Raw genomic sequence first — 120,388 nt, 5'->3', positions numbered from 1 at the left:
TTAACCAGAGTGCTGTTATAGCTTAGGAAAATTTACTAGAACAATAATCTGTGCTACAGCAAAATGACTACTTACTCTATAGGCCAGCAAGAATTGGGTGTTGTTAGATGAAAGCTGTCACTGGTATGAATCAGGGTTGGAAGAAAGCTCAGACTTTTCTAGTCTTGTCCCGTGCTTAGTACAAGGTCCTCATCTCCAGCATCCCTGACTGGTGGCCCAAACTCTACTCAAATATTTCCGACACAGGAGAGCCCACTCTCTTCATGAGACAGTCTGTTCCATTGGAACATCTCAGGCTATTAGCAGGCATAGCATAGGCAAACTCTGGCTGTCCAGATATTTGGGACTACAATTCCCATCATCCCTGACCACTGGTCCTGTTAGCTAGGGATGATGGGAATTGTAGTCCCAAATATCTGGACAGCCAGAGTTTGCCTATGCCTGCTATTAGGAAGCTTCTCTGAATTTCTGTTGAAATCTCTCCCATTTCCACCATTGGTTAAGGCCACCTGCAGTAATAACGAACTGATTAACTCTGCTCCATCCTCTGCAGAAGTCCTGAAGATGGTTGTCACGCCATCTTAATTATTCTCCGGGCAAATCATATTCAGCTCTTTTCACTTCCTTGTTTTCAGGCCCTTCGACATCTTGAAACACTCAATGTTGTTTTTTATTTATTTATTTATTTATTTATTTATTTATTTATTTAATGCATCTTAATTTATTAAGCCACTGCAAAACTCAGCCCTCCTAAATTGCCTTGAAATAAGAAGTCATACACATACTTTTGTTCCCCTTGAATCTGATGAAATTGGAAACCTCTTTGCCATGTGTTCTATTGAACCATTAGAGGGCATTGTAGAACAATATAGTTAAGAGAATTTCTGTATACCGGTAGTGCTGCAGGTTTGGGGTACATCTTCTGCAGAAGGACCATACCTCACTGGAAGAACAGATGCCTCAATGCATGAAAGGCCTCCAGTTTGATCCCTGGTATCTCCAGGTAGGCCTGAGAAAGACTATTTAAGTGAGTAATTATTGCGTGCAGTACAACTATTTTCTGCAACATGTCAAGTAATTAAAGGAGTAGAATCGTAGAACTGCAGAGTTGGAAGGTAACCCAAGAGCCATCTAGTCCAACCCCCAACCCCCTGCAATGTAGGATTCTCAATCATACCTGACAGGCGACCATCCAACCTCTGCTTAAAAACCTCCCAAGGAAGGAGAGTCCACCACCTCTCGTGGGAGTCTGTTCCACTGTCAAAGAGCTCTTACCATCCAAAGGTTCTTCATGTTTAGTAGGAATATCTCTTTTTGTAACTTGGTTCAGGTTCAGGTCCTAGCTTCCGAAGCAGGAGAAAGCATTATCTTTTATTTTACAATTTTATAAACTTCTGTTACGTTGCCTTTCACCTTCTATTTATGTAACTAGCTGGCCCTGCCACACGTTGCTGTGGCTCATCCCTGTGACCCCCCCCCCCCGTCCTGACCCATGACGTATCACACCCCCTCTTCCCTCCACCCCCCAGATCATCCCTGTGACTGGTCCCACCATGTCCTGACCTATCCCGTCCCCTCCTCCCCCCAACCCCCACCCAGGCGAGTCAGTACCTCCATTTGGCCTAGTCTATAAAGGCTTCGGCCTAGTATGTAAATGGCAGCCGAGGTGCAGTTGAGAGGGAAGGTTCTATATGTGGAGTACCAGTGTAGCTGCCGCTAGAGGGCTCTGGTTTGCAACCTGGTTCTTTTCCCAGAATTTTCATCTTGAGTGGTGTGTTTTGAAACATAGGGTTTTGGGGGTTTTACCTGGCGGAGGTGTGACATCTGTCTTAGCAAACTTTCCTATAGCCTTCGGACATTCGCATGTGATGATGTGTCAAAATTTGACCTCAATCGGTCAAGCGATTTTGGTGAAAAGTGGAAACACATCCACATGCCCAGTTTACATTTATAGATGATGATGATAGATAGATAGATAGATAGATAGATAGATAGATAGATGATAGATAGATAGATATAGATATAGATGATATAGATATAGATATAGATAGATAACTTGCGCGCTTCTGTTCCTTCTGCTTCCTTAATGGGAAAACTCATCTCCACGTAATCACTTGCAAAACGATATTGGATTCCTGAAACTGGTCACCTTGTGCAGATACAGTGTTGGCCTCTCTCATTTCTGCCTCAGAATGTGATTATAGTAGAGTCAAGGAAAGAGCTTCCAAGGGGCACAGGCAAGCCTTAATGATTTATGGCTGCAAATACTTCTTAGGCAACTCAAGGATTCCACAGGAATGAGGAAAAACATCAGCTGCAGCAACCTTCACTCAGACCTTCTGGCCCCAGTTCAATGCCCTTCAAGCTCCTCTCTGGGTGTCATCTTCTATCTTCCTAGAAGTGCAACCCTGGCATGTTGGCCTCAGCACTTCTGGAGCTGAAGAGCAGGGATAGTGGTGGAGAGCTGTAGTTTTCCATACAGCCGGAGCGTAAGACGGAGGGGCTCTCAGCACTAACATTCAACAGATCTTGAGGCTTTGGATCCAGCACGTTCTCTGTTCTCCAGCTTCCATCTGGCTTCCAGGTCAGCTCACTCCCACCATCCTGGCACTTGTTCTCCAACCTAACAGCTAGGTGAGCCGGGGAGGCCCACCCATTTGTTCCATGACACAGAGCAACTTGTTGGGCTATGAGCTAATCAAGGTACCAAAACCATTGCCTGGCCAAGGGGTCTGGTTTGGAAGCACATCTACATTCTACCTCCGCAGACAAAGGACACCAAGTATTGGAAGGTACTCATGGCATCATCCAGATAGATACCCCCTAAATCAATAACAATATCTTGTAAATAGCATTTGATATAATCTATAATGTACAATACTTTGATCCAATAAAATCTATAATTTAAATTACTACATCCATCATCCTGCACCCTAAAGTTATTTTTTTAATAACCCCCCCTCAAACCAGCTATCAACTCTCATTTGATCTTGATTTCTCCAGTTCTGAGAAAATCTAATTGTTACAGTCCATGTTTCACACCTATGCCTTCTCTGATGTGCATAAGCTTAGTGGGTTTCAAATATTTTAGCAGAGACCACCCCTTAACCTCCCATGATATTATAGTTAGTGCTTCTGCCTTTTCCCAATGGAACCCAAATCTTAGCTGCAATAAATACATCAATCCATGATTTTCAACACAGGGTCCTTTTAGGGAAGGGCTGAATAACTTTGTGGGACAGCCCCTGCTTTGCATGCAGAAGGTCCCTGGAGCAATCCCAGGTATCTCCTCTGCTAGACATTGTTAGACTATGCATCAATATCATTCTTGCCATTTGCCCCTGCCCATGGGAGTCACAGAGTCCAACAACATCAGAGGAGCAACTGGTTCTCCACACCTCATATAGCCAACACTAAACTAAGAAGAGCCTGTTGCATCAAAGCCAATGGCCCAACTAGTCCAGCACCCTGTTTCCACAGGGGGGCAACCAGATGCCCCAACACGAAACCCTCAAGCAGGAACGGAGCACACTAGCACTTTCCCCTGCTGTGTGGTTTCAGAAGCATTACTGCCTCTGACCATGGAAGCAGAACATAGCCATCTTGGCTAGTAGCCAAGGCTGATAGATTCTCCAAGTATTGGTCTAGACCAGGGGTGGCCAACTCCCAAGAGACTCTGATCTACTCACAGAGTTAAAAACTGGGAGTGATCTACCCCCTTTTGGGGGGTTCAGGTCAAAGCTGTTGAGTTTTTTTAAGGAAGGGAAGTCCTGTTTTGGGGGGTTTAGGTCAAACTTGTTGAGTTTCTTTTAGGAGGGAGGGAGGCCCATTTTTGTTTAGGGCTTCAGGTCATAGTTCAGCTTTTTTTAGGGAGGAGGAAAATTTTGGGTGAGCTTTTTTTAGGGGTGCCAGTGATCTAGCAGTGATCTACCACAGACGTCCAGTGATCTACTGGTAGATCACAATCTACCTGTTGGATGTGCCTGGTCTAGACTGGTAGCCATCACTGCCTCAAGGCTGTGGGAGTGAGTTCCACAGTATAACACTCTGCTGCATAAACTAGGACTTCCCTTTATCTGTCCTGAATCTCCCAACATTATTCATTATATATTCCAATATACCTTATTTTTCCATCTATAAGATGCCCCCATGTACAAGACGCCCCCTATTTTTGGAGGGACTCTGATTTAAGAAAATGGGGAGAGATGGCCCCCATGTATAAGATGCCCCCCAATTTTGGACATCATTTTTAGGGGGGGAACCTAGCCTTATACACGGAAAAATGCGTATATCCCAACAATCTTCATTAGTAGCCATTAGTGTTATGAGAGAGGGAGAAGAACTTTCCTCTGCCCACTTCCGCCATGCATGATGGATGAATGGTCTGAGTTGGCACTTTCCTGTTTTGCAGAGTATTATGGACATAAGAGCACAAGAGCTCACTGGCTCAGAACAAAGGAGGCCCATCTTGCCCAGTATCCTGGTGACAGACCAGATGTCCCTTATGGGAAACCCACAAGCAGGACCTGAGCACAAGAGCCCTCTCCCCTCCTGCGGTTTCCAGAAACTGGTATTCAGAAGCATTGCTGCCTCTGACCATGGAGAAAGCGGACAGCTGCCATGGCCAGTTGCCATTGACAGCCCTCTCCCCCCTCTCCGGATTTGTCCAATCCTCTTTTAAGTCCCACTAGCTTGGTACATGTACACCAAATGTAATAAATAAAAACGGACTCCCCCATTCCCCTTCCAAGGGCCCCTGTCTAGTCCTGCCTTCTGCCTTCTGAGCAAATATCTCTCAGCTGACAGAAGGGAGGTCGCTGAGAGTCCTATGGGTGTCCTTGACTAAAGGGACAACTGATGGACATTCATCTCCCACATCCTTCAGTTCAAGGTTTTCCCTTTGAGATAAGCCACTTTGGGTGGTTGAGGCATAGGATGCAGGATGCTGCTTCTTATTGGGGAGCTGAAGGAGGCCAGGGACGCATTTTAAAACTTGGCCAGTGAAAGACGTGCAGGCCTTGTGTCTTTCACCATCTGGAGTCCAGGAGAAGGGCTGGCTCCCCCCCCCCATTTCTAAGGCAGCAGCAAGGGAGAGATCAATACCCAGCATACACCTGCGTACAAATGTCATTCATAGCTACAATCAGTGATCCAAAATGGAATCAGGGATTTCCCTGGCCTCAAAGCAGACATTCCTCACCGTAACCCCATGTCCCTGAGATTGTAGCAAATAAACAGGTCACCATTTGTCTTGGGGACGCAGCAGTTAGGTGAAGGTTTGCAGTGGTGCCCCAAGGAGACAAGGACAGCAGGCAGCTCCTGCCCCTCCATACATCTCCCTGCTTACCCCAAAATGTTGTGACCAATGCATGCGATGGATCAGACCTACTATGTAAGAGGGGGAGGGGAACCCCTGGCTCAAAATTAAGCAAAGTGACCTTCCCCTGACAGGCAGCATTCGTGCTGATGCAGTTTCCAGTAAGTCAGAACAAAGAGGGATGCAAGTCCCATCACGACTCACACAAGCCTACGCATGTGACCCCATTTGCAACCCACATCTTGTGCAACCACAGCAAGCGCAGTTCCCCACTCCCCCCGCGGGATGGGCTGCAACAACAGTGCCCCCCCTCTCCCTTCCCCCTCCTTCCCTCCCTCCCTCCCAGGGAGGCTGTCCCAACCCATTCCCATCTGCACTTATATCAGCACTGCAGTCCTTGAAAGACTAGGAGACATCAAGATTTGTCAGCATGATGTCTCGGAGCATCTCTGGGCTCCTTCGCCTTGGGCTGTCTCAAGCACACAGGCGCAGAGCCCAGGTTATCTTTGTGACAGCTGTTTGCAGTCCGGCACTGGCCGGCCTTCACCTGGGGAGATGCTTCAGTACCAGCCACAGGCTTCAGTATGTCCCTGCGGGGGGCACAGGGTAAGTTAGAATCTTAATTAAATTCTTTGCTTCCGTCAGTCCCAATGGAAGAAGGGGTGTGGATGCTAATCTCACTGAATTCAACGGGACTGGCTTCTGAGCAGATACATATAGGATTGCACCGTTAAGACACCTTTCTACGTCTTTATGACGGAGTGCCTTTGCTCCAGCTGTGAGGAGGATGTAGCAAGATGCATGAATGACAATTTCATTGAATTTGGCTTATGAATGGAGCCTGGGAAAGAACAGATTCTTCCATTGAAACAACCTCACCTTTCTGCTGCTCATCTTTTCTTTTCTTTTCTTTTCTTAAAAACAAATCAACAAAACTCTCCTGCCTTTGTTCCATATTGGATTCATGGTACCCACTGAAAAAAATTATTAGATAGATCAGGCTTCCTCAAACTTGGCCCTCCAGATGTTTTTGGCCTACAACTCCCGTGATCCCTAGCCAGCAGGACCAGTGGTCAGGGATGATGGGAATTGTAGCCTCAAAACATCTGGAGGGCCGAGTTTGAGGACGCCTGAGATAGATGATAGATAGATTCCATACATTCCACTAAAGAATGATTGGCTGTTCTATCACTAAAAATAATACCTCTGGAATGGGAATAAGGGTCTCCTCTCAGCATCCTTAACAAACTACAACCCCTAGAAGCCTTTGGGGGAGCCATGACTGCTTAAAATGGTATGGTGCGAATGGCATGTTGAATGGCTCTAATCTTTCTGCACAGATTGCCAGTCCTTAACCCTTCACACTTCTCTACCACTATCTCAGGCCTGCACACTTGTGACGCAACAGGCCATGTGCAGCCTGTGCGGCAGCCCACCCGTGGTTTAATAAATCTCCCTGCTTGGGACATGCTGAACTGAGAGGGGGAGATGGTCAAGGACCCAGCAGGACAAAACAACCGACAGCTGCATTTGGCCTGGCAGGTTAAAACTTGCCTGGGCCTGCACCCTCTCTTGTCGCCCCTTAGGCCACAGTCATACCACACATATAAAGCACGGTGATACCACTTTAAACACACGTGGCTTCCCTCAAAGACTCCTAGTTTGTTAAGGGTACTGAGAGTTGTGAGGAGATGCCCTATTCCTCGCCCAAAGCTACAATTCTCAGAGCTCCCTTGGAAGAGGTCTCCAACAAGTCATTTATAGGTGGGTATTGGATGTGAAATTGTTTTCATATAGGTAATTGCTTTGCATATGCTTTTATTGTACTGTGAAATCCCTTTGAGATGCTTCATAGGAAGCGAGTGATAAGAAGACTTAATCACCGCCACTACCATCACCTTTGGAAGCATTTACTGTAACAACAATAATATTGATCTTCTCATGTCTGGAAGGACCCTAACTTTATTGAATGTGTGCTTCCCTCTCCCACAGTTCTACTGAGAAAGTGAAGTTAAATTTTATTAACCGGGATGGAGATAAATTCTCAGTCACTGCTAAAGAAGGAGAAAGCTTGCTGGAGGTGGTGATGAATCAAAACATTGACATCGATGGCTTTGGTAAGTGATGTGGCCCATTCTCTTTCTTTAGCCTTAAGTCGTTTTCCGCGCCTCATGCACACTCCCACCACTGATTTGCTAAGTGGTACACACATGAGAGTCCCATGGACTGCAAGAAGATCAAACCTATCCATTCTGAAGGAAATCAGCCCTGAGTGCTCACTGGAAGGACAGATCCTGAAGCTGAGGCTCCAATACTTTGGCCACCTCATGAGAAGAGAAGACTCCCTGGAAAAGACCCTGATGTTGGGAAAGATTGAGGGCACTAGGAGAAGGGGACGACAGAGGACGAGATGGTTGGACAGTGTTCTCGAAGCTACGAACATGAGTTTGACCAAACTGCAAGAGGCAGTGCAAGACAGGAGTGCCTGGCGTGCTATGGTCCATGGGGTCACGAAGAGTCAGACACGACTAAACGACTGAACAACAACAACACACACATGGCACTAGTAATGAGCTAGATCTATCCTGTCATTTCCTATGAAATGCTATATTGTGATGCATTTCTCCCAAAACTAACTTAGATCCAAGTTGAGAAAAAGAACAGCCTAGCTGTGTTTTAAGGCAGTAACATGTATACAGCTCCAGTTACTGTTTATTTCATAAAATGTGTATAGCGCTTGGTTGTAAAAAAAACCACAACACACCACCTCCAAGTCGTTTAGAAAAAGGAGAAAGCTATAAAACATTAGTAAAACAGGTAAAAGCAACAATGTAAAACATTAAAAAAGCAATAAACAAAAATCAGATTGGAATACACATCGACGCTCCAGATATCTAAGTAGTCTTGTCCAAACAAAAATGTCACACCAAAAACGTGCCTGCCTGATATCAAGATGCAAGGAGTTCCAGAGTGTATTTGGAAGGAGCTAGATACTAGTCAGGAGAAGCAATCTAGTTGTTGTTATTATCATCAATTTTATTTATTTATACCCTGCCTTTCCCCCTGAACCAGGATTCAAATCAGCTCACAAAGATTAAAGCAAAGTAATTAACCTATAATACAATTACAAATGATGTAAAAACAAATATATTACAGTGTAGATAGGTAACAACAGCACAGCACTATTTAAAGGCCATTTCCTTAAAAGCAGTCAGTTGCTAACAGGCTGCTGGAATAAAATACTCTTTACGCTTCACAGAAGCGTCTTCTATAAATAAACTCAGTGCCCACTTTTCAGACAAGCAGTCCATGTGTCAGGCTTTCAAAATGAGCCCCACAAATGGAGGCCTCTCTTCTTACACCAGCTTTTCTCTCCTACCTTCCTGCTCTAGCCCCACGTGGTTTGGGTGGGTGGGTGACTCTTGTATTGTATGATTCTAGCCAGATGAAACTCAGTTCTGGCCCCTCTCAGGTGTGTACCATTGTAAGAGAACAAGGGGGGCGTTCGTGGTGAGCGCAGGTAGCTCTTTTTCTAGGAAAAAAACAGCACTGGTTTTAGCTTTTAGAGGGTCCAAGTGCCATACAACGACCGACTTTCTTTTACTTCCTTTTGACTCAAACCTGCAGCCCCTAATTGGACACCTCTGTAGCCGTCACACACACGATACCCACACACCATACCAGTGTGTCCAACTTATTTATTCAGATAAATGAATGAAAATAATGGCACAAGCAAAATCCACAAAGCTACCCCACGAGGTGAAAGCTTCCCACTTTCTCTTAACACTATATGTGCCAATGCAACTCTGTGTTATGTGGCCTTCCTTAGAGGCAGCAGGAGCCAGTGGTGGCTCAGGGCTCAAGGTGTTGGACCAGGGCCTAGGAAAAGCCAGAGTTCAAGTCCCCACTCAGCCACAAAGCTAACTTGGACAAAGCTAAGGTTGCAGATTTGATCCACGCATGGGAGAAGTGCTTATTCCTGCATTCCTGCATTGCAGGGGGTTGGACTGGATGATTCCAACTCTACAATTCTATGATTCTATGACTTTGGGCCAGTCGCTGCCTCTCTGCCTGATCTACCACACAGGCTTGTTGTGTGGATTAAGTGAGGAAGGGGAAGAACCATGTATGCCACTTTGAGCTCCTGGAGAGAAAGGTGATACGGTATATCCATGCAATAACAAATACCGGTAAATGAAATACTGTAAATCTGTTGCTTTCTCTGCCGGGGTGTAAGAAGAAAATGATGTGTTGTAATAAGGCAGATCCAGCAGGTGGCAGCAAAAGCAGGTGCAAGTGATGCAGCGCCAACCATTTAAAAAAGTGCAGCCTACAAACCCTTCTTTTTCAGCAATCTCAGGGAGGTAGGGAGAGGGGCTATCCATTCATGATTTCAGCCAACAACCTTATGGGATGTAGTAGCAACCCTCAGCAATTGCACTTCAACTACAGTAATTTAGGGTTGGGGGACATATTTTTATGCATACTGTAATCTCTGACTGGTGACAGATTTCAGGGATTCCAGCATTTACTCAGGGTTCTGTTTCCTTGGAATGAGGGTCAGCAGAGACTGTGGTGTCTTTAGAATATCAGACTCGCCAAGTGTCCCTATTTTCCAGGGAACTTCCTGATTTAGAGAAGGTATCACGGTTTATGATTTGATCCCAGAATGCCCTGCTTTTCCTTAGGACGTCCCTATTTTCACTGGAGAAATGTTGGAGGGTATGTGATATATGTGTGCAACACTGTAGGTTCTTGCAGCAGATGACTAAGACAAGTGTGTAGCATTGATGCTGATTCCTTTCTCCCCCCCCCCAAGGGGCATGTGAGGGGGCCTTGGCTTGCTCCACTTGCCACCTCATCTTTGAGGGCAGCACATTCCAACAACTGGACCCCATCAGTGACGAGGAGATAGATATGCTGGATCTGGCCTTTGGACTTACCGAGACGTAAGTATCCATGCCCTGTTTCTAGACACTGCATATCTGCATGCTGAATCGGAGTGCGCAGGATCAAAAGTTGAGATGGGGACAGAATTCTGCATCCTCAGGATCTTAGTTCTAGCCTTTTAAAAAGCAACATGGAAATCCTTGTTGCCCCTTTGATTTCCTTTTAGTGCCAAGTGAAATTTTAGAAGTGGTTCATTTCCAGGGAATAGGGCAGTAAGAATACCTTCATAGCTTGTGGAACCACCGGAAGCAAAATTACTTCTGAAAAATGAGGAAGGAGAGGCAGAGAACCAGGGGGATGACCTTGGTGTTTCTTCCAACTCTACAATTCTGTGATTCTATGAAGGTGGCAGTGAGGTTTCCTGCCATGTAGGTGCACCAGTGGCATCATTCTGGCATTCCTGCCAGTGTGTTTGCACAGTGCTGCCCCCTCCCCCGTCTCAATCCTCCTACTTAGCAACAGTGACCCAGCTCCCAGGATGCTATTCTGGCAGCTCTGCTCCATCTGGTGACCAGGGCAGTCTCGAGCAGGTCGGCCGCCCTGGCGCTGAGGGGCGGGGATCGCTCCGGCGCCCCCGCTCTCGCAGGGCGCAGCATGGCTTCCGTGCGGCTTCGCTGCGCAGCACCCAGCCTACCGGCCCGGCGCCCTACCACCCCGCACTAGAGCCAGCCCTGCTGGTGACCTGGTTCTGGCACAAGCAACAATAATAGAATTGCTGGAAGGACCCAGGTGGCGCTGTGGGTTAAACCACTGAGTCTAGTGCTTGCTGATCAGAAGGTCAGTGGTTTGAATCCCTGTGACGGGGTGAGTTCCCGTTGCTTGGTCCCAGCTCCTGCCAACCTAGCAGTTTGAAAGCACGTCAAAATGCAAGTAGATACTTAGGAACCGCTACAGCGGGAAGGTAAACGGCGTTTCCATGTGCTGCTCTGGTTTGCCAGAAGTGGCTTTGTCATGCTGGCCACATGACCTGGAAGCTATACGCCGGCTCCCTTGGCCAATAATGCGAGATGAGCACACAACCCCAGAGTCAGTCACGACTGGACCTAATGGTCAGGGGTCCCTTTACCTTTACCTATCCTGAGGATAATCTAATATAGGGTTGCCATACGTCTAGAATTTCCAGACATACCTGAGATTTGGCCCTTGCAGTCAGTGTCTGGAATTTCTAATCATTGAAATGTCCGGAAAAATCCAGACATATGGCAACCCATGTCAGAAGTGTAGATTTCTGGCATATTTCCTTAAAAATAGCTCAAAAGGTATTCTTTGGCAAAAAGAAAGAAAGAAAGAAAGAAAGAAAGAAAGAAAGAAAGAAAGAAAGAAAGAAAGAAAGAAAGAAAGAAAGAAGCAGCTCAACAACTTTGCCCCGCCAAAAAAAGCTCAACAATTTTTGAGTCCAGATTTTCACTTTTTGAAATATGGCAACCCTAATCTAATCCAGCCCCTTGCAACGCAGGAATATGCAACTGTCCCAAACAGGGATTGAACCTACAGCATTGGCATTATCAGTTTCCATGCTCTAACCAAGTGAGCTAGAGATTAAGTGGTGAGATTAATGATCAGTAGAAGCTTGAGTAAATAAGCAGGTTTTCACCTGGCCCTGAAATGAAACCAAGGTTGGCACCAGGCGCATCTCAGAAGAAAGGGCATTCTACCTGCAGGGTGCCACTGTGAAGAAGGCTGTGTCTCTGGTCACCAGCCTCCTTATCTCGGCATGGCAGGGAACCTATAGCAAAGCTTCCAAACATGACCCTGGTGCACAGTAGCAGCTTACACATGCACATCTAGCACATGTGACCCTACCCAGTGCCTTTGACTGGAACAGCTAAAGTGGCTTTTCCTTACCGGTACTGTACTTGTTTCCAACTAGAGGAAAAAGCATAGGACTATCAATAACTGCAACTGTAATTTTGTTACATTGTTTAAAAACAATGGAGACAATTTCCACAGCTACACATACACAAAAGCTTGCTTTCATCTGCCAAATGTATTTTTTGTCATTTTCATACTGCAAACTACCCTGTGATCCTCAGATGAAGGGCAGCATATAAACGCAATAAATAAATAAAAGCACAGTTGTTAAAAGCCCTTTCCTTTAAAATAAGTCAGTTCCCGAAGGTCTTTTGGGATACAACAGCCTTCAGCTGTTGGGCAGAAGCACAGCAGGGAGGGAGCTGCATCCTTAGGAAGTGAGTTCCGAAGCCAAGGGAGCCAAGAAAGCACACACAACAAAACCAAGAGATGTCTGGGTCTGTTTTTGTCCTTTGTAAGGTCTCGTCTAGGCTGTCAGGTGCGTGTGAAGAATTGGATGGATGGCCTCACAGTCCAGGTCCCCACAGATGTGTCAGACATCAGGAGAGAACTGGAAGTGGAGAAGCAAACCAAGCAATAATAGCTGACATGGTGTTCTGCTGAGTGATCTTCCCACAATGCAATCATTTCAGGCTTTATGTTTCTTGACCATTTTGCTGCCGCTTGCTTTTCCTTGTGACTTCTTGAGGTGCCTTTTGTATTTAAAACCTGCCATGTGTACTCAAGTTTGATATTTGCCATGAGATATGTGGGAACTCCATAGCATGCCCCTGATACTTAAATGATAAGTATTAAATGTATTAAAGTATTGAATGATACTGTGGGCCTTTATGTCTCCGAACCTCGTTTCGCTGGTCTGTAATACATAAGACGGTGAAATGGTTGCAACTTTTTGTTAACAATGCTAGTGATTCGTACTGTGAGCAATGCAGGGAACTGCCAAACTTTATCAGCTAAGGTGATATGCATCTCAGTGTTATGGTGTACTATGATACACTTTTGAGCCAGTTCACAGCAGCCTTGGCTCTTTGACTAATCACAAAAACCCTGCGTCTGTTGCAGGAGGGACCAATAGATTGTTTCACTCAAAACCAACGTATATAAATATAATTTTAAAAGCTGGTGAGCTTTAGAAACCCTTCTGCTGCTTGTATCTATGACTAGTCCTCCTCTTTAATAACTGTTTATTTCTTTGTTGTGTGATTTGCATAGTATAGTTAATATGTTTTAGTTTGTTGTTCGATGCATTTTCCGTTTATGGTTAGCCACCTGGAAAAATGTTCTTTTGGGAAGGTGGGATATAAATATTCTTAATAAATAAACATTAAAATGTGGGTTTGACTGTGAAAATTATTATTTCACTACAAAGACCACCAGCTTTTTATTATTTGCTTGTTTGCTTAATTAGATATTCATATTTTATTGATTTATTGATTCCGTATCAACAATATAAACAAAAATGATACAATAAAGAAAAATCTCTGAAATAAAAAAACTTTAAAAAAAAGATTTTAGATTTCAAAGAATAAACCAAAAAACAACAATAGAAAACAATTCTATCCTCTCCTTCTGAGGTTCCTTTTATCCTCTCTTTTCCCTGCATTTTCTAAGTTCACCTTGTCTATCACAACAACTTTTATATACTTTATTTATGTCTTATTTATGTCTTATGTCTGCTGGAAGTCTTGCCATCCTGCTCAGTAAATTGTTTGCTTATAATACATTTCCATATATTCCATATCCAGTCCTCTTTATATATTTAGTCATTTTGGTTTCTTATTCTAGTATTCATCCCTGCTAGCTCTGCAAATTCTAACAGTTTAATGTGTCATTTTTGTGTCATTGGTACTTTATCTGTTTTCCATTTTTGCACTAATAGTACATGGGCAACCGTTGTTCCATATAGAAACAGGTTTCCCTCTTTTTTGGAGACTTCTGTTGTTATTAACCCTAAGAGCAATGCTTTTGGATTTTTGGGAAATGATTTTTAAAATGTTTTTTTTTAGTTCAGTATGAATCATTTTCCAATAATTTTTAATTATGCTACACAACCACTACTCAGCAGTGACAATTGCATTCTACTCTAAATTTGCAGAGTTTTTATTTCTTTCCAAACCTGTACATACAGTAGTTATCACTAAAGATATTATGATTATTTGCCGTTAACCATATTTCCCAGGTATTTTACTTTCTTTTCACTCTTTATATAGTTTTGTTGGCCCACTCTTATACCCCCCTTTTTTATACCTTATATTTTGTGTCAATACGTACCAAAATCAAAATAAACAATAACTGGGACAATGGGCACCCTTGTCTAGTTCCTTTCATGACTCGACCCCTCAGAAATAATGTTATTTACAATAATATTTGCTTGTTGTCCAGTACATATTGCTTCTATAGCCTTTAAAAATGTTCCCCCCAAATCAGAACTCTCTTCAAAAATAGCCAAGACACGTTGTCAAATGCTTTCTCCACATCCAGAAATATCAATGCTGCTTGTTTTTCATTATGCACTTCTAGGTATTCTATTATGCTTATTATATTTCTAACATTAACTTTTAGCTGTTTGCTAGGGAAAAAGCCTGCTTGGTCCTTATGTATTATATCACTCATAGTTCTTTTAAGTCTATTTGCTGACACTGCTGTGAATAATTTATAATCACAGTTTATTAGTGAGATCGATTTTTTGGGGGATTTGTCATGTCGTTATCTTGTTTTGGTATCAAGGTGATATAAGCCTCATTCCAAGTCTCTGGAGCTTGTCCTGTTTCTAGCACTTTGGACAGCTATGGACAGCTAACTTGTTCTGGAATTTTTTGTAGTAGTCCACCAAGAGCCCACCTGGCCCTGGGGCTTTACCCAATTTCCCCTGATTTATCACCTGATGTAATTCCAATTTCAAATCATTGAAATTGGCCTATTTAGTTGCTCTGTATTTTCTCAGCTTACTTTCCTCTATATACCGTAGTTCTCTATTTGTTTGAGATCTTATTTTTCTTTCTTATACAAATCTGTGTAAAACCTTTACAAATTCCTGTCTTATTTCTTTTGGGTCATTGATTACTCTTGGTCTACTCTCTTTGTTAAATTGCCAAGCCTGCAACTTTCCCCGTTTATTTGCAAATTCAATGTTATTTTGTTTTATAATCTTAAGACCAGCAACCTTTTATTATTTGTTTGCTTGCTTAATTACCGGTATATATTTTACTACATTTAATCTGTCCTAAATCTTCCCACATTCAGCTTTATTGGATGTCCCCAAGTTCTGGTGTTATGAGAGAGGGAGAAGAACAACTCTCTCTCTCCACTTTCTCCAAGCCATCTGTCATGGATGCTTTAATTGAGATGCCTGCATTGCAGGGGGTTGGACTAGATGATCCTTGGGGGTTCCTTCCAACTCTTTGATTCTGTCATGTAACCTCTTACTCACCTTTTCTCTAAACTAAAAACCTTTATTCACCTTTTCTCTAAACTAAACTAAAAAGTCCCAAAATTGTGTAATGGAGTTATGATATTGGTAGTCCCCCCCCAAAAAAAAATTCCTTTCCAAATGGAATTTGCCTTTTTCACGACCACCACACACTGCATCGACATCTTCATCAAGCTCTCTGCAATGACCCCAAAGTCTTACTCCATCACCTTCAGTTTAGTCCCCATGAACATGTATATGAAATTAAGATTTTTCTTCTTTGCATTGAATTCTACTTGCTATTTTACTGCATATTCATTCAGTTCCTTTTTTAACCAGGGCATTGGATTTTAACTGTGGCCTTTTGGCATGGGTGGGATATTTTAATGCAGTTTATGGGGGTTTGCATATGTATGTGTTTGTTTTATGTTTATTGGGACTCGCTTCGAGTCGCTGTGGCAAAAGAAACTAAAACATTTAATAAGTAATAATGTTATCAATTTGGGAGGACCTCCCCAAACCTTAGAAATTATTGAATGGTAGGATTTTAATTGGGATATGGATAAAAGTACAAGCTGCAGAGCTGTGCCAGACAGGGAATACCGGGCTCGTTTATGCAAACCAGCCTGGCTGGACTAGTGAAGAACAAATCTGTTAACATGACAAAAGGTGTTGATGGGCCATCTGAGAGGAATCCTTTGGCCTGGGGAGACAGATGTTGCCAATGTGTGTGTTTGAAGGGACAGAAAAAGAGAGTTTTTGAGGAAGAAAACACTTTGGGAAGAAGAAGGAAAAGACCGGGATCCATCTTGGGCAGGCTGGCTGAAGGCTTGCTGAGAGAGATGCCTTGGACTCCAGGGCCGCAATGCTGTGGGAAACAAGCTCTGCTTGAGATGACCATGCAGTAAGATCTGGACTTCGTCCATGCAGTCTGAAGGTGTAAATAGGTGACTAAACCATATTTTTTTAAAGCTATGGCAGTCTCTACCATGTCTCAAATCTCCAAAGGACCACAGACCCTGGCTGAGTACCTCTTCGATAATGTGAATTGCTTCTGAAACACTTTAATGGCCCAAGAGCCTGTTAAATATTAAGAGCAACACAGGAAAAATATGTCGCTCAGCAGAGAGAGCGGGTGGCACCCAACTTTTGTAATCTTGATTTTTAACCCCCCCTTTTTTTGGTGGGGGAGGGCACCGGGCACCACTGACCTCAGCATCTAAACAATGGGGAATGGAACAATGCGATAAGCACAATATTCTTGTAAAGCCCCATGAGGACTTTGAAAACCCTGAATATGAGTGGTGTATTAAGCATTTGGAGCAAATCTAGTTTCCGCCTCCTGGACATGATTCCTCCACCACTTTTAGTAAACATGTGAGAATACAGCTCCCTAAATTATTTGTTGTTCTTTAATAATATGACAACAGTTTGATGGTTCATATGCAGCTGGGAGGGACAGGGGACATTCAGACCCTGCCAAAACTCCTTGTTTGGGCTGAAGTCAGGATGACTTTTGAGCCAGTTTGATATCTTTCTAGATTCTTGGAATACATATTTAAAATTTTCTTTCCAAAGAAAACTTAACTTTTCATTCTGTTTACTCCTATCTTGAAAACGGGGATTTGGAACATTTAGATAAGGAGATTCTTTCCCACTGTCAAGAATCTTCACTGCCCTCTTTGATAATGTGAATTGCTTCTGAAACACTTTAATGGCCCAAGATGTTAAATATTAAGAACAACCCAGGAAAAATATATATGATACCCCACATGTAATCAGGAAAGCAAAGGTGGTGGGATGCACTTGTTTGAACAGTGCAAAACACCTTGGGACAGCTATATGTGGAATCATATAATTGTAGAGGTGGAAGGGACCCCAAAAGGCCAACATTGTAGGCATATGTTAGCAAGTAAGCATACAAAAGAGGTTTTGCATGGAGAGGTATTGCAGTGGTGACTGGTGAACAATAAAAGGGAGTCAGGTAGGAAAAGAGTGTTCCAGCCAAGGAGAGCCACTCAATTTCAATGGGAAAGAGTTACATGTGTTCTGATCTGTCCATGAAACCAGCAAGTGTTAATATGGTCTGGATTGCTGGGTTGCCTGCACCCAGAACACCCTGCCCACACACTTGAGATCTGCATCGAAGCCCCTCTTGGTGTGCCCACCCCCTAGGACAGTGCGGTGAGTGGCCTTTCCCCCATAGCTTTGGAATGCCATCCCTGTAGACCAGTGGTTCCAAAGTGGGGGGTTCCACCCAGTGCGGGGCGGTGGGATTCACTACGGGGGACACTAAGAGGCAAGGGGGTAGCACCTCTTTAGACTTCCAGTCCTCTTAACTGCAAAAACATGAAGTGAGTAGGATTCTTTTTACCACTACAATTCCTCTTTGATCTCTAACAAATAAAATGTGTGTTAAAAGCCAGAATCCTTTTACTAAGCCATGGACAAAAACGAGAAGGCAGTTTTGACAAATAAAGCTGTGCTTCTTTTATTAAATATTTTACAACCATGGCTTAGAAACCTAGAAGGAAACAATCTCTTTATGAGCTTTTATGCGCAAGAGAAATTGACAACAAAGAGTAAACAAACTCGAGCAAAACGGGACACGAACAACAGCAACATTTTTTAAAAAAATGATCGTGTATCAGCAGGAAAAAACTATTTCTTCCAGTTTAAACACAAGGACAGTGATTTCCACTGACTTTAAGGGAAGATTGATATTCTACTTACTTTTAGGCTCAATGAAAAATGCTGAAGAGCAGACCACAGGCACAATTAAAGCTTTTAAAACCGGCAGTTAAAGCGAATAAACACTGTTTAAGAAAGTGGCCCAGCTTTCTTTTCTACATGTCCCATTCAGAAAACCTTCGATAATTATACCTTGAATGAATGAAACCTTGCTTCAAAACCTCTCTATCAAACACTCTTCTGTCCCCCTAGCAAGGATGGCTCTCCTCTTTCACAGAAAGATGTGGTTCAGCCAGCAGGGCCACCCCAAGGCATTTTGGCATCTGACTGCAATGACAGCAGCAGCAGGCAATGCATTCCTTGGAGGCAAGATCTGCTGTCTCTGTGGATGAGCCAGCACCGGCAGCCAGCATCCTTAAGCCTGCAGCATTTACCAGTGCACACAGGATCACATGATTTCATTTGGGGGTAGCCATCCATGCACTTCCCTTGGCAATGCTTGGGCTCAGACTATTCTTTTGTTTTTCCCTCCTGGAATCAGTGCAGGCTGTTCTTTGCACCAGGGTCAAAATCCTTTTGAGTGGCTCTGCTCCTGCCTGCTCACCTCTCTGTGCAAACTGGCATCTTCAGCAGAAAGCAGCAGGATGAAGCTTTGTATGTGTGGAGTACGGCTTCATGTTAGCAGACATCTGTTCCTGTCCTTTCTTCTGGGCAGGGAAAACAAAGAAAGAGGTCAAGGGAAAAGCTACAAATGACCACACTGACAGCCACTTGACACCAGCCCATGAAAAACAATTATCTTCACATCTCAGCTAAGCATTTTAGAGGGCACTTTCACAGGACTATCCTCCCTATGTGGAAAGAAAGCACAAAAATGCAAAAGGTGCGGGTGCTCTGCTCCTAGACAATGGTTTCTTCTGGAAACATTCGACCGCTGTGCTTCTTGGGCGGGGTGCTGGGGCGGGGCTGGCTTCTAAGCCACTCTGCCCTGCTCCGCAGAAGCTCACTCTCCACCGTTTCTGCTCTCATTGTGCAGTATTCCTTAGAGCTTTCCTGGCTGAAGTACTCCCGGACGGTGTTGCGGATGGAGGCCGGGAGGAAGATGCGGAGGTTGTGGCTGAACGTGCTCCGCTGGACCTTGGTGTGCCACCCTTCCTGCTCAGCTGGTTGCCCTGGGACTTCCACGAGGGGAGCACTTTCGGGGATCTCCACCTGGGGTGACTGGCTCACTGATTCATGGTGGTACCTCCTTGAGACAGACTGGAGGACCAAAGGGGTGTTTTGCCCATAGAACACTGTCTGCGGAATATGAATTTTCACGCTCTGCAAATTCTTGGCTGTCTCCTCCTTGTTTTGCCCTACAGGAGATGCTGTGGGATTGCTCGTTTTAGGTGCCATGAAGACAGTTATCTTGGTGCGCTTCAGGTTTTCTTGGTTGCGATGCAAAGCTTTGGGGCGACTGATCTCAATGTGTTTCACAGATTTCTCCCTTTGCACCTGCGGTGCTGGCAGAGAAGGGCTCTCGGTGTTAGGAAAATGACCCCTGGAGTCTGGCTTCACAGGTGTGCGGCCGAACATTTCAGCAGCTCCTGCCTCTTTCCTCTCTTCGTCCCAGTTGTCCTCGTGAAACGGGCTCCCTATGGGCAGGAAGACCCTTGTTGACACTCTGCTGCTGCAGCTGGGCTCCTGGTCCTCCACCTGTTTCCCGCAGCAAGCACCCACATTGCAAGGGCCCAGTGGCAATGGGGAAGTCAAGGGCTTGTGCCACTCCTTCAAGGATCTCTTTGCCATCTTAGGGGACAAGGCGTTGTGCTTGGTAGGTGTCCCGAACATGAACGGCGGGGTGGAGGCTTCAGTGGGGCTGAAGGCAGACGACTCGGAGCAGTACGAGAAAGCGCTGTCCAAGGAGCTCAGCGAGGAGGCAGATGTGGTGGTCGATGAAAGGCTGGAGAAGCTAGACGTGTTAGACAGGCACGACTTCAGAGGGTCGAGCTTCTTGGGCACGCTGGTGCTTGGGCAGCCCCCCCAGAAACTCTGCTTTCCTTTGCTCAGACCAGGGCTCAGCCCTTCATCCATGAGCTTCTGGCTCTCCAGCTGCAGTTGCTGGAGCCTGCGGATGTAATCACCGTGGCTGTGCATGATGGTGGCATCACAACTGGACTGCCGGGCCACTGGCTCGTGGTCCTCAGCAGAAAGCTGAGAGCTCAGGCAAACGCTGGGCTCTGAAGAACACCGATTCCTAGGGGGCCCCAGTGAGCAGACCGAGCAGTGGGAGCAAAAGGATCCCTGCTCTCTCAGGAGGTCACAGCTGTTGGAACTGGCGTGCCCAGCTTTGCTCTGATAGCAGGCAGTGATCTCGCTAAACAAATCCCAGTCCTCTTGCTCCTCGTTGAGCATCAGTCCATCAAATGGGCTGAAGAGGCCCTCGCGGTCTGCTTCCCGCACATAATGCTGATTTGCCCTTCCTTGGTAGGAGGGAGCGCATTCCATCTCATCTGAAGAATCATTGCGCTGGCCTGTGGGGAGAAGAAGAAGAAGAAGCCACATCAAGATAAATGTGCATCTGCTGTGCTCCTCAGGAATGCAAAGTGTGTGTGTGTGTGTGTGTGTGTGTGTGTGTGTGGTTTTTATTTCCAGCGTCCACACACAAGTGTCAAAAGGCCACCCCTATTTTAACCCCATTTAATTTGGATTTTCTCCATTCTGAGGAAAATTCAGTAAAGAAAACACGTTGCCAAGAACCCATTCATAATATCTCAGCTGTTCATGGTATTAAGAGTCCATCTAGGACAGTGATGGCGAACCTATGACACGCGTGTCAGACGTGACACACAGAACCCTCACTGCTGGCATGCGCCCCATCAGCCCATTCACGCTGTTGTTGTTGTCCCCCCCCCCATTTGTTCAACCGCTCCTCCTACAGCTTGCCTCAGCTAGAGTTTGTATCCGCTACATTTTGTCTCCGCTGTTACAACCCGGATCCATTTTTGTTGTTGCTGCTGGTAGCCAGAGATTGGTTTCTTAACCTTTTCTGTGCTGTTTTTCTCTGGTGCTTTGGCAGACTATGACTGGGTGTAACAGCGTTTTTTAACCTGTTCTGTGTTGGGTTTTTTGGCGCTTTAGCAGACTATGTCGGTGCTGCGTGTTAGTTCCAGCGAAGGTATTATTCGTCATTTATTTCTGTTCCCTCCCCCCCAAAAAAGCGCAGCAGCTTTGGGGCATCCCCCCCAAAAAGAAAAGCAACTTTTGCACCTCCCCCAAAAACCTCCAAAACTTTGGTCAGCAGCTCTCCCCAAAAAGCTCAACAACTCTGGGCACTTTGTTTATAAATAAGGGTTTTTTGGTTAGGTTAGGTTAAATAATTAGTTTTTGGTTTATTAAATACAGTTATATATTACAATTATACATTTTTGTTATTTAAACTATAAATATTGCGAAATTATGGTTTTTTTCTTGAAGTGACACACCACCCGAGTTATGCTTGGTTTTTTGGTGAATTTTGACACACCAAGCTCAAAAGGTTGTCCATCACTGGCCTAGGAGCACCTAATAACACAAAAAACAGCCCTGTTGGATCAGGCCAAATGACCCATCCAGCCCAGCATCCTGTTCTCACAGCGGCCAGCAGATGGGAAAACCACAAGCAGAATCCAAGCCCAAGAGCCCTCTCCCCACACCTTGTGGTTTCCAGCAACTGGTATTCAGAAGCATTTACTGCCTCTGGCTGTGGTGGCAGAGCATAGCCATCATGGCTGGTTGCCATCAATAACATTGTCCTCTATGAATCCCCCTTCCTTAGGTCCACTGAAATCAATGGGGCAAGTTAGGATTTTGGGGGAGGGATTAATGGGAAAATCAGCTCTGCCACAGCTTGGTGCCCTTCTTCTTCTCTCTCTTTTCTCCATCAACCTGCTTTTAAAAAGGATTTGACTAAGTTGTGGACGAGAGAGCCATTAATGGTTACTAGCCACAATGGCTATATTCTGCCTCCACAGTGCCTCAGGTCCTGCTTGCTCTGATAGCAGGCAGTTTCCCACAGGCACCTGGCTGGCCACTGTGAGAAAAGGTTGCCGGAGTGACTGAAGGAATCCTGTGGGCATAGCCAGTCATGTGATTCTTTCTACTTTGCATTCCCCCGCCCCTTTCTGGGCTCTATTCCATCCTGGGACGTAATCCATCATTAGCATCCTGAGAAGGCGAGGATATTAAATGAACAGATATGTATCTCAGCCATGGCCTTACCTAGGAAGTCATCCACACTCTTGGACTTCTCTTTCTCTGACTGTTGGAACAGTGTAGCAATGTCCCCTCCAAAAATTTCAGCTGAATTTTCAATCAGGAACTGCACCAGCCTGGCCACCTGTATGAAAGGGAGCAGTTGCCAAGGCAAATATCTATTACTCTACGATTCTAGTAAGTGGAGGATACCAGCTCTGGGTGCTGTTCATGTGGCTAATTCCAACAACATGATGTTTGTCTGTTAATTATTACATAGAATTATTCCAGTCTCTATTCTACTGTGCGATTAAGAGCTGAAGCACACAATAAATTATTATTATTCAAAGAGAACAACAATTACCAGACTTTTAGAAGGCATCTCAATGTTTGATGGATTTCTGTATTTTAATGTTTGATGGATTTCTGTATTTTAGAATTTCTGTTTTGTTGGAAGCCGCCCAGAGTGGCTGGGGGAACCCGGCCAGACGGGCGGGGTATAAATAATAAATTATTATTATTATTATTATTATTATTATTATTATTATTATCAGCAAACAAACCCAACTTTCTCTCTGCGCAGGGAAATTTGCATTAGATGTGAACAGAGGAGCAGCAGGGCTGGCCTGAGACATTTTGGTGTCTAAGGGCTTGTCCACACTTTCGCTTGTCCTGTGCCTAGAAAACACAGGCCCAAGTGGTTTTTTGTTTGTCCTGCCACTTCCCCTTGGAAAACCCACTGCTTACTGCCGAATCAGAACAATCGTCAATCTGCAGAACTGCTTTTTGACATTTGTTCTGATTCAGAGGTAAGGAGCAGGTTTTCCTGGGGGAAAGTGGCAGTACAAGTGGAAGTGTGGATGAGCCAGGAGACAAAGGACAAGACTGCTTTGCTCGGCGGAACTGGCACTGTTACAGGTGCCACATAATACCCATTCTGCATTGGGTCTTTTAGTGTGGCAGCACCTGCACTTTGGAACTCCCTGCCTGTTGACATCAGCCAGGTGCCTTCACGGTGCCCTTTTCTGCACCTGCTAAAAACATTGCTTAGGCAAGCCTGCCCAGGTGTTAGAGATGGGTTGAATCTGCTTTTAGTCTCTTGTAATTTGAACTTCCTGAAAGTTTTAAATGGTTGATGCCACTTTTCCTTATTGATAATTTTATTGGTTTATCTTTTTTCGTGACCCGTTCTGAGGTTTTTCATTTTTTAAAAAAATCAAGTGCTGTATAAATTATCTGAATAAGATGTATGAATGAGACTGGCCTCAGTGTGATACATCAACACTGGGACCCGGACATTGTGCCCAAGGACATGAGGCTTGCTTAGGGCATGCAGCAGGACAGGATCTGTGCTATATCCAGCTCCGCCCTTTGACACTCACCCAAACCCACTTAGTTTTATTTATTTCATAAAATTTATATACTGCTTAATCACCGAAAACCTCAAAGCGGTTTACTGAAAGAATAAACAGTAAGATTATTAGTAAAACAATGAAAAGATTCAGAAAATCCAAACTAGCAATCAACCAAAAACACATCAGCATTCTAAATATCTGGGTAAAGGTAAAGGTACCCCTGACCGTTCAGTCCACTTGCAGACGACTCTGGGTTTGTGTACTCATCTCACTCTATAGGCCGAGGAAGCCGGCGTTTGTCTGCAGACAGCTTCCGGGTCATGTGGCCAGCATGACTAAGCCGCTTCTGGCAAACCAGAGCAGCGCACAGAAACACCGTTTACCTTCCCACCGGAGCACTACCTATTTATCTACTTGCACTTTGACGTGCTAGGTGGGCAGGAGCTGGGACCAAACAACGGGAGCTCACCCCGTCGCGGGGATTCGAACAGCCGACCCTAGGCTCTGTGGTTTAGACCACAGCGCCACCCGCGTCCCAAATATCTGGGTAGCCTTGCCTAAATGAAAATGTTTTTAGCAGGCACCAAAAAGAGTGCAGTGAAGGACCCTGACTGATGTCAATAGGCAGGGAGTTCCAAAGTACAGGTGCTACCAAATTAAAAGATTGAGTTCTTACAAATGTGGAACAAGTATTATGTAGCACCTGTAACAGAGATGGTTCTGCAGATTGAAATGGTCAAAGTGGGCATGTATGGGGTGATCTCACAGGTAAACAGATGCTTTATATACAGTAACACCTTGAACCTGGCCCTGTAGCAAATCGACAATCAGTGCAGATCTCTGAGCAGAGATGTTATATGCTGACAAGATATCACTCCTGTCAGCAATTGTGAAACAGCATTCTGCAAAGGGAAACCCCACATAATAATAATAATAATAATAATAATAATAATAATAATAATAATAATTTATTTGTACCCCGCCCATCTGGCTGCCCCCCCCCCAGCCACTCTGGGCGGCTTCCAACAAAGATTAACATACATTAAAAACTTCCCTAAAGAGAGCTGCCTTCAGATGTTTTCTAAATGTCAGGTAGTTGCTTATCTCTTTGACATCTCATGGGAGGGCATTCCACAGGGCGGGTGCCAATAATAATAATAATAATAATAATAATAATAATAATAATAATAATAATAATAATTTATTATTGGCCAAGTACATTTTCCAACATACTTGGAATTTGTTTTGGCTACATTGCAATGTAAACATTCACACACTGTTCCACTCACAATACAAATAAGCAAAGAAACCCACCCATAATTGACCTCCCCTTCAGCTACACATCTACAAATTTAACAATTTAATGGTACAATGCCTGGCCGAGAAGGCCCTCTGTCTGGTACCCTGCAACTTGGCTTCTCACAACGAGGGAACCGCCAGAAGGCCCTCGCCGCTGGAACTCAGTGTCCGGGCAGAACGATGGGGGTGGAGACGCTCCTTCAGGTATATTAGACAGAGGCCGTTTAGGGCTTTAAAGGTCAGTATGAGCTACTGTGGTCATTACTGTCATACCATATCACAAATATCCTCTGGACATGATGGCCAAAGCAATTTGGGCCAGGGTTAGCATCATGCAACTGCCAGCTGTGTGTTCCAGCTCTGAGAAAAGGGACTACCAAGTTAACAAGGATTTTGGATGTCTAATCAGAGCTCACAGTGTTTGAGCCAAAGGGAAAAGCCAATGAAAGGGATGAGGGTAAAAACCCAGAAGCAGAGAAGGCTGTTACCTTCTTTGTGGATTTGCTTTCCTCCTCAGGACCTGTTGGGCTGGGAAGCCACAGCATGTTGGGAGCGATGCAGAGGGCCAAGTTGTAGGCGTTCATTTGATTCTCTGTCGAATTTTGCTCAATGTGATGTAAAACTCCAAATAGGTGTCTGAGCAAAATGAGGTTGGCTTCTGGAAGCTGATTCACTAAGCTGCAAAAAAAGAAGAGAAACGAGAATGAAGCACACCAGCTCAGACGACCACAGGTAAAGAGGGCGAATCGGCTTCCTGGAGGAGGGTCCACATCTGATGGGATTTTCGTGGCATAGTAACTACAACTCTGCACAGCCAAAACATACCCTAAATGTAATTGTGCCTCAAATTTGCACATCAACTGAGAAAGGAAAAGCAAGCATTCAACATTTGCAGGAATTTTTGCTACTTTAATTTTGAATGCAACACTAGAATTTTTAACAAGGATTTTTTATTTAATCCTTTGGACATGCTGCTTGGGTTTGATTTTGGCAACTGCAGGTCGGACTAAAGCTTTATCATTTCCCCTGAGAAAGTGTAAGTATCCAGTCCAGGGCAGCTGGCAGCACAAGTGAGAAGCAGGGTTCCTGCAAATGATACCTTATCTCAGCTGAATCCATAGGAGGACTTAAGCCTTGAGCGCTTCTGCATTTCTAATTCTACCCCAAATTATGAGCCTGTTAATATGCTCATGTATAAAGCCCATGGAAAGCCATCAACTGCTGAATGAAGAGCAGCTGGCATAAACCGGAAGAGTGGCTTCCAACCTGTGTTCCAGGAAATCTTGGAAGCCTGCATGTTGATAGATCGCATTTCCAAATCTGCCTTTCCTCGACTGCACTCAAGAGTGGTAGGCAAGGCTCTTCCCTTGCAATTCTGTCCTCACAACCACTCTGTGAGTTTAGGAACACAGGAAGGCACCATTGCCCACGCTCAATATTGCCTACACTGGCTGGCAGTGGCCCTCCAGGGATTCAGGCACAGGTTTTTCCCATCGTCTCCTTCTCCCCCTCCCAGATCCTCTTAAGTGGAGAAACCACGGATTGAATCTTGGATCCTCTGCTGCCAAACCTTGAGGTCTCTTGCTGAGCCCTTCCCTTAAAGTCAGGCTAAGAGAAATTAGCCAGGGTCCACATGTTTCACCCCTGACCCACTACATGGATCAAGTAATATCTCTTTCCATCCCCTTGCCATTTTGAGGAGGGGGCATGCTTGAAATTCTCCTTAAAATAAAAGCATCTTACTAGAATGTAGCGTATGGCATTATTCTTTCTAAAGGATCCCACATGCCAGTTGGAATGGGAGACTGAGTAGTAGTAGATATTCGCTACCCAGGGTTATCAAAGCAGACGGACTGCCCCAGTAGCAAACCTTTTGAGTGCTTCAATCTTATGTGCTTGGCTTTCCTTATCCATGGCTTCCATCCACAGCCCGTGCATGTCTGAGGATAGAACACTGTCAGGTATATTGCGTAGAAAATCCTATATTAAACACAGACATGCAGAGTGATTTGGTTAGTCATGCAGAGAGCAATTGAGTCGATTTTGAGATTTATTCTACAATAAATCACAAAAGCACTGATTTTGTGAATGTGTGTCAAAAACCACACAGTTTAAGGTAGGGGTGGGGAAAGTCTATTTACCCCTCCCCATATGGCCCAAATCTGATAGGCCAGGGCTTCCCAAACTTGGGTCTCCGGATGGTTTTTTTTTTTTACTACTATCATTATTAGCTAGGACAGGCATTGCCAAACTTGGCCCTCCAGATGTTTTGAGACTATAATTCCCATCATCCCTGACCACTGGTCCTGTTAGCTAGGGGTGACAGGAGTTGTAGCCCCAAAACAGCTGGAGGGCCAAATTTGGCCCTGCCTGAGCTAGGAGGACCAGTGGTCTGGGATGATGGGAATTGTAGTCCAAAAACAGCTGGAGACTCAAGTTTGGGAAACCCTGTGATAGGCAGATGTGGATACCCACCAGTCAACCACCTAGCATCACAATGACACCATTGCTGGAATGCTTTGCAATGGGCTTCAAAGCCCTGACAAGTATTTGCTCATTCGATCCCCACAAGTGCTACCAACCAGCTGACTGGCAGTGTCTGGAATCCCCTTTTGGCATGAGCACAAAATGGACCCTGTGCACTTCAGTCTGAGGGCATTGTGCGCAGTGCTGTGCAGATAGAAGCATATTGCTCAATGCTGCTCTACTACACCGGGTTTCATTTTCCAGGGCTTCTCATAATCCACCTGTAAGAAGCCCAGAACACCACAATACCAGAAACCTCACTGTTTGAAAGAAAACCTATTAGGCAAAATGAACATTATCATATCTCCATGAAGCACAGTTTGCACTATTATGTGAGCAAGGAGGGTCAGGTTTTTTACTAATTGCCATGAAGCATGTTGAATGCCTCTAATCTTTCTGCAGCACAGATTGCCAACCCTTCACACTTCTCTACCACTATCTCAGGCCTGCACACTTGTGACGCAACAGGCCATGTGAAGCCTGTGCGGCAGCCCACCCGTGGTTTGATAAATCTCCCTGCTTGGGACATGCTGAACTGAGAGGGGGAGATGGTCAAGGACCCAGCAGGACAAAACAACCGACAGCTGCATTTGGCCTGGCAGGTTAAAACTTGCCTGGGCCTGCACCCTCTCTTGTTGCCCCTTAGGCCACAGTCATACCACACATATAAAGCACGGTGATACCACTTTAAACACACGTGGCTTCCCTCAAAGACTCCTAGTTTGTTAAGGGTACTGAGAGTTGTGAGGAGATGCCCTATTCCTCGCCCAGAGCTACAATTCTTAGAGCTCCATTGGAAGAGGGGTTGGTTGATAAACCACTCTGAGAATTGTTGCTCTAGGAGGGGAAGAGGGGCCTCCTAAACAATTCCAAGCACAAATTGCAGCTCCGACATATATTTTGGGGGGAAGCCATGACTGTTTAAAGTGGCATCATAACCACTTTGAATGTGGCCCGAGGCATGGATTGCGAGTGTCTCCCCCCATTCCTTATCCATCCATAGCCAAGGTCTGGCACTTCTTATTCAGCATGTCAAAGGTCTGCTCTTGCCTTTCCATGCTCTCAGGCCAGCAGAAATTTTAAAATTTCCACCTCACTCCTTGATCTCAACAGAGAGCAAGCTTTTTACTATACCCGTGCCACTAAAAATAAGTACAAGCCTGACATTTTATATTATAATACACATTATTATGCATTTCATGTTGTTTATGTGCATATCATATACAGGCTACATTTCCTAAAGTAACCAGTACATAAACAGATGCATACAATGCAGAGAAGTCTTAAATACTAATGAATGTAAAATTGTGCTCCAGGTATTTTACTCTTTTATCTGTGTTTATCTGTGATATGTAGGATCTTTGTTTATAATTTTGCATATAAATATTTGGGCTTACAAATATTTATGTGTGAGTGGCTCAGAGAACTGCCATTTCCATGTGTAGATTCATTTGGACCAGATTCCCCTCCCATCCAAGAATTATATGAAACCCCCTTCCCTCCTGAGCTAAGAAATGTTGCTAATGTTACAGAAAACACTTAAACTTTTCCTCAAGATTCCCCAAATGTTTCAACCAAGGAAGAACACCCAAACTTTGCCATAAAATTTTGCTTTACTTTGAATTTGACCCAATCAGCTCACTAAATTAGTTGACACACCTGGATGTTAGTATGGGATGACTCAAAACTGCTGTTGCCCATAGGCTGAGAGGGTTATATGACACCCCTTGCCATCAATTCTGAATTAAAGGCCCTCCCTTTAGTTGAAATTCCTGAATTGCATGGAGTTGGACTTGATGGCCATTGGGGTCCTTTCCAACTCTTGATTCTATTATCCACCCCCCCAAATACACCTTAACAGGGCTGTCTCGAGCATGTTGGGCGCCCTGGCGTGGAGATCGCTCCGGCGCCCCCGCCCTGGCGCCACGCGCCACCCAGCCTACCCCTAGAGCCGGCCCTGCACCTTAAGCCACTGCAGCAGTTCCTTGTTAGTCAGCACAGCAAAACTTAAGGTCTTTAAAGTACTAGCAATATGGTCCAACTTACCGTAATAACTCCAGCGGCCACAAAGACAGATTCACCATCCACCTGGACATCATCTCCAGAGTTGAGTTTTTCTTTCAGTTCCTTGCAAGTCTTGGCATTTGCTGAACGCCTGAAGATGCCCTTTGTAGTGGGGCCCTCATGGTACAGGAGTTGCAGGATATCCTGGGGTTGTGTGGAAGTGAACAATGTCAGTTATATGGTCACGTGCTATGGTCCATGGGGTCACGAAGAGTCGGACACGACTAAACGACTAAACAACAACAACAACAAAGGGCAAGTATTATAATTTGCATTTTAGACAATCAGGTTAAGCTCTCATACATGACAGAGGGAATATTCCTGTTGTTGTTGTTTGTTGTTGTTGTTGTTGTTGTTGTCGTTGCTGTTAATTACCCATCCTTCACCAGCAGGTCCCAGGACAGATGCAATTTAAAATTCAGTACAGCGGAACCTCGATTTTTGAATGTAATCCGTTCCGGAAGACTATTCAACTTCTGAAACATTCAAAAACCGAGGCACAAAAGGCTGTCTGCAATTTCAGTGAAGAAAATTGAAAAAAAAAAACGCAGCAGAAGCCGTTTGACTTCCAAGGCATGTTCCAAGGCATGTTCGAAAACAGAAGCATTTACTTCTGGGTTTTTGATGTGCAAAACCCGAAGCGTTCAGCTTCCGAGATGCTCAAAAACCGAGGTTCCACTGTATAGTGGTTCTTCGATTTTTGAATGTAATCCGTTCCAGAAGACCATTCGAGTTCTGAAAAGTTCAAAAACCGAAAACTCAGTAGTCAACAGCTAGGCCTCAGGATCTTGCACAAAGCAGATGCCGTGTGGCATGTTTGACTTGCGAGGCGTGTTTGAAAACTGAAGCATTTACTTCTGGGTTTACCTCGTTTGAAAACCAAAATGTTTGTCAATAGAGACATTCAAAAACCAGGTTACCACTGTATTATAAACAGTTATAGAGTCATAGATAGGAAATGGGTCCTAAGCATCCTCTAGTGTTACCCCCTTTGTATTTGATTTTCTTTAGTAATGTTTATCCTGGGTTATTTTATTTGATGTTTTAATGTGTTGTAAAGTGCTTTGAGATTTGAGATGTTTTTCTTAAAAATATAAAGCAGTATACAAATGAAATTATTAATTATTATTATTATTATTATTAACAACAACAACAACAACAACCATAATAAGCCACTCTGGGAATTTTCACTATGTGAAGGGAATAGGGGTCTCTTAATAACCAGTGTTGTGTAGTATTAGACCGGGATCTGGTTCAAATCCCCACATGGCTATGAAACCCACTCACAGTGTGACCTTGAGCCATTTGCTGCCTCTGTCAGCCTAACCATCCTCACAGTTGATGTGGGGATTAAATGAGGAAGGGGAGAGCCATGTATGCCACCTTGAGCTCTTTGCAGAAAAAGGTGGGACATAAATGCAAACAACAACAACAACAACAACAACAACAACTCTAAGCACCCTTAACAAACTACAGGTACGAGGATGCTTTGGGGGGAAAGCCATGACTGTTTGAAGTGGTATCATACTGCTTTAAATGTATAGTGCAGACAGGACCCAAGCCTCCTTCACAGCCTACTTCCCATACATCTAAATATGCACTGACACAGTGAACAAAAGAGTAAAGAAGCTATTCTGCAGAGGCACCCAAATAACATCCCTGGGTCCCCATCTTACCATAATTGGCTTGGGGAGGTTTCCATCAGGACACACTGATTCCAGCGATAGGCCAAAAAGCTTCCTCGAGGTGGTTGGAGACTGTGATGCTGGGCTGCCAGTTGGGGTGCTGGTGCTTCGGCGGAGTGCCCAATCAATCAAAGATTTCTTCCTCTTGGTGTGCTTCTGTACCTTTTCTGAAAGCACAAATGCACCTCAGGTTTCAGAGTGTTCCATTTCCAAGGCAAGGTTCATGAGGTACAAACTGGGTACCAGGCAGGCAATTCAAAGCAATTAAGGAGTGGGACTGCTGATCTTACAAATGTCCTCTACTTCCCCTGCCGTCCAACCTGGCTGAGCAAGCCCTTTCTCCTTGTCTTCCGTACTGTCTCTTCTGCCCGCAGCATACCGTATACTGCTAACCTCAACAAGTGTAGATCGTAATATATCCATCAAAGCATTAGGCCTTATGCCCGTAATGTCTGAGAGGTATTGCTTTGTAATAATGCAGAATGATGGGCAGCTATTAGAAATGAGTCAGAGAGGTCTCTAAGATCCTTATGTAGAGAGAGGGAACTGTTTTGTGAACTACTGGAATGCATAGAAATGAGGGACTAGAAAGATATTTGCTTGTGGGGGGGGGGTGTTCAGTCCTCCCACCCCAAAAACAGCAGCAACTCATTTTGCTGATTGAATCTTCTAGTTCCCGAAGCTGTTATCAACCTCCACTAGGGAGGAGGACAAATTGCCAACCTCTGCCTTCCCCCTGTAACTTTTTTTCTGCCCCTCAACTATCGCCATTAACAATATTTGGTGATCTGATAAACCAATAAGGTGTTTAATAACATTTGACAATTTTATTGCCTTAATAAAATAATATGGGGGTGTGTGCGTGCCAAATATTACACTCAAAGTAAAATTTCAGAAACAAAAATTTGCCCAGAGTTCAAACAGTTGCACCTGAATTTACTGGATTCCTAATTAGTAAGAAAACTCATGGTGGTACTAAATTTGTCCCCACAATTAGAACAGTAGGTCACAAGCTGAGATCGCTGAAGGTCTTGCCAGCAATTCGGGACAATTTCCTTACCTCTCTGCAGCTGCTCTGGAGCCTGGTGTCTGAGTTTCAAGATGAACTGGCATTGCCTATCCCTGGGGAGCTGGTCCAGGATGGAGGTTCCATAGCAATCAGTCAGCAGCATTCTGTTGTCAGTATCTTGTGGCTGGTGCATGGAGTCTTGGAGGCAGTTGAGAATAATGCTGAAGGGTTGCTCATGGCCTGTTGCGATGACAAGAGGTGTTAGTTTCTGAAAACAGTCAAGGCGCTAGCCCTGACCAAGCTTTAACCAGCTGGACTTACGAAATTAAATGCATTGAAAGAACTTGCCTTTCAAGACTAGGGATGGGAAGACCTTTCTATTTCAGATCTCTCAGTTTCTCATTTTTATAATCTTAAACTCAATTCTCTGAATATCTGCAGCAGTTTGCAATTAAAAAAAGAATCCTTACAAAAATTATTTAGCATCTTAATGCAGATTTCCCCTAATACAGGCATTTTTGTATGCAGTTTTAGGTACACATTTCTTGCAAGCAACTTCTAGCATGTTGTATATTTTCACCTTGTATTCCATTTTTATGCATGCTCTCTCCTAATACAGTGGTTCCAGTTTGTGAACATTTTTTGGAAGCCAAACGTCTGACGTGGCTTCTGTGGCTTCTGATTGAGTGCAGGAAGCTCCTGCACCCAATCGGAAGCTGCGCCTTGGTTTTCGAACAGTTCCAGGAGCCAAACGGACTCCCGGAACAGATTAAGTTCAACAATCAAGATACCACTGTATATGTATTTTTGTAAACACAGTTTGGTTGGAAAACCGCACCTCGAAATTTGGACACATGCAGATTTCTAAGGAATGTCCCGTGCTTTGGTTCCCAGATTGTTTAGGAAGGTGAGAATTTGACGATTTCCCTTCAAATGAGAACAAAGGGCTTATTATGCATTCTTTTCTTTTGTCCTCCTCTTTCCAGGTACAGGTCTGTGTTTAAAAGCTCCATGTCCAAGCACTGGGTTTTTTTGCCCTGGAGCTTCCCCCCATCCCTCACTCTTTAGTGCTCAATAAGAGGAATCAGGTTTTCTACAGATTGCCATTTGCTCCAATTCACATTTAAAGAGCAGATTTTCACGGGGAATGCTCCAGGGCAAAAAGAATGGCACTCAGACACAGAGCCTAGAAAGAGTAGAGGAAAGATTAGTGTGCATAAGCCCTGAATCTAATTTATTCTCCAGTCCCTAGTCAAGACTCAGATCCACAGTGGGTCACTGGTGGTGTCAGTTGGAGAAGAATCCTGTGCCCACCAACCACATCTAGCCAAAGGAAGAAACTGTGAAGAAACACCAGCCATGGGATCATCCTTTACCCGTAAAGCAGGCATGTCCAACAGGTAGGTTGTTATCTACTGGTAGATCACTGGATGTCTGTGGTAGATCACTGGCAAATCAATGGCTCCCCCCAAAGAAGCTCAACAACTTTGGGTTGCCAAAAAATCTCAACATTTTTGCCCTGAACCCCCCAAAAACGGGCCTTCTTCCTCCCTAAAAAGCTCAACAACTTCACCCTGAACCCAAAAAACAGGGCTTTCCTTCCCCAGAAAAGCTCAACAACTTTCACCTGAACCCCCCCCCCAAAGGAGTAGATCACTGCCAGTTTTTAACTCTGCAAGTAGATCGCAGTCTCTTGGGAGTTGGCCACCCCTGCCGTAAAGGAAGTAATACAGTATGGCAGGTCTATTCCTCACACTAGACTTTGATCAAATTTTCATTGGTGGAATTTTGTGGGGTGGGAGATCCCCTCTGGGCTACATAGTAGGATATAAATGAACAAACCTTAAGCTGATAACAGATGTGAGATGGTTAGCCATCCAAAGGAAAGGGAATCTGAATGGGAAGGAGGAGGAGGGTGGAAGGGGGCTCTGACCCCAAATCTGCTAAACCTGCTTTAAAAGGCCTTGAAATCTCCCGCAGCCCAAGAGAAGCAACAGTCAAAGGGTTTTGGCTCCTCTGAAAGAGGTTAACTGAACAGTCTCAAGGAAAAGGCCGCTCTAGTCAACATTCCCAAACAGCCTTCATCAAAAGTTCCACTCTCATTTTAGTCCCATTTTGACCAGAAAGCCCAACCCTAAATACGATACTGTCATTATGTCACATGTAATAATAGAAATTGTTATGAAACACTATGGGAAAAAGTTGAAAAGACATGCCCTATACTCTCAGCCAAAGTAAATACTCTGTGTAATGTTATTTGTAAATCTAAACTTGCATCATTTTCTGATACCGGTATGTGCCAATGTAAAAATAAAAATAAAAATCCAAAACACTTTTTGCCTTCATAGGGCATTTATTATTATTATTATTATTATTATTATTATTATTATTATTATTATTAACACTTTTTGCCTTCATAGGGCTATTATTATTATTATATAATTTAAAGGAAAATATTGTTTTGATCTTAATTTCCTGCAGCCTATTTCTGAAATCACTCCCTGTTACCAGTCATTTAGCCTCAGTTCAAACCCAAACATTTATTTAGGTTCCTTAAAGGCAGCCCAAAGCTGTTTAGGACAGGCACCCTCCAAATTGCGGCCCTCCAGATGTTTTGGGCTCCAACTCCCATGATCCCTAGCTAACAGGACAAGTGGTCGGGGAAGATGGGAATTGTAGTCCAAAACATCTGGAGGGCTGAAGTTTGGGGATGCCTGGTTTAGGAGCTAAATGGATTTATTTATTCTTTTACCAAGAGAAACAGCAACATCTGAATAGATAGGGCACCATGTATAGAATGTTCCATTGTATCTATTTCAGAAATCCATTGAACTAAGATACAATGTTTAACACAATGAAGATGAAGCTGCCAGCCATGTGTGAAGTAGCCGTGACAAATTCTATACTAGGGATCATTAGGAAACAAATTGAAAATAAACCTGCCTGCATCATAGCGCCGTTATACAAACTCATAGCGTGACCACATTTGGAATACAGTGTGTTTAGTTCTGGTTGCCTCACCTCAAAAAGGGTACTGCAGAGTTGGAAAAGGTTCAGAACAGGGCAACCAAAATGACCGGAGGGATGGAGCAACTATCCTATGAAAAAGGTTGCAGCATTCGGGACTTTTTAATTTAGAGAAAAGGCAAGTAAGAAGCGACATGATAGAAGTTTATAACATGATGCATGGAGAAGGTGGATAGAGAAAAGCCCTGCCCCCCTCTCATAACATTAGAATAAGGTTACCAGATGTCCTCGTTTGCTGGGGACAGTCCCCAGATTTACAAATCAGTTCCCTGACAAAATCTATTTAGAATTTGAAAAGTGTCCCCGGATTCATTGAAAAAAATCTGGTAACCTTACGTTAGAACTCATGGATGTCCATTGAAGCAGAAAGTTGGAAGACTCTGGACAGAAAGTTGGAAGACTCTGGACAGATTCTTCAGATGGTATCTGAAGAAGTGTGCATGCACACGAAAACTCATACTTGACAAACTTAGTTGGTCTCTAAAGTGCTACTGGAAGGAATTTTTGTTGTTGTTGTTGTTTCGACTACATCAGACCAACACAGCTACCTACCTGTATCTGGACAGATAAAGAGGACATTTTCACGCAGCGCAGAGTTAAACTATGGAACTCACCCCCACAAGAGGCAGTGGTGGCAAACAACCTAGATGGTTTTAAAAGAGGATCAGCCAAATTCATAGGAGGAGGAGAAGAGGATATTAATGACTACCAGCCATCATAGCTATGCTCTCTCTGTGTGGTTGGAGGCAGCAAATGCTTTTGAGTAGCACTTGCTAGAAACTGAAAGAGGGGAGGGAGCTGTTGTGCTTGGGTCCTGCTTGCTGGTTTCCTACAGGCCTCCGGTTAGCCAATGTGAGATAGGCCACTGGACAAGATAGGCCACTGGTTTGATCCAGCAGGCTCTTATGTCCTTACAAACTCCATGTGAACTACCAGCCTATCGTATTTGAAATAATATCCTGAAATATCAGCTGGAATTCTTTAACAGGAGAAATAAACAAGCTGAAGATTCCATGCTCATAATGGGAAGATGGATGTTTGCTTATTTAAACAGGAGTAGTTGATTAAGGGAAGCAACATTTTTTTTCCACAGCATCTCTGAAGGCATTGTTTTCGTTGCAAGTTTGAATTCCATAGCTCTTGTCTAAGTTGGTGTGGGAAGCATGGTGTTAAAGATTTGGGTTGGGTGGGCTAAAGCCTAGAAATTAATAAATGGTAGGATTTTGATTATTTTGGATATGAAGGGAGAAATGCAAGCTGCAGAGGAATTCCTGAGCTAGCCAATGCAAAACAACCTGGCCAAGCTAGGGCTATTAAAAACAATACAATGCTGTTGAGGGCCATTGGCAATACAAGAGAACTGAGCTTCCCCTTGCTCTGAGGTGTGAAGAGAGTCTGGGATTTGGAAGGCTGTCAGTGTAACTGGGTGTGAGGAAAAGAGGGTTGTTTAGCAAGGTGTGCTGGGAAGAAGAAGGGGAGAAAAGACTGGGATCCATCTTGGGCAGGCTGGCTGAAGGCTGGCTGGGAGAGATCCCTTGTACTCCAGGGCTGCACTGCTGTGGGAGACAAGTTCTGCTTCAGATGACCATGCTGTAAGATCTGGACTCCCTTCATGCAGACTGAAGGTGTAAATAGGTGAACAAACCATTTTTCTTAAAGCTACGACAGTCTCTGCCATGTCTCAATTCTCCAAAGGACCACAGACCCTGGCTGAGTGCCTGGAACCCCCTGGAGCCTTGTAGAAAGTGTGGGGGGGTGGCACCCAACTTTTGTAACAATATGATGTTTGGGTTGCTTTAGGCAGAAGGTTTGAATCTGATTCTTCTTTCACTCAGGGCTTGTCCACACTTCTGTTTGCCCTGGATTCCCTTCTACTTGCCCCAAGAGGTTTTTCATTCATCCTGCCATTTCCCCAGAAAACCTGATGTTTACCACTGAATCTGAACTCATGTCCATCTGCAGAAAACCCTGATGGACTTTTGCTCCGACTCAGTGGTAAACAGCAGGTTTTCCCAGAGAAAGCAGCGGAGAAAATGCACAGAAAGCCCAGGACAAGTGGAAATGTGGGAGAGCCTTCATTCAGAAAGGGCCTGGTTCTCCCTGATGTGGCAATCTCCCTGATTTGGCTGTAGTCCTTTAGACTGCAAGTGGGAGATCACATGGTGTAATGATGATACAGAACAATTCCTGCCACTTCCCAGAGGAGAAAGGGGTGGTGGTGGTAGGTGACTCCTTATTGGGGGCAGGACAGAGTCAGTAGTGTATGGAGGTTACAGGAGGGTAGGTCTCAAACCAGTGGACATTCCAACCAGTTACAATAAAAGTCATTCTGACTTTTCTGCTAGTAAGAGCTGTTTTGGAAGTGGAACAGACTCTCCTTTGAAAGTGGTGGCCTCTCCTTCCTTGAATATTACTAATCAGAGGTTGGATGGTCATCTGTCATGTATGATTTTGTACGTTTTTGGACCGGAAGGCAAACATAGCACAGGTGTCTGCAGCAGCTCCCTCACTGTCTGTGTCTCCTAGTCATACATATGCTGTGAGATGGAATCAAGGCTTCCCCCTCAAACTCCTCCACTAAATGCCCTCACAAACACCCATTTATACAAGTCCTGTCCACAAGAGCTTCACCTGCTGTATTTTGGTTTGGGTCCAACCCTCTGGAGTTGCAGAAAACAAGCTTGCTCCAACTTCCATGTGACAGCTCTTCAGATATTTGAAAAGGGGGATCATATCACCTCTCCATCTTCTCTTCTCTAGGCTGAACATACCCAGCTCCTTCAACTGTTCCTCATAAGGCTTAGATTCCAGAACCTTGATCATCTTGGTTGCCTTCCTCTGCACACATTCCAGCTTATAAACATCCTTCTTAAATTGTGGTGCCCAGAATTAGACACGGTATTCCAAGTGTGGTCTGACCAAGGCAAAACAGAGCGGGACTATTACTTCCCTTGATCTGGACACTACACTTCTGCTGATGCAACCTAGAATTGAATTAGGGTTGTTGTGTGTTTTTTGCTGCTGCATTACACTGCCTCACAGAGTGCAATGTCCTGGATGATAAAAGGAATAACAATTTCATTCCACAGAAATGAAAGGGTAAGATGCCACTCACATCAGAAGGACTTGCAAATATGCATTTTGACATTAATTAATACTGAATTATCCATGTTCACTCAAGAAAGCAAAAGCTCTTACCAATAAGTGGGTAAGCATGATTGTCCCTTCCTGCTATTACCCAGAGGAGATAGTCTCTTGGTCGGCCCTGTGGATTGAAAAACAGAAAGAGGGGTAGAAATGAGGTGGCAGAATGAAGGACTGGAGCAGCTGGGAAAGGGGGATGCAAAACAACAGAAGGGGATACCAGGCAATGAAGCCCAGGCAGCAGCTGGTGAAGGGAGGATCAGGAAATGCAGGGCTGCAAACCTGATGGAATACAACAGAGTGACCAGCATGTCTGACATTCAGAGGAAGTGGAACAGTACAGCTGAGGAAAGGGGAAGGCAATCAGACAGAAAGAAGTCAAAGCTGAAACTTTACAGGAGCCTCCCCCAATCTGGTGCCCTCCAGATGTTTTGCACTACAATTCCAATCAGCCCCAACCAGCACATCCATGCATCTGGACAGCAGCGGCTTACATAAGGACATAAGAAGAGCCTGCTGGAGCAGGCAAATGGCCCATCTAGTCCAGCATCTTCTTCTCACAGTGAACAACCAGATGCATCAGCAGGAGGCCTGCAAAAGGAACCCAAGAGCAAGAGGACTCTCCCCTCCTGTGGTTTCGAGCAACTGGTACTCGGAAACATGACGGCCTCTGACAGTGGAGGCAGAGCACGGTAGCCTCCTCCTCCTCCTCCTCCTCCTCCTCCTCCTCCTCCTCCTCCTCCTCCTCCACAAATTTTTCTAATGCTCTTTTAAAGCCATCTAGGTTGGAAATGGATACGATATCCACACAAAAGACTTGAAAAGCATGCCTTGAGTCATGATATACATGGCACATTTTAGCACACCACAGTCAAATTATAAACTAGTATATTTTGCCTAGGTGGCAAGGGATGAGGCCGGTGGCTTTCAAGCTCTCTCTCTCTCTCTCGGAACCCCTGTACATTATAGAGGGATTCTGGGACCATGCTCCAGAACGAAAGGTCTGACCAAGAGTTACAGCCACTTGCTCTGTGTGAACTGAGAATTCACCCTTGTGCCTCCCAGACTGCCTTCCTTAGCAGCGGCAAAGTTTAGGCATGATTTGGAAAGCGGGGGGGGGGGAGTTTTAGGGAATCTTGACTGACATTACCAATTTTCTCAGAGAGGAATGCTTGCAAAGCCACATAAATTTGAAAAATCACTGACTTTGTCTACAACTTGCAACACTCATGTCTTCTACTTAGTAGGGGGGGGGGGACCAAAGCATTCATGTGAGTATGTTGGTCATAAAAGAACCAATCTGTATTTTACAGCCCTACAGTTGTCATAATTATGTATTTATTAAAATCATGCATACACAGTAAGTCTAGATAAACAATATCCTGTTCATTAATACCTCCTTAATTTATTTATTTTTAAATGTAGGATGCAAAAGCATGTGGCCCAGATCCCTTCTCTAGTCTGTTTGCTTCTTGGGCATGAGTGGATCCCTTGCCTCAGTTACACTTAGGAAAGCTCAAGTGACGTCATCTTCCCACCCACCCCCACCTCACACCTAGTAAAAAATAATAATGCAGTACTGCTGAGCGGTCTCTAAAAGGAAATAAATTTTGCACTTACAGGAAGTCCCAGCTGCTCAGTGGTTCTCTTGATGACATGCTCTGCTGTTTCTACATTGGAGACGTTTATTGTAGTGCTCTTGAAACAAAGAATTAAAAACACATTTAGGTTCTGCTCAGGTACCATAGAGCCTTAAAACTACGGCAGATTGAAAAATCAATACTAAGCACTGCCACATACGGCCGTACTGAAGAACAGGACCAACCTAATAGGCCAGGCTATTTTTTCCACTGTTACTCACAGAGGAGCTGTGGTCACCGTCCATCAACAAAATCTGCATGGATATACTTTTGGGATACTCAGCCTGCTTCACTTCATTGATGTGCCTGTAATTCATAAATTTACCGTTAAGAAAATAAACCACGAGGTGCATAGTTACTGGGGCATGCAGAGAAAGGCACTAAAAACACTGCTACGGACCATTTTGGGGAGACTAACTTTTTGAGAGGGTTTGATTTCACCCAAGGATCTCCATGCCATTTAAGTCTTGTACACACCCAACAGCTCCCTTCAGAGGGAGTGGAGAACCTCAAGCACTGAGGACCCTGCTCAGCCCACAACATCTCTTCTCAGGTTGTACCCCTCAGAGCAGTCCTGCATCAAGAACATTTACCCAGCTGGAATGTGGTCCTGGGGCCGTGATAATGCTTTACATGTGTGTGGGTATGTGGGTATGTTCAAAACCTCTGATTTCTGTGTGCCAGGAATGTAACCTACCACACAAAGGTAAAATTCACATCCGTTGCCCTGCCCACTTTCATCTCTGGCCACGCCCAGCCCTGGCATGCAACTACCCACACAGCAGGAGTGTAGCTTTCAGGTTGAAAATGGTTCCTGATTCCTGTTTAAATGGGTGTGTGTTAGTCTAGGATGCTGCCTGTCGCGGCAATACCACCCTTCCCATGTGTTTCCTATGTGTCGGTAGCCAAAAAGATGTCCTCCTAATATTGTGGAACTACAACTCCCATCTTCCCTGGGGGATGATGAGAGTTATAGTCCAAGGCTACCTTGCAGGCTGCAGGACATTGTCTATCCTTGTGAATGAATACCTGAAAAGTGGCTAAATGGGATCAAAGTAGAACATTGAGAAAGTATAAGATAGTACTCTCTGAGGCACACTTTAGACCCAACACATTCCCTCCTCCCACTTCCAGTTGGCTTATTTATCTATCTATTTATAACTTTTGTATCCGATTCTTCAGCCAAAAAGGTTCCCACAGCAGTTTACGTACATTCAAAAAAAGACAGCCCCTGCCTGCAGGCTTACAATCTAAAAACCAAAAAGCATGACATGCAAGGGGAAAGGGATGGGGAGGGAAAAGGACAATTAAAATCCAAACTCAGTATTGATTTCTAAACAGCTGTCACGGTTCAGGGGCAGGAGGTGCCTGATGAATCTGGGCTTCTGGCAAAGCTGATGGAATGAGCCTTCTGCTTCCCATTTCTCCCACTGAGTCAGCCTGAGGGAATGTCGGTTGCCCTCAGGTGCCACGTTGGGGGGAGATGAGGCCTGATGGGGCTGACCTGCCACAACAGAACTGATGGAGGTAGCCCTGCTTCTAGCCTACTGTAGTGGGGAGCAAGCAGCAGCCATGGCAAAGGCCACTTGATGCCCCAGGCAGGCCACCATGGCACAATCCCACTCCCACCTTTACGCCATGTGGCATCCCTGCTGCAGACAAAAAGAATGCAACTCTTACCACAGCAGTGTGGACATCCACCTGTCCTTCACTTCAGGCGATCTGAAAATGAGTAGCAAACACAACGGTAAGGAAGCATCACAAGTCCTCTGGCTGCAACAGGGGTGGGGAACATCAGTTGCTATTCCCCCTCCAGAGGCCCCACCCCTTGCCAGGCCCTGCTCCTCAAGTGCTTTTGCATGGGTGAACTGTGATAATGTCTCAGAGGATGAGATGTGTGTGCATAGGAACATAAGAAAAGTCTGCTAGATTAGGCCAATGACCCATCTAGTCTAGCATTCTCTTCTCACAGTGGCCCTCCAGTTCCCTGTGGGGGACAGGCAAGCAGGATTTGAGAACAATAGCACTCTCCCCCTCCCGTGGTTTCCATGAGAGCATAAGAAGAACCTGATGGATCAGGCCAAAGGGGGCCCATCTAGGCCTGCATCCTACTCTCACAGTGACCAACCAGATGCTCATTGTGGGAAACCCTTGAGCAAAACCCAAGCAGAGGAGCAACCATGGAAGCAGAGCTTGGCCATCATGGCTAGCAGTCACTGATAGACTTATTCCCCATGAATAGAAACCTCCTCCATAGAAACCTTCATCTTGCTTGGCTGGAATGTAGCCTTCCATATGAAGGTTAAAAGTCACATTCATTGCTCCATCCACTTTTGCCTCTAGCCCTGCCTGCCAGTGGCATGCGGCCCCCAGAAGATGATCCAGAGAATAATGTGGCTCTCAGGCTGGGGAAGTTTCCCCCCTTACTTTGTTCACATTGCCATAGATGATATACAGAACTATAAATCACTGTCCCTTCCGACAAAGGCCTAGTACAAAAGCACAGCCCCTTCCTGTTCTATTTTAGTAAAATAATTTTCTTGTGCTGCTGAGCTCAATTTCCTGGTGAAGCGAAGCGAGGCTCTGATAAGGGGGCGGAGAGCAAATGCCTTATTCTGATGTTTGAAGCAAACATCTTTTTCACATTGGGCAATGGCCTTTAATTAATATCTTGCTTTGTCTGCTTTCCTTGCCTTGCAATTCTTAGAAACTATTTCCCTGGTAATATCTGTAATGACGTGAGAGATGCAGAACCTGTACCAAGGTTTGCCCAAACATATATTGGCTGTAAAAAGCAAAGGTCAGAGTCGTCATTCTTCTAGTCAAGTATCTTGCAATGCGCAGCAGAGCAAAGTCAATTGAAGACTCCCCTATAGCCTGAATGGCCAATAGGAAATTATTTCCTGGATGAGATGAGGAAATAAATTTTACATTTTTAGCTTCAATCAGGAAGATATTGGGGGGGGGGGTTTATAGGGCAAATGTTGTTAGCCAACTTGTTTGATGAAGCAGGAATAAAGGGCTGATCCATACCCCATATTTAATGCATGTATTTAAACATAGGTGAAGGGGCCCCTGACCATCAGGTCCAGTCGTGTCCGACTCTGGGGTTGCGGTGCTCATCTCGCTCTATAGGTCGAGGGAGCCGGCGTTTGTCCGCAGACAGCTTCCAGGTCATGTGGCCAGCATGACAAAGCTGCTTCTAGCGAACCAGAGCAACACACGGAAATGCTGTTTACCTTCCCGCCGGAGCGGTCCCTATTTATCTACTTGCACTTTGATGTGCTTTCGAACTGCTAGGTGGGCAGGAGCTGGGACCGAGCAACGGGAGCTCACCCCGTTGCAGGGATTCGAACCGCTGACCTTCTGATCAGCAAGCCCTAGACTCTGTGGTTTAATCCACAGCGCCACCTGGGTCCCACTGTATTTAAACATGACCCTCACCAAATACCATGGGAATGGTAGTTCTTAGCTGTGTGTAGCTGTGAGTGGCAAAACTACAGCTCCGATGATTTCTGGGGGGAGGGCTTTAAATATATGGTGTGGATGTGATCGAATAGTGACTTACTGAATTAAAGGTATTTCTTTTCTGCATTAAGAACATTAGAGCTATGAAGCTGGATCAGGCCAATGGTCCATTTATAGTCCAGCATCCTGTTCTCTTAGCAGCCAGCCAGATGCCTGTGAGAAACCAGCAAGTAGGACCTGAGCGCAAGAGCAACTCTCCACTCCTGTGGTTTCCAGCAACTGGTATTCAGAGCCCTACTGCCTCTGACCCTGGAGGAACAGCACAGCCATTGTGACTAGTGCCTTTGTTTGTCATATCCTCTATGAAGGTGTCTAAACCCCTTTTAAAGCCATCCAAGTTGGTGGTGATCACTCCTTCCTGTGGTAACAAATCCCACAGTATAGCTATGTGATGAATTAGTATGTGAAGGAGGGAATGTTTTCTGTTTTCAGATAACAGATACTCTCAGCTGGGTGCAGCTTTTCCCCCATCAACACCCAATAGGAGCTGTCCAACCACATCTGGAGGGATACAGGCTGGGGAAGAAAAATTACAGAGCACGTATACTTTGTGGATTTTTGTTATGAAATTAGCCACGAAATGGACAAATCATTTCAAAGGTCAAATGGCTACAGGAATCGGATCGCAAAGCGGGTTCTCTATTCATGGAGAGCACGTGTTGTGGTAGGATTAACAGGACATCCCCTGGGGTTGCTGGGCAGATTAGTTTAAATGGCCACAGAGTGATTGTTGCTGGGGGGAAAGTCATGTTGCAAGTTAATGATTGATAGTGATAGCGGGTATAAATTCTTCATGGGCGGCTTTTGGTTTCACTTTTGCCAGTGCAACGGATCTCCCGCTCGCCCACCCTCTTTAAGGGCCTTTTGCTTTGACATTGCTATGCCTGTCATGGGGTCGCCTGCTTTGGGGCAGGGGCCTGGTAGGAATTTTGTCCATTTGGCTGATTGGCTGTTGCCATTTGGTTTATGCCTACTGCGGAGCAAATCGTCACAACTTGTAAGGTTGGCGGTTAGGCATTGGTTAAAAAATTGGTTGGTGGAGGGGTATGGAAAGGCTGGGGCTACCCCTCAAAATTGCTGCTGCTTATAGGGGTATTCCATTAAAGGAATCCTGGGGCTTGATGGGCTCTCGTCTGTACTCCCGCAAGGGGCTAGGGCCATGCAAGAGCAAGAGCCTCGGGGAACATTCGGGGAGAGGTGAAGGGCCTGAGACACGGCTCCATCCTCTCTCAGGGGGTGTTTACCTACTGACTTCCCTAGACGGCTAGGGATGTCAGATCTGTCCCAAGGCGGGGGACAGATGGATGAACCAATGCCTAAGCAACCACTCACAGCTGGTTGTATTTTAAATAAAGTTGTGGCCAAAATAATGCCAAAAACCTTAAACTTAAATTGCTGTGTGATGTGTGAATTATTGGGGGGGGGATGTCCTGTGACCTTGACACGCGAAAGGGAAAAGAGACAGAAAGAGCAAGCATGACCCCCAAATATTTGACAAATGAGAAATCATAGACACATAGAGTTTTCTAGACTAAAAAGAATGAAACGTTGGTTTGATTGATTGGGTCAGATTGGTCTGATTTTGTAACGTGTGAGAGTAAGAAAACTAAGGATGCAATGCAGCTATCTCAGTATGCTACTCTGAGGTACTCACCGTTGCTTATTTATGCTGTAACAGTAAGAATCATAGTAAGAATGTGCTTTGAAGACAGTAATCCTTGTGTGGTTTTTGATGTGTCCAGAACTGAATTTAATTTGTATTTTAAGTCATGTTCATGGTATGTTTCAAAGGATGTAAATGAATGAATGAATGAATGAAGGGTTGAATTTTGAGATTTCTCCTCAGGCAGGAAATCTCAAACATTTCAAAGGAAGTTAAACTACCATTCAATCCTTAATGAATTTCCATGTTAATAATACTGGTTCAAACCGATGCTGTTAACTCTTTATTGCTGCTGCTGCTGCTGTTGTTGGTTTTGGTGTGGTGCTTTTGACCTTATCATAAGCTACTTTGAGCACAGATCTTTGTGGGAGATATATTTTGTAAATAAATTAGCCAAACAAAGTAAGTAAGATTTGGAAATATTGTTAGTGGGTAAGGGGTGGAGGGGTGATGGTGGTCAGCTTCTACATCCCTGTGTTGTCATTGGATGTTGTCTAAGGAAAAATTGAGGGAAATTTTTTTGAGTGTGGGGGGGAAATAGATGGCAAATTATGAGAGAAGGTGTTACCTATAAGTGACAACAAAGTTGGTGGTGGGCCAGCCAATCACAAAGGAGGTCTCAGGGGTGAATCTTTTCTCCGACACTTCACTGAGGCAGCTGCCTGTCCACACCTCACTCAGGTGCACCTGCTTCTTCAGTTTCAAGTTGGAGGATGACCTAGATGCAAAGCCAGAGACAGGTTATGTTAAGAATGCTCGCAAGAGGAAGACGGCATGTGGTGCCCATGTCTTCTTCTGCATTCCCACCATAGACCTCCCCACCATTTATCTTCACTTCTCCTGAAATATGACCACTGTTGAACCACCCTTAAGGGGAGAGAGGGAAATTTGATTGAATTTGCCTTAAAGGTAAACCTTCCTGATTCACTCTCCCCAAAACAATATGTGAACCAAAACACACCCATCCTACAAAATTCTTGACACAACTTTCCAATGGAAAAATCTGGAGAGTCTTATTTGATTAGAGATTTTAAAATGCACCATAGACTTGTTCTAATTGCTGGTTCCAACTGCTGACACACTTTCCCCCCAAGAAATGAGAGACTTGCTTCTATTGTTGCTTGCTGTTGTTGTTTTTTAAATTACATGTGAAAAAGCAATATAATATATATTCTTTTTAAAACAAAATGCAGTTAAATAAAAAGAATTACACTCCTCTGAATTTTGTGGTGCAAGTTCTCCAATCAAATAAGGTACACAAAAACTCACATTTTAATGGAAAATGTGAACAAATGCATATGTTAGTGAAAACAACATTTAAAAGCGCATTACAATAGGGGGAGTTGTTAATAAAATATGCATTACTAGGGCAGAAATGCATACAAGTTGTGTATACTGTATTAGGAAAAGTATACAGTACATTAAAATATAGACAAAGTTTTATGAGGACTTTTAAAAGCAGCAACTCGGAAACTGATGTGCAAATGCAGAGAGACCTGAACTTGAAGGCTGGATAAATGAGAGATGAAGAGAAACTGAAATTGGCAGGTTCATTCATCCCTACACACATTCACCAAGGACATCACACTCCTTGTTAGCAGGACAGATCCACATTTATAAATGGGAATTGTTGTTGGGGTCAGGAATCAGAGGCCAGAAATATCCTCCTTATGAGAGAAAAGACTCCAGTGGAGCAGTCAATTCCCAAATCTACACAGCGGGCAGTGAAACTGCTTTCTTCCAGCACAATTTTAAAGAATATACTATGTTTTAAATTGTTGCTTTTTAATAGTGTATGATCTGTTCATTCTTGTAAATTTTCTGTTTTATTTTACCACATCGTGACATTCTTTGAGCACAATTTTTTCGTAGAATGAGATATAAATTACTGTAACAAATAAAACAAATGATAAAATAATCACAATTATTTGTTCTGTTGCACACTAATGAAACCTTGCATAGGGAGAGACTGATGTTTCCCAAGTCTCCCCATTTCCCCTGGGGTCTGGCATTTCATAAAAGCGGCATTAGCCTTGTTGTGATTTTACTTAGCAGTAGCAAAACTAATCTGGCAAAATATTGCACAATTTCTTTAATTCTGCTTCTCCCTCCCGCTCAACCCTATGGCCCCTCATGTTTTATTTTCATTAGAGTGTTTGCTGCATTTATAACTTGTTTTATGAAGCAATCAGAAAGTCAGGACTTGACTATTTATTTATTTATTCTGATGTATACCGGTAGCACATTTCTATCCTGCTGGTCCATTTCAGAAAATGACCAGTTGTTTCTTTTAAAATAATAATAATTATACCCTAAAAGATGAAGAAGAACTTTAGAAACTTGGGGTGTTTTATATGAGGGCTTCATTAATACTGCAAACAGGTCATTCAGATACCATAAGCAGATCGCTGGCAGTAAAATAAATAAATAAATACTTGCCAGAGTTTCCATGTGCAGGGTAAATCCTGATTCAATTGAGGGAAAATACAGGCAGGTATTCTGGCGCCAATAAAGTTATGTGGATGTAGCAAAAAAAAAATTTTTTTTGCATGGGTGAGATGTCCCATCCCACAATCAATCAACAAACAGTTGGAAACACCCGTTTTCCAAATATGATTTGCTCAAGCTCACCACTGCCTTCCTCCACTGGTGATAAGCTAAGCAAGCTCTTACACCAGACTCCCCCAGCATGGTGCCCTCCAGATGCTGTTTGACTCCAACTCCCAGCAGCCCCAGCGGCCAGCATGGCAAACAGTGAGAGGAGTTGTAGTCCAGCAGCATCTGGAGGGTGCAAAAATGGCTAGCTTAATTCTGAGAAAGTAGTGTTATAAGAATTTTGAGGTCATATATATATATATAATAATTGTTCATAAAACATGTACATGAATGTACAGAAACATGTCTGAAGCAGCACAGGAAAACAGGCCTGACTGACACCATTTTGACTCTCTCTCTGACCAGGTGTTCCTCTGCAAGGAAGAAGTGGGGTGGGGGGAACCTTCTCATTGTCTCAGGAATTAAAGTGATAATCCCTGGCATCCTGATACCTGACTGCCAGACAAAAGGGTGTGATTAACTTGGCTGGGAAACAGGGAAATGTAAATATCTCTCAATTTTGTTGATTAGGTTTTGGGGGCAGGGTCCAGGATGCTCAGATTACTGCCACCAGACCTCCCCTTTCATGATGTACCTATGATGAATCTAGGGAGAGGGGTCTTGGGCTACACCCCTTCTGTGACATATGGATGATGCTTCTGGGGGGTGGGCTGAAACCAATTTCAAATTTCTTTTTAAGGGCAAGACATCTTTGTTTGGGGTTCCTTCCTTGTTCTCCTGTGTGAGAGGAAGGACCCTGTTGCAACAGCGAAAATAAAGGCTTTGCTTCTCAAACTTCTCTGGTTGGCCTCTGTTATATTCTCCAACCGATGGAGAACCCAATAAGGAAATAAAGGCAGATTTTTGCCTATATCAGATGGCGACCACGAAGGGACTTTTCGGTTACCCGGATTCTGGGGGCGAGGAGGGAATGATGCTCCAGCGCGCACCAGGCATTTTGCCAGGAGGAGCAGCACTCCTGCAGCGATCCCAGGGTCTGGAAATAACTGGAGTTCTGGCGGGGCTAACCAGAGGAAGCAAAGTTTTATCAGGCCGGCCTTAAAACAACCAATCAAGAAGGAATCAAGAATCAAGAAGGAATCATCAGAAACAGAGTGTGATGGCGGAAGTGAGTATAGTGAGTATTAATAGGTTAATAGGGACACTCAGGTGGGCTATTACTGCAGCAACTAAAAATCTAAAACTTCACTCTTCACTGTTCTCTCCTTTTCTGTTTCTTATCTTGGGCTCCAGTTGCAGCTAAGCTGTAAAGGCATAAGGGATAAAGAAGAATTGGAGCCTTTTGGGATCCGTCCTTTCGTTAAAACGAAATCCCTAGAAGGACGGACCCAGCTCGCTCCTGCCAATCTGCGCAGGAGTTCTGAGCAATCTACCCAACCTTATTCCGTATTCCTCTGCTCTTAATCTTCAGGTGAAGACGCCCCCCTGCCACGGCGACCCTTGTTGGGTAGGACCCGTGACCAGGGAATGCAAGTGCGCCTGTTCCTTTCCTACTCTGTATTCCTCAGTTCCGACCTGACATTGCGTAGGCAAGCGTTCAGTAGGATCTGAGCCTAGTGTGTAAGAGGCAGGAAAGTTGCTGCAGGACCCTAGGCAATTAATGACCAGGAGGGGGTCCTTAGGTATCTAGCCACACCAGCCACCTAGTTAGCAAGTGCACGCAACAGGTAGGCAGGAGACGGTATCGTCTGTTGAGTGAGTCTTAGACTCAGGAGTTTAAGGTATAGAGTGTCCCGGATTGGAGGGTCTTCTACCCGCACTGCAGTATAAATAGGCCAGAGAGTTAAACATGGGCGCCCAATCTTCTAAGGAATTCCTACCCCAAACTCCCAACCGGAGCAAAGCACAGTGGAAGCTTGGCTCTGGTAGGGACTTTGAGGGAGAAACCCCTTTACAATTTGTCCTCCAAAGTTGGAGTGATATCCCTGGAGCGGACAAGCTAGACAGAAATCGCTTGCAAAAACTTTGCAAAAAACACTGGGTCCGCTTTACCATGGACCACCCAGATGAGGGGAAATGGCTACCAGGAGGTTCCTTTAACATACAGAGAATCTCCACTTTAAAATTGACCCTGGAAGACCAGTACCCCCTTCAGAATGTTTGCATGTTACATGTTGTCTGTGTTGTCTGTTACGTGTATGTGCGTCTGTTCCTTGTGTCTGCTATAGATAGTGTGTAAAGGTTTGTTTTAAAGAGGCTGTAGAAGGCCATTTTTTCCTTTCCAAAAGTAAAAAGAGGGGGCAGGATGAAGGAAAATAAATGCTTGCTCAATGCCTTGAAAATATTTTAAACTTGAAAATGTTCACTTCATAAACTCCAGCTATAAGTGGATAAGAGATGTGCTCAAGGTTTAGAAATGTTATGGGGTGTGTTTAAATTTGCCACAACATCCATAGACTGCCTTCTTAAGTGTGCATAGTTAAAACTGCCAACATGTTTAAATTTCTAGTATAGAAACAATGTTGAACCGATCAATCTTAAACATTATAAATATGAGAATGAGGTGTGCAAATGTTTGTTATTGAGAGAGGCTCCAAAGGGGAGTCTTTCTCCAAGTGACTAGATGAATATTGACTAAAGGAAAATTGAACAGCTATTCCAATAAAGGTGATTTGTTTGTCAAAGGTAGAGCTTCCATAGCCAGGAATTGTCTATCTGAGTCTAGTTTTAACTTCAATTGTGTTGGACAGAAGGGTTATTGTTGGGCTCCCCATATCAGTCTCTTAAGAAAAAAACAACTCATCTGCTCAAGGGTTCTGTATAAAGTTGGTATTTTCATTCAAATCTTGTGAATCCTGTATCTTAGAGGGTTAGACTAAATGACCTCAGGGTCCCTTCTAACTCCCATTTTAGAGCTATGTGAAAGGCAATGTGTCTGATGTGGTGATGGGTTGAAATTCAGCCCAGCTCTGCTTTCTGGCAAGGAAAGATTATTGGTTTTCAGAGTTGGAACAAGAGTGTCATTGTTGTTTTTATATGGAGTGATTATATAAGTTTTTATCACTTTGTCTATTAAGGTTTAAAGTTTAAGCACATATGAAAGTCTTGAACATTTCCCAATCTTTCTCTAGAGAGTGAAAGAGGGGTGTATGTGCATACCTACCCCTTTCACTACAGAAAGGGGGAGCTGGAAGGGAAAAGGGAAATTGTAACCTTGAAAATGTTTGTTTGTGAACTCACAATATTTAAGGTCTGTGTCACAAGGGAGCCATGTGCTCTGTATGTAATGTTTCACCATGTGACTATGAAATATGGTGTTCCTTCTAGGGAAATGCTCCATAGCCAGCAAATGTCTATCTGAGTCACTTTAACCTTGATTCAAATGGACAGAATGGTTTTAGTAAGGAAGTAAATTCCCTCTTAAACTGTTTATCCAATCTTAAGGTTTGCTAAAGGCTTCTATATAACGTTGGTACTTTTAATCTTCCCCTTCCTTATTTTTCCCTTAGTACACACATGTGCTTCCGTGATAGGGCATAGCCTGTGTTTCCTTCCCAGTCAGGCGTCTGTACTCAAATGTATGTGTATCCTAAGGGCAGTGATAGTGTTGAGATCCCCATATTTCAGAAGGGGTGGACTAGATTACTCAAGCACTGAAAAGTGAGTTTAAACTCTGGTGGCTTAGTGAAATGACCTGAATTCAGTCAAGCTTTACTCTTTGGTGGAGAAGGATGGAAAGACAGATTTTTAAAGTTTGGCATGAAGAGTTTGAGGTGCCACTTAGAAAGAGGTAGAGATGGTATATCATACATTGAAAATGAATGTCTGGTGTTATTTTTTCCACCATATTGTCAGCTATTTTTTAACTGCAAAACTCCAGCCAACAGTTCAAGCACATACAAATTCATAACCAAGCAGAATGAGCCTTGACCATCCCTGTAAATAAAGGCCAGAAGAATTAGTCTGGAAGATGGTGAGGCCGAGATGAGTGAGAATGTTGAATATCATTAAGTCTGCTCTGGCCATATTACCCATAGATAAGGGGGCAGAGAATTTAGTCTGCCATGGCTGTAATAAATTAATTAAAAACAAACAAACAAACGAAAACATTTGAAATTACGAATTCACCCCGAACCCTGTAGATAAAGGGGGCAAATCGAGATTTATTTTGCCTGGGGTATGAGATGTTTATTTGGTGACTTCATTAGGACTTTAATCTGACCCAACTTTTATTGCAGCTTCCAAGTTAGTTTAATATTTTTAAGCCTGCTTCTTAAGCAGCAAGAAACAAGAAACAATGTATCAAATTGTATTAAGACTCCAAACTAGGAAAACGAATTTAAACTGGCTCTGGAAAAACAAAACAAAAAAAAACACTGCTATGTTTCTATCTTTTGTTTGAAATCTAACCCTACTTTAAAATCTACTCTTTCCCCTTCCCCTCCTTTATTCAGATGGTAATTTTGTCAAGAGGTGCAGCACTTTAAAAAAAATGGTACAATAGACTGCCGAATCATGAACTCTGTACATGCACAGAGGCTATGTCAGCTTGAAGAGGAAAATAGAGGAGAAAAAGGAGGTTTTAACTAAGGGGCGAAAAAGTTATAATCTGCTCATGAAATATTATTCAAATTTCTTAATGTAAAGCTTTGAACCACTGAGGGAAAACAACCTCATGTATGTTACTGGTCCATCGAAGTTAAATGGTTGCCAAGTTTCAAAATCTTAACATGCCAGATTCTTTCCACAGGTATAAATAGCAGAGTACTACTATAAGTCTGTCTCTTGAGTAGTTTATAAATTAATTAAGAGGTTCAAGGTTATGCTTTGCACATGAAACTTAAATTCAAATTTCCTCATGTAAAAATGAATAGATAAAGAACCATTGAGAACCATCAACTGTTTAGAAGCTGCCAATTCCAGTTCAACATGCAAAACTCTGTACATTTTAGGAACATTTCCTGACTGATTTTCACATGAAATAATTTTCCCTTTCCAGCAGGATGCTGAGATTCAGGGTGCAGAAATTCTTTCAGGACCTTAATGCAAAATTATCTCCCAATGGGGGGGGGGACACGCCACCTAAACAAGCCCCCTCCACACTTGGAAATTCATAGAAAATTGCTGTCTACCAGTTGACAGACTATGCAAACAAAAGGCTCCATTTCTTTCCTAGCAGGTACTCAGGATGGATACTTATCTCTCATTTGCATTTCACCCCGAAGCATTACCCTATGTTAATATAACCCTCCCTTTTCTAATGTAGCAATGATTGAGTGTTTTGCCAATTCTTTTCTTCCACAACAAAAAAAAAAAAAAAGTGAGGAGTGAGGAGATACAAACAGTAATTTCATTTCTCTTTGGCTTTGCCTCTTCTCTTTAGCTTATAATCTGCTTCCATTTATTAAATCAGTTTTTCCATTATGTCTATGAAATTATTCTAACAATAACCAGGTATTGTTTTGTGATGCTCATTATTAGATTTATTGGTAAGTGTTTTGTTTTGCTATATTTTGGGGCATGTCCACCAGTCCATCACGTGGAATGAGGTCTTTCACTCATTGCATATCCAAAAACTTATTACTGATGTTTGTTCAGGTACCATCTGTGTTTTTCCCCAAAGAGTTCTCTTTTATCAGATAGCACATGATGAATTTCAAAGCTTTTTCCGTTATTTTACCATTTTTCCATCTTAATTGGATATTTCACCTTCAGATCTTTAAGGTTCCTCTCCAATTTATAATGTCTTTGTATTATTTAATGATAATTCTTTTTTAAAAAAATCTGATATCTTTGTGTCAAGTCCAATTTCATTTGAAAAATTGTTGTGTGAGTGGTAATCTAAATTTTATTGTTTTATTTTTGTATCTTTTTTTTGGTATTTCTACTTTTTCTTTCTGTACATACAAATGTAGCATCTAACTCATTCTTTCCTGTAAATAATAATAATAATAATAATATTAATCCCTTTCAAACAAGATACGTGAACCTCAAAGAGAATTCAGAACCACATAAGGAAAATGTTAATAACTTATCGATTGTGTCATAATTAACAAAATTTTTGTCCTTTGTTTCCTCCACAACCAAACTAGGTGAAGAAAATTAAACAGACTGAGCAGACAATAACAGCAGTAATTAAATATGAATGATAATATTAATATTTAAATGAATAAAATGCCTAACTATGATCTTATATTATTTGCAGCTTCCCAAGAAGAAATTTCTAGAATATTCTCCCCTTTCTTGACTATTTATTATTATTATTTTTAACTAATTATATCTTCAGGCCCCAACTCCCTGCAGGCCTATTTTCAAAAGGATGTGTATCATTTACAGCTTCCCGACAATTTTTTTAGAAATACTGTAGGATATTCTCCCCTTTTGTTTTCCCACTCCTTCCTTCCTAACTGTCTTTTAGTTCCAAGCACTCCTGTCCCTCTGCAGACTGTATTTCTGAAGACTGAATAATGAACCTACAGCAGCTGAACAGCATGAGAAAGCCCACAGCCATTGTTTCCATAAATGACTTTTTTGGGACTTTTTGGGACTTAAGGGAGGGGGGAGAAAGGGGGGAACTATTGTTGAAAAGTTTTAAGGATTTTGACTATAAGACTGTTTATTATCTGCAACAACAACAGACATCAGATTTTCCAAAGTAGCCACAGCATCTTCAAAATCTCCTTCCAAAAGAAACAGACTGAAGAGGGGCAAGGGAAAGTGAATTGCAAGGACATACGCTCTCTTTTGACTTCAAACTCTGTGCCCTATTAAGAATTGGCCTCAAGATACGCAACTGATATATGATTATGTTTTATGTTGTGTGATATCCGACAGAAACATTTAACTATGTCTGACAGTATGTTATTTCCACAAGGAGGGGGTGTGTGACCCAATTTTGTGTTTAATTGTTTTTTATGTTTAATGTATAGTGTCCCAATGTTTTTTTTGTATTATTGCCATGCATTTTATGCCTTTTAAAGGATCAGGATATTGCATAGTCCAGTATTTAGATTAGATCAAATTATGACCACATTTTCTTGTCCCACCTGGCACTCTGCAGTGTGCCAGCCTTCTTACACAATTTTAGATTGTTTTAAATCATTTTTACCAAGAATAAGCCCCAAGATCCATGAAACACCAGATAAATGAAGGTATTTATGTCTTGATTTAACAGGAATGATCCCTTTTAGAGTTAAATTTGACTAATTTGGACATGTTTTATGGGGCTGTATAAATTTTAATTTGGCTTCAGTTCTAATTGGGCAAGTGTATCCAAGGTGCAAGTAGCTTTCTTCCTTTAAGAGCAACTGGGCAACTCCCTACAGTGCAAGGCCAGAGCCTATAATAATAAAGGCCCATAGGAAGCCCAAGGCAAAGGCATCTCTCTCATGACATGTCCAAACCTGTGGCAGCTATGGGGGGTGCCAGGCGACATGGTCAATATGAAAGCCCTAAGGGGATTCACCAGGGATTGTTGCTGTTGTGCCACGATGGAGGTGTGCAACCAGAGGAGAGCTAGCTTTTGACACCTGAGACACACACAAAAAAGACAGAAACAAAGCAGAATGTATTTTTCAGTCTTTGCTGAACCTTCCTCATAACTCTAAAGCATAAACCACTACCGAGAAAATGCTTATCACAAAGTGCTAGAATGTCACAAGTAATTTTAGTAACAAACTGCACTTTCCAGTCAATATTGGTGGACCATCCTGTTAAGTGTAATACATAGACCATTTTTGAGAAATGCTTCTCCCAAAGTACTAAAACAACACGTCTGGTTATTCTTTTGTGGGGCAACAATTTTTAAGAAAAATTATAGCCCCAAATGGGGGATATTGTTATAAGAATTTTGAGGTCATATATATATATATAATAATTGTTCATAAAACATGTACATGAATGTACAGAAACATGTCTGAAGCAGCACAGGAAAACAGGCCTGACTGACACCATTTTGACTCTCTCTCTGACCAGGTGTTCCTCTGCAAGGAAGAAGTGGGGTGGGGGGAACCTTCTCATTGTCTCAGGAATTAAAGTGATAATCCCTGGCATCCTGATACCTGACTGCCAGACAAAAGGGTGTGATTAACTTGGCTGGGAAACAGGGAAATGTAAATATCTCTCAATTTTGTTGATTAGGTTTTGGGGGCAGGGTCCAGGATGCTCAGATTACTGCCACCAGACCTCCCCTTTCATGATGTACCTATGATGAATCTAGGGAGAGGGGTCTTGGGCTACACCCCTTCTGTGACATATGGATGATGCTTCTGGGGGGTGGGCTGAAACCAATTTCAAATTTCTTTTTAAGGGCAAGACATCTTTGTTTGGGGTTCCTTCCTTGTTCTCCTGTGTGAGAGGAAGGACCCTGTTGCAACAGCGAAAATAAAGGCTTTGCTTCTCAAACTTCTCTGGTTGGCCTCTGTTATATTCTCCAACCGATGGAGAACCCAATAAGGAAATAAAGGCAGATTTTTGCCTATATCAGTAGAGAGGGAGAGAGAGGCCACAAATGGACCACACTCAAGAAGGTTCCATTAGCAAGTACAGACACCTGGGCAAGTAACCTTTGTGAGCTTATTTGCAAGGTTCTCCTAAGAAATACACACTTCATTAACAGCCTTGTGGATCAAATCTGCACTTACTTGGACTTGGCAACAACCAACATATTGCTGAAGAGGAACAAACATCTCTCTTGCGTCTGTAAGCCTGTGGTTAGCTGTACATGCTCCTCCAAAATGAAAACGGAATTTTGATTACCGAAAGCCCCGGCTGGTAATCCATTGTCTGAATGGACGGTATGGCAAATTACTTCCCTGCTGAAAAAGAGATATTATCTAATGAGTTGTGATGGGGGAGTGGGGCCAATGCCGATGAAGGTGGCCCCCTTAAATCCTTAGCTCAGGCAAACAACAGAAACAACCCCTCTCACCCAACTGATCCTGCACGTATGTTTTGGATATAAATCTCTTATTTGTGCTTTGTGTATACCAGTGAATCTGAATCAACAAAAAATAAAAATAAAAAATCAGACAATCTCCCTGCTTTCTTCAAACCACATGACTGAGATAAGCAAAAAGCAGGACAGCTGCAAAAACACAATCAGGCCATTATCATCTTGGCAGATCCAATTAGCGTGGGAGACCAGGGATGCAATGGCAGCCCCAGTCTAAGGGGGGCAGCTGCCCCACTCCCCAAATCAAGTAAGTAAGTAAGTAAGTAAGTAAGTAAATGTTAACTAACTGACCTAACTAACTGACCCATTGCATTGCAGATAACTCGGTTCTGCCCCCAACAAAAAGCCAGCCCTCCATAATAATAAATCCTGGCTATGCCCAACCTCTGGGATGAATTCACCTCTCAGCTGACATCCACAAAGATCATTGTTTGAGAAACTTGGAAAGAACTAATGACCCCCATGGAGGAGCAGCTAGCAGACATTGGTGTGAGGGTGAATACTTTATTGGAGAATGAAGATTTGGCCAAGGAAATTGGTTGTTGTGGCTTCCTCTTTTCTTTCTCAGGGCTGCTCCCCAGCGTAGAATGAAAGCAAATACAGTGGTGCCTTGACTTACGAATTTAATCCGTTCCGAAGGCACCTTCGTAAGTCGAAAAACGCCATTGGAAACGCGATTCCCCATAGGAATGTATTGGAAACGGAAAAATTCGTAAGTCGAAGCAACCCTATCTAAAAATTTGTAAGTTGAAAAATCCCTATCTATAACTGCCGCGGTTTTCCCCCAGATGTCGAGATATTTGTAAGCGTGCGGCCATTACCCCCATTCGGAAGTCGAAAAATTCGGTTACCGAGTCGTTCGTAAGTCGAGGTACCATTGTACTATGTTGAAGTGTTATGCAAGAGTGAGAGAGAAACTTATCTCTATCCACTCTCTCTATGCCATGCATAATTTTAGAAACTTCTATCATTTTGCCTCTTACTCGCTTCTCCCCCCAAACTAATTATTTCTAAATCAGCATCCAACACCAACATCCAGTATCACTTTGAACCAGTAATTGTGCAAGTTGTGGATATGTGGCCAAAATCTATCTAATCTTGTTCTTTAAAAAATGCAATGCAAGGGAACTAATAATACGCGAACCTACAAATCACCAGTGACGTTGTGACAAATTCCCAGGGTCAGGCCAACCCAGGAAATGTTAAGTGCCCCCTCTTTGCCCTCTGCCTAGTCTGCAAAAAGGCGTTCTTCCCTGCATCCAAATAAAGCCAAGAATGTGTTTCTCCATTCGAGTCACTTGCAGAAAATGAAGAAAGTTGGAAGAAGGAAAGGCCTTCTCAGTGGCAGCCAGTGCAAGAATTCCTCTCAGATAAAAACCATGCTGGAAGCTGCACAAATCATTCCCCCAAAGCAGAGGGGTTATGGTATGGTGCTAAATGAAAAATAGTGTTCCCATAAAAGCTTGCTTGGTTCGAAGTGTAAATCATTTAAGTTTTTTTATCTTGGCTTTAAAGAAAATATTTATTTCAATTAAATAAACAGGCAGGAAATGTTATTTGTGAGGGCATCTTTGGAACAGGAATGACAGAGAGCATGGCCTTCCAGAATCCATCATCTCATTGCTGGTGGGGGTGAGGGAGTCTCCAAGCTCTGTGATAACTTATTCCCTATTAAAGAGACGGCGGGTTGGGCTTGCTGTTCTTTTGAAAAGTCCAGAAGGCTCAGGCACAAATTCCCCTCATGCAATGAGGGGCAGGACAGGACCTTAGCTAGCCCCTACCCCCACCAAAAGAAGGCATGCAAGGTGCCATCCAACTGTCTTATGGACACCATTCCGGATTTGTGTAGGGATTACTCCTTAGCCTTTTCTTCTCCTGAAGATGACCCTCAAGGCAGGGGAGGTTTAGGGTCAGAGTTTTCCTTCTCCTAGATGGGCTCTCTTCCCAGATTGGCAAGTCCCATTAGCCCCTCACTTTCCTCTACTGCACATGCAGAAACCGCCTTCTCTTGACCATTGGACCCACTATTAGTCTCATCCACTCAGTTCACATGCAGGAGAAGTCCTTAACTCGCAGATAGTTAGATTTACATAAGTCCTTCAAATTGGGTCTGGAAAACAAGTGGCAACCAGTGAAGTTTTTTGTTTTTACAATGAATATGCTTGGTCTGCCACTCCCATAAGCACTCTGGGCTGCTGAATTTTGCAGTAGCTGCAATTTCTGGACTGTCTTCTAGGGCAGGCCCAAGTAGATTGGATTTCAGTAGACTAACTTGGAGGTTTTCTACTCAGGAAAGCCAACAAGGTCATCTAGGCCTCAAGTAACAATGATAGTTGTTCCTTCCAAATTATTTTCTCATCCATTCTTTTACATATGGGGGAGGGGTGGGGTGTTTAGTGCTCCATTTTGTGCAAAGCAAAGTTTGGAAAAAGTTTGCAAATTTGCCAACCACTAGAAATCTGTGCTTCTTACTTCTGAAATTTTGGAAATAACATTAATGACTAAATGGACCTATAAAACAAGATCACAAAGCAGCACATTGCTACCTCAGTTTAAGAACATCCCTGTTTACAAACTATTTGGAATAAGAACTCCACAAAAGTGGAAGTAGTATTCCAGTTAGAGAACTTTACCTCAGTCTAAGAACGGAATCCAAATGGTGGAAGGGTACTGGCAGCGGGAAGCCTCATTAGGGAAAGCGTGCCTCGGTTTAAGAATAGCTTTGGTTTAAGAACGGACTTCCGGAACAGATTAAGTTCATAAACTGAGGTACTGTACCACTGTATTTGGCAGGACAGATTTATCAAGAGTTGGGCAGCATTCATTCAGTTTTGCAATGGGAAAGTTGTGGATAATTCCTCCATATACTTAGGACAGCCTTGCAATAAACTGTGGTGACCACTCTAGATTTTTCAACAGAAGCAGTGAGAGAGAGGAAGTGATTCATGTTTCTAGGAATCATCTGAAGGGAACAGAAGCACACCCTGACCCACATCAAGAGAACTTTGCACCCTTGGAGGAAATGCCCACCTCCGCTTTTCCAGGGAGACCTAGATGTTGCCTTCAGGAGAGGAAGAGCCACGCACTTTTGTTTCCTCTCTCACTGCTTCTTCTGTGGAATGTCCAGCATCTCCAATAAGTCTCTTCTAGAAAGCGGCCTTTGCCAAGCCAAATTGGATGTAATTTGGTGCAGGAAAGAGGAAACCTGGAAGGGTGGGGGGGAGGTCAGGGCAACCTCCATGGTGGCCCTATGGGAACTAGGGCTCTTTTGTTTTCACTCCTGTGGATTAATGGGGTGGGGGCAGAGAAAAAACAGTTAAATGTGCAGTGGCCTTAAGATTGCACGTGGTCAAATGACTGTAACAGATTTTTTAAACGAAAACAAAAAAATGAGCTGCAGTACACCTGGAAAGACACAGGGTCTGCAACCCTGGCACAGAGCCTCTGTGAATAAATTTGGGTGAAACTGCAGAGATTTGGAGGTGAGGCCAGTAGGCACAATCCAGACCTCACTTTCCCCATGTGATCAGTTGCCTTGGATCTGCCTAAAATTTGCCAGTTTACTTATGTGATTGCACTACCCTATTTACGCCCTCTTGTTCGCTTTGACCTGAGTAATAATAATAATAATAATAATTTATTATTTATACCCCGCCCATCTGGCCGGGTTCCCCCAGCCACTCTGGGCGGCTTCCAAAAAAAAACAGAAATTCTAAAATACAGAAATCCATCAAACATTAAAAGCTTCCCTAAACAGGGCTGCCTTGAGATGCCTTCTAAAGGTCTGGTAATTGTTCTCTTTGACCTCTAGTGGGAGGGCATTCCACAGGGTGGGTGCCACTACCGAGAAGGCCCTCTGCCTGGTTCCCTGTAACTTGGCTTCTCGTAATGAGGGAACCGCCAGAAGGCCCTCGGAGCTGGACCTCAGTGTCCGGGCAGAATGATGGGGGTGGAGACGCTCCTTCAGGTATACCGGACCGAGGAACTGGTACTGAATTACTGCTGTGTGGGGCTTCCCCTGCACTTGATCTGGAAGCTGAAGTTAGTGCAGGATGCTGCAGCACAGTTGCTGACAGGAGGAAGATGGTCTGCGCTGGTTGCCAATTTGCTGCTGGGCCAAGTTCAAGCTGTTGCCCTCAACGGCTTTAACTTGTAGTATACAGTACAATGCCCTTAACAACTGGAGGTGAGTTCATCTGCGAGATTGCCTTACCCCATTAACATACGCTTGATCTGCAGAACTGGATCCTGTTACAGGTGCCACATCACACTGTTTGTAAAAACTCGAGCATTTTGTGTGGCAGCACCTACACTTTAGAACGCCCTGCCTGTTTATATCACCTTATCTGTACTCTTTTTAAAGCACGTTAGAAACATTTTTGTTCAGGCAAACCTATCCAGATATGTGGAATGTTGACATGTGCTTTGATTTGTTTATAGCTTATCCGTAAGTTTAATTATTCTTTGAAAAGTTTTGAATAGCTGTTTTTAATAGATTTTCTTCATATGCTTATTGTGTTGTTCTCTTTGTAAACCACTTTGAGGATTGTTTCTTTTTTAAATGTCAGGGGGTATATAAATCTTTCAAGTGGCACCCCCCGCCCAAAAAAGATAATAGAATGCTGGGCATTTGGACTGGGAGAATATTGGTGATTTCAGTGCCCATCACTCTAGGCCAGCCACTGCCAATCTAGTGCCCTAAATATGCTTTGGACTAGAACTCCCTTCAGCTCTACCCAGAATGGTCATATGACGCTGAGGCCGATGGGAATTGTAATACAAGACATATGGAGGGAACCAGCTTGGCAAAGGCTGGCCTAGGCAATAAAACCCAAGCATGTGTGCATACTAAGGAGGGATTGCAAATGAAAGTTGCTGACCTGGAGTGATGCTTCGACATGCTGAGTGCCTTGCTGAGTGCAGCAGACGTCGAGCGCCTCCGTGGTTCAATAGGCTTCATTTTCTGTAAGCAAAAAAAAGAAAAGGCAGATTAGGTAAGTATGCCACCAATTCACTAGTTTCCACATGCTTAAAGCTGAACCATGCTGGCAGCAAAAAGGATGTTAAACTATGGAACTCGCTGCCACAGGAGGCAGTGGTTGCTACTAACTTGAAGGTCTTTAAAAGGATTGGGCGTAGTCAAGAAGATAAAGGCTGCCAATGGCTGCTAGCCACGATGGCATGCTCTGCCTCCATGGTTGGAGGCAGTAATGCTTCTGAATATGTTGCAGGGAACCATGGGGTGGGGTGGGGTGAGTTGAGTGCTCTTGTCTTCAGGTCCTGCTTATGGTCTGGGGCACCTGGATGAACAGGATGCTGGATTAAATGAGCCATTGGCCTGATCCAGCAGGGCTCTTCTTATGTTCAAATTTCCCACATGGAGAAGCCTAATCCATCTCTAGTCATGTGCAACAGCTTTGCCCTGCTCCAAGTCAACTTGAGCTAGACAGTTTGTGGAACTTAAATAAGGACTTCCATACAGACGTGTGGTGACACTTATCTAGAGTTGCCTTGGTGTCTGAAGCATCCTATTTCTGCAAACTTATGCGTGTATGCACAGAAAAGCATCCACAGCCATATAGAACATTCTCTTCTTCTGCTTGCTTCTCAAAGGCTCAAGGGCTCATCCATACCTCTGCTCGACCCATATTCTGACCCTATTGTGCACTGATTAATCCCCCTATTACAAGACCTTTTCTCAATGTTCTGTGGCTGTGCTTTGCAAATAATCAAATTTTAGCCACTGAATTGGGTCTTATTAGAAGCGCAGACAACCTGAGGGATTTTGCCAAGCTTAAATTCGGTGGCTAAGATTGGATTTTTGCAAGGCGGAACAAGAAGAAAAAGCTTACAGTCCCAGGGGAATTAATCAATATGCAAAAAAAATCAAAATACAGTTCAAGCAACAGTTGTGGCTGTGCCATAGATAGCGTGTTTATATGTCATTTTTATACCTTTGGGGAAAATAAACAGCAGAGCTTTCCTCCTGTTGCAAAGAGCAAGTGTGGTGGACCTAATTCCAATTGTGAACATTATGGAGCAAATGGTTAAAGCCTTCCCTCTGCACACCACGGTCTAAATCTCTCTCTCTCTCTCCCTCATTAATTTTCAAAAACAAACTAACAATAATTATCATGCAACAGTTAACAGTGTGAATAATGCCATGTGCAATTTGGCCTTTAGAAAAGTCTTTCCCCCAATGAGTCTGGAAATGAACTGGAATGGTGGTTGGTCCAGAGAGATTCAGGAACTTCGGCTCAGCCACACCTACCCTTGTGCCAGCGCCCCACCCACCAGACATTTTGGAATGGAACTCTCTTCAGCACACATGTGAGTTTAGGGGAGAAGTTCCTGCCCCACAATCATCATGGGTGAGAATTTCCATGACCTATGCACATTATTTCAAGTCTGGTTACATCACATAAGGGCATTGTGACACGGGCAGTTAATTTCAGATGCTTTCCTAATAATCCCGGATATAAAAAACCTAGCTTTTCCAGAGTCAAGTTTATCTGGCAGCAGGATCAACCGCTGGGTATAGGGAATTGACACATGCTCCCTAGGGCTGATGGGAACTGTGGTCCCAAATATTAGGAGTTGGGGAGTGTCAGTGTTACGCAAATTCTAAGGTGCACACAAAGCAGATGCACACTCCACAGAAAAGCAATCCTTCACACTTCAGAAATTAGGAAATATTCTTTAAAAAAGAGGGGGGGAGGACACTTCATTTGAGTTCACAGAACGATTTTCTCTGAAGTAGAAAAGGAGTATCTTGGAAAAACCTTTCACAATATCCTTCGAAAACCTGAAAATCCTGTAAATAGATAAATTCCTCACTTTAATGGGCTACCCACTCCGCAAAAACCTGGCTGGCAAGTATCTGCTAAAAGCAGAGCAGACCTGCCAAAAGAGCATCTTCTGTGTATGAATAAAGGTAGGTTCATGGCAACGGATTCAAGAACTAAGGTATTTGCCATTTCAAAATAATGGCCCAGACTGGCCAGGAAAAGGCAACCATCAAGCATTTTCAGGTATCTTGACAGTCAGGATACAAGTCGTACTCTCAAATTTCTGTTGTAGATTGCCTCTTTCTATGATGCTTGTTTCAGGCTTATGAGTGGTCTTTGGCTATGGAGTTGGGCAATTTCTAAAGTCTTTAAAAGTTGTTACACATTTTTGTTCTGGTTCCTCACCTCCTTGCAAGTGGGAGGGGGAACTCTGCTGCAACAGAAAATGAAGATCTGCCTTGCTTTCTTCAACTTGTTCCTGCCCTCACTCATTCTTCTCTGATTGATAGTGAACTTAGGAGAACTTTAAGGGTCCCTTAAAGGTGGAGTTGGTCTGTAAAAGCCAAACCCCAAATTTTCTTATACCATCAGCTTGGCAAAAGCAGCTCTAGTCTATTCAGGTAACGTATGACAGAGGTCATAATTCAATGGTTTTATTCCACCTCTGGCCTGGTGCTTTTGGGTCCTGTTTTCTTACAAAGCTTACAAAAGAAAAAGAAAAAGAAAACTAAATGGTTAACTGTCAGGAATTCAGAACAATGTTCTTCTGCCTTCAGAAGACCCACAGAATAAACTTTAATTGGGGGGAGGCGGGGGCGGCAGGGGAGAACAATCCAAGAGCTGGAAGGAAAACAAACAAATGGGATGCTCTGCCAAAAGGTAGATCAAGCCAGACAAATCTGATTTCTTTATTTAATGAAAAAAGGATCAGTGTGAACTTTAGCAAGCAGTTTATTCATTAACGGGTCATTTATCCCATCTTCCTTTTGAGAACCAGACTGTGGCATATGATAGTGATTCCCACTGCAACCTTATGATTACTTTAGAGCAGAAGCTAACAAAAAATACCCCCCCCCATCCCACCACACACAGATAGCTTTAAAGAACATCAATCAATTAATTAGCCAAAGGCCTAGTTATAGAGGAAAGCTTTTGCCTGGCACCTAAATATATGTAATGAAGGCACCAGGCACGCAGCCTTCGGGTGAGCACACCACAAATAGGGAGCCACCACAGAAAAGGTCCGTTCTTGTGTTGCCACTCCTCAGACCTTTCTGGTGGAGGGGGCACATGAAGAAGGGCTTCAGATGATTATCACAGGGTCTGAGTTGGTTCATATGGGGACAGGCGGTCCTCTCAATGGTGGATCATAGAAAGGAGTTTTTCAGCATATGCATTTCATAGCAACCAAACTGCACATGGAGCCTGTTTTAAAAGCACTAAAGGCTATGTGAGGAAAATGCTTCTGACTCCTTTCATGCCCTTCCCATGAAATACAGCTCACTGCAAAAAAAATCCTCTTGTTTTGCATGACATCATTCCACCAGAAGGAGGAGGATTATAGCCCAGGCAAAACAAGCCAACTCTGCTGTAGCTCAGGCCATTCAGTGAGGCAAGAACTACAAAGGATTAAGACCAGGTCAGGGCCTCAGGACTACTTTTTTTTTAAGAGTTCCCAGAAAATAGGATTGGGAGGGGTGCAACTAGACCATAAGCATGTAAATAGCATATTCTCATTCCAGCAGTCTCCCCAGAGAAAATATGTATAGCATTCTACCATCTACCATCTACAGACTGTTACACACGACCTAAAGACTGTGGTGTGTTTTATTTACACACATATGGGTATAGGTGTAGGACCCCTGGATGGTTAAGACCAGTCAAAGGCGACTATGGGGTTGCGGTGCTCATCTCGCTTTCAGGCCAAGGGAGCCGGCATTTGTCCACAGACATGTAGTGGGTCATGTAGCCAGCATGATTAAATCACTTCCAGCGCAAACAGAACACCGTGACAGAAACCAGAGCACACAGAAACACTGTTTACCTTCCCACCACAGTGGTACCTATTTATCTACTTCTAATGGGGTGCTTTCAAACTGCTAGGTTGGCAGGAGCTGGGACAGAGCAATGGGAGCTCACTCCGTTACACAGATTCGAACCGCCGACCTTCTGATCGGCAAGCCCAAGAGGCTTAGTGGTTTGGCCACACCTCCACCCGCATCCTTTTACACACATATACAACCTGAGCCTAACATGGAGGGGCTCAGAGCATTAACACCCCAACAGATCTTGCTTCTCCATTGGTTGCAGCTTTGGATTCAGCACAGAGTAAGCAGGTCTCTGTGTCTCCGGCTTCCAGCTCATCTCTCACACACCACACTGACTCTTGTTCTCCTACTTAACAGCTAGGTGAGGGAGTGGAGGAAAGGCCCATCCCTTAGCATGGAGAGACACATCACCAGGTTGCAGCTCTTGAAATCAGCTCAATTTGGGGGTTGCTGATTAGGACATGGTCTTAAAAAGAAAACAATCTGACTTATTGCAGCAACCTCCTCTGTTAAATTATAACCCGTACTAGGTATGGGACCTAGAGAATTGGAAGGGACTGAACCCCTTACCCACAAACTCATAACATCACAGAGGTTTTCCCATTTTGTAATAATTTCTGATGAAAAGTGGTATATAAATACCCAAAATTAATAACATAATATTATTTTCTCTGCCTTTCCACACAATGGACTCATGAAGTGCATTTCCAGATTTAGTTTTGGCTTTTCAATCCAATAAATATTCAGTCACGAAAAAAAACAGTAAAAACTATTAAGTGCCAAAATATGCAGTAGGGAAAAAACTAAAAGTGGGTTAATCTTTAATGAAATCTGGAGAAGGTAGCCACCATTCAAAGAGCACAGAAGGCAATGGGAGTTCAGGACACAGCAAAGACTTGTTCTTTTGATTTCAGTGGGAAACTAGGCATTCCTTCTGTGACAAACTCCCTCAGTGAATTTAGCTGTGACTCCTACATTGCAGGGGGGTTGGACTAGATGACCCTTGTGGTCCCTTCCAACTCTACAATTCTATTATTCTATTATTCTAATATGGAAGCCGGGCAACATGACCCAATCTGATGTTTTTTAACCTTGGTTGCTTCCTCCCTCTGATACCTGAGAATTCAAGGATTATCTATATCATAGATCAACATCAAGGACTCCTGATATCTTATTCCCTGAACTAGGTACAAATTAAAGCTGAAGGACAATGTAAAAAATGTATTTTCTATTAACAAACATGCAATGAGGGATAAAGCTTTAAGGTTTCACAATTAAAGGCACAGTATAAATTTTCTGCCAGGTGGTGTTTCAGGTTTAAACAAGAACTGCCTATTTCTTCCTTTTTCCATCCTCACTAGCGTTCTCCTCTCTCCCTAATGGGCTAAGGGTCTCCAGTAGGATGTCCCAATGGTCTGCAATCTCCTCTATATGATTCCGACCCTCACTGGGTACTGCACCCAAGAACTGGAAAGAACTATGGACATTTTGCAGACTAACGCCCCCAACCCATAATGTTTTCTACCTTCAGGCAGGTTGGGGATTTTCATGCAAAGTAGCAAATGCACTTAAGTTCTAGTTATGCATGTATTTCATTTTCTGCCTAGGCTTTAGATTCCCGCTCTAGTGCTTAACTATAAATGACGCCCCCAGTGATTGCTGCAGAGCAGCACTGGGCTCCCATCCTGTCCTCGCCTATTTGGGCTATATTTGCAGAGCATCCATTCTGGCTCTTTACTGGCACCCATGGGGAGGTCCTGCCTTATGCCATAAATCACCACCATAATAAATGAGGTCTGAAATGCTGCTGCTAGTGTGGAACATGACCTAGAAAGTCTGCTGTCCACCTGGAAAGCATTTGTCTTTGTCTCCTAAAAATGTTCTGTCCCTCTGGCAGGTGACCGGGTCAAGCAAACCTTACAGGTTCTGCAATGTGCATCAATTACCCCTCATTTCATCACAACTCCCACCACTGAACAGGGGCAGGAGTGATTGCTCTGCTCTCCCAGTGCACATTCCTGGGGCTTCTCGCAGAGACCCAGCTCACTCTCCCGCTCGATTTGCTCCGTGGCCATGGCGACAGATCCACATTTACTCAAACACACTTTGAAAGTGCTTGAAAACTTGCAACACGCCACACCGTGTTTGTGCATTACTCATCCTAAAGCTGCCAATTCCTGCCTTGTGTTTCTTGGCAAGGGGAAACTTGAGAGTCTAATAGTCTCATTCCAAACCCATGTATGGCCTGCTGCTATCAATGCGGCCTGCTGAAATGGGCCAGGATTCCTTCCGAGCTGTGATCTTGGCATGGTCTCCAGTGTTATTATCCAGACAATTAACTTAAGACAGAGCACAAGAACACCCCAACACACCTGCCCCACTCAGTACAGCGAACACTTTCCTTCTGACATTAAAAGGGACAGAACAGACGTCAAGCAAGAAAACTTGTGTAGAAAGCCTGGACTTCATTAGCACATTCTTGGTTAGTACAGGAACTCTTAGAGAAGCGAGCAATGCTTGATGGCAGAGCAGACCCTGCATATAAAAGGTTCCTGGTCTAGTCAATGGCAACTACAATTTAAAATAGCTTGCAAAAGCATAAACTGGATTGAATCAAAGGTCCATCTTAACAAGAATTTAGCTTTCACAGTCACCAATGAGATGCCTCTGGGAAGCCCACAAGCAGGTCATGAGTGCAATTGTACTCTCTCATTCAGGATCACCAGTAACTGGTATGCGGATGCATAGTGGAAACAATATAGCCATCATGGCTATTAGCCACTGATAGCATTATCCTCCAAGATCTTGTCTAATCTTCATTTAAAGCCATCTGAGTTGGTAGCCATCACTAGGAAGTTCCTTATCCATTTTCTTCATGCATATCTCTATCATGTCTCCCCACTCCACATGCCCCCTGCAGCATCCAGCAAGAATTATAAATCTATGGTATGAATGCATTTGAGATACCGTGAAGAGTTCTGGTTGTCTCACCTCAAAAAGGATATTGTAGAGCTGGAAAAAATCAATAAAAATGATCAAGGGCAGGGGTAGGCAACCTAAGGCCTGGGGGCTGGATACGGCCAATTGCCTTCTCAATCCAGCCTGCGGACAGTCCGGGAATCAGTGTGTTTTTACATGAGTAGAATGTGTGCTTTTATTTTAAATGCATTTCTGGGTTATTTGTCAGGCAGAGGAATTCGTTCTTTTTCTCCCCCCCCCCAAAAAAAATATAGTCCAGCCTACCACATGATCTGAGGAATGGTGGACCGGCCCACGGCTGAAAAAGGTTGCTGAGCCCTGATCAAGGGCAACTCTCCTATGAAGAAAAGTTGCAGAGTTTGGGACCCTTTAACTAAGAGGTGACATGATATTTCTGTTTATTAAATTTGTATACCGCCATCGAGAACTCCCAGAAGTGCAAGCTGGATTTCAAAAGGGCAGAGGAACCAGAGACCAAATAGCAAACATGCGCTGGATTATGGAGAAAGCTAGAGAGTTCCAGAAAAACGTCTACTTCTGCTTCATTGACTATGCAAAAGCCTTTGACTGTGTCGACCACAGCAAACTATGGCAAGTTCTTAAAGAAATGGGAGTGCCTAATCACCTCATCTGTCTCCTGAGAAATCTCTATGTGGGACAAGAAGCTACAGTTAGAACTGGATATGGAACAACTGAGTGGTTCAAAATTGGGAAAGGAGTACGACAAGGTTGTATATTGTCTCCCTGCTTATTTAACTTATATGCAGAATTCATCATGCGAAAGGCTGGACTAGATGAACCCCAAGCCGGAATTAAGATTGCCGGAAGAAATATCAACAACCTCAGATATGCAGATGACACAACCTTGATGGCAGAAAGCGAGGAGGAATTAAAGAACCTTTTAATGAGGGTGAAAGAGGAGAGCGCAAATTATGGTCTGAAGCTCAACATCAAAAAAACCAAGATCATGGCCACTGGTCCCATCACCTCCTGGCAAATAGAAGGGGAAGAAATGGAGGCAGTGAGAGATTTTACCTTCTTGGGCTCCTTGATCACTGCAGATGGTGACAGCAGTCACGAAATTAAAAGACGCCTGCTTCTTGGGAGAAAAGCAATGACAAACCTAGACAGCATCATAAAAAGCAGAGACATCACCTTGCCGACAAAGGTCCGTATAGTTAAAGCTATGGTTTTCCCAGTAGTGATGTATGGAAGTGAGAGCTGGACCATAAAGAAGGCTGATCGCCGAAGAATTGATGCTTTTGAATTATGGTGCTGGAGGAGACTCTTGAGAGTCCCATGGACTGCTAGAAGATCAAACCTATCCATTCTTAAAGAAATCAGCCCTGAGTGCTCCCTGGAAGGACAGATCGTGAAGCTGAGGCTCCAATACTTTGGCCACCTCATGAGAAGAGAAGAATCCTTGGAAAAGACCCTGATGTTGGGAAAGATTGAGGGCACTAGGAGAAGGGGACGTCAGAGGACAAGATGGTTGGACAGTGTTCTCGAAGCTACGAACATGAGTTTGACCAAACTGCGGGAGGCAGTGGAAGACAGGAGTGCCTGGCGTGCTATGGTCCATGGGGTCACGAAGAGTCGGACACGACTAAACGACTAAACAACAACAACATACCGCCCTTCACCCACAGATTCAAAATAAAAACACAAACTTATAAAATTATGTAAAGTAATTTTATGGGGAAAGTGGAGAAAGAAAAGTTTTTCTCCCAGTCCATGGCACTTGATATTGCATACAACCAATGAAGATGAACGTTGGATGATTTGGGATGAAGAAAGCACTTCTCCACACAGCACATTATTAAAGTATGGAACTTACTCCCATATGAGGCAGTGGTAGCCACTGACCTAGAAGGCTTTAAAAGAGGATTAAGCAATTTCATGGCTATGCTGCAAAGCTTCTGAACAACATTTGCTGGCAATAGCAGGGGTGGAGCGGGCTCTTGTGGTCAGATTCTGCTTTTGGGCTTTCCATGTGTATCTGGTTAGCCACTGTGAGAACCGGATGCTGTCTTGGTAGGCCATTGGCCTGATCCAGCAAGCTCTTCTTATGTTCTTATGCGGACCCAGGTGAGACCCCTGGTAATCTGAAATAGCTGCTGCCAATGCAGGAAAGCCAAGCAGGATTGCAGCCAACCCCGTTAGAGGGGCTCTCCACTCCACTCCTCCCGTCCCCAGACCCAATACCATTGCACAGGCTCATCCCTGCTCCTACTAGCTATGGCAGTGGGTGTGCCACCACACAAGTCAGCCAATGGCTTTGGGTGACTTTTTCTCCACTTTCTCCAGCTTTTTGTAGTGAAGTAACCAGAACTGTGCACAGCATTCCACATTTGGTTGCATCACAGATGTGCATAAGAGCATTGTGACATGGGCAGTTATAGTTTCAGAGTCTTTCCTAATGATCCAGAGCATATTTTTTTTTAGAAAATCACCTTTTCCACAGTCAAAATTATCTGGCAGCAGCAGTGGTCACGTTTATACAAAGAGCAACAAGGACTGCAGTGAAAAGTATGCTCAGAAGCATACAGAAGGAGAGGGACACTCGCCACATTAACACCATTATTATTATTATTATTATTAGCCCTTCACTCTAGGGCCCCGGGGTGGCTTACAGCATTAAAAGCAACTATTTTAATATGGTTTAGGAATAGTGTTGCCAGACTCAATAGAGGACAGGACTTCTGTGCCTTTCATTGCCCTGCTCTTTCCAAGCAAAGGGTCTGCTGGTTTCTCTTTAAGGTTTCCAGACTCAAAAGAGAGCAGGGCAATGAAAGGCACAGAAGTCCTGTCCTCTATTGAGTCTGGCAACCCTATTTAGGAAAGAAATATGGCTCTCCTAAATTACATGTTAGTTTAATATACTTATGTAGAACTCTGCCATTATTGTGTAGGCATCTCTCTGATGACTTTCTGTGCAAATGACTTTGGGCAAATAAAAATAAAACATATTACAATTTAAGGCACTATGATACCACTTTAAACAGTCACGGCCTCCCCCAAAGCATTCTGGGAGCTGCAGCTTGCAAAGGGTGCTGAAAGTTGTTAGGAGGAACCCCGCGCCCCCCATCTCCTTTCAGATCTGCAATTACCAGAGTGCAATTCAATCCTTCCCAACAGGGGACACTGGGAATTGTAACTCTGTAAGAGGAATAAAGTCTCCTAACACCTCTCAGTGCCCTTAACAAGCTGCAACTCCCAGGATTCTCAGGGGGAAGCCATGATGACTATTTGAAATGGCATCAAAGTGCTTTAAAAGTATGTTGTGAATGTGATGTCAGTGCAGGGAAAGCATAGCTTTCTCCTGATTCCAGCTGTCCTCTGCCAAAGTGGCTTCCCCTGTTATAAAAGAGTTGCCAGATTCTCGTTTCATGCATTTCCATGTGAAATTGCCAGAAGTGCAGCTGTGTAGGTTGGTTGTGTGCAGGTAGGGGGCACAGGTAGGGGATGAGACCCAAATCTCCTGGTGCCTTTAAAGACCAACTAATTTATTAAGGCAGAAGCTTTCATGGAGTCTGTGTTACTTTTAAAGTGTCATCAAGTTATTGGGTGCCCCCCCCCCGCCAATGTAATTGATAGCTAAGCTATCAGATAATCTCCCTTCTCGAAAACATGCCCACAGCACTGTGGGATTGTGTCCTTGTTTTCTACCAGTGAGCAGGTCACTACAACCCCATGCAAGGATATGAATTTTTATATTTTTTATGGAGAACAGATAAAAACTTGGGAGGCCCATTGGGAGAGGGGGAAGCTGTCCACAAAATGAGGTTCATTTAACCTATTTCCAAACACCAACAGCTGCTTCCTGCTCCTGCTCCCTCACTTCCACATCATACCCTTCCAGGGTCAGTCACTCAGTGTAAATACGGATCCGGGACTCCAAGCTGCCCAAAGTCACAGAAATACCAGAGGTCTCATTTGCTACTGCGGATTCTGGTGGCTTTTGTAAAATGTGCTTTCCCCCTTCAAAAAACCTACGATTTCTAGCACCCTTAACAAACTACAGTGGTACCTCGCAAGACGAATGCCCTGCAAGATGAATTTTTCGCAAGACGAATGTGTCTTGCGATCTGATGGTGACTCGCAAGACGAATTCGTTTTGTGAAAAATTCGTCTTGTGAATCACGGTTTCCCATAGGAATGCATTGAAATTTAATTAATGCATTCCTATGGGCAAAAAAAAAGAAATTTCAATGCATTCCTATGGAAAACTGAGATTCGCAATACGAATTTTTCGCAAAACGAATTGACTCGCAGAACGAATTAAATTCGTCTTGCGAGGCACCACTGTATATTATCCATCATTCTCATGTGCTTTAAATCTATGGGGTGGATCTGCCCTCTGATATAGCTATATTATAGCCATTGAATTTCTATTCTATTCTATTCTATTCCAGAAGATGAATCTCAAGGGGTGTCCAGTGTACTGTACTGTCTATTCCTGTTGTGTTGGCTGAGCTTCATTTAGTAAGGTTTGAGGATATGAACAATGTGCTTGGATCGGTGAGGATGACACGGTGCTTGATACACTTGTCCCTCTTGGCTGATAAAAACTAGGAGGGAGGGGACAGTTCACTGGGCCAGAGGGGTGATTAATGCCTCCTTGCAAGAGGGGGTGGCAGACGGACAGTGGTAAAATAACATGAGAACCACCTTCAAATACAGTGGTACCTTGGTCCCCAAATGGCTTAGTTGTCAAATAAATCGGCTCCCGAACGCCGCAAACCCGGAAGTGTTACGGTTTGCAAACGTTTTTCAGAAGACGAACATCTGACGTGGCTTCCACGGCTTCCAGTTGAGTGCAGGAAACTCCTGCAGCCACTCAGAAGCCACGCCTTGGTTTTCAAACAGTTTCAGGAGTCAAACGGACTCCCGGAACGGATTAAGTTCAAGAACCAAGGTACCACTGTATCCGAAGGGTTGCACAATGGAAAATGGAGGAAGCTTGTTTTCTACTGCTCCTGAAGGGAAGACCCAAACTGATGGATCCAAATGACAAGAAAGGAGCTTAAAACCAAACATGAGGAAGAACCTTCTGACAGTAAAAGCTGTCAGAAGACTCCCTGGGAAGGTGGTGGATTCTCCTTCATTGCAGGCTTTAAAGTAGAGTTTGGATGGCCATCTGTCATGGATTATTTTGTTGTGATTTCTTCACTGCGGGGGGTTGTACTAGATGACCCAACAATTCTATGATTCTATGAATGCACACTAAGGTAAAAGGAGACTGCTGACTTTTACTTAGAAAATTCCGGCATTACTCAAAACATTCTGGCAAGAAGCCAAATGTAAAAGGGTAATTCCTGGGTGCCAAGATCCAAGTTTGGGGCAAGTACTCTTTGGTGAGAGAGCCCCAGCAGAGATTTTAAATCACAAAATATGCAGCAAAGTAAAGCATGCAAATACGTATAGACTAAGATATACCTTTGCGAGTACCCAAATTTCCCTTTTCCCCTGGCATAGAAAAAGGCCAGACATTTGGTAAAATAAAAATGGCTAGCTTGCAAACTATTCAAAGTTCAGATTCATATGCTCCAGAAAGTTGCACAGGCAGGAAAATTCGGCTTAGTTTCAAAGTGGTGAAAGTTCCTAAGTTACTGGTATAAGAGTTACTTGTGAGAGCCATGCGACTAAGTTGGAGCAAGCAACTTGGCTTCTGCACACACTGAGTTCAATAGATAGCATTAAGGGACCAAATAATTGATTACCTAGTCTCTCCCAAGGTGAGCTAAGCCCGGCAGTACAGTTTGCTCTATGGTTTTAACCCCTTCATGCTTTAATTAACTTATGCTTCTTGGTTATATGAGGCTGGTCATCCCACACTTTGAAGGGCAAAGCAAAGGACAGCAGGAAGAGGTTGCACTGCCTGGCTTAATGTGAACTTAAAGCTAAGGAGACTGGTTGTAAATATTTGGACTAATGCGCCTTCACTTGATATTTTTACTATTTCCCCACCCCCTCATCCTGAGAGACCATCTTAATCTGAGCTCAAAAGTTTCTGCAACGATTCTGGGTCTGAAGGTACTAAATCACATCTGAAGGACGCTTTTTGAAAGGAACAAGCTGCCTCTTTCCTTCCAAGAAATGGAAGATGATTCATTTATTTTAAAATGTCCTCAAAACGAGGACATGCGGGAGGGGCGGAACACACATCTGCCAAAAGCAGTTTGTTGCTTTACTACACACACACATTTTTCTGGGAGATGGCACAAAGGGATGAGTTTGGCTCTCTCGCTGTTCTGCAAATTATTTATGCCAGCAAGGTTATTCTTAAGATTTCTGGAAGGGGAATACACACACACTTACACAGCTTAAAACATGACCTCAAAAGGGCAAAGTCCTCACATTAAAGCCACAGGAAACTGTCTGTGTTTGCTCAGCAAAACTGAGGAGAGGATCTCCCAGGGACCACCTCCTAACAGGAGGATCGGAATGCTAAGGGATGACAGATCATCCAGATAACATACCCTCCAACATTCCTCAGATGAAATTAAGGACATTTCTCACACCCCTCCCAACTGACCCTTCCCAACTCCACATTTTTGTCCACCCCCACCAAGCATTTCCTATCAGAGTAAGGGTGAGTGCTGCTGCAACAACTGCACCAACACGACACAGCACACACAGAGGGGGAGCTAGCTGCTCCGGCACCCGGAGCGGTGCACATGCTGTGCCTTTCTATTGGATGCTGCTGGAGTCTTCAGAGCTTTTGCTGGTGATGTCTAATTTGTGCGCCACTTTTTTTTGGCGTTTAATCACTATTTAAGGCATGAAAGCTGTGCTTTTTTGGAAAAAATTTTTATGCCAGATCCCTCACTGATGGGCAAGGTTCAGCAGTTACGGAGAAAGGCTGTGACCTCTGCGCGCGCAATGCCTACATTTTTATATATATAGACAAGAGGAAGAAATCAATAAAAATGTTTTTAAAAGTCTTTAAATTGTTTTTAGTTTTTCTTCTTGATAATTTTAGCATTTTTGCAAACTGCTTTGGTTTTTTGTACAATCAAGCAAAGTATAAATGTTATTTAAAAATTTTTTTGCACTGACTGCTGCACAGCTCTGTGTAGAGTACTTTCAGAGACAGCTACAATTAGTCATGATGATACTGTGGTTTGATAATTTCCTTATTCATTCTATTGCTTTTTATTATTTGTTTTATTGCTTGCTTTTGTCAAGCCTTCTACTACTGTTTTTATTTATCATCACACAGTATCTTCACTTTTCTATTGTGCAAATACGATTTTGTTGCATACCTTTGAACCTGTCCATAGAAATTCAAATGCCTTAGCCCCTAAGGCCTAGGCAATAAAAGTTTCAAGTGATGTGGGGTTTCCTGATTTTTAAAGGACAGAATTCAGGCTTGGTACTGCAGAAGCAGCACCCCTAGCCACCTCAGCAGTTTAAACCTACCGGTATCAGAGGAATAAAGCCAATCCTATGTCATTTTCTCAAAATCGGTTGCTGCGGCTGTTTTCCTGGGCTTCGACCCCACTGCATCTCAGAGTGCTTGCAGTTCCATTCTCCAGGACAGCAGATGCTTCACTATCCAAGGGCAAGCAGGGAGGAGACCTGTGCAACTGCCCTTGCTTCAGGTGATTTTGCTGGCAACAGAAGACAGGATCTTTGAGTTGTTGGCTAGAAGCTCACAGCATCTGAACAGCTCTGAGTGGGGCAAAAACCCAAAGCCAGCAACTCCAGGGTTTGCAGACAAAAATCAGATGCTTAATAGGTATGGGGAGGGCCCTTTTGAGAGATCCACATGCTTTGTTCTACAAGATTTTCTTTTAGCTGATTTGTTTGAGTCTCTTTTCTGAGTGGGTTGAATTCGAATAATGAGGCAGAGTTTTATTTATGAGAGGCAGTGTCTCACAGTGGTTAGAGTGGCGGAGTAGGACCTGGGTGAGACCAGGGTTCAAATACCCACTTGGCCATGAAGCTCACTGGGTGTGACCAGTCCCTGCCACTCAGTCTAACCTGCCTCAAAAGATTGTTGTGTGGATTAAATGACAAGGAAGACCATGTATGCCACCTTGAGCTCCTTAGTTCCTTGGAGAAAAAGGTGAGATATAAATGCAATAAATAAATAAATTCTTGCATATACCCTCTTCATGATAACTTTTAACTGGGCTAACTTTTTAATGTTGCAATACAATGTTTAAGGGAAGTCGAGGAGAAATGCTGTGTAAAGGTACAGTGGTGCCTCGCTAGACGAATTTAATTCGTTCCACGGGTCTTTTCTTATAACGAAAAATTCGTCTAGCGAATCCCATAGGAATGCATTGAATTTTTTTGATTATTTTTTTTGCCCATAGGAACGCATTAATTGAATTTCAATGCATTCCTATGGGAAACCGTGATTCGCTAGACAAATTTTTCATAAAATGAATTCGTCTAGCGAGGCAACCTCCGTTAGAAAAAACCTTTCATTAAGCGGAAATTTCGTTAAGCAGGGCATTTGTTAAGCGAGGCACCACTGTAGTTCCATCTATTAAAATAGAAGGTCTTCCCATCTTTAATTTGTTAGGATATGGACTTCTAGCACAAAGGAATCACAAACCCAAAGGAAGCTTACTTTTACAGTGGTACCTCTAGTTACGAACTTAATTTGTTCCAGAGGTCCGTTCTTAACCTGAAACTGTTCTTAACTAGAGGCGTGCTTTCACTGCTGCGCCACCGGCACACAATTTATGTTCTTATCCTGGGGCAAAGCTCTCAACTCGAGATAACTCTTCCAGGTTAGCAGAGTTTTTTAACCTGAGGTGTTTGTAACTCAAGGTACCACTGTACACACTTTGCTTACACTCCAGATCAGTCCTGTCACACAGTCCATCATTCAATCATTCATACGCTTTCACTAACATTGGCTGTTGCAAAAACACTCAGCCAGTTCCTCAAACAGAAATCTACAACTGTGAGATGCACAGGAATGTATAATACAATACAGCTCTGTGGTCCCTTTATCGCCACAAAGGTAAACTTTTACTGATGGTAGAGCACAAGAACGGCCTGCTGGATCAGGCCAGTGGCCCATCTCATTCAGCATCCTGTTTTCGGTGGCCAAACAAACACCTGTGGGAAACCAGCAAGCAGAAATCTCCCCTGCTGTGTTTTCCAGCAACTGGTATTTGTAAGCACTGCTGCCTCCCAATGTCAAGGCACAGCATAACCTCCATCATGACTAGAGGATTTATCAAATCCTCTCCCCCACCCCTCCTTTTAGACAAAAGTCCTACAAGAAATCTTCAAAATAACAAAGCAGGTATTAGAAGCCCTATTAAATATTTTCCAAGACAACAAACACACACTCACATTACAAAGAACTCATAAGCCACTTACTCTCCCTTGCACCATTCATGCCTTCAATTCCAGTTTGGGAGGCACTCTGGCCTATATCAAATTAATATCTGCTTAGAATAGACCCACTGAAATGAATGGCCCTGAGCTAATTATGTTTATTAATTTCAATGAATCTGCTCTAAATACGACTAACGCTGAATATATCCCTCTGTGTATGCCCAGGGGCTTCCTGTCCTTGTATCATGCAGGCAACTTCATGGCCTGGCCACCTCTTTTCTTTTGGCAAGGAATTCTGAGCATGCTCAGAGGCTGCCTGTTCTGGCAACGTACATGGCTAATTACTGTCTGTTTTACTGAAAGGCACTCGTTACGGTATGCACAGAGTCTCCGTACTGTGGCACCAAGCAGGCAAGGAACAGTTTGATTTATTGAATGAAGTGTGCAAAATAAATCACTTTTGGCTTCAGATATACGAGCTTCCTGTTTTACCAAGTACAGTAACTCTGCTGAATCATTATGGTTTCTTAAAGGGCAACACACAGAATGGGCACACCTCAAACCTGTCAAACTACCATCATAAGCAGCCATATGCTATGCTTCTTGGTTGGAAAAAAATATTGTGAATGCTACATTAAATTGATGAAAGTTTCAGGATTTTGATAAACTGGAGGAATTACTTAAACAAACAAACAAACAAGCTATGGCAAACACCAGTCCCATTCCAATTGTGTTCAAGTGCAAAGGAGAAAATAGTGAATTGTGACACTTTCCTCCACTCCTTTAAATAGCAAAACATTATATATAATTTATTTAGTTACAGTATTTATATACTGTATTGCTTTTTAGGTGGACCTCACAAAATGTTAGTGAAACCTATGTGAAACACCATACACAGTGGAATACTATTCCTACTGCATGCCCATGAGATACTAATACCATTTCATGTCAGATATTAGATATTGCCAAATGCTAAATGCTAGTGCACACCAATTATCAAGTATTAGCATCTACAGTAGCAGGGGTCGGCAAGCTAAGGCCGTTTAACCGGCCCCCGAGCTGCCCCCGAACCGAACCATCCACTCGGTGAGTCCCCATGCGCTGCGATAAACCGGCGGAGCACGGCGTGGGGACTCACTTCCGCAGTGCCCAAAATTGTGTCTGCGCAGACGCCGAAAATTGTGTGTGTGCAGACACAGATGTCAGAAATCGCGGCTGCACAGATGCAGATGCTGGAAATTATGCGATCCAGCCCAACAGAGGGATCTCTGCTGGAGTGAACCGGCCCAGGTGACGTAAACCTTGCTGACCCCTGTACTATAGCATGCCATCCACCAGACACCATCAGATACCCTGCATACCACCTATTAACTACTGCAAAATAGCTGTTATCAAATGTCAATTGCCATACTCTTTTTCCTAGATAACCACATGATATCACACATGAATGAATTCAGACAATATTTAAGAAACATTCAAGCATCCAGCAAATTTCTGTAAAATATTCACCATCAAAATTCCAGTTTTAAGCTGCTATTATGTCTCTTTCCAATAAATGAGTAGCTGCCAGTTGTTGTTGTCCCTTGTATTTTAAATTATGTTTACTGTATGTGAAAAAGCAATTTAAAAACTTTTTTTTTTGAGGAAAGTTCTTTGGATATATTTTGGAGTCTATTTGTTTCAGCTCCATAAATTGGCTGTGAATATAAACGAGCTTCTTTCATTTTATGATTTGCAATTATAATATGGCCAAAGAAGACTCAACAAGTGATGCAATTCCACTCACCTGGGAAGTCAGCCCTGCTGAATGCAGTGTGGTTGGCTTCCGAGTGAACGTGCACAGCGTTATTGGGCTAACCTTTAAAGAGGCAGCAAAGCCTCCATTTGATAACTTTTTAAAGTGGAAGAGAAGCAACTACTGTTAATGTCAGGAGAGTGTTTGTGACTGTGTGTGCGCACACGCATGAGGGGGAGGGTAGTATAAAAAGCTTAAAGTAAAATGGGTTTCTGTCTATAAAGATTCGTCTCCAGGCCAAGGTAAATTGTGAAGTGAGGCATTTTTTTTTTAAAAAAAAGAAAGCAAACAAGCATTTCATTGGACTGAGATTTGGCAAAAGGAGCATTTTTGTGCAAGCGCCAACCTTGAGGGCTGGAAGAATGTAGCACATTCCTCGGGGTCTTTTAAGATTGAGAGCAGGGCTGTTTTCTTACTCTTAGCACAACCCTTCTCAAAAGCCAGTAAAGAGTTGGGTGCACCCACAGGAGTATTTGATGTGACGGTGCAGAGGAGCCACACCACTAAGGGGCTCCCTTCTACCTTAAGGTGACTGCAAGGGAAACTCTGCTGAAACTCAAGTGTATTGGGGCAGGGCCAAAAGAGTGTGGCCAGAAGAGGTGGAGCCTTGTGGGTCTTTCCCTCGGCCCACATCAACTCTCCCCTGAAATTGCAGGTGATTGGCAAGGATGCTCCAGAGTCAGACTAATGGTCTCTCTAGTCCTGCATCCTTAAGGGACCCAGGTGGCGCTGTGGGTTAAACATCAAAGTCTAGGGCTTGCTGATCAGAAGGTCGGCGGTTCGAATCCCTGCAACGGGGTGAGCTCCCGTTGCTCGGTCCAGGGGCGTACCCAGGATCAAAATTAGGGGGGGCAAGGGGCGGGAGGGGAGGGGCCACAGTGGGAATGTGGGCAGGGCTACGTGGCCTGCGTCCTCCCAGCTCTTCTGAGGAGGCAGCCCCAGGCTCTTGTTCCCGGCGCGAAGCTCCAGAGGCGCGCGGGGAACGCAAGCCTGGGGCTGCCTCCTCCGCGCCTCCCAGGTCTTCCGAGGAGGCGGCCCCAAGCTCCCGTTCCCTGCGCGAAGGGAAGGGTTGAAGGAGCCTGCAGTGTGTGTGTGTGTGTGTGTGTGTGTGTGTGCGTTTGCTGCTGCTGACTGACTGTATTTCGAATTGGGGGAGTGTCTGTTTCTCCTGCTACAGGGGAGAAAACTACAAAGAAGTGACTTCTTGGTGGGGGTGGTCGGGGTGGGGTGGGGAGAACAAGCGAGGATCCCTCCATCTCTTACGTTTACACCCCACCGCTTTTGCAGCTCGATAGTGGGAGGGGGAGAGGAGAAAGTGCGATGGGTTATGGAAAGGGGAAAGGGGGGAGGGCTGGTCTGTTTCTTTCTGGCTGGAGCCGCGTGCCCCGCTTTTTGCATTGAGATTTCTTCTTTCTTTTTAGCTTGGGGGGGGGGGCAAGCTGGCTTCTAGAGTAGGGCAGCTGCCCTAACTTGCCCCGTGGTGGGTACGCCCTTGGCTTGGTCCCAGCTCCTGCCCACCTAGCAGTTCGAAAGCACATCAAAGTGCAAGTAGATAAATAGGTACCGCTACAGAGGGAAGGTAAACGGCGTTTCCGTGCGCTGCTCTGGTTCGCCAGAAGCAGCTTTGTCATGCTGGCCACATGACCCGGAAGCTGTCTGCGGACAAACGCCAGATCCCTCAGCCTATAGAGCGAGATGAGTGCCGCAACCCCAGAGTCGGACACGACTGGACCTGATGGTCAGGGGCCCCTTTACCTTTACCTAGTCCTGCATCCTATTTTCTGCCCACAGCCCAAGCCAGACATGAAGGTGGCAAGCCTCCTTTCTGGTGGCTCTCTTGCAGCTGATGTACTCAGTGCTTTTTTTCTGTGTGGGATGCAGGGGTACGCATATCCCTAAACATTATGTGAATCTTTGTACTTTTGTCCATTTACTATATTTATTTTTCCTGATTTGAACTATAAAATGGTGATTTTCTTGAGTCAAGATTGGCTGCAGGACACTCCGGCAGCCATTTGGAAGCCGCGGAAGCTGTGCCAGACGTTTGGCCTCCGAAAATTATTCAAAAACAGGAACAATCACTTACGGGTTTTCGATCGTTTGGGAGCCAAAATGTTTGAGTTTACAGGCGTCCGGCTGCCAAGGTTCCACTGACTGTACCCTTAAACATTTTTTTAGAAAAAAGCACTGGATATACTACCTTAAAAGAATACGGGCCAGAACTACACTGTATATTTAATATGCTATAATACCACCTTAAACAATCAGGGCTCACACACCCCACAGAATTCTGGGAGCTGTAGTTTGTTCAGGGTACTGAGAGCTGTTAGGAGGCCTCTGTTCCTCTCCCAGGTCTACAATTCTCAGGAAAGGAGAGATTTGTCAAACTATGCTGAAAAATGTAGGGGCCTGCTAGCATCTCTCAGCACCCTGAACAAATTACAGCTCTCAGAATTATTTGGAGGAAACCACGACTGTGGAACCATAACACTTTAAATGCATAGTGTGAACTTGGCCATGAAGTTTCATTCTATGTATGTATTTATAAGCCACATTTCTGCAAAGCCATCCAAGGTGGCTAGCAAGTTTTAAAATAAAGATGGCAACTGTTTTGCACAAGGGCTTCTGTTCCTGGCCCCCATGCATGGCTGTGGAGCATATATAAACCCACCTTGCCCATTCCACCCCCACCCTCCATTCTGCCTTCTTCCAGGTCCAAAAGGACCCACACGTTGGAGGTTGCACATCAATTGGACTCACACAAAATGGTCGCCATCTGTACTGAAAGGAACACACATCAATTATCTATTTCCCTACATTTATATCCTACCTTTCCCATGCAACACTTCCATTATGTAAACAGCCACTGAACAGAACCAGTTCTGCTTCAGCAAGGTGGTACCCACCTGGACATTCAGAACAGCACCCCGAGAGTCACCTGTTGGGCCTATTTTTCAGGGAACATCCCTGATTTAGAGAAGCCATCCCGGTTTCTGATTTGATTCTGAAATGTCCCGCTTTTCCTTAGGACGTCCTAAGGATGTTGGCAAGAATGGAGCTATCCAACCTCCCAAGCCGTCTGAAGGCATTCCTGTATAGGGAACGGGTTTTTATGTTTAACTAGCTGGCCCTGCCACACGTTGCTGTGGCTAATCCCTGTGACTGCCACCACCCTGTGTTGATCAATGACATATCCCACCCCCTCCTTCCCCCAACCTGTCCTTTCCCATGACGTATCACGCCCCCCTCTTCCCACCACCCCGGGTCATCCCTTTTTAAGATTGGAATTATGACAACTTTCCCCTGCAATATAAAGTTTTGCTGTCTCAGGAAAATGTGATCTATTTTGTGTTTATTTGTAGGACATATGTCGGGGTTTCTATTAAGCCAACCTGTAATCGGATTTTTGCACTGCTCCTGCTGCTATTAGAAGCTAAGTCACGGTTTGACTTACCATTATATGTGAAAACCCAAACAATCCATAAACAGTAGCCAAGTTTTGTTTCCTTCTTTTGGTTTGCTTGGGAGATACAAACCAAAAGTCTAGGTTGACATGTAAAATGTTTTACATGCACCAGCAGGACCAAGGAAGGAACAAAGTGGTCACAATTTTCTAAATGTGGCCTGTCAGGCTTGCTAAATAATTGTTTGGCTTAGTGTGAAGTTGTGAATAAAGGAAGAAGTTAGTTAATGTTTTGAAGTGAGGTATTTATTTTTGTCTTTTGAAGAGGCCCAGGACTGTTGTGGAGGCGGCTTGGTCCGTGGGGGTGGCGTTAACGGTGGCGGCGGGATCCGTGGGGTGGGGGTAGGGTGGGTCGGTGTGATCTCCGGTGTGGGGGTGGGTCCCAGGAGGCAGCGGGATCAGCGGGGGTGCGATCTATGGTGTGGGTGTGTGTGCAGTGGTCTTGTTTGGGGGAGGGGGTCACGGGAGGTAGTTTGGAGAGGCCTAGGGCTGTTGTGGAGGTGGCCTGGTCTGTGGGGGTGGCGTTATCGGCGGCGGGATCTGTGGGTGTGGGGGGGTGGATTGGTGTGATCTCTGGGGCGGGGTGGGTCTCAGGAGGCGGTGGGATCAACGAGGGTGCGATCCGTGGGGTGTGTGTGTGTGGAGTGGGCTTGCTTGGGGCGGAGGGGGTCACTGGAGGTTAAGGGATTGAGGGGGGGCGGGATCCATAGGTTGGGGGTGTGTGGAGTGGGCTTGGTCGGGGGGGTCGCTGGTACGTGATCTCCTGGGCGGGCGCGGGTCCCTGAGGAGCGGCTTGGTCTCGGGGCGGTTTTCTCTCTGTTGGAGGCGTGGTCTCCGGGGCGTGAGGGATCGTGGGAGTATGTTTGTCCGTTGAATGTCCACTGGAGGGCGCTTTTTTAACCACAAATCCAGGTTTTTACCTGTGTTCGGTGTGTCAGCTGGTCAGTATATGTGCATGATTACCTGCTCACATGTGACTCTGAGGTTGTGGCCAAATTTCAGGACGATCGGGTAAGTGCTTGTGGGAGAAAAGTGGGGAATAACACACATGCACCTTCACCATTTATATATATATAGATGTTTTATCATGTTTTTATATATGTTTTAAGTCGTTCAGAGTGGCTGGGGTAACCCAGTAAGATGTGTGGGGTATAAATAGTAAAATTATCATTATGCAATGGGACGTCTCTATTTTCATCGGAGAAATGTTGGAAGGTATGTACTAAGCGCCCCTTCTGGAACTGATGCCATGAGTCCCTGGCTTCCCTTGTTTAAGCCTAGAGCTTTATTTTCAGCCAGAACTCAGTTTTGGCCCCTTCTAAGAGAATGAGGCAAACGTTTATGGTGAGTTCCAGCGCCTCTTTTTCTAGAAAAATAACACTGCTCATTTTATTTTATTTATTTTATTTATTGAATTTATATACCTTATGCCACATTATAACTAACCATCATTTGCAGACATTTCCTATACCACAAACGTATCATTTCTCTCTCCATAGCCATCCATAAAATGATTTATATTCTGTAGGGGGAAACATCTTTTCTTTTGTGTGTCCTCCTGGAACAATCGGCAGCCAAGCTTGTTTGATAACTGGCAGCGTAAAGTGTATACACACACACACACACACACACACACACTCCTTAGGGGTGTGCAAGAGTCCCAAAATTTGCCTTGTATCTGCTTCCAAGTTGCTTTCTTGCTCTCTCCACTAAACCCATATTGTTTTTGTTTGTTTGTTTGTATCCCACCTTTTCTCCAGACTGGGACTCAAAGTGGTTTGCACACATTAAAATAACACAGATAAGATACAGAAAGCTGAAAACATACAAAAAGTATTTAAAAAGTAATTAAAACAATACCAAGAAATCGTATTGAAATAAAGATAATAAAGCCCTATTAAAAACCCTTTCCTTAAAAATCAACCAGTTCCCAAAGGCCTGCTGAAACAAAACAGTATTCACCTGCTGGCAAACCCTCAAAGTGAACCCTGAGCTATTCTGCATCCTGCATGAAGTGAAGCTAGAACTTTTCTCTTTCTTGTATAAAATGGGTGCAATTTATGGGCACAGCAGCCATTCCAGGGTGGACCAAGCCTGCCATATTGCAGGTAAATATGTCACCACAAATAGGGTTTTGTTTTGTGGGAAGAAAGATTGACTTTCCTCCACAAACCTCCATCTCTTGCTGTTTGCTACCTTAAAATGACAAAGAGCTGTCCAATTGGTCTGCATTATTGCTTGCTTGCACATTTTGCTTAGAACTTTTCAGCTTTTCCTTTGGCTTTTTACCTTTCCCGGGCTTGTGACCTCTGTCAGTCTTGCAGGCCTCCAAGAGCCCCCAGAACACAAAGCTTTGCAAAACGTAGGGCTCTGAAGAGCATTACATGGTTTATCATTTTAATCTTTTTAAAAAAATTATCTGCTGCTAGGTTTTAGCAAAACAGAGCCCCTGCTGGCATGTTTGCATCATGTTGCCCCTCTACACTGCCCCACCCCTGCAGAAATTGACTTCTTTGGCTCACACAACAGATCTTTGGACCAATGCGTCCAAAATGTTTAGAAAAGAGGTAGACATTTAAACCAATCCTTTCAGACTGCAGAGGCAGCTACTTCCGCAATACAGCAATTCCTGGCCTCCCACCCACAACAATCTAACAATATCACAATTTAGGAAGTTCATTCTTCATAACTGATTGATTTTCTAGCCGTGGCCAATAAACAGTATATTTGTGAAATAATAGGCACTTTGGTACTCAGGCATCCAAGTATTTCATGGTGCACATGCATTATCCTTATTGAAACGCTCTCCCATAAGTCTCTCCGTCTCATTTATTCTAAATTTACAATTTCTGGAAAGGGTTTTTCCATCAGATATTCTGTAGAGGTAAGTATGATTTTGCATGGATACTGCAAACAAACAAACAAACAAACAAACAAACAAACAAACAAACAAACCTTCCTTGCATGCTTCAGTGCAACTGCAGGCTTATCCACAGTTACTTTTTGCCCCACTCTTTCCAGCCACGGTCCATGCTTTAAAGCTCCATGTCCAAATGCTCTCTTTTTTTACCCATGAAATCCCACTCTTTAAAGCTCCATCGGAGCAAGCAGCAATCCACAGAAAACCCCAACTGATGTTTGTTGCACTTTAAAGCTTTTTTGGGGCTACTTGACCTTGAGGATCCCTTTCTACTCTACAATTCTGATTCTTCAGCTGTATAAAAATTGTCTCCTTGTTAAACTCAGCCTGCTCTCTTCCTCAGTTTGATTACCACCCACTGCTTTAACAGTCATAGAGAACCAGAGAGGTACAGTTCCCAGCACCCTTAACAAACTACAACTCCCAGCATTTTTCATGACTGTTACAGTGACATAATAGTGCTTTATATCTATGGTGTGGATGGGATACATGTGACTCTTTCTCGCTACGAGGATGTGTTCTGCTCTTCCTTTGCATTCAGAAGTCCAGCTCAGCTTGCATTTTAATGTGAACCTTTCTAACTCACACACATACACGCAATACAGATCTCCTTCAAAATTTAGCACTTCTCTACATTTGTTTGTGTTGCAGTTTTCCAACACACCCCGCCCCGAAATATGTACAAAATGCACATATCAGGGGACAGTGTGCTTAGAAATGCATAGATGTGTTGCAATAGCATATATAAAAAAAGTGGTACATTAGGTAAAACTGCTTGCAAAAATGTGTATATTAGGATAAAGTGCTCCCCAAACAGTGGCGGAGCTTCATGCCCCCAAAACGCGTGCTGCCCCCAGGGACTTGGCGTGTGTTCTGGGGGTGGGGCGCGCCGTGTGCAGGGGCGCAACACGCGTTTTGGGGGCGGCGCACACCATGTGCAGAGGTGGGGTGCACGTTTGGGGGCGGGGTGGGCAGCCTCAATGGCGCCCCTGGGATTGCGCCGTCAGGGACGCCCCACCCCCACCGCCCCTATCTTCCTACACCCCTGCTGATAATTTCTTGTGAAGACTTTTAAAAATCTGACAAACTGAAATTAAGATTTGGAAAACGAGTAAGTAAAATTGCCTATCTGTATTTAAGACTCATATTTTTCTTTAGCATCTTTTTTTTTTGGGGGGGGAATCTCTTGTAAGTGAACTCTTAAACACTCATCCCCCCTTCTAATGCCAAATGTTTCACAACTTGAGAACCAAACACCAAGGGTTTTTATCCATACTTACCTTTCCCCTTCACTTTCCAGGCACAGTCCACGCTTTCATGTTCTGTGTACATGTGGCCCTATCTTTGTCCTGCTGTTTAACGCTGAATCACAGCAAACATCAATTTGAATTTTCTGTGGACTTCTGCTTGCTCCGATTGAGCTTTAAAGAGCAGGTTTTCACAGAGAAAGAGAAAAAAAATTCTTTACGTAGTTGTTATGTACTAAGCTGAATCCTAGAACAATAGGATCCAGAATGCAGCAGTCTGGTTGGTCCGCAGGAGCCACCCAATCCAGCTCCAGATGGAAGTGAATCAGCAACCTGATTGGCCTGCAGGAGCAGCTTTGAAGTAGCCAACCACACAAGGCCCATTGTGTAAATAATGTATACAGTGGTACCTCAACATACAAATGCCTTGACTTCCGAAGGTTTCGACTTACGAAGTTGACAACCCTGGAAGTCTTTTCGCTACGTGTGCGTTCGCTAAAATGCGCTTTGCGCATGCGCAAAACGGGCGCTTTGACAACCGAAGACCTCGACTGTATATAGCAGACGTTTTGGGGAAAGAGCCATTCTTCTTTTGCTACTATAAGCTGAATTCACTCTCGACTCCGAGTATATTTCAGTAGTACTAGCAGTGCAGACACTACATGCAAAACACCAGTAATTCCTTCTTTAAAGAGGTGTTCACTATATGGGAATTTGATGCTTTAAGTAGAACCATAGAATCTTAGAATCAATTGTAGAGTTAGTTGGAAGGGGCCATAAGGATCATCTAGTCCAACACCCTACATACAGGCAGGAATATGCAGCTGTCCCATATAGGGACCAAACGTGGGCATTATCAGCACCATGCTTTAATCAACTGAGCTAACTTGATTTTTTGATTTATTTTTTTACAAGACAAGAAAAGCAAAGAATCAATGAGTTTGAACAAGAATGGGAACTATTTAAGAATTATTCTTAAAGAAAGGGATCTGCTGTACAACCCATCTTCTATACATACAATATGACTAATTTAATAAGGTCTTACCTTAAAGGTAAAGGGACCCCTGACCATTAGGTCCTAGTCGTGACCGACTCTGGGGTTGCGGCGCTCATCTTGCATTATTGGCCAAGGGAGCTGGCGTACAGCTTCCAGGTCATGTGGCCAGCATGACAAAGCCACTTCTGGCGAACCAGAGCAGCACACAGAAACGCTGTTTATCTTCCCGCTGTAGCGGTACCTGTTTATCTACTTGCACTTTGACGTGCTTTCGAACTGCTAGGTTGGCAGGAGCTGAGACCGAGCAACGGGAGCTCACCCCGTCACGGGGATTCGAATCGCCGACCTTCTGATCAGCAAGCCCTAGGCTCTGTGGTTTAACCCACAGCGCCACCTGCGTCCCATACCTTACTATTATGATTATTCTGAGCATGAATAGTCCTAATATTTGTACGTTATCGATGGTCTGTCTGTCCACCCATCCATGCTTATTGGACTTTTCCAGGATTCTGTACACATGAGAGTTTTGCATCCCCCCCTTTTCGCGTAATAAAAAATTAAGTAAAATTTAAAAACCTGAGCTGGAGATGCACTTTAAATATCACTGCTACTGGACGACCTGCCTGCAGATCCCAGATGCCTGTACTGCTGGTGCATCTCAGCTCGTGGGAGATACGGTCAAAGTTGTAGATTTGGCAACAATTTTAATGCTGATTAAATCGTTTCATTTGCAGCTTGGCAGTGGAAAATAGCTTTCAACCAGGCAACTTTCTACATCTGGTTTTCATTAGAGTGGAACATTAATCCCTTTATGCTTTAAAAGCATCACACAACGGGCACAGCCTCTGATTTGCTAAATAGCATTTGAAGAGGTGGCTGGTGGAAAAAGTGGACTAATGGGGCACTTACAGCAAACATGCCTTGAAAAGCAGCCTCAGATGACTCACCTCCCTGCTGAAACAGGGACACCATGAGCACTGGAGAGCAAGTTGCCATCAGAGCCTTTGCAGGGCAGAAGGGAAGGAAGAATTTTCATTCATATTGGGACCCGTGTCCAAAGTCCCAGAGTTGTGGGTGCAGGCGAGATACCCATAATTTATGGAATTAGTAAAAGTTAGAATTAATCAAGGTTTGATTTACTGTGCCAAACACTGCTGGGTTAGGTTCCCCCCTCCCACACACACACAACAAGCCAGCCCAGCTTGACATAGCTTGCCAGGGATAAGCCATTAAGAAACAAAGGCTGAAATGGCCGGTCATTAACCCATCAACAGAAGAAATCAACAAGGCAGAGGAACTGCCTTGCACAGAGAGGGAGGTTGCCAAGGTTACAGGGAGCAATGATGTCAGCGGAAGGGGAAGCCACATTTGGCAAGGGTTTCTGGGAAGAAGGGGGTAGCAGGAGCCATGTGCACTGACTGGAGTAGGCTTACAAAGAAACACAGGGATCTAATGATGTGCACCTGCAGGAAGTAAGCCCCTTTTGAGATGTGCATGCTCTGGAATCCTCCACAGTAGGCTTAGGTGCATATACCGTATGTGTCAATAAAAGCACATATCTTAAAGACACCACAGCAGGGGTCAGCAACCTTTTTCAGCCGTGGGCTAGTCTACCGTCCCTCAGATCATGTGGTGGGCCAGTCTATATTTTTTTGGGGGGGGGGGCGCGCGGAATGAACGGATTCCTATGCCCCACAAATAACCCAGAGATGCATTTTAAATAAAAGGACACATTCTACTCATGTAAAAACACGCTAATTCCCAGACTATCTGCAGGCCAGATTGAGAAGGCGATTGGGCCGCATCCAGCCCACAGGCCTTAGGTTGCCTACCCCTGCACTACAGTCTCTGCTGTGCCTGATTTCCAAATGAAACACAACTCCTGCGGGAGCCCCTAGAAATCTTGTCACTGCGAGGCAGAAATTGTGGGTGCCACATGACAATATTAACCAATATACTTTCTTGTTGTCCCCTCCTAAGAACACACAGAAATACTATGTAAGAGCCTTCCTTCCTTCCTTGTGCCCATGTCCCAATATGGAAAAGTTTAAATTTTAGGGTTTTTTGAGTTCTTAAATGTAATACTTTGCAAGCATTGTAATGATACTATGCATTTACCATAGTGTACGGTTTCTTTTATATTGGAGCCTGCTTTGAGAGACAAATGTTGAAGCTGCCACCTGGAAACAAATAACACAGAACCCAGAGCAACGGGGGAAGGGTGTTTTTAATGAGATCTGGCAATGGTTAGTCCAGGCAAGCTGGGGGGGGGGGAGAGCTGGGGGCATGGAAAAGAGAACAATGAATCCAACAGTGGCCACTCCTGGGGACCTAATTCCAGGGAGGGCTGTAGTCTTGTGTGGTGATTCCTCCCTATTGACGGTACTAATGGACAGTGGAAAGCTCTGAGGAACATTCTGCTTTACTATTAACTCGGCTGCAGGCTCACATATCTCCCCTCCCCCGCCCTTAGGGCTGGCCCATGCATGAGACAAAGTGAGGCGACCACCTCAGGTGGCAGGATCTACAGGGGCACCTGATCCTGCCTCTAAGGAATGCAATGCCCCCTGCCGCCGCCGCCACAGTGCCAGCAATGGCTGTGGTGCACTCCTTGGAGGCTGGATCTGCCGGTGTGATTCAGCGTGGGCCCCTTCCCCCACCCCCCACGCCATACTTCGATTCGCACTTCAGCCAAAAGGTAAGGTTGATTCGATTCCCTGCCTTGTTCCCAATGTTGATCTTTATTCCTCCCTTATTCCCGATGTTCCCTGCGGGGCGGGCGCCATTTTGTGGTTCACCTCAGGTGCCCACATGTATTGCGCTGGCTCTACCTGCCTTGAATGCAGAAGGCATTCAGCTCCCTTTTGGTAGGTCTGGGAGAGGCTCCTGCTTGAAACTCTGGGGAGCCGCCGCCCATCAGTATCGACAATACTGAGTTAGATAGATCAGTTTAAGGCAGATTCCTGTGTAGCTATGGACCACCAACTGGCACCAGTGGCCCTGCTGTGTGGAAATACATGCCAGAAACCTAAGGAGCACATGCACAGCCCAGAAAATTTGTAGCCAGTGCCAGAACTAAGTTCTCAAGTCATTTCACACAGACATACACCCACTTCTCTGCCATTCTGAGTCCATGTTTACACCATACATTTGAAGCGCTATTACGCCACTTTAAATCATCATGGTTGCCACCAAAGAATCCTAAGAAGTGAAGTTTGTTAAGGATGCCTAGAGACCCCTCTCCTATTCTTCTCACATAGCTACAATTCCCAGAGTTCCCTGAGAAGAGGGATTATTAAAGCACTCTGGGAACTGCAGTTCTAGGAGGGGAATGGGGGAGTTTTCTAACCACACTCAGCACCCTTAACATACTACAGTGCCCTGAATTCACTGGGGGAAGCCATAGCGGTTTAAAGTTGCACATTAGTGCTTTATCCTGTGCCTGTGGTGTTGACTCATTAATTGTGCACTTGAAGTGGATTTAGACTGAACCCAAATATAGACCGGCCCACCACATGTTCTGAGGGACGGTAGACCAGCCCAAGGCTGAAAAAGGTTGCTGACCCCTGATTTAGACCATTTCTAGATGGTGGATGGAGCATCCTCAAGCTGCCAGTAGCTAAATGAGACTTTGCTTCTATTGATACAGCCTAGAATTGCATTAGCTCTTTTTGGCAGTTGCACCACACTGCTGGCTCATGTGAAGCTTGTGGACTGCTAAGACTCCTAGATCTTTTTCACACGGACCGCTACAAAAGCCAGGCATGCCACATCCTATATTTGTGCATCTGGTTATTCCTGCCTCAGTGGGGAACCTGACATTTGTCTCTCTGTTGAGATTCATTTTGTTCATTGTGGCTCAGTTTCCAGTCTGCTAAGGTCAGCATGAATCTCAGTTCTACAGTATTAACTACCACAACCAATTTGGTGGCATCTGTCTGAGAGGAAAAGGTGCACAAACCACGGTGCATGTACAGTAAAGGATGCCTGGAGGGTCCATGAGAGCCCCCAGAAATTACCTAAGATTTTAAAACAAGCAACCCTTCTCTAGTCTAAAAGAAAAGAACACATGCAAATTGCCTCCCACTGTTTAATGCTTTTGTCCATCTTGCCTCTCTTTTCTTCCTTTGATAACACGAGGATCAGCTCTAAAAACAGGACAGCTCCCTCTCTCCTCTCCCAAACGCACTCACTTCAATGGAAAACACACACACACACACAAAGTTATATCATGGGGGGGGGGTGTTGATGAATCCTGGTGTTCTTTCGTTTTGTTTTTTGTTTTGCATTTTGTGTCTTGGTAGTGCTGCAAGCTTATACCCACCCTGCCTGATTTTTGGAGGGAGTAATTATTTTGGGCATTCAGTTTTGGAAAAATTTCCACTCATTTGTGTCAACACTATGTCTGTTTATTTCCTATCGGTCTGTTTATTTTCTACAAAGGTTTAAAAGAGGAAGGTTGTTGCAGGATTGAAAATGCACAGGAAGTAGACTATCTGTGGAAGGACCGTAGTTCAGTGGTAAAGCAACTGCTTTGCAAGCAGAAGGTCACAGGTTCCGTTCCCAACGTTCCCAATGGCCTCTCCAGGTAGGGCTGGGAGAGAACCCTGCTTGAAACCCTGCAAAGAGCTGCTGCTGGTCAGTGTAGACAGTACTGGGCTAGAGGAACCCAGTGGTCTGACTCAATATAAGGCAGCACCCTATGTTCCTATACTGTACTTCCTATCTTCTAACTCCTTCCCCACCACCCAGCACTGCTTTCAGAGACATCCCATACACCATCTCCTTGTTCCTGCTTTTCACCTCCACAACAGCCCATGGAATTCTGCCCCACTTCCTCCCAGCCTCCAAGCGAACCTTTAGAGAGAGAGTCATCAAGTGAAATTGACAATAAATTCATGGGAATGTGTATGTGTATACTGCTTCAGTCAGTGCATTATTAACTCCTGCGGAAGGTGGCAGACTCTTCCTCCATGGAGGTTTTTAAGCAGAGGCTGGATGGCCATCTATCATGGATGCTTTAGCTGAGATTCCTTGAGGTCCCTTCCAACTCTACAATTCTATGGTTCTACCGGTATGTGGTAATGCACATGGGCCTAGTTAGGTGTGTGTGTGTTTTAAGGGTTAGGCGATGTCAACTGATGACTTGTAACAGCAAGAGTTAAACAGAATACCTATGCTCAGGGACCCTAGAAAAATATGCTCAAAATTTCATACTACATAAGCGGTGGGAATACGCCTAAAAACAGCATCCCATGCTAAGTTCTCTCCCCTTGTCCTATAACTTGCAGGACCTAACACAAGAGTGTACCATTCCACCACCAGGATGCCTCAGGGGTGTATGACAGTGAAGCATTTGCACTGAGATCAATGCTTCTCTCTAGGTGTAAAGACGTCTGAAGCCCTTCAACCCATGAACTAGAAATTTAACTTTTAGCAGCATTGCCAGCTGTTTCTAATAACAACACCCACTTTGTATATAAATAAATAGCACCCCAGGCAGCTCCATAGAACTACTGGCAGCCGATTGTAATGTTCCCCTTAAGGGAAATGTTAAGTGGAAAAGGTCTTGTTTGTTGGCATACAATTTACAGGAAAGAGCCATATTTAAAACATGCTGCATTCATTCTTTTAAAGCAGGAGACAGACAATAGTATTTAAAGTTGGCTAAAAGTGGGGTTGGGAGAGAGATCATTTTCTATGTTGTACAGAGATACTTCCTTCCCACTACTGGCACACGTGCTCAAAGAGGTTTGGCAGGTTTCTGAATCCATGCAAAACCTTTTTGGAGCAGAGGTGAAAGAAGGAGGAACATCCACATCAGAAGCAGTCACCACTCTTTAAAAACCCCTTCCACCTCTAGGGTGGCGGAAGCTGTTGCCTCTCTTCAGACGTAGAGCAGACTCTTCCAAAAGGTTGTGTGTCAAGACACAGGGTTTAGTATGTTTATGTACGTCTTTTTTTAAACGAAATAAAGATTTTTTCAGGGTTTTTTTTAAAAAAGACACAGGGTTTTTGCAGACAGGGGATGTAAATGGGTACTGCATTGCAAAAGAGTCATCACAACCGACTTAAAAAAACAACCTACCAACTCATTGGATTTCCTCCAGAAAGGGCCAGCATTTTGATGCTAATAACATCAGGTGAGGATTCTGCAAAAAGGCACTTCAGTTGCTGCTGCTGCTGCTGCTGCTGCTGCTGCTGAATCCAGTTTATCAAAATTGCAAAGCTTTGATCGACTTAATGCCACAGTCACTATAAACTTTTTTCAACCAAGAAGCATGGCAGCTGACTGCTTATGGTGGCAGTTTGACAGGTTTGAGGCATGTCTATTTTGTGTGTTGCCCTTTGAGAAACCACAATGACCCCACTGGAATTAGTTACAGGTAGGTAGCCGTGTTGGTCTGACGCAGTCAAAACAAAATAAAAAAATCTTTCCAGTAGCACCTTTCCAGAAGCACCTCTTACTATGCATAAGGGTCTGGAGACTTCTGTTTCAGTGTATCTGAAGAAGTGTGCATGCACACGAAAGCTCATACCTATGACAAACTTAGTTGGTCTCTAAGGTGCTACAGGAAGGATTTTTTTTATTTTGTTCCCACTGGAATTAATAGGTGTAACACAGGGGTCCCCAGACTTACCGTGCAGTGGGCCGGAGGGCAGGGGAGTGCGCGCGCAGCGGGCCGGAGGGCGGGGGAGTGCGCGCCCGTGCGCATGCGCACACGCACACAGGCAGGGAAAAAATCACCGAAAATCGCTTGTGCGCATGCGTATGGGCCTCCCCCGACCCGGAAGTGCATCGGAAATGACCTCTTCTGGGTCGGGAGAGGCCCATACGCATGCGCACAAAGGATTTTCGGCGATTTTTTGCCGATTTTTAAGATCGTCGCTGCGCCATGCGCCGTAAGAGCAGGCGGCGGCAGCGGGCGGCGGGGGTCGTCGCGGGCCGGATTGGGAGGCCGATTGGGCCGCATCCGGCCCGGGGGCCGTAGTTTGGGGACCCCTGGTATAACAGGAGCAGATACAGTATATTGGAAGCCAGAAGTGCCTCCCAACACACACACCCCTTTTGCACTCCTCGTTAAATAAATCAAACTGGGTCCCAGCCTGCCTGGTGCCAGGGCATGGAGACTCTGAGCATCACAAAACTCAAGTACAGTACCTTGAAATGAAACACCATAGACAGTAATTTGCCATGCATGGTGCCAGAGCAGGCAGCCTCTGAGCCTACTTAGAGTGCCGTGCCAAAAGAAAAGAGGTATGTAGTTGTAAAGTTTTCTGCATGATTCAAGGGAACGAAACCACTGGACATACAGAGTGCTAACATAAGCACAGTGATATTAGTCTTCCGGTTTATCAATAAACTTATGGGGGTCGGGAAATTCAAAAAAAGTGTTGAGTGTTGAAAGGAGCGGGTGCGAAGGAACAAATGTACAATTTAGCCAAAGAGAACACACCTTCTGTGGGTACAAATGGCAATAATTTTAAAAATTCCCTGGTGGTCTAGTGGTTAGGATTCGGCGCTCTCACCTCCGCAGCCTGGGTTCAATTCCCGGTCAGGAAACGTGTTTTGCAAGACCCTGCCTTAAAAATGAACTGGGTGCAGGTTTTCCCCAAATATATACAGTAAATGACAATATTTAACAGTTGATCGTGCTGCCTGCATAGGCTGCAGGTAAGGGCACTTGCAAAGCAATGGCTACAAAAACACCTTTAGAAAACCCCAACCTGGGTGTGTATACACCACCTGGTGTGTGTATACTGGTGTGTGTATACACCACCTGAGGGAGAAAAGGTGCCAAGATGGAAGGCACCTTTGAGATGTGTGTCAGTACACAAGAGTTATGTGCTCACTGGTAAACCTTAAAAACTGCACCAAATATACTTTCACCACAAAATGGGGAGAGGGGAGAGAGAGGCAAAGGAACTGAAAGCAGTGCTCTGTACAGAATTTGGAAATAGGAAGGGGGAGGGGAAAGCAAAGATAAAAGCTTTCTAAGGCACAGCTCTACCGGTACTTCAGAAGCATAATCTTCAGGTAAAGTTGGAGCAAATTCCTGCAGTGAAGGGGGTGGACTAGATGACCATTTGGTCCCTTCCAACTCTACTCATCTATGAAATTCAGATGCAGAATTTTGGAAGCACCCCCACCTTTGGCATAGCTGCCAAGTTATCCCTTTTTTAAAGGGATTTTCCATTATGCTGAATAGGCTTCCTCGCGAGAAAAGGGAAAACTTGGCAGCTATGACCTTTGGTAAGCCGATCACCCTTGACCTCCCATTTGCAACTTGGCGCTAATAGTACTGGTGTACCTTACAGGATTGTTGTAAGATGACAGGATAATGTTAAGTGCTTTGGACATCTGAAAGCTACAGGTAAGTGCCAAGTAGTGGCATTATTAAGAAGGAATTTGGGCAGGTACAAACATGAGAAAAGCCACACCCTGCTCGCTTCCTTTCCCTCTGGCTAGTTTGTGTATGTGCCTTGACAAAGGATTGCCAACTGACTGGGGAAAACTGGATTGGCCAGGTCTTGATAATCACTTACCACCTGCTAATTTCTGTACAATGAATTGCTGTCGAAAAGCACTGGAGCAGAATGAAAAACTTAAGAAGTGTCTGTTGGATCAGGCCAATGGGCCATCTAGTCATCCATATATCCAACAAATACAGACACACAGCACCCTTCTCCATGGTATAGTGTGAAATTTGGCTTTCGGAATGGTCTTTAATACTCTACTTACCTGGTTTAAGGAGAGTATGCTGCACTGTTTGTTTTCCTTTGTATTTCCATCTCTATTATTGTGTTGACTTTTTTTGCTTCAATAACACTAATACTACTACGGTAATAAGGACTAACTTTTATCTTTTCCTACATTCAGTTTCCTTGGATGTCCACAAGTTCTAGAGTTATGAGACAGGTAGGAAAACTTTTCTCTAGCCATTTTTTCCTATGTCTTGCATTATTTTGTAAACTTCTAGCCTGTCACCTTTTAAGTGTTGAAGACATCCCTGTTTAGGGAAGCTTTTAATGTTTAATAAATTATTGTATTTTAATACTTCTGTTGGAAGCCGCCCAGAGTGGCTGGAGAAACCCAGCCAGATAGGCGGGGTATAAATAAATAAATAAATAAATAAATAATAAGTTCCCTCTGCTGTTCGGCTGCACACTTGGCCCAATCATTAGTCCTGTGAATTTAGCAAACAAGTGGCAAATTGCAGGTATGTCTGGGCCTGAGACCAATATGTAAAGAGATTCCCCCTCCTTGCCCTAAAACTTCCAAGATCTCTTGGAGATCATGCCTGCTTTATCTGCTACAACTGATTCAATGATCTAGCTGTAAAAGATGCAGGACCTAGCAGTTCCATGTGAAGGGGAGGCACAGAAAAGACAACTGCAAGCTCAGCCTGAAGCAGCCTGGACATAAAAACTATGGAAAATTGCAGTCAAACATAACTATGCATGCGTGCTAGTTAGTGCATGATGGGGTTAAGACAATAGAGCTGGATTCCTAGACTCAGCTAGGTCACGCCCCCTCTTCTCCAATGAGAGAGGAAATGAAGACTTTTCTTCCTGTTCCCTGACCACATGATGTTAATGGCCAAAGAAGACGTACCTAAGCAAGCTCCAAGCTTAGAGCACGTGTTTGAAGCAACCTTTCTGTATCTTCTATCCGAGTATTATGCCTGAGTTTTTCTTGCTGCTGCCTGGATACATGAATGAATACGACCTTTGGAATGTTTTGTAAGTACCGTAACTCATTTGAAGCTTACTTCAGTGTTATGACCAGTTCAGTGCTAAGAGGGGTAGGAAAGAGGGAAGCTCTGGATACAGCGAAGTGGTATAAAAGGGTGCAGTAACCTACATCCCTACATTATAATGCTGCTTGACTTTTGTGAGTTCAAAATCTGCTACTGGGGGATTTCTTCTGCTGGAGGGTGAGGTTAGCCTCACATTTTGAATCTAAGCACCCAGCTGATTCTTTTGCTATTCACCCTACACACATGGATCACAGGGATTCATGTTTCCCTCCCACAGAAGCTGTGAGGATTGATGTGCTTTTACCTTTACTATTCTTCCTTTCAGGAGGAGGGGGAATTTCATCCTTCCAAGCTTGTGTTTTTCAGCCTTCCTGTCCCCAGGTGTTGTTGACCTACGACTCCCACCATTCCCAGCCTCCTCAGCCAGGGACGGTGGGAATTGCAGTCCAACTAGGGACCCATGGCTGAAGGGACTGTTCTAAAGTGTTAGACATTTGCTACATCCTAAACGTCTGAGAGGAAACCACCCAGATGCCCACCATGGCTAAGTTCTCCTGAAGGTGGTTGACCCTGTGTCTGGGCAGAGCAACTCCAGACCTTAGTCCACTTTCACACTATCATATTCCCTTGCACTAAGAAAAAGCAGGGTAAAGTAGATCAATCTGGCTTCCCACGCACTGGGAATGTTTTTCTTTGCAGGGGCATCCAATGGCTTGAATCCCCTTCCCCAGATGTGCCACAGCTCAGATAAAAACTGACCCAGTGGACACATGCAGTGTACCCCCACTGTTTGTTTGGGAAGTATTGTACACATAGCCACAGTCCAAACCTATACTGTATCTGTCACGGTGTTTCTTACGAAATACTGTACTGTATTTTGATGTGTGCTGCCCAACACCCCGCCCAGCTTCTGAATTAATGAAAAGAACAGCCTAGCTGCGTTTGAAGCTGGTTCTACATTCCTGCTATGTTAGAGCCAAAATAATAATAAAAAGGGTACCAGCACTGATTTAAAAAAAAGAAATAAAGGAAGGACTCCGAGCATGTGCAGTTTTGCATTTTGAAGTCACTGAGATCATAGCACCATCATGGCTAAAGGAACAAAATGGGACATGCGTCCTTATGCTCTCAACACATTTCTTTGGGAATAATAATCAGCATTTTGTTGTAGAAAAGAAGACCGGTATGTTTTCCAATTAAAAATGATAAAATGAGCACCTATAACCATGCACATGGCCAAGTATCTGCCCCGTGGTATAAAATATTTTAAAGAAAGGATAAGCCAAAAGGAAGGATGCTACAGGGGTCAGTATCAGCCCTGGTATCTTCAACTGCCAGGCATGCCCACACCAGTAGGACTGCCATATGCCTGAATTTTCTTGGACATTACTGTGATTTCAAAGGCAGAATGCATGTCCTGGAGGAATTTCCTAAAGGTGGTGCTTTGTCCTGGATCTTAGGCAAGTAAAACAACAACTGAACAACAAAAACCTCAACAATTTTGGGGTTTTCCTAAAAAAAAAAGCTCAACAACCATGTGTGCTGCATCACCTGCCATGCGCATTTTGGGGGCCCAGGGCTGAAGGGCCCTGGACTTCTGTCCTTTGATCCAGCCCTACATACACCATAGCCACAGGGCACAGGGCCATTATTCGATGCTGCTTTTTCCTGTGTTTTTGCTCCAGCTGTTTGACAACAGAGGTGGTGCCACTAGCCTCCTTTGCTTGCTGTAAGCTGCCCTCTGGCCCCCGCCCCCTGCAACTGCAACTTGTCTCCTTGAAATGTTAAATTTCCTGGCTTCCGGTTGACCACGCCATCTTGCTCAGACGGGGGTCCGCACAGCGGAGCGGACCTCGGCGCTTCAGAGGTGGAGGGAATCGTTCCAGCGAAACGAAACCTCCTTAAAAGCCCCAAATCGTGCTTTTTGGGGACAGATTTTGCCTGGCGGCGCCAAAAGCGGGCTCTCTCCTCCCCGGATCGGCTTTGTTTAAGCCCCCGAGAGCGAGGAGCTGAACCGCGGCGGACAGGCTGACATTGCTGCTCTGAGAGTGCGAAGCTGCGAGTCTGGGAAGTGGAGGTGGCCAATTCTTCAAAGAACATTCAGCAAATGAATAGACTGTGAGTAATTTGGATTCTTTGGAATGTAAATTAAGGCAACAATTTGGACCTGGGAGAGAGGGGAAAAGAGGAAGCCACCCCCCCCCCCACGGTAACATAAGAGACAGTAAACAGAAACCCGAAGCCGTAAACAGAAGATTTTAACTTAAAAGGATTCCTCAAAGGCATCAAAGAGAATCTCCCCTAAATGCAGGGTAAAAGGGGAGAGAGACTGTTGTGATTGCCCTGCAGAATGAAGTTAAGACTAAGAAAGACCTTTCTTTTTCTCGGGAGCCGGCAGCCCAGAAAACCCAGTGAGCTGACCAGGATTTATAGTTAAATTTTATTTCTATCTTTATCTCTGGACTTTTTGGGAATTTTTTTTTGGTTTATATGCTTTTGAAATGTGAGTTCGAACTTTATTTTTAAGAATGCAGCCAGCTTGTTAAAATGGAGTCGAGAAAATAGACTGCGATCATATTCCACCCCATGTGACAAGTTTTGACCTTGACAGGACTGAACTATGTCAACAAAAAGGTACCCGCCTGAGTTTCAGCGGACTGTTTTGACCTTAATGTGGGAAACAAGAATAGAACTATGTCAAGAGGAGACACAACGGCTAGTGTTACAGCAACAACTCCAGATTGTGATGACAGAATATGATTTCCTAGAAGATGAAGCTTTTGAAACTGAAGAAGATGAATGTGAGAATGACAATGATGACGACTGTGATGATTTAACACAAAATGAAGCCCATCACGAAAAAAATGATGATTTTACTCTACAAAAAGTTGGATGGAGTGCCTCCCCTTCGAGGGGGGCACGACTGGATTTACTGGAACTCCAGAATGACCACAGGGAAGAAGGAAAAATTAAGCAGAGAAGAGAAGAAGCTCAGGGGTCTGATATGGAGGCCTGGATGGCAAAAGACTGCAAACAGGGGGTGGGGTGAAGGGAAAGTGAAGTGGTGATTGTAAGGATGGGTTAATAGGACTATAACTGGACTGCTGACTATGGAACTTGCTGGATTGGAGGGGTGGAGCAGGTACTCGGGGGGAGTAAGGTTAGTTTGGGAATAGTTATAGGTTTAAAAAGTGAATTGATTCTGGAAAAAGGTGAAAATATGGAGGCCTATAGAGGGGTAAAAATTAGGCACGGGAAGAAAAAATGGGAGTTTGATTTCTCAGTGATTGGACAATAGGCGAAAATGATAATAGTTTAAAAGTGGTATAAGATATAAAGGTGTATGTTATAAAATATGAACTATGAAACTGTTGAAGATGATAAATAAGGGAGGAAAACCGGGGAAGGGTGGGAGGGTGGGGAAGCCCACAAAATATGGTTTAACAATTATGAATTTAACAATTATGATGAATTTTTTTTTTGTCTTTTTTCCTTTTTGTCTTTTTTTTTCCTCTTCTCTTTTTTCTCTTTTTCTTTTTTTGTATTTTTTTTTTTTTTGGTATGACAATAGATGGTTGGATGGATGAACTCCTGCGTACTGCCCTGGTTCACTGGAGCTCCCTGGTGGCAGGGGGGGGCTTGGGGGGCAGGGGAGGGGGAGGAGGACAGAAACCCAATCATAAAATGGACCACTTCTGACTGATCACCTGCGTGGGATACTTCTGTGGCAGGGGAGGACCCATGGAGGGGGGTGGGAAGAAGGTGGAAAAGGTGTTTATGTATGTACCATTTTTTGTAATTTGTAAAAACCAATAAAAATTATGTTAAAAAAAAAAAAAGAAATGTTAAATTTCCTGACACCAGAGTTTTTCCTGACACCATTCAGATGCAGAAAATACTGTGGTAGTTTTCTAACATTCCTTTCACGCTGCAGTACTCTAACTGTTGTGTTATGGAACTGATGCTTTTTGACTGATCGGCTGGCACGTGGTGCTTTATTTCATTCACACCAGTGGGTGTGGTGTGGCGCAACATGGCACTACATCACTGGGCAATGCTGCCACCCCTATTTCTGCACATACCGTACTTGCTTCTGTTTCCCCATGTCCCCCCTCCCCCCATGAAAGCAGCAGGAAAGGACTGCATGCCGGATTAGAGCATGGCATTTTATCACATTACCCTTCACCATTTTCTGGGTCGATGAGGTTGCAAATCCCCCCCCCCCGAAAGAAATCAGTCCTAAACTTCCACTATATTCTGCTAGGTTTCCAGAACCATCAGGGATAATGGGAGTTGGGAGTCAACATTTGGCTCTAAAGTTTTACATATACTGTATATATTAAATACCAGGTCTTCATTGATCAGGCTGTTAATGACCCACCTTGCAATGTAGTTCGGGCTTGTAATAGACCAAGCTCCTTCTTTTTCTTAAGCCATTAAGAAGTCATTCTGAAAACCCATGAGCAGAGCCACACACACTCAGAACCTTCTCCCTATCTAAGTACTTACCAAAGTAACATGATAGGGAGAAGAAGGACATTGACTGGGAAAGCAAGTTACTATGGGTTATTGCTGCAGTGCCGCCCAGACATATTCTTTGCCGTATGTCCCATTATGGGAAGGCAAGATTCAGCCAGCAGCCCTTGGCTTGCATTGAAACTGACCAGTTGCAGCCTAGATGCAACAGGCAGTAGCAGAGAATGAATCATTTAGTGCTTTTTATATTGCAATCTACTGTAGCCTGAGATCTACAGTACAGATAAAGTATACAAATTTAAATAATTTGGAAATAAACAAGGGAACTGGGATAGACTGCTGTGTGAATGCGGCCCATGTCACTCCAGGGATATTCTGGGGGTTGGCAGGGAAACGGCAGCTGCAAGACAGGGGAAAGTGGCTCAGGAGATATGGTGCTATTCAGTCAGGCATTCGCATGGCATAGCTTCTGTAGTGTGCCGAAGATGCGCCTCTTTTTCAAGGGGGCCCACCCTATTCTTCTGATTGCAAATAAAATAAATATTTGCCACCAGCAACCATTTACCAAGAGGAAAGGAGTTCAGGGTGTTACTGTTACACAACTTAGGCCCAAGCTATTTGAAATGCGTTATTCCCTCATAGGAACCTGCCTGGGTTCCCTTCTCTCAGTCCCACAACCCACCCATCAGGCACACTTCATGGGGGCCCAGGACCTGGGAGACTTATCTGTGATGGCTGCTCCCAGGCAACTTTGGAACTCCCTCCCTAGAAAAGTTAGACTGGCTCCCTCCTTGCTGCCCTGCTGGCAAGTGAAGTCCTTCTTTTGAGAACTGAAATGAATGAAAGGGCTGTCACCATGCTGGTTTTATGGTAATAATCTGTATATTTCTAATAAGATAGTGTATGTGTATAAAGTTTTAATTATATCAATGTTTAATTTTATTATTATTATTGGTGCCCCCCTGTTTTTAGTGGTTCTTGTTTTTATCTGTTAGCCACCCTGAACCCTGTCAGGGCAAAAGGTGGGGTCTAAATAAATGACTACGATAATGATAATATTAGTAATAACATTTGCGCCACCATGCTGAATTCCACACCTTTCTGAAAAATCACCAAAATGACCCTCCACCTGAGACTGGGCTGCAAAAATGAAGGAGCAGAGATGGGGATTTTGTAACTACCCTAGTGTAAATCTTTCTGGGCAGGGGGGCGGGGACGGACCTTTCATATCCGCACTGGTATGCAGGAATGGGCTCGAAGGGAGCAATAATATTCAGAGTAAGGATCATAGATCATAGAATTGTAGAATTGGAAGGGACCCTGAGAGTCCAACCCTCCGCAATGCAGGTATAGGCAGCTGTCCCATACGGGGATTGAACCTGCAACCTTGGCGTTATCAGCATCACACTCTAACCAACTGAGCTATCCAAGCTATGACCAATCTATTTAGAAGTAGCTCCCCTTTCACACAAAGCTTAAATATTTCTGAAACTTCTCACTTTGGCATGGCAAGAGAAGAAGGGAGGGCAGCCAACCTTGTGCTCTGGACAGACTGGGGGCACCTGGTGAAAGGAGAAAACCTCAAGTGGGAAGCACTGTGTCTCCTCTGACCAATGTGGTTCCCAAACTTTTTGGGCCACTGTCCCCTGGTTCCCTGAAATCATCCCCAGTGCCCCCTACCCTGTCAAAGCATTATCTAGAATAGCACTTTGCATGACCCACTAAGGAGGATGCTAGCACAGTAAAATTCAGAAGTAAAGGTAAAGGGACCCCTGACCATTAGGTCCAGTTGCGGACGACCCTGGGGTTGCAGCGCTCATCTCGCTTTACTAGCCGAGGGAGCCGGCGTACAGTTTCTGGGTTAAGTGGCCAGCGTGACTAAGCTGCTTCTGGCGAACCAGAGCAGCGCACGGAAACACAGTTTACCTTCCCGCCGGAGATACCTATTTATCTACTTGCACTTTGACATGCTTTTGAACTGCTAGGTTGGCAGGAGCTGGGACCGAACAACGGGAGCTCACCCCATTGCGGGGATTCGAACCGCCGACCTTCTGATCGGCAAGCCCTAGGCTCTGTGGTTTAACCCACAGCGCCACCCGCGTCCCTTAAAATTCAGAAGAATAAGAATTAATTGCACACTTATTCAAAATATAAACATATGTAAAAATAAACTGCCAACCTAGCAGTTCGAAAGCACGTCAAAGTGCAAGTAGATAAATAGGAACCGCTACAGCGGGAAGGTAAACGGCATTTCCATGTGCTGCTCTGGTTTGCCACAAGCGGCTTTGTCATGCTGGCCACATGACCTGGAAGCTATACGCCGGCTCCCTTGGCCAATAATGCGAGATGAGTGCGCAACCCCAGAGTCGGTCACGACTGGACCTAATGGTCAGGGGTCCCTTTACCTTTACCTTTAAAAATAAACATATGCTCTGATGTAACCTTGTAGCTTAGAAAAATATATATATGGCAAAGAGTATTGCATAAAAGTATTTTTTTACATATTCCTACTAACAAAAACATAAGGGGGAAGCAAATTTGCAGCACAAAATATTAATATATAACGACTTACCAAATATGCACAAACCTTCACCTGGATGGGGATGGAGTGTCCTAGTCAGACTCTCTGACCACTGCACCACTCTGGCTAATAAGACTAAATAAATAAATGCCTGCAGCTGGAAGAGGTGGAGAGTGACAGGGGCAGTCACTGGGAAGGGAAGTGCCTTTGCATGGTAGTGTATGGCAGTAGTCCCCAAACTGGATGGTACCTCCCCCTGGAGGACAGTGGGTGTACCTACAGGAGAGCTAAGAGTCAAGGGGGCAGCAGGTGGGCGTTGGAGATGAGCCCCTCTGAGAGCCCTTATTGCTTATTTACAATATACCAAGTTGGATTCTGGCGCAAAACACCTTCCTCACTTTGTATTAAGGTTTTGCTGCTCATATCGATTTCAAATCTATTTCCTTTGGTCACATTTGTTTGTATTGGCAATTCTGAGTTGTTATAAGGTACCCAATTATTGGTAAGCTATTGGCTTTCTTATAAATTAGGTACCATTTATCTGTGGTAGGTGACGCTCCATCCCCATTCAGCTACAATGCTCACTGGGTGACCAGGGTTGTTGACATATAGTGGCTATGGACAGTAATGTATGGCACTTATTATTATTATTATTATTATTATTATTATTATTATTAAAAACACATTTATTCAAAAGTTACATTTCAGCTTTGTCCACTGCCATAATCCTACAGAACAATTACTCCAAACCTCAATCCCTCATCGCTGTCATGTTGGCTCGCCAAATACCCTCAGTAGGGACCCATTTACTGATCTGGTATACTGTACTAGACATTTTCAATCAATATATCACTTCCACAGACACCTCTGTAATGATTATGGCATTGAAATATCCCATTCTTCTTCAATAAAAGAGAAAAAGGGAGATCAAATTGTGTCAAAGGTATCTTTTTGGAGATGGCCTTGATTATTCACCAGTGATATGTGAGGCATTCTGATAGAGCAATGTTCCAGATGTTATTAACCCAAACCCATAGCTCCCAAGTTTTCCCTTTTCTCACGAGGAAGCCTATTCAGCATAAGGGAATTTCCCTTTAAAAAAGGGAGAACTTGGCAGCTATGCCCAAACCACTATTGGTATATTAGAAGTTTCCTTCCATCATTGGGCAATAACTAGCCTAGCTTGAGGAAGGAAATTAATTCTTTAGATTTAAGGGTAGAATTTGGGGTCAGATCCAGTGATAGTCAGGCAAGTGCCGAATTAGAGGAGACTTAAGATTGTTTAGTGGTTTTGGAGGTCAGATAAAAGGCTTTCCCCCAAAAGGCATGAACCACATGCTGTTAAACTCCCACATGAAAATAGGAACCTCATTCTCCACAACCTTGGGGGCTGGCCATGGCCTCTCAGTCTAACCCACCTCACAATATTGTTGTGGGGATTTAAATGATGAGGAAGACCATGTATGCCACCCTGAGCTCCTCAGAGGAAAGGTGAGGGATTTTATAGCATCTAAAGTAGCATCAGGTAATAGGATAATTTCTCCTGCAAGTACACCTGCTGTTTCTCACCACCACCACCTGCTACAGCATTCAGTTCTGTAACATTAGCAGACAAAACAGTATCACAACAGTATCACAACAGTATAAAAAACAGCAGCCTTGGTTGACAGAAATTCACCTCACCGTGAAATTGGGCACCTCTACAAGTGGAAGGCAGCAGCTGGCGTAGGTCTACCTAAGCTTTGGAGGGCTCATGCTTCAAGCATCAAGTAAGCTGGTCTGGAGCAACTGAGCATCTTCTTTGCCAGGCATTTCCTACCCAGTGGGTATAAGCTGTCCACTTACTCATCACTCCAGGAGAGGAAATGCATCACCATGTGCTAATTTATATTTATACTGCAAATGATTACTATAATTTAAACAGAAATGCACATATCCATCTCTGCTTAGTCTGCTGCCAAGGTCCTAACTGTTGGTGGACAACTTGCTCTCCCTTCTTAGGATTCTCTGCTGTTAAACCAGACAGCTAATCAAATACAGTACTCTCTTCTGGGAATGTAGGACACATGGGCACCCTAAGTAGGTGTCCCCTTGAAACATTTGAATGAAGAATTCAAGTAGAATAAAGTCATGGTCTTAACCATCCAGGTTAGCAACAAAGCTCCCAACAGCTTCACACAAAATGCCTCTTTACGCTTTGCAATTTTCAGGTGTCCACTTAAACAGAAGAATGGAAGAAGAGCTCTTCTGGATCAGACAAGTGGCCCATCTAGTCTAGCATCCAGTGGCCAACCAGATGCCTGTGGGAAACCAGCAAGCAGCACCTGAGCACAAGAGCCCGCTCCCCTCCTGTAGTCTCCAGCAACTGGTATTCAGAAGAATTACTGCTTCTGACCAGAGCATAGTCCCCATGTAGCTACTGATAGTCTTAGAGAGTCTTCAGAATGTGAACTGTCAGTGTGACAGACAGGTGCTTTAAAATATGCATATTGGACAGATACACTCTTCCAGGAGTAGAGAACTGGCTGTGGGTTGAATATAAATCTGGGTTTATATTGCCCAAGGAATGTGTGAAATGGCCCTGAAATGTTAAGCCATGAATCAGTCTGTGATTATATTATTCAGTCTTGGTAAACCACAAACAAATTTATGGAATTCTGCCTAATGGGTGTGCTGAGCAAATATTGTCTAACAGATAAGAGCCTGCTGGATTGGACCAATGGCCCATCTAGTCCAGCATTCTGTTCTCACAGGGGCCAATCAAATGCCCCAATGGAATGCCCTAGGGCAACTCTTGCCCCTGTGGTTTCCAGTAACTGGTATTCAGAAGCCCTGCAAAGTGGTAGACCTATCTGTTTTGGCATGTGCCTGATATACAGCATGCACAAGAACGGCACACAGAGAACCGTTGTATAAGCATGTGCTCTGCGCACAGAGATGTGTTGGCTGCTGAGAGGAAAGTGTGTTGGACAGGTCTAGTGGTTACACACTGTCTAGCTAAGCACGGAAAGTTAATCCCGGTGCGGGGAAATATGTTTGGTTGGAGGAAGCAGCTGCGGGTTCAGCAGATTCTGCGGTACGATCAAGTAAAAGAAAATAAGCAAGGATTCAAGAGCGGCTCATCAGGAGAAGCTGGCGGAGAAATGAGCACACGAGCAATAAATAGAAGGGAAGGGGAAGGAAAACAAATTGGAAAAAGTGAAACCTCCAGGAAGGAATGTGGGGACGAGCCGTTCCAGCCCGGACAGAGAGGTAACTTCTCTAGACACATGGAACAGCCAGCCCAGCTGTACCTCTTGACACAGACTCTCTCTGCACCTTCAGCCTCCTTTCACACACCAATCAAGTACTTGCCTTGCTCCACTCCTGGGTGGGAGGACAGGCTCCCAAATCCTGCTCACTCTGCCCCTGTGGTGACAAGCTGGCTTTCTGCTGGGGAGTCATCCTGAGGAGGACCGGTGGTCAGCCAGGGCTGCTGCTGCTGCTGCAGGCACATTCAACCACCATCAGCAGAAGGCTGGAGAAGCCTTGTCGTGGTCCAGATGGACTCTGTATATCCTTGGGCAAAGCTGCTGACGTGCTTGGACGTCCAGGCCCAGAGCTAGAGGCTGAGTGACTGGAGCAAGTTAGCATTGCCTGCCTGCTTTTCCTCATCAGCCAAGAGAGGAAAAAGGGGGGGGGGAGTTTGCACAAACCGAGTAGCTCCTCCTCATACTGCCTAAATATGGACATTTGCTCATATGCTGTGATCCATCCTGGAAGCAGTAACTGCTAAGCAGCTGCCTTCACGGGATAAAGTGAGCATTAAGAGAGAGCTGGAAGGAGGCAGAAACAGTCACCCTAGCAGGACCATCCTTGTGATGAAGGCTATCAGGCGCTGAAATGAATAATGTCAGGGGGATCCAGACCCAGGAGCAATGCCATATTTTTAGGAGGGCCAAGGAAGACCCAGGAGGTGCCAAGAAAGATTACGAAGGGTACTGGAGTGAAACTGGAGTCCCTGCACCATTTTGTGATGATTTGGCTTGTTTTTTAAAAACCTTTTAAAATTACCCTACTGGGCACTGTCCTGCTTAAAAGCAGTATTGCTGGAACTCCCTGCCTATTGATATTCAGCAGGCACCTTAACTGTATTCTTTTTGGCACCTGTTGAAAACACTTTTTGTTTAGACAAGCCTACCTAGATGTTTAGAAAGCTGATGTGAGTTTCAACCTGTTTTCAGTCTATTGCTATTTTAATTTTTGAATCATAGAATGGTAGAGTAGGAAGAGACTTTGAGGGTCATCTAGTCCAAATTCTCTCAACCTTTTTCCAGCTGTGGCCCCCTTCTGAACTTTTTTCCTTTCTGTGCCACCACCCCCTCCCCCGTCCTACAAAGGCAGTTATTAAGAAAGGTAGTTTTGTTTGTAAATAGAACATGCTTTACTTACAATTTTTATAATTTATACAAAATACAATTACATAAAAACTTATACTTTTAAGTATTTCTCTACCTTGTTCTTGAGGACCAGAGACAAGCTTTTTTTATATTGGGTTCTATCTCTGTGAGGGATAACCGATGATCATCTCTGTCCATTGAGGCGATTCCGTGTTAGGCCGGGCAAATAATTCACACTACTGAAACCTGATTCTACCAAATACGAAGTAGGAAATGCCATGAAAAACAATTTTGCTTTATCCCAAAGTGGGAGGGAGAAGGAAACGGAAGCAACGTTGCCATAGGGTGTGTGTGGTGATCCATCCACTGGGAACCACAGTCACTTCTCGGTTCACTCCACTTCTCTGCTTTCTGTTTGTTTCACTTCACTTCTCTTTTTTCTTTTCTTTTTTCTTTTCTCGGTCACTTCTCTGTCTTCTTCACTTCTCACTTCCCTCTGTGGCCCCCAGTCTCCTGCCGTGACCCCCCAGTTACACAATTTTCACCTGCGCCCCCCTGGAATATCCTGGGGACCCCTAGGTGACCACACACGAATCCCCCAGTTGAGAAACACTGATTTGGCCAAACCCCTGCAACGCACACCAGACCCTGCTTAGCTTTGCAAATGTGCTAGCACAGGGGTGGCCAACTCCCAAGCGATTGCGATCTACTTACAGAGTTAAAAACTGGTAGTGATCTACCCCCTTTTTGGGGGTTCGGGTCAAAGTTGTTGAGTTTTTTTCAGGGAGGAGGTAAAATGTTGAGCTTTTTTAGGGGAGCCACAGTTGTTCACCTTCTTTGGGGGGGGAGCCAATGATCTGCCAGTGATCTACCACAGATGTCCAGTGATCTACCGGTAGATCACGATCTACCTGTTGGACATGCCTGTAAGCAGTTTTATTGCTGCACCACTAGGAGGTGGTGTTGCTAATTCTCCTTATCGATTATTTTAGAGTCAGCAGTCTTTAGACACCTTTGAGGGCTTTCGTTTTTTAAAAAAAAACAACAACCAAGCGGTGTATAAATCTTACAAAATAAATAAATAAATAAACCTTATCAGTTTGAAATTAAATTGGATCTTGAGCATTGGATCAGGAGTCAAACTGCACCTCTGCCATGTGGCTTGAGGCTTGCCTCCATCTGCAACATGGGGGTATAATGATACTGACCTGCCTTACACGGCTGTTGTTACATGGCATGCTTTGTTTATTCTAAATGACTATGTAAAGCCTGAACAAGAAGGGGGAAAACAGGCTATGCCCACAGAGCTGCTCTCTCACCTCTACTAGCAAACATTATAATTATTAGTTACGTGTTTGTGCCACCGTTCCTTAATGAGTCCAGGGCAGAATGTTTTGGGGCGGGCCTTCGCCAGAAACCGCTGCCCCCATGTGGTGAGCCACATAAATGCAACAGCTCAGTAAGGAATGGTCCAGATCTGGGCCTGACTCTGCCCACCCAGGTTGGCCATTGGCTTTCCCTGGGCCCTAAGGGATTAAATGGCTTGCAGGTGATCTGGGTTCCAAGGTGGCATGGGCTTCCCTTGCTTGCTGAGCCTAACTCCTGGTTGTCCTTATTTGTTTATGTCATAAAATTGATACATTCTTTGATTAAGGGAGTTGCGTATATTTAGCCCGGGTATGAGGACTCTGAGAGGAGATATGATAGCCACCTTCAAATATCTGAAGGACTGTCACATGGAAGATGGAGCAAGCTTCTTTTCTCCTGCTCTGGAGGATAGGACTCAAACCAATGGCTTCAAGTTACAAGAAAGGAGATTCTGACTAAACAGCAAGAACTTTTTGACAGTAAGAGCTGTTTGACAGTGGAACAGACTTCATTGGAAGGTGATAAACTCTCCTTCGTTGGAGGTTTTTTAGCTGAGGTTGGATGGCCACCTGTCATGTGTGCTGTAGTTAAGATTTCTGCACTTAAGGGGGTTGGACTAGACGACCCCCTGCAGAGTTGGAAGGTACACCCAAGGGTCATCTAGTCCAACCCCCTGCAATGCAGGAATCACAGCTTAAGAATTCCTGTCAGGTGGCCATCCAACCTTGGTTTAAAAACCTCCAACGAAGGAGAGTCTGCCACCTTCCAAAGTCACCTCCATTCCATTGTCAAACAGCTCTTGTTGTGAGAAAGTTCTTCCTAATGTTTCCTGTAATTTGAATTGATTGGTTTGGTTCTTTGTCTCACTGTGGTAGCTGGTAAGGGCACAGAACCATGGGCGTAGTGAGGATTCGTGTTCTGGGGTGATGTGGTAGTGGAGGTCAGGACATCCACCTGCCATCGCCCCCTGTCTGGCTCTCTCTAGCAGATTCGGAATGAAATGCCTCAACAACAGTTTTAAACTATTCTTTTGCCCCCAAGTGCTCAGAAAAATCCTATCAAAATCTTCAGTCATTTGAAAACTAGGAAGTTAAATAAAACAATTAGCACCAGGGAGTACCTTTCATGTGTATATTTTCAGGTGTATATTTTGTGAAATTACAAGGAACAATTATTTTAAAATATATATATATATAAACTAAAGCATGTTTTCTTGGATTTGCTGAAAACCTTTTTAGCACTTCTTTCTCAAATTCCTCCCTTTTTTCCAATGCAGTTTTTTTCTGTGCATACTCAGTAACCAAAGCCCATTGAGATGCTCCCCTGTCATCATTCTCACTAGGTCTTTACTTTCTGTAAGGCACTGAATGACTGCTCTACAGTACAAATGGTGCACGTAGCTGAGCACATGGGCATAGCCAACATTTCTGTTGGGGGGGACGGGACCTCAGTTAGTTAAGATATTTTACTGATTTAACTTGATGGGGCGGCAGCTGCCCCTCCTTGCCCCCCTTAGCCACAGCCATGACTGAGCAAGAGAGATGAGCAGAGGCTTTTTGTGGTAGGGCAAAAGATTTCCACTTCCTTTACTAGGTCTGCTATGTTCAGCCTTCTTAAATGCTCTTTGCTGGGTCTCTTCTCCTTCCACATGGTCTATCATAGTTCAGCTTTGGAGTTGAAGTTGGGGCTGCATTGAAAGCACTCACTTAACTGAGGTTCTGCCCCCCCCCCCCAGCAGAAGCCTGCCCCACGTAATGAAATCACGTATTTCTACCCGTGATTCCCCCCCCCCCAAAAAAACCCTCTAACAAAAATCCTATGCCTGTGCCAGCTGCCCTACCCGCCTGGCTACACCATTTTGTAATGATTTAGCTTGTTGTTGTTTTTTGTTTGTTTTTTAAACCTTTTAAAATTACCCTACTAGGCACTGTCCCGCTTAAAAGCAGTATTGCTGGAACTCCCTGCCTATTGCTAGGTACCTTAACTGTATTTTTTTGGCACCTGTTGAAAACACTTTTTGTTTAGACAAGCCTACCTAGATGTTTAGAAAGCTGATGTGAGTTTCACCCTCCTCTCACCTGACTCCAAGCTGTTTGATGGCCAGGAATCACTACCTGGCAAAGAACGATTCCCATTTCCCACTGAAGCTGCTGGGATTTGGATAAAGCCCTGAAGATTGTCAAAAAACCCCCAAGGTCCAAGAGGTTTGCAAAGCCACAAGTGCTGCTTTCCCCCATCCTTCCTGCCAACAGCACCCCCCAGTCCCCCCGCCAAACTGCTTTCACCGCTGCACATTTCAGGCATTAGGAAACCAACCTGGTCTTCATTAAAGGAACGAAGTCTCCTCCAGCAACTTCAGCCAAGTCGTTCCCTGACAGTATACTTTCCAGATAAACTCAAGATGTGAAAGCAGAATTGGATGGGGGCGGAGGAAGGAAAAGAATAAATCTTACCACTGATAAAGAAGAAGCATGGGGGGGGGGAACCAGAGAAACTAGCACAAGTGTTATTTGGAAGCAAAAAAGTTGGTTGTCCCAACTCCCTGCTTCTCTCCCTCCTGAAAAGAGTCTCCCACATGTTCTCAGACTGGTTTAACCACCAGTCTCTCTTCCCAGAGAACTTTGGGAACTGATGCTCTGAGAACTGAGAGGAATAGCAGTCTCCTAACAACACTCAGAAACATTTATACACCACCCACCACCCTATTTAGGATTTCAGAGGCATGAACAGCTAATTATATCCCAGTACAAGCACAATAATAAAACTAATAAAAACCCTTAAAACAAAGAAAATTACAATATGCTAAATTTCCCTAAATGGGGTTGCCTTTGCCAACAGACCATTCTTTACAAAGTTCATTGTTTGGCAACAGTGGTCGGTTCAAACCCTCACGGGGAAGCAGATAGTTAGGAGTGTTCCTGAGTGGGAAATTCACAGCAAAATTTCCTGATTTCAATCTCCTTTTCATATAGTGAGAGGCACCTTCTGCATCCTGAGAGAAGAAGCAAGTTTTTAAGGTGGACATACCCGGAGGTGCAGCATTTTGGAGAGTGGGTTCCTATAGGAGTGGCTCTGTGAAGAATCTGCTTCCAGTTCTTTGGAACTGTCTGGCTTCTTCAGGGGGCTCTTTGGTGTATATCTGTAAGCAAAGAAAGCACACGTCTCAGTAATTTGGATATTAATCTTAATAATCTGGATTGCTGGTGTTCAAGGGTTTTTGCAAAATGCACTCCTTGAAAAGATTTCTCACAAACTAAAAGCATCTAAAGGGTAGAGCTTGAATGACCCCCCCCCCCAATATAGGGTATGGTATTATTTCTTACACAGATATTGAGGTAGATGGTCACTCAGGGCTCATCCATACTTCTGCTTGTTCCGTTCCTAGAAAGCATGGGTCTGAACAGTTTTCCCCTTGCCCTGTTCCTTTCCTAGGGAAAACCTGCTCTTTAACTTTAATCTTGAGTGCTAAAAGTTGGGTTTCCCCAGGGGAAAGTGACAGAGCAAGTGAAAGTCTGGTTGAGTCCAGTATTTGTGGCACCAGTATATGAAAATGCCTGACTCAAATTTAAGACTATATAGAACCTTTATTCTCAATAACGATGGAACTCACAAGTGGATAATACTTTAATAAATTTTTATTATTCATAAAAGGGGATTTTGTATGAATGCTTTAGTGTTGCTTTAAAGCTGCTCTAGATCCTTGCACTTTTGACCTTCCAGGCTGTGAAGCTATACAGATTGAATTTTTAAAATCTTTGTTTTCTTACATTTTGTTATGTTTGCACTTTTAAACAATTCAATATTTTTTAAAAAGAAAGAAAGAAAACACACACTGCATCTGGGGCTGCTTCCTAAAGCTTAGGCTTCAAATCTCAAACTGGGCTGATGAAAGTGTTGCAGGGGAGCTTAGTGGGCACCTTGGAAACTTAAGAGACCACGTTGGCAAAGACAGATGTGGGGACTGCTGAGCTAGGAAGCCCAATGTTAGGCAGCATCCCCCAGCCATATCTGGCACAGGTTTAATCCTTAGCATAGCACTGGCAGCTGAAAGTATCTCAGACTGCTATGTAAATATGTGGGGCAGGGAGGAAGGAGGTAGACCGAGGATAGAACACCCCCCCACACCAAAGCATTCTCTTGAGTTGAGTGCAGAAGTGACATTCAAACCCAGGTCTTCGTGGCTCATCACGGCTCACATTCTGAGCCCCCAGATTCCACAAAGTTTCTTCTTGTAGATTCTTTTGTTTTTCTTTTCCCTGATCCATAAGATTGAACTCTGTTTTAAATTGTTTGAATTCCCCCAAAAGTATGCTTTTATCGGTTTCAACATGCTTTCATACTTACTGTTTTGCTGGTCTTATGCTGTATTTCTGTTTTAATGATATTGTTTCTTGCTTTTACGTTGTACACTGAAAAATTATATATAGTGTGTGTATATATATATATATATATATACACTAAGCAGTTTATAAAATCATTTAAAATAAAATACATGGATGAAAGTTCACATTAAAGGATCCTGAAGCAAACACCTTACTAGACTCAGCAGGCATATTTCAACTAAAGCATAACCTAGGAATCCTAATAAATTTATTAGGAATGGGTAGGGGTGGGAGGGAGGGTGGGTGGGAATTCTCAGTGACAACATTAGTTTTTAGTTTTTTTACAGCTATGTAGGTGAGACAGGCACAAGAGCCCCAAAAGAACAAAAAGTTGGCAACTCAAGTAGACAAGAAGGAGCCAAACCTGGGGGTTTTTTCCTTACTGTGTCTCTAGCTGGTCCTGCCTTGAGTTCTTCTCTGCCTCCTTCTCCTCATGGGGCTCTACCCTCCCTGCTTGCTTCCCCATAAGAACTACCTCTCTTCCCTCAGCCACTATATCCTTTTGTGACACCAGCCTGCCAACTTCAATGGGTTTCATTTATTCATGAATTTCACACTATTTCACACATCACATTTGTGCACACCCATTAGCCTCAGGCACAGTCAAAACCTCCCATTCACACACACACACACACACACACACACACACACACACACACACACACACACCAGCCAATATCTGTGGAGGACATCAACAGGTACATTCCCTCATCTTTCTCCATCCATTCACAAATGTGCCCTGACTCCAACCCACAAATACTCACCAGCTCCCAAAGACAAACACCAGACTGCTTCAGCCTTACAGCATCTATTAGCTTCTGAATGTGAATTCCACCAGCTTCCACCCACCAACATCTGCCAGCTTCCACAAGGTCCGCCGCTAGACACCAACCAGCCTCTGACACTGGGTATCAGCCCCCTTCAAGCTGCGGTCCCTCTCAGCAAGTGAACTTGCCTTATTATCGCTCCACAGCATCCCACAGCCAGATAATCATCTCTGTCCATCTGCAAATTCACCTCCTGCAGGTGGAATAAGACTGGGCAATGCTGCATGTCACAGCTGCTGCCCTCTGTGCTCTGTTGAGGGAAGAAGAAAAGGCCCACCTTTATATCCACTTAACCGCCATGTACTTTTGTGATGTCACAGGTACTCTGTAGCCAATGGCAACAGCTGGAGATGCATCATCACAGTCTCCTCAGACCCCACAATTGTGGGTGCCCCTCAGCAGGGATTTGTTTATTTGTTTATTATTTAAAAAATATTTATAGACTACCCTTCATCTGTACTGATAACCAGGGAGGGCCATGCCATAAAACTGTTGCAGGGGACCTTTTCCACCTGTAGGGGACCCCCTTCCTTTTAAGGGCAGCATGGAGTGGGGAGGGTCAGAGGCAGAGGGGAGAAACTGGACGTCTCTCCGATTATTGAGAACAGTGAGCATGCAAAGACACCAAAAGAAGCTAAACAGAGGGGAAGGCTAAAATACTAGTTGCACATTGAAACAAAACAAACACCCTTAAAAGAACACGTCTCCAGAGCGCTCTTTCATCCAAAGGAAGTAAACAGGATAGTATTGCCCCTAGAACAACCAGCAGTCTGAGGGAGCAGGGAGTGAAGGCTCCTTGCAGCTGTGGGCTGGAGAGCTAATACTGCCTCCCTCCCTGTTCTTCCCTTTGTCTTGTGAAGGAGCAAATGTACAATGAGGGTGTCCTTCCTTTTTCATTTGGATTTTTGAATTTATATTTCTTTTATAATGCATACAGAAGGAAACAAAAGTCCAGTAATGTACATGTTATGTACATAATTTCAACACAGATAAAATCTGAAGAGAGAGAAAGATGAAAAGTCAGGGAACCAAGCAGAAATCCAATTATTTATTATTCAGAGGAAAGAGGTTGTAATAGAAGGGTGATGAGGGAAAGAAAGAAACTTATAAGACTGTTGAGATCATGAATACTCTATTGGATCAACCAGAGTATATACGTGGTCTACTTCAGAGCTGGAATCTCACACCACTTGTAGAGTTGGGGTGACAGGTAACTATATATTTAGGTACTTCCCCCCCCCCCGCCAAATTCCTCTATAACCAGGCTTTGGCCTTTAACTGGTTGTGGCTTTTTTTAGAAGTGGGCAGGAAGTTTTAAATGTATTCCCCCCCCTACTTGGGGCTCACAAACTCTTCCACTTGTTACACATCTAGAAAGCATAGGTCCGAGCCATTTCCCCCTTGCCCCACTCCTTTCCAATGGAAAATTCATTCTTTAGTGATAGATCAGGGGGGAAATGGCAATCCAGGGAAAGAAAACCTAAATTGCCGTTTGCTCCAATTGAGCACTAAAGAGCAGTTTTCCCAGTCGTGAAGCAGTTGAACAAGAGGAAGTGTGGATAAGTCCTTGGTTTTAATGTATATATGGGCTTATCCACAGTTGTTGTTTTTCCAATCAAGCAGTGCATAAATTTGATGAAATAAATCCTGCAGTAAGGAAATTAGGGACATCTGGGAAATGCCTTTAGGCCCATCTTCTCAGAGCATCCATAAATTCCCCATAACACTGATTTTGAAATTTGGGCATCTCTTCAACAGTCACACCCTCTTGGTTCTTGTAATGATGAGCAGGTCAGAGGAGCTGAACTCGAAACAGCTTTATTAATGAACTGAGTACAACAAGCCTCCCCTTTAGTTTCTACCTCACTTCGCCCTGCCTCCTCCTTCTTTGACTGCCTATGCCCAGAGCCGTAGCTAGGTGATCTTGCGCCCCTGGCAGAACCGTCCAGATTGTATCCCCTAGCCACGGACAAATTAGCTCTTCTTTCTGCCTCTCCTCCACCCACCCCCTTCCACCCATTCAATTCACCCTCTATTAAAAATCTTTTCTTATGAGGCAATAATCAATATTTTTCTTTATATACATATTTATGGACATATTTTAAGCGGATTTTGCACCCCCCCTGTTTGCGCCCCTGACGGGGGCCTGCCTCGCTACTAGGGGGCCCACCCCCTAGCTACAGCCCTGCCTATGCCTACTGCTGTGTGCTCAGCTATGGGCAAAAATACATGCTATCTTTTGAAGGTCTTCTTCTTCACCCATTATTGGACCCATAGCTGCCAAGTTTTCGCTTTTCTCGCGAGAAAGCCTATTCAGCATAAGGGGAAATCCCTGTAAAAAAGGGATAACTTGGCAGCTATGATTGGACCTTGCATGGTGAAGTCCTGCTTAAACCTTTCCATAGTTATGCTGCCTTGCCACTGAGGGCTTGTCCACACTTCCACTAGGAAGTGCCTAGGAAGCACAGCTCTGAGCTGTTCCTTGCTTGTCCCATGCTTTCTAGGTATTGCCTTTGGCCCACCAATTTCTCCCAGGAAACCCTCTCTTTGGTGTTAAATTGGTGATTGCCATTTGTTCCAATTTACCACCAAAGAGAGGGTTTCCTGGGGGAAAGCAGCATGGCAAATAGGAATGTGAATGAGCCATGGGTTTCAACTCCCCTAGGGCCATGGGCCATTCTATCTTTCATAGTCTTCTCACCTTGTTTCCCTTGCTGACTCCATTCCTGGTGCATTGTTTGATGAGCAGGTCAGAGGAATTGAATCAGAAATAATTTTAATAAAGAACAGTACACAACAGCCCCTTTCATCAGGAAAGCACATTTATGTATTCTGGTCAGTTCAGGATGTTAAGAACATCCGAAGAGTCTGCTGAAACAGGCCAACGATGGCACATGTAGTCCTGCATCCTGTTCTCACAGTGGCCAACAAGATGCATGTGAGAAACAGACAAGCAGAGCCTGAGTACAAGAGCAACTCTGTCCTGTGGCTTCCAGCAACTGTCATAATGGACAGCCTGATGAGGCTGTCGGCCCAGTGTATGGCAGCTGTGCAAAGGGGAATATTCCGCTCATCCAAATTAAACCATCAAAGTTGTCACCAACAGGAGAAGTGGAATTTTTGTTGAACCTGTCATCCATAAGGCTAGTGCAAGACCTCAGCTTGACCACACAACTGGTAAGAACCATTTATGAAGGAACCCAACAGCTGGCTATTTGAGTCAAAAACAACTCCAGATAGGGTAGGAGGGATCTGAATATACAGGATAGGGGGAATTGGGTTGAATAAGCATTTTCAAAGACTGTGGTTGGGTGAAGAGATGCTGGGACAATGGGGTAGCAGAAGATGGTTATGGAGAGGATGAAACAGTCAAGATGACATTTATTTGTGTGTGTGTGTGTGTGTGTGTGTGTGTTCTGGTGGAAAGTTCTCATAGACTCCTTGTCCTGCAATGTATTACAGAATAAAGTCTGACCAATTGGGAAATTGGTGTGAGATTTTATACTGAACCACCAAGAGAAAATTATCCCATGCAGAGACGCTCCTACCTTCTATTTCAGAACCCAACTCTTCACCAGACTTCTCAGACTAGAGCTCTAAAAGCACACAGATGCTCCTTTTAATGTGACATGACAATGGTTACACATATTGTGGAACAGATCTAAAAGGGTAAAAGAGAGGAGAGACAATGGAAGGGGGACTGGTTACCATTCTAAACTCCCCCCTCCATTCTTTTTTATGGCTGCATCATATTAATGATTGTGAACATGGAATCTGAGGGTGATAGTTATTCTGGTGATAAACCCATAGCTGCCAAGTTTTCCCTTTTCTCGCGAGGAAGCCTATTCAGCATAAGGGAAAATCCCTTTAAAAAGGGGATAACTTGGCAGCTATGGATAAACCATGGAGAGTAAGTTTAAGGTTGTGTACTATTGAAGAATATATCATGCTAGGGGGGAGGGAAACATGGCAAAGACCCACGGATATTTTAGATGATAGAAAACCCTGGTAATGTCATCCAGATGTTACATTCATCTCATTGTGGGTGTAGACAGGATGTGCTTCCTTGGGCTTATAGCCTGAAGCTGCTAAGTAATTGTGGGTGTGGGCATCATAAAATCCTCAAGAACTGAGCCGAGATACACAATATACAAACTTCTCAGCATCTGACAGCACCAGTGGAACTAAGGTGATGTAATGCGGCTATTTGCCCTGGGCACATTTTGAACAGGGTGCAAAACAAGCATCCAAGATAATGTGTTGGGTAAGCAGTAAAAATATTGTT

At 44.2% G+C, this 120,388-nt stretch overlaps 2 protein-coding genes across 11 annotated transcripts; one reads left to right on the top strand and one right to left on the bottom strand.

The window, feature by feature from the left end:
- The first annotated feature begins 5,703 nt into the window (after positions 1-5,703).
- LOC118084265 (adrenodoxin-like) lies at positions 5,704-14,384 on the top strand. The gene is made up of 4 exons (XM_035113642.3): positions 5,704-5,923; positions 7,310-7,434; positions 10,137-10,266; positions 12,539-14,384. The coding sequence occupies exons 1-4, from the start codon at positions 5,748-5,750 to the stop codon at positions 12,657-12,659; spliced, it is 552 nt and encodes a 183-aa protein (XP_034969533.1). The 5' UTR covers positions 5,704-5,747; the 3' UTR covers positions 12,660-14,384.
- A 3,569-nt stretch (positions 14,385-17,953) lies between these two features.
- LOC118084441 (rho GTPase-activating protein 20) lies at positions 17,954-113,940 on the bottom strand. Of its 10 annotated transcripts, none has more exons than XM_088664688.1 (16): positions 108,502-108,782; positions 76,084-76,274; positions 61,724-61,806; positions 56,533-56,706; positions 45,903-46,052; positions 41,824-41,865; positions 40,365-40,449; positions 40,124-40,201; positions 38,558-38,624; positions 32,384-32,572; positions 31,315-31,490; positions 29,621-29,782; positions 26,919-27,028; positions 25,537-25,726; positions 22,422-22,539; positions 17,954-20,695 (listed from the first exon to the last, which is right to left on the bottom strand). In XM_088664688.1, the coding sequence occupies exons 3-16, from the start codon at positions 61,801-61,803 to the stop codon at positions 19,080-19,082; spliced, it is 3,237 nt and encodes a 1,078-aa protein (XP_088520814.1). In that variant the 5' UTR covers positions 61,804-61,806; positions 76,084-76,274; positions 108,502-108,782; the 3' UTR covers positions 17,954-19,079. The 10 variants fall into 10 exon arrangements, with proteins under 10 accessions (XP_088520814.1, XP_088520816.1, XP_060126617.1 ...); XM_088664690.1 differs by having other exon boundaries at positions 56,533-56,703; XM_060270634.2 differs by lacking the exons at positions 76,084-76,274; positions 108,502-108,782 and adding an exon at positions 113,922-113,940.
- Positions 113,941-120,388: the final 6,448 nt, after the last annotated feature.

This window comes from Zootoca vivipara, chromosome Z2 (genome assembly GCF_965207765.1).
Source record: "Zootoca vivipara chromosome Z2, rZooViv2.hap1.1, whole genome shotgun sequence".
Classification (NCBI taxonomy): Eukaryota; Metazoa; Chordata; class Lepidosauria; order Squamata; family Lacertidae; genus Zootoca; species Zootoca vivipara.
This window is presented reverse-complemented; position numbering and strand designations above follow the sequence as displayed.

Excerpts from the sequence above, each read along its gene's own strand:
- LOC118084265 (XM_035113642.3), top strand. The coding sequence starts at position 5,748 with ATGATGTCTCGGAGCATCTCTGGGCTCCTTCGCCTTGGGCTGTCTCAA. Across the intron at positions 5,924-7,309 it reads GTCCCTGCGGGGGGCACAGG|TTCTACTGAGAAAGTGAAGT; the intron begins GTAAGTTAGAAT and ends CCTCTCCCACAG. Across the intron at positions 7,435-10,136 it reads CATTGACATCGATGGCTTTG|GGGCATGTGAGGGGGCCTTG; the intron begins GTAAGTGATGTG and ends CCCCCCCCCAAG.
- LOC118084441 (XM_060270632.2), bottom strand. The coding sequence starts at position 108,591 with ATGACTCCCCAGCAGAAAGCCAGCTTGTCACCACAGGGGCAGAGTGAG. Across the intron at positions 32,573-38,557 it reads TCATGCTTACCCACTTATTG|GCCATGAGCAACCCTTCAGC; the intron begins GTAAGAGCTTTT and ends TCATCGCAACAG. Across the intron at positions 25,727-26,918 it reads AAGATTGAAGCACTCAAAAG|CTTAGTGAATCAGCTTCCAG; the intron begins GTTTGCTACTGG and ends CTTTTTTTGCAG.